The following is a 144,179-nucleotide window of genomic DNA, read 5'->3' as shown; positions in this document are numbered from 1 at the left end:
TTATAACTTTTTAAACCAGTTTGATTAAAAATCCTCTTCTCAATACTTTCGTCACAAAATTTCATACATCTTATTTAAAGCCGATATTCTGGCTTTGAATGCTGTATTTCAAAACTAGCATAAATTGTTTTATATCTTCTTCAATAAAAGTAACATATCACTCGTGCACTCAGTTAAAAAGTATTCCATCCCACCTTCCGTCTCTAACTTTATTTCATATTTAATTTATCTCTAAAACAAATCTTAACTAATCGAAACCGATATGACGTAAAAAACTGATAAAAAATCGAATTTTTCTGCTCGTCAGAATTTTTAAAAGAAAAACAAAAAACAAAACAAAAAAAATACACGAAACGTTTTACCGAAACTTTTAAAGAAAATTATTAAAAAAATATATATATACTAAAAAAAAACTTTTTATAGCAAACTTTGAGGAAAGAAAAATTTAAAAAAAAATAAGAAAACTTTTCCAATTGGGTAGAAATATAAAACAAAAAATACACACAACAAGAAAAATGTTATTTTTATATAAATTCACATCACATAATAAAAAATATATACAATTTTTACAAAAAAAAACAAAAACAAAAATTTAACATTTTTCCCTTATTTTAAATATATATTATTATATAGATATATAAAAATGAGAAAAACAAAAACATAATTAATATTATATTAAAAAACAATGTAGTAATAATAAACAAAACAAAAATAAGTAATGTAAGTGAAACATTTTGCACATGTAGTATAATAATAATAAAAAAAAATCTTAAATTTAAGTAAACAATGATTGTAAGTAAAGAAAATTGTATAAAAAAAATATTTGTAAAAATGTTCATTAATATTATAAATAAAAAAAAAACAACATAGAAAGAGATACAAAATTGATAATGCAAAGCATAATATCTCCTCTTCATGAAATAAGAATGAAATGAAAATAACTAAAAAACAAAAATCCAAAAAATATATATAACAAAAATATATATATATATTTCTTTTTGTATGTTTATTAGAGAAATTAAAAACAAAACATTAAATAAATCATGGATTTGATGCATTCAAAGAAAAAAAAACGTAAATTAATTAATTATATTAAATGAAAAATAAAATAAAACAACAACAAAAAAATTAGTAAGTCTTCAATGTTTAAATGGTAAAAAGTGGAATTCTAAACAATATAAATTGCAAATAAATAAATCTTTAAAATGCAAGCAAAACAAAAATATTGAATTGTTAATTTTTTTTTATTTAAATTAATCACCCTTCTTTTTGATTCTCATAAATTGTTTAACATTTTTAAGAAAGCTTGTTTTTTCTTTAAATAAAAAGTAAAAAGTAAAAAATCATAAAGATTAAATATTAATTTAATTTTTAAAGAAAATTTATTCAAATTTTATGGTGTTAAATATAGTTTTACTTAAAAAAATATAAAATATTTAAATTTAAATTTAATAAAAATGTTACCATTAATTTTTTGGAATAAACAAACTAGAAAGCCAGAATGATTTTTATGTTTCGTAGTAGTAAAACGTTTTTCTGTTTAGATTTGAAATGTAAAGAAGAACAATTTAAATTCAAAAGCGATAGTAGAGTAAAGTTTTAAAACAATTTTATTGACAAGAGAAAAGTAAAAGTAAAAGAAAAGCTCGATTAAGAAAATCACTAAAAAATACAAAAAATAAATATTTAACTGTCTTGTAAATGAATATAACTAAGAAATGCATCGTGAAAATATGTTTATTAAAAAAAATAAAACAAAAAAAAGTAAAAAAAATATTATATTATTATATGTTTTAGGTATCTATCATTTAAAAATAATATAATAAACAACAACAAAAGAAGAAAAAAAACACACAAATGAATAACAGAAAAATAAAACAATATTATATTAAATTAATAAATTAAATTAGCTTATGAGTATTTCTTTTCTTTTTTTAATTATAAATATATTATTATTAATATTGAATAATTTTTATTTTGTCGCTATATATTATTGGCTTGTTTGTTGCTGCTTTTTGTGAGTAAATATATATATTATATATTATTATTATTATTCTTATGTAAGAATTATTAATTAATAAAAAATACATACATTTTTTATTTAAAAAAAATATAAACAAACGTTGTTCTTATTTCGTATTGGTGGTTGGAAAGGGGTGTATTCTTCTGAGAAGACTGAAAATGAGGATGGATGTTTTTTAAACGCTCATAAGGATGTTTGAAAAATGGGGAAAAGGACATAGAAGTATTTTTGGTGTGCGGAGTCTGTTAAATATCTATACAGCGACTTCCAAGAATGCAACCATTTATATTTTTACCCTTATAGTTTAAGTGAAGACAAAACTTTTTGGGGAATTCTCGGATGTTTAAAGGAATACTACGAAACCATGAAGTGATTAACAGGTAAAGCCTGAAATCAACCAATACTACTCTCCTTTGCAATGAGAACTACTCTCCTTTGCAATGAGAACTTATAAGCCTTGGAGTCTTTATACCCACACCGGATGAACTCCTGAAACCATTGATTCATTAATGCTTGAGCTTCATTTAATTTGATAATTCATTTGTCAATGTGAAGCTCTAGGTACTGAAGTTGAACGGCTTTCAACAGCCGTATGGTTTTATTTCTAAAAAAGTTTTGAGTTTACACAAACAAGATAAAAACCGCATTTAAAATGATTAAAAACAAGGACGTTAAAAACACTGTGAGAACTCTTAAGATCAAGTCCAGACTGATAAATAGGCATTTCAAAAAGCACCAAAAAAGCATTTTTGACTGAACCTAACTGAAATCACTTTTTGAATATTTTGGTATCATATAGAATTTCTTCTATAAAAGTTAGGTTAGGTTAAAGTGGCTGTTGGTTGGGAAGTCGAACACACTTAGACCAAAGTATGGTCCGTTGTGATACCTCATGGATCAGTTGATCAGCCTATTTCGTCAAACCAATTGGAGCTCCAAATGAAGAGTAGGAGACAAATAATGTCTGAATTTTTTAGATCGCTGGTATCGTTGAAGTAGTAGTCTCCCAGGTGGATTCTTCGTCTTTGTGATAAGGCAGGACATGAGCACAGAACATGAGAGATTGTCTCCTCCTCCTACTCGTTCATGCAACTAGTACAAAAATAATTTGCAGGGGCTACAAGTCGAATAGGATGCCTTCCTGTTAAGCAGTGTCCAGTCAGGACACCTCACGTAACTAATGTGCAATATACTCAGAGATATTAATTGTTTTGAGCGCCTGGCGTTAAGATTATGCCAAATTATTTCAGTCGCTAAACAGGTGGTGGTGTTATTCCACCTGAAGTTTGTTTTCTCTATGGTATCTTGCTTTAGCATGAGTTTACATGTAGCTAAGGGAAAAGTTGTTTCGCTTTTTGCAAGTTCATCAGATTTGCAATTTAATGGAATTTCTCTATGGCCTGGCACCCAAAAAATGTTGAATGCTGAACAGTGTTGCCATATCCCTAAGAGATGATCGAAAATTTAGGGCTGTTAGTGAGTTAGTGGAGACAGAGTCTAGAGACTTTAACGCAGCTTTACTATCCGAGAAGATGCGTATATCATTAGTTGATATAACGTTTTCTCTAAGCCATGATAGGACTTTTTTATAGCCAGGATTTCAGCTTGAAACACGTTATAATGATCGGGTAGACGAAAGGAGAGACTATCTGAGTATACGCCTCCACCAACCTCATCCTCCGTTTTTGATCTGTATGTATAAAAGTTTATAGGATCATCGTTCAAAAACGATGTATTCCCCCAAAAAGACCTGGGAGGTATAGTCACTTTGAAGCTGTAGTTATCAAACTGAGGATGGGGTATGGTGTAGTCAATATTACTGTTTATAGTTCTAAACGAGTTCAAAATAGTGATGTGGCTAATTCCATAATTGATCCACAGAGAGGAGGCTTGAAACCGTATGGCTGTATTAGCGGCCGAAAATGTCCAGCAGTATTAGATGGAGCAGAACATAAATTGAGGCGGAGTGGTAGAGCGAAGTGCTCCTCCCATACACAGGCAGGCTTTTCGTTGGACTTCGTTGAGTTTACCGCTACTCCATAGGTGAGGATCGGCCTTATGACCGAGATATATAGCCAGTGTGTAATGCGGGGCTGTAGGTGCCATTTATTACCAATGGCCTTTATACAGGAGAACAGGGCTACTGTTGCCTCGTTTATTCTCTTTTCAATATTAGGTTTCCAACTTAATTTCTTATCCAAAATGAGACCCAAGCATTTTGATTGTTAAGAGAATTTAAGTCGTAAAGCGTTTATGAGAGGGGGGTCAATGAGTGGGACTTTGTATTTCCTTGTGAAGAAGACAAGGTCGGTTTTTTGTGGGTTAACGCCCAGTCCACACCAATTTGCCCATCTGATGAGCTTATTTAAAGTGTTTTTTAAGAGTTCTTTTATAATATTGGGATGTTTACCCGTTACTGCAATAGCAACATCGTCCGCATAAGCAATCACTCTGTATCCCTCTCTTGCTAGAGTAAATAGTAATTCATTTATAACTAAGTTCCAAAGGAGAGGGGATAGGACACCACCTTGTGGCGTACCTCTGCTGACACCACTTTGTGCAGTAAAATCGCCCAGTTTTGAATTGATAATCCTGCTTATCAGCATCTGATTAATCAATTCGCTTATCGACTTATCTACCTTCAGAGATGTCAATACACGTGCAATTGCAGATGTGTCGACATTATTAAATGCACCTTCTATATCTAAGAAGGCAACTATGATGGAGGGAATGTTCGATTGAACGTACTATACTGTGTAGAGCCGTTTCAACTGATTTCCCATTGTTGTAGGCGTGTTGAGCCTTTGAAAGGAGGGACTTAACAATACTTGCCCTTAAGTGGATATCGATCAAACGTTCAAAAGTTTTGAGAAGGAATGATGATAAACTGATAGGTCTTAGGTCTTCAGGCTTAACGTGTCTGGATTTTCCAGCTTTTGGAATAAAAACGACTTTAACTTGTCTCCAAGACATCGGGATGTATGCCAATTTAAGAATGTTTTCTAGGATAGGTATTAGAAAACTTGCATTTTTTGTTTTCTAGGATAGGTATTAGAAAACTTGCATTTTCTTGCAGTTCAGCTGGAATCTATAAAGGAAAATTAAAAAGTTTTTCAATCTGGGAATACCTTTTTCAGATTTGGTATTTTCTATCATTGACTTATATATGTTGTCCGGCTGCAAGTACAGTAGCGCTTTAACTCCTGGAGCATAGGGCAGCAATAAAATCCTTTTGATTGAATATCTTGAGACCGAGCCAGCCTTCTTCAAAACTGATGACCTCCAAGTTGTCTTTGGTCTTCCAACGCGTCTATTACATTAGGGATTCCATTGGATGATTTGTTTTTGCTATATTGTCGTCCGATTTCTCAGTGTATGGCTTATCCAACGCCATTTCCGTTGCATGATGTCTACGTCCAATTTATTCTGTCCGGTCCTATTCCACAGTTCAACGTTAGAAATGGTTTGCGGCCACCGGATCTTCAGAATAGAGCGTAGATAACAGTTAACGAAAGCTTGTAGTCTGCTAGAGATGTCGGCAGAGCATTTCTATGTTTCAGGCGCATAAAGCAGCACTGATTTCACGTTGAATTGGAAGAGTTTCAACTTGATGCGTAGCAATATTTTGCTAGAGTTCCACACAGAATAAATGCACTGTGATCTTTGTTGATTCTACTGTTAACATCCAGGTCCTGCATCAGTCCTGTGTGAACTACGGCCTCGCCCAACAAACTTCTCCATCTAGTTCGGTCCTTTGCTAGATGTCTCCAGTTTCGCGATTCAAGTTGGATGAGGCCACTTTCCGCTTGTGCGAGCCTATGTGCTGTCCTTTGAATGTGGATTCGAAGACTTTCCAGGCCGGAGCTTTAGTTTCCATAAGATCTATGTGACCCAGCCATCTTCGCCGTTAGACGTTTACCCTTCTGGCTAAGTCTACGTCGCTGAACAGTACAGTCCGTAAAGCTCGTCGTTCCATCTTCTCCCTCACTCCCCATCTATGAACTTTTCCTCTAAACGACCCAAGGTGCTTTCATCTGCTTTTGTCATAGTCCATGCTTCTGCACCGTATAGCAGGAAGGGGATGATGAGGGTCTAATATAGCTACACTTTAGCCCTCGAGAGGCTTTGCTACTCAATTGCTTTTTCAGCTCAAAGAAACAGCGGTTAGCAAGAGTTATTCTTCGTTTGATCACAGCGCCGCTGGTGTTGATTTTTGCGTTTATAGTGGAGTCTAGGTGGACGAAGTCCTTGACTACCTCAAAGTCTGTCGATGGTGACGCTTTGACCGAGACGTCTCGTCGGTGTTGTTAGTCTGTTCTTGACGACAAAATGAGTCATAAATATTGGAAAACGGAATCAGAGAATCAAAATATTATATATTAACTTTTTCATGACCAATCTTCGATAACTTCCATACAGATCCGTTAAAAAACGACACCATTTGTAATCCATCCGGCGGAGGACCGGTGACGAAGAATACCGATCAAATCATATAAAACCTCGATTAAGACGGGCATGTGGCATCTCGTGACTTCGCCCAGGAGATGGGAGTTGATCACCTAACTATTTTAAACCATCTGCAAAAGCTTAATGTTTGGGTGCCGCATGATATGACGCCAAAAAAACCTTCTAGACCAAATCAACGCCTGCGATATGCTGCAGAAACGAAAGGAACTCGACCCATTTTTGAAGCGGATGGTGACTAGCAGTGAAAAATAGATCACATACGACAATATCAAGTTAAAACGGTCGTGGCCGAAGGCCCGTTAATTTTCCCAAACAGTGGTCAAGCCGGGATTGACGGCCAAGAAGGTTTTGCTGTGTTTGGTGGGATTGGAAGGGAATCATCCACTATGAGATGTTTCCGTATGGCCAGACGCTTAATTTCACCATCTACTTCGAATATCTGGACGGCTTGAAGCAACTGATAGTTTGTAGTATTCCACCAGGACAACGCCAGACCACACAATTCGTCAGAAGTTACGGGAGTATGGAATTTGAAAATACCTTTTTCCAGTTCAAATTATTGCCGAAGATGTTTTCTGATATTTAGAAAATCATTGGATTTTGGTAGTACAGAGCTCAAACGCGTTTTGTTTTACTTTTAACAAAATATTCGCCGGAGTACCTGTTCGGTACGATTTATTTAAGACTTGTAGACTTGACGGATGCTAAACTGGATGGCATCGGCCAACAACCGGGAAAGGTGGAAAATTATGCTGAACTAAGTTCGAACCACATTCTGGTTATGGCAGCGATTTCAGAGTCATGGACCAAGCAGACGAAGTAAATAAGTATATTTTTGAATAGTATTCGAATACACGTATAGGAAAATCAAATCAAATTCGACACTCAACCCTATTGGCCAATACATTGTATAAATTTATTATTTGTATAATTAATGCATAACATAATTAACATGCAAACCAGCGCCTCAGGACCCCCTTACAAAATTAAATGGAAACCGAAATTTTAAATTCTTAAATATCCTTAATATCACTTCTCTTACGTTGGATATTCCCATCTCCTTAGCTTTACTACGAGCTCAAAATCTTCTGCTCTATGTATTCTAAACTTTAATCTAAACACCCAAGGCTATTTCCATCAATTATCCTTCAAACATAGACATCACACAGACAACAGCAACATCGAAGGAAAAATAATAAAAAAAAAAACATTGCTCCTGCTTATCTCATGCCATCGAATACCTTTACTCAAATGACAGACATTTAATCGTGTCTGTGTCATCTTTAACAAATATATTTTCACTGCTTGCTTCCAATTCCTATAACAACAAGGTGCATTTCCAAGCCACTTCTTTATACACAACATTTTCAACTTCAACCATTAGGGTGCCATTCCCGTGGTGCTTTAAAACGTAACATAACCTGTGCTGTAGCAGCGCAGCTCTGCTCTGCTGTGTATTTGTTGTAAACTAAAAAAGAACACTTCTCCTCTGACAATCTTAAAGGATATCTCAATGCTACCATCGATCGATTCCTGCCGTGGAATGGCATCTACTTTATCTCTATTCCAACCTTCCTCATTCTTCAAGTATAGTCATGATGGCAGGGTATAATGTAGGTGGTGGAATGAGCTGAACAGGTATGTAGATATCGGAGGCAAACCCCAAAGTGACTGCCAAAGCTACTCAACTATCTTTGGCATTTTTAGGGAGCCTCAGGGATGCACAATTTTAAAATGCATACCCAAGCATATAAGCAAATGGAACTCCAATTCGTTCGATGCCAATTCTTATCCGCCTCCATAGTCAGCTTTGGTGCTGCTGGTGTTGTTGTCGGTGTCGCTCTCCCAAGCTGGGTATGGTGTCGCTTTGCTTAGGTATATATTCGATTGCGAACACCTCCTCTAACTCCCACAAGCCCTGCCACAAAAGCCAGTCAATCGATGTCATTATTGTCATGACCTCAGGTGCAGTATCACGAACTACTATATCATGCACTAAACCATCTTCAAACCTTGCGGGCCCAGAACAGACTCTGACACACAAGACAAATTTCCTATCGAACTGTGTGTGACTTATCTTATCAGTAAAACGGCCACCATCATCACCCCCGGAAAAGAAACCTCTTAGATCTTTTTCTTCATCTTCCTCATTTATTGGAACCAAAAACCCAGCCAGCCCCACCACTCAGAAAAGGATGACAGATGGCGATGGAAATGCCATTTTGATGGGTTGAAGTTTTTGGGAGCGGAAATACTTAGAAAAAGAAAATGAAGGTTCCATATTTAAGTGTAAGTAGATTCAGATTGTTAAGCTTTTAAAAAAAGACGATGGTTTGACTCACAAGGAAGACGTTTAAAGACAAAAAACGATCTGGGAAGGTTCTGGAATCTTAGAGCTGCAGTATATGGATTTGTCTATGGAAGCGTTGGTCTAATGGAATGACTAGAGAGAGCAATCACCTATCACCTTATCCGATTTTACCCCAGCTCAGAATCTGAGTCGATTTTAAAAAAATGCAAACCAAATTCAAAACAAGCAGCGCTGTCCTCTCAGCAAGTTTGTTTTAATACGCAGAAAAATCACACAAAACATCCTACAAGTATGCAATAATCCATTTCCAGAAACATCTAAACATATGCAATTAACTTGATTATTTTAAGATTTCTGCGCAAACAGTGCTGTCGAATAAGGAAATCCTTACTACTAAAAACAGTATTATTTGATATTCATGACTTACACCATCTCCCATTGTTATATTCATGAGAAATAAAAAAAAACAATAAATTAAAATTCATCTCATGGATTTTCTCCATCTTCATCTCCCAAGCCCAAACCAAAACAGAAAGCGTAGATTTCAATTAAAGTACTTTACTCAGTAATTAGAGAAAGTGTTTGCCATTGGAAAACAATGCTGCTTCCTGTCGTCAATCAAAACATTCTTCATATACAAAGATAGATAATATAAGCATCTATAAAACACTTCACGCATTTTCTGATTTACATTCCTCTCAGCGTGTTGCTTAAATCAATCAAAATCAATGAAGCTCCATGTTCTGTTCTGTTCCTGTGTTCAAGCTCGTTGATAAGGACAAGGAGTGCAACTTTATCTATTTGTTCACGTTTCAGTTATACAGGGTATGAGTATAAATGTGTACAAATTTTGGTAAAGGGGTTTTTTGTTAAAATGGTTTAATTATATTCTTAGCATCATGTCAGTGTTTAATCATTGGTAGATATTTGTGAACTAATTAAAGCCTAAATCTATATACACAAGTATTTGATGGTTATATTAACCAGAGTAGAATTTCAATCAAAGTTTAGGTATATTTTCTAAAAGGGATGGTTACCCCTAACAGTACTCGTATACCTACATATATGTGCATGATTTATGTGTTTTTGGAAAATTTATAAACTAACCACTCCATAAAATTTTACTTCTGATATTTAGGAAATGGGTGCTTCAAAGAGGACGGGCTAATGTTGACAGCAATTGGTGGCCATATTGTTTCTTTTACTTAGTGTCAAAATATCTACTTTAAATGTACAATAAAAACAACTTATAGTACTTTTTTGTAAGGGGTACATGATCATCCTTCTAAGTCGACTATTCAACGTTTGGTGACCGAATTGATGAGTCCACCGGCGGCGTACTGAACAACCAGCCAAAATTAACACTTAAAAAAGAGGCTGGGTTGCAGCCCTCATTGATAATTTTCCATTCAGTCTTTCGATGTCTGCTTAAAAGTTTGTAGGTTTTGTGTTGTGATGAAAAAGTTGCCAGTTGAATTCTTCTTAAAAATTCTAAAATTACCAACAATATTTTGCATATATTATGAAATAGTTTTATTAACAACATTTTTAGTAGAAAACAAATTTTTACCAATTTTAGCAGCATTTCTTAAACGTTTTTATTTCTTATATCAACAAATAAAAATTAGAAGTATGAAATTAATTTGAAGTCAATATCTTCTATTAACCACGAGATATCAAGAACCGAACATAAATTTTTAACAAATTTGCGTATAATTTTTTGCAGATTTTATATTTTTGTAAAAAAAAGGACTAATGGTTCGTTTTTTTTTCAAAATTTTATCTAATGTTGAAAACAATATTTCTTATAAAATAAATTAGTTTAAAGCCAATTGTTGAAAATTTCGAAGAAGATATTTGAGTCGAAAATCAATTTTTACCAACTTTTATACAATTTTTTTTTAGGTTTTTATTTTTTGTAAAAAAACTGTCAATTCGATTTTTCTCAAAATTTTAGTGAATGTTCACAACAATAGTTTTTAAAAGATAAAATTAATTTAAAGCCAATATCTCAAATTTTTGAAAAGCTATTTAAATGGAAAATCATTTTTTACCAACTTGTGTTAATTTTTTTTCGGTTTTTAGTTTTTTTGTAAAAAAAACTGTCAATTCGATATTTTTCAAAATTTTACGGAATGTTTACCACAATATTTGTTGATAGATGAAAGTAAATTAAAGGCAATATCTACAATTTTCGAAAAGATATTTGAGTCAAAAATCAATTTTTACCAACTTTTATAATTTTTTTTTAGGTTTTTATTTTTGGTAAAAAAACTGTCAATTCGATTTTTCTCAAAATTGGTCCTATTGTTGAAAACAATATTTTTCATAAGCAAAAATTATTAAGAAGGTATTATCTCAAATTTTTGAAAAGATATTTAAGTCGAAAATCATTTTTTAACAACTTTTATACATTTTTTTATTTTTTGTAAAAAAACTGTCAATTCGATTTTTCTCAAAATTCAAAATTTTTCAGAATGTTGAAAATAATATTTCTTATAAGATAAAATAAGTTTGAAGCCTAAATTTCAATATTGTCAAAAGATATTTGAATCGATATTCAATTTTTACCAACTTTGAGTAATGTTTTTTAGATTTTTATTTTTTATAAGAAAAAATGTCAATTCGAATTTTTCTCAAAACTTTATCAGATGTCAAAAACATGATTTTTCGTTGCACAAAATTGTTTTGGAGATGAAATCATATTTAGTCGTTAAATTTTGGAGGTGACAAATTTTTTGATTTATAAAAAAACCGTTAAATGGATTTTTTTCAAAAAATATACTTCTTTGATATTACGTTACAATATATTATATATGAAATTTAATTCAAGTCTCTAGCGTTTTTGGTTCGTGAGATATTTAGGGTTAAACAAAATTGTCACCTTGTTTTCAAACTGCTATGGTAAAAAAACCACCCACGCAATTTTCTTGAGAGCCCTTTCTGCATCTTTCTGCATAATTATCTGTAACAAAATTTATTTGAAGTCGATATCTCTACTGGTTCTTGAGCTATGGACGACGAATAAAATGCCGCGAACGTACGAACGTACTTACAGACGCACGCACACATATCTCTCTAAGAATGAATTATTTCGACGTCGAGAAATGTCAAAATTTTCAATTCGTCAAATCGTAATCGCAAGATCTGAAGAAAACATAGTAAAATCGTGGAGCAGAATCCGAGGTAGTCAATTCCGCGTCGCTCACAGGAACTTGGCCTGTCGCAAACAAAATACAATTGATCCAGAAGCATTGTCGAGTTGATCTCTATCACCTTCAGGGATTAGGTCCAGTTTTGGATGAATGGATACGTGAATAAGGGAAACGCTAGATTAAGGGCCACACCATTTCACAAGCGATGCAATAGATGCCAATACGTCCAAAAAAAGTAAATGGTTGGTGTGGAATTTGGGCTGGTGGCGTCGTCGGCCCGTAGTTCTTTGAAAGTGTTGCTGCCATCACTGTGAATGGCGTTCGCTATAGCTTGATGATTAGCAACTTCTTGTGGCCTGAACTGGATGCTACGGAAACTGACGACTCATTATTTCAAAAAGATGGCGCTTTTTGCCACACAGCTCAATACACGATGGATATTTTTTCATGGTATGGTTACCTAGAGGCTAGGCAAAGTGAATTAGATACCAAGATTATGTGATTTGACCTCTTTAGACATTTTAGAGTGGGGCTTTCATAAGTCGCAGGTCTATACAAATAAGCCGCAAACCACAGAAGCCCTCACATACCATACGCGATGCCATCAGTCAATTTCAGTTTAATTTAAAAATGTAAAATTTGAGCTTTCGAATACGCGTCACACATAATGTCATTGATAGGGCTCTAAAATGATACATCAGATAAAACCTTATTGAAATCTCATACACGACTTGTTTTATATCAAATTTGAAAGAGGACCTCGTTTAATGAAAAGTCCTTTAAAAGAGAGAAACAAAATTTTAAAAGAACCGAATTTGAACATTCGGCAGGTAAAATTCTCACCTTTAGATCTTATAAGTTGAATTATTGTGATGCCTGAAAGCCTATTTTACATTACATTAAAAAAAAAAACAATTATGTGAAGATTTCAAAATAACTAATTTGCTTTAATTCAAATATTAAATATTTATGCAAATGTATATATTGATTAAAATTTCCCTACCTAATTCCTGAGATGAATTGTTCCATACGTCTACATATAGTACCAATGTAAGCACAAATACTTACCTTCGCTATATTTATTAACATTACATTAAAATGTTGTATGTATGTATGTGTGTGTGTGTATATTGAAATAGATATTTATTAGTTATCCAAAAGTTAGTATTCAAGATTCTCTATATTTAAGCTATACTCGTAGACTTATGTTTGTACGATTATATCAAATAAATAAACATAATCTCAGTTTCAATTGGTATTTACAGACATTTTCAAACCAATTTGCATACATTACATTCGCATAAGCAAATATACCCTAATAATGCACAACTTATACATATACATATACATATACAGATACATAAATAATGTATACATATGTCATTCAAAGTAGAATTATTCAAATATCCATTTTATATAAATTGTACAGAGTATAAAGGTAAGTAAGGAAGAACTATATAATGGAAGTATTTGTGTAAAGAGGATTAATAAACAAATAGTTTTACCATCATCAAGAGTCATCTAATCGAAGTTGATTTCTGTCAAAATAGCTCATAACCATACTTAATACTCTAATACATATCTTAACGTTTGAAGCTTTTTAGTTCGAAATCAAAATGGCATCTATTGCTGAAATATGAAGAGAATGAACATAGAAGAAGTTCAATTATGTAAAGTGGTTTGTTCGACTTTAAGAATCCGAGGCGGATACTTAAACAAGATAATAAGGCATAACCCTTCAATGTAAAAATCAAAGCCTCATTAAAATAAAAACAATACAATAGGCGTTACTTTTGGACCAAATGTAGCCACAATGGCGAATCCAGAGGGGGTCGTAGGGGTCATGAGCCCCCCCTTCCCTAGAGATTATTTGTTTGATTTTTCGCTTTTTCTAAACTTATCGTATTGCGTTAATGGACCCCCACTATAATTTGAATTATTTATTTTTGTATATGAAAACAGCATTTTTATTTTACTTCCTTAAACTTTGTTGCTTAAAGTACTACTTTTAACTGAGGACTGGACCAAGAACATAATATGAATCGGAAATTCGGCCTATTCTAAAAACGCAGCACAAATTCATCAATTTTTGATCAACTGACGATCCAGTTGCATAAGTTAAGATTTCATCTATAGATTTATTATTAATTTAACATCATTCACAAAAAAGTAGTTTGCTGTCAAAAACAACTAAAATGTTTGTTTTCACTCAATTTAGAATTTAAAAAAACTTATGTTATGCCTCAAATTATTTTCATTCAAATTATTTCTAAGAAAAAGAGCAAATATTCAGGTTCTTAAGAAGAAACCTTGAATAAGAGATCATCAATTTTATATTAAGTTGCCTTCAAATTCCTTAAACTAACCTTCAATTTTATTATCACATTTTTTTGACACACATTAAGTGTGAACATCGAAGTGATTTTTACTTGCGACATATAGGAACTATATGACAACTTTTGCATTATTAAACAATTTTGAAGTAGAGCTTTTAATCAAATATGACATTACGACGGTCGAAAAAAGTGGTTATCCCGATTCCGTCCGTCTGTCTGTCTTTCCTGGCTCCAAGAGTCCATACAATTGTGTCGATTGAAATTAAGGTTTTCAGACGATTAGCGTTTTTTCATTTTATTAATACGAAAAATAATGCAGTCCCCGTACAAATTTTTTGGTTAAAACTTGTGATTTTTCTAAAACTTTCTCTAAATTTTGTGTTCTTAAATTAGCTTCTTTCTACAAGAAAAACATATTTTGGCATTGCTCCAGAAGGGTACTCCTCAAAAAACTTTATTTGTTTTAAAATTTTCTCAAGAACTAATGGATCGATTATAATAATCTAATCTTCCTGTGCAAGCTCTTTTTGATGATCAAATCGATGATGATTTTTAATGATTAAAAATGTTTTTTTTTATTTTTAAAAAAATATTAATTTTGTTTACAAAACTCAATATCTCTGAAATGTGACAAAATTTTATCATTTAAATGATTAACGAAAAAAAATAAGCTAATCTAAAGTTTATGAGAAATAAAATATCATTTAAATTTTTGAGAAAACTGATTTTGCGGGTACATTTTTAAATGTTAAAAAGTAGACAATATTTTTAAACAGACTTAAAAAAAATAGCAATTTTTAGCGACCCAGTCGTGCATTTTATTTCTTTCAAACTTGATTTTCTGTTGAATACAAAAGATCTTAAAAAAATTATATAAATCTACTTTTGAAGTCAATTTGCTTTGTATGCTCTAGAACTGAGATTAAAACACGAAATTTCAATAATATAAATTTCCCAAAAACAGCAAAAGTGACAGTTCTGTTAAACTAATTGTTAATTGAAAACCATCATAAACGTTTCATATCTATTGATATAAACGGTTTGAATCTTTTGAGATTTGAAGTGAAAAGAGATTCTGAAATGTGTAAATTGAGAGTGCTTCAGAAACGTTTCTTCCCAACTTATTTCTTTACCATAATTTCTTTTAATTTAATTTTTTAGGGAAGTTATGTACTTAAGGGGGTATTCTGGTCTAGAAATAGAAAAAATTCGATTTTTTTTCATATTTTCATAGTTTAACTATTTAAGAATATGTCTACGAGAGGATTTTCCCAAATTCAAACTATTTTCGGAGAAATACGTATTTTCTGAGCAGTCATCCAAATCGGTTGGGCTGCAACTAAACGAACAAAAGACATAATGGGGTACTTTAAACGCGTTTTTCTCAGAACTGTCTTTTTGAATCTGATACCCATGATTTCTCAGGTTCTGCCCAACCAATTTACTTGAAATCCGGAACTACGGCAATCCCCAAATTTTCATTTTTACTATTTTGAACAAATCGAAGAATGTTCAAAAAAGTGGTAACATTTTTTTTTTCTTTGGGCAGTCGCCATTTTGTAAAAAAAAATGTTTGTAACTTTTCCGTAGTTCCAGACATTATTGTAGATAAATAATCTTTTTTAGTTTTTGATTTCAGATTTCTAGGAGAGTTAAAATCGTGGGTATGGTCACGCACCAAATTTTTGAGACGCACCACTCTATCAGCTGATAACTAACGGAATTTTGATTTTTTGTTTACTTTTTTATTTTTTTTTTATGCTTCTAATGTGAATAAATAATGTTTAAAAAAATTAATGGTAAAATTGTTGCTTGCTTTTTTTACAGCACTTCAAAAATTACCTAAAATTCATGTCTCTAGACCAGAATACCCCCTTAAATGCAAATATTTCCATAAATTGAAGAACTAAAGATTTTTCTTTCATAAATTTTTAAGTTTTGTTGACCCTTTAAGATCAAAATACGAATAAGCAGACTGAAAACGATAGTAATAATAGACTTCCAAAAATTGAGGTCGAAAAAACTTGATTGAGGTCAAAAAAGTCAGATATTTGTTCATATCAAATCCTCTCCATTGTCTGTATTTTTTAATTTTTTTAGCGTTTTAAGCATAAATAGAAATAGATACAAAAAATTATATTTTATTTTTGGAAAAAAGCTACGTTTAAAACAATTTCTTACATTTCTGCGTGAAATGCAGGAAAAACCCCATAAACTATTGTGTTTTAGCTCTTAAAAAAGGCATATTTAAAAAACTTTTGGAATCTAGAAATGCTTTTATGTGTAGGAAGTCATCCCAATTCAATAATTAGACCATACCTTGCTGGACATCAGTGTTCTAGAATAATTTAATATCTAAAGTTATCATTTGAGCAATAGAAATGTGTAAAGATTAGGTGAATATACTCATGCACATTATGTTATTTAAATTTTGTTAGCCTCTTTTACAAAACATTAAGGAACATTTTTAAGCGGTGAGTAAAAACTCATCGAAGTGTGTGACCTTCAACAACTGACGATCGGGTAATAGACTGCACCCAAGTTCTTTTTTAGTTGTGACAAATAGGAACTTTATGGCAAGTATTGCATTCGTAAAAAAGGTTGAACTCGAGATTTTTGTCAAACATAAGATTGCGATGGTAGAGAAGTCTCCAGATTCCGTCCGTCTGTCTGCTATCGCCAAAACAGCCCAAACCTTTAGGACAATTGAATTCAAACTGAGAAATTAAGATTTTAAGCAGATTCGCTTTAGGTGTTTGGTTTTTCAAATTTTAAGACTAAAAATAACAGCTGTTAACTTGCAATTCTTTTGGTCCAAAATTCATATTTTTTAAAAACAAACTGTTATATTTTTATGAAACTTTCTTAACTTGGCTCCTTTTAATCAAAAAAAAATATTTTTTTTTGTATTGCTCCATAAGAATACCCCGTTATTTTGTTTTTAAGTTTTCTCAAGAACTAATTAACCAATATCAATAACTTTTTTATCTGAACTAGCTCTAATAAAGTCTTAATAACTTTTGATGATCAAAAATGTAATTTTTGTTTGAATTAAAAAAATATTTAATTATTGTTTTTTAAAATTCGATATCTTTAAAATAGGTCAACATTTTGTATATGTTATACGAGCTAACCCTGCGAACTCTGTTCCGCCGTTTTAAATTTTATATTTTTCTTTTGATTAGAAAATACAAACAAAAAAATCAATCGTACATCATTCGTTCATTATTGTATCTGTATTTTAGTTTATAGGTTGCTCTTGTAATACGATACATTTTTTGTTTTATTATCAGACTTGAAAACAAGCAACGCAAATGGTCTTCCGACCCGTGAATATGCCTCACATAATTGACCATTGGTGAAACATGGATGTTCTAGATTCAAACCACAATTTTTTAAGGATTTGCCTTGCTACTTGTTGATGGTCATGTCATGACAAATGAAAGACGGTTTGAAAATTGAAGTCTTTTAAATTCTAACGTCCTGTCGCGTCGGTTGGGATTATCGGGATCCTCGGAATGAGAACTTCCTCATAATTGAATTTTCCTTTACCTAGCGTCACGTAAATTACACTGTTCATACGTTTTCTAACTATCAAACGTGTACCGTTGCATAGTTTTGGTTGGTTTATGTTTCGAAGCATGATTACTACGGAGCCAACCTTTAGGCGTAAGTGGTGCAGTAATAAGCCATGTACTTCCAAGGAGTTTAAAAATTCATTTCAATGTTGATTCAATCAATAGATTTGAATGAATGCACTGTTGCAATGATCTTATTTCGAGTTATGTTGTTCAGGTCATCTACATCTTTATTCTTAGCCGCTAAAATTCTTCACTCACTCAACCATTCATTATTTTTATAGTTAGAAACACTGTTTGAAAATAAATTGTTGATAAGTTCGTGTTTTGATACGACCAAATTACAGACATTATAAGGAAAGATATAAATCCACTCGATTCATCGACAAGTAATTGACTATTACCGATAGTCAGCAATTGCTCAGAGAAATCTTCAGCTGATGCATCAGCTCTCATGTTTGTTGTCAGCTGCAGTTTCTTCGCATAGCGCCATAGATTTGACGATTTGAGGCAAGCGTTTATTACGTCGGCAGCCGTAGATCTTGAAATTACTAGCAGTGTTTTGCGGAAATCGCCAGACAGTAAAAGCATTGCTTCTCCAAGTCATCTCGAGTCATTGCGTAAATCTTTTAATGTTCGGTAAAGTTCTTCTAATGCTCGTTTATTCGCCATTGTGCATTCGTTCCAGATGATGATTTTCGATGCTGTTACAATTTTGGCCATTGCTGAGCGTTTTGCAATATATCACGTTGGTTCTTCGATAGTTTGAAAATTTATCGGTAATTTTAATGCTGAATAAGTCGTACGGCATCGTTCTAACAATAAGGATGCTATTTCAGAAGAAGCAACTGCAACCGCTATATTGGATCTCGCACCAATAAAGGCTTCAACTTCTGACATAAGGATGGTCTTACCAGTTCCACCAGGGGCATCCAGGAAATATAAACCGCCATTTTCATTGATTGCCTTCATTAAAGTATCATAACCTTCCTTTTGATGAGTTTGATGGAGAGCCTGTCAAAATAATGTGCGCATCTGACTTGGAGATGCAAAAATAATGGCTTCAGTGATTGTCGTTAGGAATATTACAACAATAACAGTCTGTAGTGTCTCAAATGACGTTGGCCCACGAAAATTTACCAGCACCAACCGCAAATAGAAAAAATCATAATTCTTTGGATAAACTGTAAACATACGACTAAGAGCATCAGTAGAACGCACATCCGGATACCCAGAAACTGCATCGCCTAGCTTCCGTCTTTGAAAATTCTTCAATTAAGAATTCCATTAAATTTTTATTGATAAACTTCTAAATTCCACACTTGGAAATGACAATGTCATCGGCATTATCACTTTGACCGGTTTGTTAGCAAACTCAACTCCACAATTGAGATACTCAACCAAATGATCTAGAAAAAGGGTAAATAACAAAGGGCTTAGATTATAGCCTTGTCTTACTCCTTGGTTCACTTCAATCCCCTCTGATTTTTCTTTTCCATTATATTATATGTATGCTATGGTGATACACTCCTAGGCTAAATAGTAAAGCATTTTAATTGATGGAATTAAAAGCTGCCTTGAAATCACAAAAAAGGCGTACAGTTTTTGTGTTTTGGTCGAGTATCCACTGCGCAAGTAAACGAAGCACAAAGATATTATCCGTTGCAGAATATCCTTTACGAAAACCACTTTAAAATTCGCTAAGCTTGTTTTCATCTTGCACCCAACTGTTCAGTGAATCGTAAAGAACGATTGTAAATATTATTAAGGCGGCATTCAAAAAGGACTTTTATAACTTTTAGGGTCTTCGACATCACCTTTCTTGTAGATTGGCATTATAAGGGCTTCAAAGAAGTGATCGGGGAATGTTCCGAATTTGAGCATTTTGCTAAGCGCTTCTGTTAATTTGATCTTTGACAAAATTGTTATTTTAAAGAACTCCGACGGCCTTGCCATCTTTAAGACTTTGTAGAACACAACTTCCCCCATTTTCGGTTAAAATCTTATCGAGATTCTCAATCCAAGTTGATGGTTTGGTTGTGCATAACTAGAAGACATTTGAGTTAAAGAATTTAAAAGTGAAGCGAAATGATAACTTAAAGCAATTTCCATTTAATTTCCTCGTCATAGCCCAAAACTCGGCTGAATCTTTACTTCGGCTTGGGGAAACCGCTAAATTTTCTTCATACCTCCTTTTTTTTACATGTATTTTTATAAAGATTGTTAATCTCTAAGTAATCTAACCTTACACCTGGAATTTCATAATATCTTTTCAGGAGATAAAGAAGAGCTAATGATCTTTTCCTTAATAGTTCACATGAAAAAGCATTTTTGAAGTTTAACAACTTTAAATAAAATATACAATTAAAAACAGAGACTGAAAACATGTGTGTCCAGCATTTTGTTATATTTGAAAGCTTCAAAAAGTTTGATAATTTTCTAGGCCTGCAACTGTTAACCGATAAATAAAAGTAAAATGCAGCGATCTTCTAGTTGTTTTCCAAAAAATTAGTTTTTTGCAACCTAAACTTAATCAGCCCTATCATGAATTTCATTTGGATATTTTTACGAATCCCGAAAAACTGTATCATGAAATCCGTTCGTAATGCAAAATTGTATGAGATTTTCCACTACAAACGGATTTCATGATACAATTTTTCGGGATTCGTAAAATTTTCCGATTACGATGGAATTCATGTCAGGGCTGAATAGTGCCAACAAACCTACCATTTCACATTCTTATTCATTAAAATTATATATATATTATACCAGAATGAAAACAAAGCTTTGTTTTCATTCTGGTTTCACTAATGTGAAAGTTGGGGAATTCTAAGGCAAATTAGAGCTTCTATTAAAATCCATGTTGCTCATTCAGCTCATGATTGTTGTTTTTTAAACCAACATCAACTAAATAACTGAAAATTAAATTTACGTCTTGAGATAAGAATTAAGAACTCGGAATATCGAAAAGCTTGAAGTGATGAAAAATTAGCAAAAGGTGCTTTTTTTCTCGAAGTAATAAGGATATAAAAGCCGAAAAGACCTCCGAGACACAAGATACAAAAGCAGTACCGTCTCGTAATATCATAAAGAAAGAATGTACAACCAAGTTATTGGAAATTTTTCACTTGTTTTTATCGTTAGAGAGTTTTAAAAGTATAGCGAGTTTTTGAGAATATTTTTTTTTTTGTAAAAAAGTTGGTAACGTACAATACATGATACATTTTTTAACTTATAGAAAAAGAAAAACTTTAAAATAGACACAGAAACTTTATTCTTTTTTTTTTATTTGTAGCGACCCATGTTAAAATATTTTCGTTGAATTAATAAAATAAGCATCATAAAGTTGCCGACTTTTTATTTTCTGAGTATGGTATTCTTTTTTTTCTGCACTAAAAACTGAAAAAAAAACTGTGATTCCTATTTGTCATAATTTAATTAGGTTAATTAAAATTTTACGAGTTAGTTGCATATATCAAGAAATAAATACTTCACTAAACTATCAGCACTCCTTAAACTGTAAAATATTTCCTTCAGGTGAATAAGGACATTTGTAACACACAAGTATAGAATATATGTACTTCATTTTAACCTTCATGCTCTATATTCGTATTCTATCCATTAGAGAATATACTAATACATATATGTATAAGACCTACTATTTCTTACTTCGGGGACATTGCCATTGACACTGGCAAAAGTAATGGCTGAGTGAGCAGCTGTTACAAAAGCAACCAGTAGGTGGATGAAATTTAGTACACTTACTTAATAAAACAAAAATCCATAAGGACCACAACAAAGTCATAAGATTTGGCTCCTATTTAGACGATACTGAGGTCAAGTTTAAACTTTAAAATTAATTCTTTATAGGATTTAAACCGACTGAGGTGATAGGCGGGAGGAAGACTTTGGTTACAGACGGTTATATGATCTTATAAAATTGACAGATCTGTCAGTTAAGAAACTGTCTCAAATATCTTACAACATCGCCTGAATTTACAACTTTGAGTGGCAATACTGTCAGAAACTTTATTGACAGTTACTTCCAACACTGGTCAAAATTGACAGATGGAGTTTGTCTAGACTTTTGACAATTGTTGGTAAGTTTTTCATTGTCATTTATAACAAATTCTTCAGTATACATTGACAGTGAAATTTTAATTTGTCAAATTTGTATTGAAAGGTATTTGGTTAAAGTCAAAGAACTGACAGATCTTAGAATAAGGTGAGATTTGACAGTCATCTGTAGTAAACTTAGGTAGGAATCAAATAACTGATGTTAAACATGTTTTTCAGGGCATTGTGATTTAAATATTTGTATGGATAATTCTGGACGTATTTTCAACAAAGAAATAAAGTTTAAACTATTTATAGTAAAGCAAAATTAAAGTAGGAATTGCCAAACGTAAATCTGATTCTTAGCTTTTAAATTAAGTTTTTGTTCGCATTCTATAACTTTCCTTTAAACAAAAGGACTCTACATAAACTGTACTTACTGAACTTTTATTTTTATTACATATTTTTTTTCTCACAGCAATTAAAGATGAATTTTAGTTGAGGGGCAGTTTAATAGTAGTATGGCTATAAAGTGCCCAGAATAGCTGTTTAAATGAAATGCTGTTACTGTAATGGCTTAAATAAGGGTGAGTTATAATATGGGTGGGTTTTGGTGAATAATAATTACTCAAATTGTGGCTGTTAAATTCCGTTAATGGTGGTAATAGTTTTATTTTTTTTTCCATTTTTTTGTTGATAATAATAAATAATCGTATTACTTTGCATTTTGGAATATACAAAACTGACGCAATGTTTAATTGTTTGTGTGATTGTATACAAAACGAAGGGAGAGTTATGTATTCCTGTATATGTGCATAAGTTAATAAAAATATAGGAATCTATATAACTACAAATATACCTTCTGTCAGTGAGACCATTATTTTAAATTATTCAGTAACGATCGACAATTATATTTAATTAGTTTCGTGGATTATTTGGTAACCGTCACACTTTGAAAACCAATTAGGTAGAAAATTAATGAATTCAATTTTAAATGTTGAACTGAATACAAACAAACTTTCATCAGTTCAATACCCTTCCTCCATGTTCTAACTCTAATTCATTCCCACATTTGGTCAGATATAAAAGAAAGCCATATTTTGATTGGATTGGTATGAGGTTGGCATTGGGCAATGTTGCCTGCGAATTCTCACAATACATCGATGGACACTGAGTACGAAATGTCTATAGGAGATTTATATGTGTGTGCATTTTTTCGAGAAGTTTAATTTTGTTATAATAATTTGTAGGGACACTTTTAAGTGCAATTCTTCCGTTTTTTGGTCAAAAGCCGTAGTTTACATGTTATCTCGTAAAGAGTGGTTAAATTTTAAAGACCGATGTTGAATGTGAACCACATCTTAACATGAAGTTTTTTTCTCCATTTCATTTGCAATTTCTCAATTTTACACTAATTCAATTTGAACTATTGAAAGATACCTAATCTAGCAACGCCTTAAAGTTACTCGGGTTAATTATGAATATAAGCGTCCAGATTGAATATCGTGCACTTCATCCAACTGTGCGTACAATCGGAAAAATCGTGCAAAAATCTTAGCAAACCTGGTCTTTAGGAGATGTGAAAACACCAGTTCATGCTCAAACTGCAGAAACTATTGCTACAGTTCGTCATAGTAGCTGAAGAAGCGCCAAACTCAAGTCGTCAGTCGTTGTCGTGCCCAACAATTGCACCTATCACCTTGTTCGTTGGTGAACATTATGCTTAAAGACTTGCACTTACACGCTTACAAATTGCAATTGATTCAAAAACTAAAGTCGGTTGACCATTTCAAGCATCGACAATATTCAGAATAGTGGCAAGAAATGGCAACAGTGGATTATTAATTTTCAAAGAAAATCAGTGATTAGGCAAACTTTTATCTAAGTGCTTTCGTCAATATTCAGAATTGTAGCATTTTGGCGAATGTTAATTCAAGAGTGATTATCGAAAAACAAATACACCTACACAAAGTCATTGTTTGGTGCATTTTATGGGCTGATGGCATCATTGAGCCGTACTTTTTCCAAAATGAAGCCGGTCAGGTAGTTACTGTGAATGCTGTTTGCTATCGTAAGATTATAACGAAGTTTGTTTGGCCCACTTTGGAAGATATAGAAGTGTATGCTATGTAGTTTAACTTTAACAGATAGTTGCCACACAGATCTTTTGTGCGTCAAATTCAATTGCCTTGTTATCTGACATGGTGGAAATGTCAATAAGCCGCCAATATCATGGGATTGGAAGCTATTGGGCCGCTTTCTTTGGAGTTATTTTAAAGAAAAGGTGTACTTCGATAAGCCAGCAAAAATTCAAGTGCTAAAAGATGAGATATAGGGATACCCGGATAAGTGCTTATCGCATAAATGCCTAACCCGCATAACAACCTGTTTTTTTTTTTAGAACTAACACTTTGATGATTCATATAAAACCCATCTATCGCTTAACTACCTTCCCCGCTTAATTGCCTTTCATTTTGTTTACTTAAATTGAAATTTACCCAAAAAAATCTTTGAAACACACAATTGAAATCAGCAGAAAAAAACAAAATCTTCTTTTCATCTTGCGCTTTCTTGTGTTTCATGCTTTAAAATTCAAATATAAAAAAGTAATAATCTTAATCTACTACAATGGGAGAGCCTAACTGAGTACCTGTCACTGTCAACATTTGTATTGTCTTGTTTTGTTGTTAAGTTCAAACTGTAAGATTGTTTTCAATGTCATTACAAATTTTACTTATAATATATGTGAAAAATGCCTGAAAAGGGCCGAAAACTGACTTCACTTTCAATTAAACAGAAACTACACATCCTTCGCCTGGTTGAAAGCAAACAAAAGTCAGGAAATGAAATTTCTGAACAATTTAAATGCTATGTTTCTACTATTAATCAAGTGACAAAAAAACAAATCAAAGTTGAAAGAAGCTGTACAAACAAACCAAAACTATAAACGAAAACGTTTGCGAAAGAGTTCTAATGAAAAAGTAGAGAAAGCTCTTATGAAATTCTTTGATCAAATTCTATCTCAAAATGCAATAATCAGTGGAATTCAGCTAATGAACAAAGCTAAAGAGTTTTCTTTTAAAATAAATGAAGACTTTAGGCCAGGAAGTGGCTGGCTTTGGCGTTGGAAGCGAAGAAAAAATACAAGATACAAGAAAATTCAAGGTGAGGTGGCTAACGCAGATGTAGCTGATCTACATCGCCAAGAAGTTATGCCAATTTTTATACCATGTACGAGCAATGTATCATCTTTAATGCTAACGAAAGTGGCCTTTGTTTCAAAGCCTTACCAAATGCTACATTGACAAAAAAAGGGTGGCACCCCTACTGGTGGGAAATTGATAAAAGTCGAAGCATTCTTCTTTTTCTCTTAAATGTTGATTTATCATCGGCAAACCCAAGAATTAAAGGTGCTTCAAAAGAAAAACCATTCCGCTTCCTTATGATTCCCAAAATATAGCATGAATGACGTCTTCTTTGTGGACAAAATTGATTAATGAATTTGATAATGAAATAGTAAGACAAAACAGAAAGGTTTTACTTTTTGTCGACAACGCAGCTTGCCTCAAGATTGACAGCTTTGATCCTGACAATGTTAAAATTAAGTTCTAACCACCAAACACCACTTCGATCTTGCATCCACTCGATCAAGGTATAATTCACTGCTTTAAGGCCTATTACCATCAAATAATAGTCCAAAACCAATTGCTGGCAATCGAGGACGGTTTGACAATAAAACAATTTTCCAAATTAATCACAATTCCTAACGCCCTGATTTACGTCAAACGAGCTGTGTGGCTTGTGAAACGTGATGCGTGTTCGGATATCCCGTATACTGGAGAAGTGTTGTGCGTCGATCGCAATGTGGTCAATCTGGTTGACGGTTGATTGATCAGGAGAACTGCGTACTAGCTACCAGAATTGCTCGCCCTGCAGTGAAATCGATCAGCCTGAATCCGTTGTCGGAGGTGGTGTCATGCAGGCTGTTTCTCCCGATTATGCCACCAAAGATGTCTCCTCTTCCTAGCTTGGCATTAAAATCTCCTAAGACAATTTTAATGTCACAGCTTGGGTACTGCTCATATGTCTTGTCCAAGAGCTCAAAGAATTAGTATTTGGTGTTTTCATCTTTCTCCTCTGTTGGGGCATGCACGAATATTAGCGAATTTAGCCTTGATGCGTAATGTCGTGATGCACTCCCTCACACTGTTGAAACTCAAGACTTTTTGCCTGAGTCTAGTTCCAACAACAAATCCACAACCAAATAGACGCAGTCTTTGATCTCGGTAGCAGTCGCCGTAGTATATATTGCAGTCTTTTAGTTTGCGTTTGCCCGGTCCATCCCATCGCACTTCTTGGATGGCGGTAATATCTGCCTTGCAGCAGTTTAGGCCTTCCGCTAATTGTTCGGCTGCACGTGGTCTGTTAAGGGACCTAACATTCTACGTACAGATCCGAAGTTCGTTGTCCTTATTTCGTTTGCGTGGGTTGTCAACAGTAAATCCGTCCGTATCCGAGGCTTGTTGGTGCTTCGCAACTAAAGGTATTTTGTACGTGGCCAGAAAGTCACCCCGACAGCTCAACCCCCAACCTGGAGGGTCAGATCCTTAGTATAACTATAAGGAAAGGGAGCCGGATAAACCGCTCCTTACAGGCCTGGGCTCCGAATATGTCCAAGAAGCCGTATACGGTGTTCACTAAGTAGTTCAACCTTACTGGAACTGTAGACGCCACAGTTGATTCCGCTGCCGCTTGGATAAGGAGAGGTGCCTTAGTGGAAACACCTCTCCCCCCCTCTCTCGTTTGATGCCCCCAACAACTTTCCACTGGGGTTGGAACCCAATCTTCAGTTGAGATACTAGGCACCCGATGTTCACCGCGGGGAGGTGAGAGTAGGAGTTGATAGACAGAGGTGGGTTTTGAGAAAAACCTGTGGATGCACTTGTCTTCCATTTGAAGATCTGGTCGGTAAGCAATAAAAAAAGCAATAAAACTGAGGAGTTCACCTCTGACTTTAAAGATTGTTCTGATTTTGAATATGGTGTAATCGGCCAAGATGTAGGTCTTTCTTTGCCAAAAAGTGGTTAACTTTGCTGCTTAAGCTGTAAATAACGATAATTTCACTTCCTCAGTTAACTGATCGTACATCTTGTTGCTGATTTTCATCAACGAATCATCAAATTTCGAAATAAGAGAAGAAAGGTTATCTTCAGTTGATATTTAAAAAGTTGTTGAGCGATCGTTCGCCATAACACTCACCTACGCATGCCCTTCTAGAATTAATATTGTGACTTAGCACAACCCTCGGGATTCTGTTTTCTCCTATCTCTATAATTCTTGCAACATAATTGCAGTGTAACTTGAGAGTATAAAGAAAAGGGGTCCCGTTCCTGTTTCTGAGATAATTCGTCACATTAAAGGCATAGAACCTCAATTATTCCTCAGCGTCATTTAAAAATTTGGGCCTTTGGGTGGAGGTGTGCCATTATTTTTATAAAAGTAAGATCCCTCAAAGATAAACTGAAATGTAAATTCGATACGATTTTTTGGTTGTGTTTATAATCTAATTTTATAAAAAGCCAGAATCAGATTAAGGCTTCAATGAAACATCTTAAATAGTTCCGAGAATTCAGATAAAAACAAGCTGCCAATTTTTATAAATATTCGTGGTTATTAGGAATTGAATCACAGGTATTAAATATAATTGTATAAAGCTTTAGAATTTCGGAGGTGCACTCTGTAAAAGATCCCTCAAAGATAAAAGTACAGGTACAATTTTTCGGTCATTCTCAGACTTAAAAAATTCAATACTGATTACAAAAATTATTTGAAATTAAACTTAAAAAGCATAACCTTTCCATGAAATAATTGATACCGATATGGGATCAAGTTTCCAAAAAAAAAAATTAAATGAAAACTCATCTCAAAAAACCATATAACAACAATATATACTAAACTAGGTATATGTATAGGTAATAGCTATATAGAATTTCAGAATTTCAACCACGTGTCCTTAATTTACTGCCCATAGCACACATCGATGGTGATTGTGAAAATATTGCGAAATGTGGGGACAAGTGCAATTAAAAGTCAATAATTTGCCTGGACATTGTTGTGGTGCTATAAGAGTAATGCACTTGGATATGGACGATAGTTGAAGGATTTCCCGCGTACCTATACGTATATATTATTTACCTATACATACGTATATAAACAAAGCTTAATGCCAAACCATGATGCACTCGTGGCTATGCACATGCACTGAACAGTGTACAATATCGATTGTATAGCTTTTGCACCGCGTTGCACTGCGCTGCGCTGGCTGGTTGGCTATATGGCATATGGAGCTGAAGCTGGAGCTGGGATTGGGATTGGGACTGGACTTTATTACGAAACGGTCACGTTCAATTTCATTTCCGATTGGCATGTGAACAAGATTACGGATTTAAGTCGAGTTGCTTTGGTCCTTTCTCTGTGCTGTGTTGCTATTGCTGTTGCTGTTGGTCATAGCTCTGAGAGATGTCCTATGTTATATACGTGAACATAAAGTCCATTATTGTTATGTGTCAGTTGAAATTATATCTCAATAATTTTATCTATTTTAATTTTAATATGTAAGCAGATATGTGCCCAGGTTAAACTTTATACACCTATCTATATAAGTTCAAAGCTGATACCAATATAAATACAAACATATATGGAACAGGATGAATGCAAAAATTTAAATTTCATTTGAAATGTCATCGTGATTATCTGTGATGAAATTAAAAGAACCGCTGTTTTATGTTCAACACTGAAAACACCTTTTTATATTTATATTATATTTTATAGGTACCTTGTACATAAAATTGAAATTTGTCAAAATTCATTGGAGCGGAAAATATTATTTTATTTCGGTTTTCTGAATTCTTTTCAATGATTATAATCATGATTCGCTGTCGTGGTACTATAATTTGATTTACCTAACTATGTAAACGTATACAATATAAGCCGCATATGGCTATAAACTAAAATATGTAAATACATACATTGTCGCTTCCGGACAGCGTTAATGTTTTGATTATAAATTGGTCATAGCTTTAAATACTACAAACATTGTATACCTTAGAGTGATATTAATCTACACATCAGAGGGAGATTAAAGGGTTGGTTAGGTTAAGCAGCTTGAATTTGTTATGTTTTCAGCTTTTTGAGTAATTTAATGCAATTGGCAAATGATAAAAGCTTAGCAGTCCACAGTAGACCCTTAAAGTCCACAGAAACCTCGAGATCGCAAGTATTGACAACTGAGACTTTTCAAGTTTTTTTTAAGGACACGTGAAAGACAAGGTGTATGCCGTCGTCGATTGAAAACCTTTAGGATACAATTATCAAAAAAGCACCCAGAAATTAAAAGGTTACGGTGCTGCAACCATATCCATGACGCGTATTTGTCTGATGTCGTTTTTTATTGTTAATAGCATACCTTCGTTTTTAAAATAAAATGAACATTTATTGATTCATTACTAAGGAAATCGTTTTTTTAATTATCACAATGAAAGCTGTCATTGGAAAAATATCTTTTTTCAATGAAATTTCAAAGGTAATAACAATTTTTTTTAACATGAACTAATTTACTCACAATATGAAGTTATTTCGATCGGTCCTATTTGTTCAATTGATGTTTCGATATTTCTCTTGCCCGGAATTAAAATAAAAGGCTTTTAAGAATGCCAGTGTGTCTAGAATTTAACATCTTAACATACTAACAGATCCGCCTATGGAAGTATAGCCCAGGATAGAACTTAATAAGGCCAAATTTAGCAAAATTTGGCATCTTAAATATACTGATAAGAGTATATGAAGGATGATAATGAAATGTTTCAAGGCAAGTAAAGGTACATGGATTGCTATTTGAACCCATCAACATTTTCAATGGGTTTTGGCAGGGTAATGGGCTTGACTGCCTCCTCTTCAACCTGGCATTGAAGAAAGCAATGCGGGAATCTGAAACAACTAACAGACGGAAGTCAACTTTCCAGAGTTGGCCTTATTTCACTTTTGTAATGTAAAATATGGCTACTTTTGTAAGTGAAATGTCTAAATCGCAGACATGTACATTCAAGAGGACACAGACGTCCACAGGTTTTTTTCAAAACCCAACTTTGTCTATCAACTCCTACTATCATCACGCCGCGGGGAACATCGGGTGCGTAGTACCTCAACTGAAGAATGAGTTCTAACTTCGTTGGGGGCAGCAAACGAGATAGGGGGAAGAGGTTTTTCCACTAAGGCACCTCTCTTTATCCAGACGGCAGCGGAGGAGTTTCCAAAATGGCAACAACGATGGAGTCTGCATTTCCAGTAAGGTTGAGCTACTTAGTTACTTATTGAACACCTCATAGGGCTTCTACGCTAAATTCGGAGCCCACACCTAAAAGAAGCGGTTTATCCGGCTACCCGCCCTTGTTGTTATACTTAGAATTCGACCCTCCAGGTTGGAGGTTGTGCCGTCAGGGTGACTTCCTGATAACGTAAAAATATCCTAGTTGCAAAGCATCAATGAGCCTCGGATACGGACGGATTTACTGTTGACAACCCAGGAAAAAGAAATAAGGACAACGAACTTCGGATCTGTACATGAAATTTTAGGTCCCTTACCAGACTACGTGCAACCGAACAATTAGCGGAAGCCCTAAACCGATGCAAAGCGGATATTACAGCCATTCAAAAATTGCGATGGGATGGACCGGGCAAACGCAAAATAAAAGACTGCGATGTATACTTCTGCAACTGCTACCGGAAATAAAGGCAGCATATATTTGGCTGTGAATTTGTTGTTGAAACTAGGCTAAGGCAAAAAGTCTTGAGTTTACACAGCGTGAGTGAGAGCAACACGACAATCCACATCAAGGCTAAATTCGCCAATATAAACCTAATATGCACGCATGCCTTAACAGAGAAGAAAGATGAAGACACCAAAAACATGTTCTTCGAGCTCTTGGACAAGACATATGAGCAGTACCCTGGCTATGACATTAAAATTGTCTTCCAAGCTAGGAAGAGAAGACATCTTTGGTGGCATAATCGGGAGATACAGCCTGCACGACACCACCTCCGACAATGGATTCAGGCTGGTCGATTTCGCTGCGGGGCGAGACGAACATGGAAATCTCCTGATAAATCAACTTGCAACCAGATTGACCACATTGCGATCTACGCACGATACTTCTCCAGTATACAGGATGTCCGAACATTCCGAGGGGCCAACATTGACTCGTACCACTACCTAGTTGTACCAAAGGCTATGGATATCCGGATCCAAGGCAAAACTAGGAAGTACTGTGAAAAATTTCGACGTTAGACGGCTACAACCGCAAGAGATTGCCATGTCCTTTTCCTATCGAGTCTCTAATACCCTCATAAGAGATGCCGCCTCTGAAGTGCTAGGTTTCACACAGCCACCACAGCAAAACCCCTGGTTAGACGACGAATGCCGGCGTGGACACGCAGCGAAACAACAGGCATACAAAACGGAGCTGTACAAAAGGACCAGAGCTGCGAGCAGAAGAGGGAAAAAGAACACCGGCTTCTTAGATGGAAAATAAGAGAGCATGAGAAGCGCGCGATCGAGGAGATAGAGGGATGTCACAACAGGAATGAGTTTCGTAAATGTTATCAAAACGTAAAAACACCTTTCAATTGTACCTGCCACGAACCAAAGCCTGTAAACACGATCAGGGGAACATCGTAGTTGAACTGAAAAAGGTAATGAGAATATGGAAAGATCACTTCTCCAAAGTATATAACGGCGATGACGAACCGAATTCCGCTGTAAGGGAGATAGAACCACTTAACCAAGGCAACGCAGATCAACAATTCCGCCTACTTGACTTCGATGAAGTGAAAATAGATATATTTAAATTCAAGTCAAAAAAAGCTGCTGGGGCTGACGGAATCGCTGCCGAACTATTCAATGCAGCAGGCGATGACTTGGAAGAGAGCATGCACCAACTCATCTGCAAAATATGGTCGGAAGAAAGCCCGACAGTGGAATCTCAGAATAGTTTGATTGATAAATAAAAAAGGAGACCCTCTAAATTGCGCCAACTACAGAGCTTAGCATTGCATACAAGATCCATTCTGCGGTATTATGTGTACGTCTGAAGCCGTTCGTCGATAACCTGATAGGTCCTTATCAGAGTGGCTTCAGACCAGAAAAGTCCACTATCGACCAAATATTCACACTACTGATGCAGATGTTGAAAAAAACCCATGAATTCCAAAACGAAACCTACCATCTCTTTATCGATCTTAAAGCCACGTTTGACAGCATCCATAGGGAAGAGCTCTACAAAGCAATGTCTAGTTTTGGCATCCCTGCCAAACTTATCCGTTTGTGCAGAATGACAATGGAGAATGCTCGCTGCTCTATCAAGGTCGGAAAAGATATCACCAATGCAATTGATGTCAAAAAAGGTTTTAGACAAGGCTATGCGACTTCTTCAAAAACTTTCTGGAAAGAATTGTGCAAAACTCAACCGTCAACACTAGAGGCACAATCTTCCAAAGGTCCATCCAATTACTAGGATAAGCAGATGATATTGATATAATTGGAATATTAAAGTGTGATGTCAGTGGAGCGTTTTTGAGCATTGAGACGGAAGCGAAGAAGATGGGCTTAGTGCTCAATGAGGGCAAGACCAAGTATATGCTGTCATCAAAAAAGGACATTGAACAACGGCGTCTTGGACAAAACGTCACCATGGACAACTCTAATTTTTAGGTAGTTGAGGACAACGACACCGGGGCTGAAATAAAACGAAGAATAACTCTTGCAAATTGCTGCTCCTTTGGACTTTGAAGACAATTGGGTAGTAAAGTCCTTTCTCGAGAATCTAAAATCACCATCCCGGTTTTCGGATGATTTTTGGCCCCGTCTGCATAGATGGAGAATGGAGGAGAAGATACAACAACGAACTGTACGGGCTGTACAGTGTACGTACAGTGACACAGACCTGGTTAACAGAATGAAAGTTCAACGACTTAGATGGTTGGGTAATGTAGAGCTAAAGGATATCAACACTGCAGCCCGGAAGGTCTTCGAATCCAATTCGAACACCAACTCAGGTGTTACACGCAGGTTGGTGAAGACCTCAACTTGGCGTGCGAAACTGGAGACAGCTAGCTAGGGACCGAGCTATCTAGAGACGCATGTTAATTGAGGTTCATGTGTGCCCCGGACTGTTGCGCCACCTAAAGTAAGTTGCACGCAGGTAGGTGAAGACCTCAACTTAGCGTGCGAAACAGGAGACAGCTAGCTAGGGACCGAGCTGGCTAGAGATGCATGTTAATTGATTCTCATGTGTGCCTCGGACTGTAGCGCTACCTTAAGTAAGTTAGTAAGGTAAAATAAAGGAAAATTGGTAGGGTTTCGTAACAATACAAAGAAACTTGCCATACACTGATCCTTTGAGCCTATCCCAATCCCTATAGTGTTCCCAAGCAGGTAGGTTGCATACCTCACCGTAAAAATAAATTGGCCTTAGTTCTCAAAATAATTTGGCCTTATTTCACTGTTGTTATGTGCGATAAGAAATACCAATTATTAAAAGCTGGTCGTATTTCAATTGGCGTTATCAAGGCACCATTAACATCAGCAATCGGTTAAAAACCTAAGGCTACACATAAATGAGAAAAAAACAAAGTAAAAGGTAGCTTCATGTACGGAAAACGTTGTTAATCTAACAGAAATAAAGGTAAGTGACCAAAAATGTTCAAGTGGTACAATCAGTCTCTTGCACCGTGTTAATAATAGCGGCCAAAAATTATAAAAAAGAAGAAAAATTTGCAACTTAGTTGCTTAGTCAAATACAACTTAACCTCTTATCAGCTTCCGAGTGAAAAGTATTGCGGAGCATAGTTGCCCATTTTTTTGAGGAAGGACAATTCCGGAGGCGGTTTAATGATGAGTTATACAATATACCGAAAAGTAGATATAGCAACAAAAATAAAGTTTGGTAGACCTTGTTGAGGTGGGCACGTAGCATCCATAAGCGAAAAAGATCCCGTTGGAAAGTCTTCTGCGGTACGATTAATGGTAAGAGACAGCTGGAAAGACCATGCCTCCGCTGAAAGGATTTCGCAGACCAGTACGACCGGAGTCTTGGGGTGCGCAACTTGATGGCTTCGGCTAAAAACCGGGCAAGGTGGACAAGCATGTTAAACGAGCCTCGGACGGGATCCCAGTTGTGGAAACGATGACGAAGTAATTGGCCAGGCCGACGAAGTATGTAAGCAAGTAAAATAAAGGCACTATTTTAAAACAGACTCTTTTTAATGAATTTGCTTCTGGTTTCTGCGACTCAGTCGTGTATTTTACTAAATCTGCTAGCAGACACAACTGGCACTATTTTTCAGGCCATGTGGTAAGTATTTATTGTTACCTAAAAAAACTCATAATTTCGATGTAGTTTTATGCTTTATCAAATGTTACAGATTTGAAGCTTTCCCAAATCGATTAAATTATTGTCAAGCTATAAATCTTCGACTGTAATTTAAATTCGGCCTCTATCACATGTTTTAAAACAATTGTCTATACAGTGCACGTTGCAGTTAAGCTATCAAATCGAGTTAAGCTAGAATATTCCATAAATTGTGTCTTTCTTATCCGAAAAGTTTAACTTAATAATTCAAAAACAAATCATTTTTGGCAACTTTAAAACAAATTTAATCCGGATTAAAAATCATGCAACCGAAAATTACAATTAAAAAAAAGGAAATAAAATAAAAACTTTATCATAAATAAAATTTACTAAAAACATTCAACAACTCTAAATCATTGTTTTAATAAATTTTCATAAACTCGATGTCTAGTCCAAAAAATTCCACCTCCCCCAACCTACCGTCTATAGCTTACCTATGTGCATCTGTACAGTGTTGCTCCAGCACTGTTTCTGGGAAAAACCATCACTGATAAATAATTGTTTGTTTTAAGCTTGTTGAAATTGTTTGCCTCCATGATTCACACACAAAATGTCATAAATATTTGTCCCTTCTACAAGTCCACTGTCGCATAACCATAAAAATTGTTTAATGAACACTTTAGACTTTGCTATCGGTCGACCGCATAATATAGAAAATATAGAAGACCTCCACCGACCGCCATCACCGCACCAACCACCATAAAGCATCACAATTATAGTACATAGGACTATTAGATTTATATGAGGGTGTGATACGGGAGGCTATAGCCGAGCAGAGGAATCAGTCCAGTCGTCCGTCCGGTCTTCATTGGTTGGCAAAATTTATGTAAATATATGCAAATTTTAACTATCACTCGAGCGTTTTAATGTTCACCACTTTTAACTGCGGTCTGGTATCAATTAAGCTGTGCAATCACCATCACATGTTTTCTTTGTGAACTTTTCGGCTACAAAGCTTTTATATAAATTATTATGTGCATAGGTACGGACGCGAACTTCTAGGCCAGGTGTACCTATAGAGGGAAGAGGACCCCATGTCCAAATGCAACAACCACTGCAATGGCAATGGCTATTCCGTTTATCTGTACGCTCTCATCGCGTACATGCATAAATCGCAGAAAATTCGGCAATCAATCGAAAAGGTTTCACATAATTTCCAATTAGCGGCGATTCCCACAAATTTCACATCACCGCGCCAGACCTACATTATATAGACCATATATCAATCAGCACACTCGGCTTCTGTCCTGTTCAGAGTTCCGGGTTCCCTGCTGACTGGCAATGGTAACTGCACAGTGCAGTGTACAGTACATGCACCTTTCGCCTTTAATATATAGAAGTTGAAGCTTAAGCTGAATCTGATGCCAATGCCACCCGCCTCTCTATCATCAGGCACAACTTTCATTAAAGGAGAGATGCAGTTCCATATAAATAAATGGCACCACCAACGAGGATGCGGCTAGGCCAGGAACATGACATTTAATGGCAATTGAAATGTTGAACGATAGCCTGGGTGTTGGGTTCCGGTATGGGCATTCATATGGCCTATCCCAGTATGACCATACGGAAATAAGGGTCAATCTACATGAAGCGTAAGGTTTATATGATACCTTTTGTCTATACAGATGGTCGAATATTATGGTGAAGAAAATAGCCGACACTGTCGACACCAGAAATAGCAATCCTTTGTGAATACAATTATTAGGGAATTGTGCCCTTGGAATTAGGTTATCCCACGCGTGTTTGAATTCAGAGTTGTATATAAACATCCCTTCGAGAGAGAGTCAGGTTTCAGAAAGCCATAATAGTTAATGAACACAGGTTCTATATCAGTTTCAGTCCTCTCAGAGTATCATACACTTTCAAAGGATTCAATTAGAATGGCATGAATATCTTGAATGTGGAATACACATGATAACAAGCACTTTCTCGGAAGGACTAATCCTGGAAAGTAACTACAATCTCTATTACTTCGAAAAAGGAGAACAATGTAACGTTCTTAAATAAGTAGAATTGTCATAAGCAATACTGCCGTTCCTTGTCAACAGCTATATTGTTGTTTAATTAGATATTCTGGACATGAGAAGGTTAAAAGGTGTGGTCAATATGCATTGAAGATATAATTTTTAAAACGTATGGCACAATTGGAGAAAGAAAAGTGCTGACCACGTAATGACGTACAGCAAGTGTCGCGGGCTTGGCCAGGTAAGTTGAAACGTGTTCAATTCAATAAAGAGTAGTTTATCAACAGTTAGAAGTTAAATAGGTTTTCTTTCATATATTGTTCAATACCATACTTAGTGCAATGTCCCTTACCAATAATTAATATTGTAGACAAAAATGGAAACAATCACGATTCATGATGAAACTTAACAGAAAAATCATCGTGCAAAAGTGGACAAATATATTTAAAAGAAATCCTTCAAAAAATTAGAGACTGCTAACTTTTAAAACGTAGTTTTCTGCGCCGCTTCATAGCATTTCAAAGTTCAATAGCCATTTTTTGGTCCAGGAACAAATTTCCACTTGGGGAGAACTTAAAACCCTCTTGTAAAGTTGCATTAGATCCCGTGCTTTGTGTGAATTCAATTCAGAAAAAAAGAAGAAAGAAGAAGGTTGAATTAGAATCTAGAAAAACACCATGGAATTTTAAAATTTCGCATTTTATTTAAAGTTCGAAAGTTCTTTATTCAATATGTCGACTATTTTAGGAAAAAAAATTTGATTTTTCAAAATTGTCTCTGCCGTTATATGTGTCAGTGTGGTTTTGGACCAGGAAAATCTACATTCGAACTAATATTCACATTTCGGTAGATCCTGGAAAAAACTCAAGAACATCAAACACCAAAAATCTTTTCATCGATTTCAAGGCTGCAAATAACAGCATCTTTAGTGACTAGCTGTATAGAGCCATTTCTAGTTCTACCAAGTTCGGCTGTTTGTGCAGGAAGACCATGGAGAATTTGCGCTGCTCCATAAAGGTTGGAAACAACTTAACAGAACCTTTTGATGTCAAAAAGGCTTTAGACAAGTTGATGCGCTGTCATGCGATTTTTTTAACATCGTTATTAAAGGAATAGTGTAGAGTTCCCACTTCAGCACTAGAGGCACTATTTTTTTTTTTGAAAGTCTGTCCAATTACTAGCATATGCGGATGACATTAACATAATCGGAAGAACTCAGCGTGATGTCAATGGGTATTTTGTGAGTGTTGAGGCAGAGGCAGCAAAAATGGTTTGTATGGTTAGTTTAGTTTAGTTTAACGTAAAGACGTCTCTTGTTAAGGATTTTGTCTACATAGGCTCTCCTATGAACACAGAAAACAACACCAGCGCTGAGATCACACCATGTATTCTTCTTGCTAACTGCTGTTTCTATGAGCTAAGAAAGCAATTGAGTAGCAAAGCCCTCTCGCGAGCGACCAAAGTGTTGCTGTGTAAGACCCTCATCATTCCCGTCCTGCTAAACGGTGCATAAGCATGGACTATGGTAAAAGCGGATAAAGGACTTTGGGTCGTTTCGAGAGCTAAGAACCGAGCTAAATGGAGAAGTTTGTTGGGGGAGGCTCTAGTTCACACAGGATTGTAGAAACACCTTAAGTAAGTAAGTAGATGATTATTGAATTCGTAAGAAATTTAAAATTCGAGATTTTAACCAAACACGAAATTACAATGGTAGAGAAGTCGAAAAAAGTGGGTCTCCAATTCTGACCGTCTTACGTTGGGGCAGAATAACCTAAAACGTGGTATGAAATCAACCTTTAGAGCTAAAAGATTGACATTTTGCACGATGACTTCTGAGCCTCAGCAAAAGAGATTTTAAGATCCGTGTGCTAGCCACGCCCACTAAACCGACTTAAGGAATTTTTTGTTTAAGATCTATTTTTTGTGAACTAAACTGACCTTACTCACTTACTTGTGCCTTTTTGAAAAAAATAAAAACCAAATTATTAATAACGTTAAATTTTTAATTAATATAGACATGATCTTTGTTTCGTGCTTCCAGCGCGAAAGTTATCCAATAGGCAAAAGTGCAGATGACATAATTGATGGGCCTTGAATAAAATATTTATGTAGAGTTGGAGGCATACGATACCAATGATATTTATTAACGAAGTGCCTCATTGTGTCAAACACAACTTTCCTGTACTTTTCAACATCAATCTCATATTCACTGTGTGCATATTTTAATGAGTTCCATGTCTAATTTAGTTATTTGGGCTGAAAGTTCAGGGTTTTGAAAAAATCGACTAGCTGTGGTGCCGTCATTTTTGTTACCTAATTCCGGCTTTGGTTTATGTACAATTGAGCCACAACGTTCTCGGAACCCAGTTTGAATGATTTGCTGTCATGACTTCTTTGTCACCTTCACGCGCTTGCCATTTTTAATAGGTAATTTTTACGCTAGATGTACAAGGCATTCGACCATTCGTATCCAACCGTTCAGAATTGACATTCCAAAAGAAAGGTGCTCTGTTTTTATTGGACGTCTTATCTATAAACTACATTGTTGAAGTCTGTTTCGTTTAAAGCATTGCAAACCTAAGCATCTATCATTGAAAAATTTAATGAGTGCTGAAACTTAACACATCTATATTACCGATGAACATGGACGTTCGAGCTTTTTCGGATTTTGAAATATCAGTTGACTCTTTAGAGTATTCAATTTTTAGAGGTCTGCCATAATTTGTCAAAACTGGAGGAGGGTTTTTCCAGACTATATGCACACCACTCACTAGCTGAATGGGGACTAAACCGGCTATAAAACAGAAGAATTGTCTGCTTCTGGACTGTGAAAAGCTTGTTTATATGAACTAATACCGCCAAAGCATCTTCTCCCGTTATACAACTTCTTTCGTTTAACTGCGATTTTTCAAGGGGGGGGTGGGAGAAATGGCGATCTCAAGGCAACCTAGCCTGAGATCCAATTAGCGCTGTATAGTGCGCCGTTTTGATACCAAAAACTCGTTTGACCTGTGATTGAAAGGGATAGATTTATAGAGAAGCTTCATAGCGATTATGTTAGAGTTGGAGAAAAAAGATTAGATCTCTAATCTTTGTCCAAAGTATTTCATTCTAGTGTTTGCCAAAGCAGGACATTTGCAAAGGAAATGGATTATCGTTTCACTTTCTCTTTGGTCACTAGATAAGACGGACCCTGCCAAGGCATCCAAATGAGCTCGTTAGCGACTGGTTTGCCCCCCAGTCTTCCATTCTTCGGCACGGATTATGTAAGACGCTCACACCACCACTGAAATTAGGGACCCCGTATCTATGGTCAAATTGCATTGCTAAGACTTGCTACTTTTAAGGAGTAGGAAACTACAGCAATTCAACCTGACCTAAGCTGATCCCCATCTTGACAACGTGCAAGACAATTGTGGTAATCATTACTGCCCGACAAGCACTGGGAAGGTTTGAAACGAGGATTTTTGCCGGGCAAAAATGCAAAATTTTTTCAAAAGCTCGCTGTATTTTTCAGCCCGAGTGGAGCTTTCACTCACTTCTTTTAAAAGTTTTGAGGCTTGGGTTAGTCCGAAAGCTCGTAGAGTCATTTGGGTAGCATAACTGATGACAAAAAGAGGTGCAGAATATCTTAGGTCGCGGGTTTTTTCCATTTTCGATCGCAGGGAAGAATTTTCAAACTTTACAGAAAGCTAGACATGTGTTTAGCCAACTTTTATTAGTTTTAAAAAATTTTTCCTCGATACTGCACGCTTTAACCCACCGCGTTTTAAAATCCGCCTTGAAATGCGAGTTTTTACTTTTTTCAGAGCTTTTCGTTATTTTGATCAATTCATCTTTTAAGAAACTGAATATTTACGCTATCACAATACTCACAGAGCGTCTCATTATAGCAATAAGATCTTTTCTAGTCAAAAATAATGTGTTTGAAGATAGTCCTAAAATAACGAAAAAAAAGTGTCACTACACAAAAATCCAAATATAACAAAAAGTTCAGAAAAGTAGCAGGATTTTTCTTCAGAAACCCAGAGTACATAGAACACACATTTAAATTACACATAGATTTTGACCCGGAACACAACTTTTAATCTACAGGACTTTCGATTTTTCAAAAAAACACGTATGTATGTTAATACTGATCACAGAACTTAAAATCTAATTAACATTTTTTTTATTTTTGTGTCTTCTCTTGTGCTTTGCTACATATTTGAAGATGAAAAAAGTCAGCCTCAATGCATGCAAACACGAGTCCTTAAGCTGTCCTGTGATGAATAAGAGATATCTAAAAAGATAAAGATAATCGAAAAATAATGGATATTTTTTGAATTATTTGTATGTTTTAGGTCCTTCTGTCCCACTGTGCGTCTGTCTACCTGTCCTCGCCTCTACAAACTAAACTATTAGGTCCGTTGAATTTAAACTTGGAAGAAAAGGTTTTAAGCAGGTTCAAATTAGCTGTTTTTTCATTTAAAAAAAAAATACAAAGAACAGTAGTTCCCCTATAAACTTTTTAGTCAAAAACCGAAAATTCGAATTTTACCAAAAACGAAGCTATAGATTTGTATTGAATTTTCAACAAAACTTCCAATATTTTAGTCAGTTTTGCCACAGCTTGTTACTGTATTTTTCAATTTCATGAAATAAATCCAAATGAAATAAACCAACTTCCAAAAACTATCCCTAGTGCAATTTTCAAAATTAGGCCAAATTTTCAGCAGTTGGTCAATTTGCACATTTACAAATTAAAATAAAGATACATTATTTTGAGAAATAAGACCAACTTGATTTTATGGTGAGTATTACCCCTCTGTTTGAACACACTTTAGGATTTGGGGCAGTTGCAAGCTATACAATAGTGAAAACAGGCCAATCTTTGAAAATTGGCCTATTTCGCCAGCTGTTGTTTTATTAAATTCTTTCTATAAGTACTCATGCAAAAATTTGGGACATAAGCCCCGAAAAAACATTACTGGGTGTTACATATATCCAGAAACGAATTTTAATAAAATGCGACATAAGCGCTGAACAAAAATTCTGGACTTAATAATAAACTTTAATATACTTTTGATGAACATTTTATTTCATAATAAATTTTGGTGTAAAAAGCAATATCCAAAGATCCGATGTCTTGGAACGATTTCCAGTATTTGCTTTTCTTGAGGTAATTCTTAGCATTTTTTGGCACCTTTTGGGAGGTATTTTGGAGTAATGACTTGATGTCATCAGGTTTCTGCATGGTCTTGACTTAACTTAAAATGTTCGTTCTAGTAAACACTAACACTAAAAATATCACTGTTTTCAACTAGCAAACAAAAGTAATGGAAAGTTCCTAATAACCTTTGCGTGTGTTGCTTATTTATATATTAAATTAATAATTTCAAGTTTTAAAACCAAAAAAAAAACTTATCTCAAGAAAGGTTATTGATGAGAAACATTTGTATATTTTGTGTGGGCCCTGAAACCATAACCTTCAAGAGATATATTTTTATATTTGAATTAAAATTCTTCCTAACATTAATAACATACTGATTTTTAACCTAAGGCTAGAATCCCAAATTCAACATACATCTTAATATTCTGTATTTTACTTATCTTGTCTTATCTTCTATGTCCTTTTTCATTTATTAAAATTTTCAATAACATCTCTTAAAGTTGTTTTCCTTAAATTTTCAAAATATAACAACTCTCTAGGTTATACGGCGATATACATGCCTATAAAGTTTCTCAATTTGCATCTTAAGTCCTTTGTCAATCACATGATGATCCTTATTATTTTAAAGGCTCATGGCAACAGCTTGTGATGTCTTCTGAAACTCAAAATCTTAATATATATATAAATACAAGATACAACATTATCATCTTTCAAAAACACTGACTTTTTGGTCTTATCTAAATCCGTAGTGTTTTTTTTTGTTTTGTTTTTGCTCTCCTTATAAGATTCTAAACCACACGATATCTAAAAGTGTCCCCCAAATAAACCACGTTGGATTGGTTAAGCCACAAAACAGACTTAGGTATATTCCGTAGTGTCAATCAAAATCAAATAAATCTTCCACTTTCTTCCGATCCAATTCGACCCGGCCCGGCTCAATCCAACCACATTGGACTCACTTTCTTCGTAACTACATTATATATGTATGTATAGTGTATAGACGAGTATAACAAATCATTCACAGGAATCAGTTTGGCCCACAACAACAAAATATCCATTTGTTATCCTTCCAATTAAACGCAATCATCAATCAAAAACTCTCCCCTTATATAAAATTGTTTTATTGTATACAGATATAAATTTATTTACCTATAACCAAACCATGCCCTTTACTCACTCTTCTAGCCTATCACTTTTTGCCATAATGTCCTGTGCAGAATCACAAAACGGCACCTGGAACTCTATGACCAATACACATACCCTACTTCAACAAAGAACGTAAGGCTCCTATAGATAGTCCCAACACCATTGCAAAAGTTATTCTATGAAAATCTAAACAATAGACAAATTGGACATCCTTCAATGGATCAAAAGCTTCAATCTAAACCTATATCGTCAAAATTTCTTATATCCTTAGATAGACGAAAATTTATGATATTTATCAATCCATTTTTTGTTGGAACAGAAGCATAGCGGTATCTCATTCTAAGGAAACTTATGTGGAAATATTTTAGTAAATTCACTTAATTTCCGCAGCAAGGACCTTGTTTTAATAATAATTGGATATAAATGGAGATGACCAGAACCTATGATCGCACATATAACTACATATATGTAAATTTGAACTTGAGAAAGGAAGTTAGATGGATTTGGATATTTTTTGGGTTGCTTTCCTTTTTATATGCTTCCGAAGTTATAATTACGTATCATGACCCTGAAGTGCATTAAAAATATTTTCCTTGAAAAAGGAGGAAGAAAACAAAAGACTGGAGAAAGTTTATTCAGGTTGCCATCTGCTCTAGAGTATCCTTAACATCACATTCACATGAATTCACCTTCGACAGTTTTCCAACTGATGGATATATTAGGAAGAAATATACAGAATCCTTATAGACGCAGCATATGGACTTTTCGTTTTTGAAACACCAGTAGCGAATTTGAAGCTATGAATTCCTTCCGTTATCCAGAAAGTTTGTACCACTTTGATACTATATTTTCAAAGCTATTGCTTTTTAAGACAAGCAGTTTAGTTCTCAGGTTAGGTAATGAAAGTTAAGTTTTAAGTTTGGATCAATTTAATTGAAACAACAACAAGAATTAGCAGTTTTACATTTGAAATGAGCTGAAGCTTGATGTGATGTTATCCTTGAAAAAGAGTGATACTGATTATTGAATTGAACTGAATTTAAATGGCATTATAAGGTACTTTGATGATTGACTTCAGACCTTTGACTGTATTGAAGGGCTTTGAAGGACAGCATTTATACTTTCTTTTTGACGCATTTAAAACGCATTTGCTAAACTTCCCATTAGAAGTTATTGCAACCGGTGCGAGCTGTCGAACTGGAAATGCTGATATTTCTCGACGTTTTACTGTTATTAGAATTTAAATCTATCGTTCCATATAGAGATGCTTTCGTGTGTTTGAATGTTAAAGGTACTTAATAATTAATTTTCTTACTTTAAGATTAAAATCTTTAATGCCTTGACTCTTATGTATAGACACCACTGAACACGCCACTGACATCAAGCTTTGATCTTATAATGATGTCAATATTATCACCGTATCATCACCGAGTCCGAGTAATGGGAAGGACCTTTGGAAGATTGTGCCTCTAGTGTTAACGATTGAGTTTTAAACAAATCTTTTCAGAAGGATGTAGAAGAAGTCACGGGACACTGCATAGATTTTGCTAAAACTTTTTTGACATAAATAACATCGGTAAGAGTTTTTCAATCTTGGTAGAGCAGTATAGTTCTAAATAAACGGATAAGTGAACGGTCAAGGATGCCAAAATTAGACAATAGTCTTTTCATTAGATACTGCCATGTATGAGTGGCATTTAAAAGAACTGCCATGATGTGAATATTTGGCCTATGGTGGACTTTTCTGAAGCCAAACTGATATACGCCTATCAAGTTGTTGGCACTTTTACATAATGCGCATGCTTTTATATCTTTGATCGTAAACCTTCTAAGAAATTCCGAATCACTTTGAAACATTTCAATGACCTAGTCAGCAAATTGAGTTCTTATGTTAACGGAACTTTTAAAGCCTTATGACTTAAGCATTTACAAAACAAAATTTTGGAAAATCTTTTTTGATCGTATTCTTAATGCAATAATAATAATAATAATTTAATATCCATTTATAAAAAAGCTAATTTTCAAAACATAGTGAGTTATATGTGGAGTATTCCATGCCAATAAGTTGATTCTTTGAATTGTGCTGTTGGTATGGTTGTGCCTAAAATTAAAGTTCGCAGTAACTCAAAACCTTCATGGTTTAATAAAAGGCTATTTAATTTGTGTAACGAAAAAAAAAGAGGTAATACGCTTCTTCAAATGTTATCTAATAACTCTTTGGTTAAAGACAGATGGTCTAGATGGTGTGGCTCCAATTGTCTTAATAATGTGTGCTGCAATACTCTCTGAACCTCTTTCTTATATTTGTAATCTCTATCTTTTTCTAAAGGTGAATTTCTTTCTGAATGGAAACAAATTTTCATAATTCCCATTCATAAAGCAGGACCCAAACAGAAAACAAACTGTCCACCATTATAAAACTTTTTGAAAAACTTGTGTGTGATAAGTTTTCATTTTTCCTTAAGGAAGTAATATCGCCTTTTCAGCATGGCTTTGTATCGGCCAGGTCAACAACTACTAACCTTTCCATTTTCACAAACTACGTTTTCAATAAAATTGAGGCAGGGTATCAGGTTGACTTCATCTATACTGACTTTGATAAGGCCTATAATAGAGTCAGCCACACTATTCTACTGAACAAACTGTCAAGAATTGGTTTTCATTCAAATATTTTGCAATGGTTGAAATCTTATCTTATAGGACGCATTCAATTTGTCTCCATTGGTAATGTTCTCTCTACTCCTGTACATGTGTCATTAGGAGTCCCTCTAGGTAGTCACTTGGGAACCTTACAATTTTTTATATTTATTAATGAAATGCCGGATACTTTTCATAATTCTCTTAGACTTTTATTTGCTGACGTCTATTTTTTTTTCATACGTAAGATCTATTTTAGAACATTGTTGTGTGGTTTGGAACCCAAACTATAGACTTCATTCATTAAGAATTGAAAGAGTCCAAAAGAATTTCATTAGGTTTGATGTATGGAAACTTGGATGGAATATTGAAGTTCCTTCATATGCTACTAGATGCAAATTTATCGGTTTACAGTCACTTGAAAATGTTTTATTTATTGGTGATATTCTATCTTATCATTTCAACATGCTCTTCTCGTCAACTAAGCGATTATGATCTATTCCACGTAAGTTACCAAAGGGTTAATTACGCAGTTAATGAACCTATGACTCACTGTGTTAGGGAGACCAATACTGACTCTAATGTAATAAACTTTGACTTCCATTTAAATAGAGTCAACTTAAAAAATATACGTGTGTTCCGTTTCCTAAATTCTTATTAAAATTTATTTATTTATTTATTATTTATTCATTTTCAGCTTTGTTTAAATATTAATTTAATTTTAAGTAGTATGTTAGAGGATTAATTTAATCTCTGTTTGATGAATAAACTTAACTAAGAGTGTATGCATTATTTAAAAAGTTGATAAAGATTCGACAAACCTGGAGTTTTGTCAATACTATGTTCAATAGCTCTTAAAAAAAATTGGATGAAAAAATACTCCAGGAATCTAATGAACGATAGAAAAGCCGTGAAACCTGCGCCAAAGATAAGAATTTTTGGCCCAATTTAATAAAACAAGATCTGGTTTGATTAATCACCAGTATGAAACAGCCCCATGCTGTTGAACTACCACATTAAGAAAATGCGATATGTTGATGTGAAAAGCGTGTTACGATGAGGAGGACTACGAGGACGTTACTCACTTAATATGCCTCTAATCATCTTTGTGCCATTCAAGATGAACGATTTTAGGAGAATACTTCTTCAGTAATCTTAAAGAACTCAAAAAATTTACAGAAAACAGTCTCTTAGGCTTTAACAAAGCTCTATGGTAGCTGGACAGACAATGACAACAGATAGAATCATAAGTTATACCAGAGGTCGGCAAGTAGTTTTAAGTTGGGTCCAGATACGGTTGAAAACATTTAAATCGAGGTTCAGAAAAAAAACTTTTTTATTTTGCTTCATTTAAGTAACGGTCATATTAATAAAAATAATGAGAACATTTACAACGATGATCTTGAGACAGTTTTGTATGTTTTGCTTTACATGGGGAGCAGCAAATGCGAAGAATGTCACCAAGGTGGGCGTCTGATAACCTTGAACCATATTTGTTCTTCGCAAAAATTCTTTTTTGAGAAAGATGTTGGCATATATATATTTGTCGCGCCAAAACATTGTAGCCAAGTTGATAGCTAGTTTCTTGCAATTATTATATTTTTCCAGAACATGCTTTCCCCAAAATTCTTCAGTGGTTGCAGTTTTAAGCAATTGCAAGGAAATATTTTCTTGAAGGTCAATTAATTCCAATTGTAATCAAACTTTTGAAAGATCGAATAACTTCGCAGCCACTTCAGTCCATTCTGCTACTGCAGTGCGTCATAAGGCATTTTAAGGAAATGAGATAGCTTCCCAATCTCTGCAAAATCTTGGGATTTTACAGAAAAGTCGCATTTAAGATCGAATAGTAAGTTTGAAAACACTGCGGTGGATCGTTTTCAATTTGACGTTTCTAGTTCGACGTGCGTCGTATTGCCTTATTAACGAATTCGCGGTGAAGCGAGAATAGTTCTTGCTATATTCCAGTAATTCGACACTTTTGGTTTGACTTTAACTCCCTATATTCCAGTGATTTGACACTTTTGGTTTGACAGCTTTAAACAAATTTTGTTTTGTTTTGATTGAATTTGTGAAACTTACGAGGCTTTATGCAATATTCAACATTCTCTTGTGGATAAATTATAAGGAAATTAAAATAAAATTAACTCAAATTTTTATATAATTACAATTAAGAAATATTAAACACTCTCTTGCATGTGAATTCTCCAAAATAAAGTTGTCGGATTTCACCTGCCAACAAACGTTATGAGATTTCGAATTCGCTCATTGGTCGAATTCAAAACGAAGAAGGCAAAAGCTAAAGCAATAATTGGAAAATAGCAAACTCGCTAACAAAACGATTTGCCGCGAATCTTATAATCAGGCCCAGAGTTCTTCTTTTTCCATTCAAAAAGTTGTTGCGAAATGAATAAATTCTTTCTTTCCAAAACATCCAGCTTGCGACGAAAAGCGGACACTTACTTACTTACTTAAGGTGGCGCTACAGTCCGGGCGGACCTGGGCCTCAACCAACATGCGTCTCCAGCCGGCTCGGTCCGTAGCTAGTTGTCTCCATTTTCGAACGCCAAGTTGGTTGAGGTCTTCGCCCACTTGCGTGCGCCACTTGAGTCGCTGTCTTCTTCCACTGTGCCGTTCCTCGGGATTCGATTCGAAGACCTTTCGGGCTGGAATTGGACTTTAATTCTGCTAACAAGGTATAAGGGACCAAAAATCACACGAAGAATTTTTCTCTCGAAGCATCCTAACACGGTCTCATTTTTCTTTGACAGGGTCCAGGCCTCAGTGCCATAAATGAGAACCGGGATGATGAGTGCAGATGGTGATTTTAGATGCTCGAGAGAGGACTTTACTTCTCAATAGCTTTCTAAGTCCAAAGAAGCAGCGATTTGTAAGAGTTATTCTTCGTTTGATTTCAGCGCTGGTGTCGTTATCTGTGCTAATAGCGGTGCCTAGGTAGACAAAGTCCTTAACTACCTCAAATTTATAGCTGTCCATGGTGACGTTTGGTCCAAGACGACGCTCTTCAATGTGTTTTTTAATGACAGCACATACTTGGTCTTGCTCTCATTGACCAATAAACCCATCTTCTTCGCTTACCTCGCAATGCTCAGAAACGATCCACTAAAATCACGCTTTGATCTTCCAATTATGTCAATATCATCTGCTTATCCGAGTAATTGGATGGACCTTTAATGTCATAGCCAGGGCATTGCTCATATGTCTTGTCCAAGAGCTCGAAGAATAGATCTGTGGTGTCTTCATCTTTCTCTTCTGTTGGGGCATGCGCGCATATTAGGTTTATGTTGGCCAATTTAGCCTTGATGCGGATTGTCTTGATGCACTCGTTCACACTGTTGAAACTTAAGACTTTTTGCGTGATTCTAGTTCCAACAACAAATCCACACCCGAATTGCCACTGTCTTTGTTCTCGGAAGCAGTCGCCGTAGTATACATTGCAGTCTTTAAGTTTGCGTTTGCCCGGTCCATCCCATCGCACTTCTTGGATGGCGGTAATATCTGCCTCGCAGCAGTTTAGGGCTTTAGCTAATTGTTCGGCTGCACGTGGTTTGTTAAGGGACCTAACATTCCACGTACAGGTCCGAAGCTAGTTTTCTTTATTTCGTTTCGTGGGTTGTCAACAGTGAATCCGTCCGTACCCGTGGCTTGTTGGTGCTTCGCAACTAAAGGTATTTTTTACGTGGCCAGGAAGTAACCCCGACGGCACAACTCCCAACCTGGAGGACCAGATCCTTAGTATAACTCCAAGGACGGGGAGCCGGATAAGCCGGTCCTTACAGGTCTGGGCTCCAAATATGTCAAAGAATTCTTATAAGGTTTTCACTAAGTATTTCAACTTACGGAAACTTTAGACGCCACCGTTGATTCCATCTCGAGAATTCGTCCGCTGCCGTCTGGATAAGGAGATGTGCCTTAGTGGAAACAACTCCCCCTCTCTCGTTTGCTGCCCCCAACAACTTTCAACTGGGGTTAGAACCCAATCTCCAGTTGAGGTACTAGGCACCCGATGTTCAACGCGGGGAGGTGAGAGTAGGAGTTGATAGACAGAGGTGGGTTTTGAGAAACACCTGTGGACGCTTGTGTCCTCTTGAATGCACATGTTTACCATTTAAACATCGAAAAGCGGACACGCTTTGTATTAAATCACATAGTAATTTCCCATTTCATTGTAACTAACTTCATTTAAATATTTCTGAATATCTTTTAGAAAAGAAATTGCTATCTTTTGTTATGAACTCTAAGTGCTTTCTTGCTTCCGCCGTATCCAAGTTTTGCAAGAAGGAGATAAATTGCTCTTTAATCATCCAGAAACGTTCAGTAACATGAACTTTACTTAGCCAACCGATTTTGTTGTGTGGCATTAAGTCCAACTACGCCGTTTCACATTCAGAAATAATCTCTCTTTTTTGTGGAATTGTTGATAAGATGTTTCATAATGTCGCCTTTAATTGGCACTTTTAACAATAGCAACAGTTTTATTGCATATGAGGAACCGCTTATCAGGCAGCGTAAAACATTATTGTTTAGTCTACTCGGTCAAAAACTTCCTATTTTAACTGTCCACTTTTCGCTTTTTAGTATCCATATTATTGGTACGAAACGTTTTTAAACACGAAGAATTATAAAATAATCGCTATCGAAGAAATCTCCGTAACTAGATCTCATAATAAGACTGACTTAAATAAGCTAATGAAGCCTGCATCGTTCCAATTTTAACATTTGTATAGTATTTTACTTGCCAAATCTGACAGGTTCAAAGGTAAAACCTGCTCAAATATAATATCTTGTAAAATGAAACCTCCTACTGGAAAACCTTTTAACGCATATTTAGAGCCCTTTTTTGCTCAACCCTCGGACCGCAACTGGAACTATCTATCTCCTTAAAAATACAAGTGATTTATAATAAAGAACAATTTGAATTAAATATTTCGTTATACAGAAGATATCCATTTTCAGATAAGGTATTCGTATATTATATACAAAAGAATACATGTGCACGTAGTATATATAGGAAGACCCATCAAGTTGGTTATATAGAGAGATAGAGAGCCTCTTGTGCTATAAAATGTCCAATAAAATAGATTTTTGACTTCCTGACTTTGTCGTTAGTGAAATTTATGGCCGTACATTTATTTTCAAAAAGGGATGAAAATGAAACAGAAGTTTTCTGCAGTTTTGGGTTTTCTTTTCAAATACTATATGTGGGGTTATAGAGGTACATAACCTATAGCTAAAAGGTATCAAGCTCACACAATACTTTCTTGGTCCTTCATCAGCGCCAAATGGTGGCGATGGCGATGGCGAATGAGACGGGCGTCTGATGCTTCTTTGAACTAAAACAAAAACAACAACTAGCATTATGTTAGGTTAATGGGGTTTCCAGAGTTTATTTCTTCCCACCTAATTTTCTAAGGACAAAAAAAGTCAAAGAAATAGAATAAGGAGAAGAAGAAGAAGAAAAGTGGGAGTCCTTGAGTTTGAGGCTAAGAAGATTCACATAACAATATAAGAAAAAAGAAACAACAACTTCGACCATACGACAACGTCTAGTTTAGGACATCGCTTCGTCGACAAGGACGAGATGTTCGAGGATATGATGATGAAGAGCGCCAAAAGAAGTCCAAACGTAAAAACGCTTCTTATAAACAACCGTAAAAGAGAACTTAACCGTTTGTTTGGTATTGAGACTCAGGGAAAGGAATAGTGCGGGACGGGAATAATTTGGCAATCTGGTTACGCCTGGCCCCGATTTTTATTACAGCACACACGAACGGCATTTGAATTTGGACATGGACAATGTGCTCGTCTGCGTTGTGCAAAAATATATAAGAATTTTTTCTTCCATCTTCCCGAGAAATGGAACCAACATGGAATTTTGTTCTTCTTAAGGGTTTTACGTTTCGTTATGTCCATTAAATTACGTTCTCAATTTGTCAGCGTAATGGGCGTTTTTAATGCAGAAATGTTGTGGAACTTTTTTTTTATAATGGCTTTTCCATGAAATGGATTTAAGTTGCAATTTTAAGGACCATTGGGTCAATGTGCTGACTTTTATATTATTATTGTATGTGTGGTACTTTCTTATTGGTATTGGTTTGTTTATAAGTCGTCCTTTGAGACTATTTGCGAGTGCGTTGTTAGTGTTGTGTTTTTTGTTTTTGTTTTATTGCGATTGGCATATGGTTCGGTGGTCAGCAATAAAGTGATTGATTTAAATTTCGAAGACACACAATTAAGAAATAAAACATGGAAATACATACAAAGCAAGTGGAGGAAGTATGTACGTAACTAATAAATAATTTAATTGAAAAAAAGAACACATAAAAAAGACCCATAAAACTGTTCAATATTGAATTTTTTTTTTTGAGAGTTTTTGTCCGAATTTCGAACCATAAAATGTTCGATTATGGGATCGAAGCTGATGATTTTGACCGAAACGTATAGCTTTGGCTTACATTTGAGATTAAATATTTAAGGTAATGGTTACAATGATGTAATGGTGTTATTAACGGGAAATTGCGAAATAAAAATAAAGAGTGTGGGAAAAGTAAGAAATTGATTTTTTTCTTCGAACACCCTGTAGTACACATACTAAAATAAAAATAAATAAATTGGGTGGCGCAATAGTCCGTTTGAGAACTAGAGCCTAGTGACTGACAAATCTCAACCATTCCTGTGTGCGAGAACTGTTGTCAGGGATGGAAGGGACCAACAGTTTTAAGCCGAATCCGAACGGCAAATCTGAGAAAGCACTTTTCATGAAAAGAATTATTACTCTTGGAGAATTTGTGAATACCTCGCAAGAGGCAATACCCGTGAAAAAGCTTTAGATGGCATAGACAGGGGTCGAACCCAAGACCTCTTGCATGACAGTCCAACGCACTAACCATCATGCCACGGGTACTACTACTACACATATATTATTTTAAAAATCTTCATGTCGTCAGCAAAAATGAGAAGTTCACTTGAGCGTAGACATGACGATACATCGTTAATAGACAGGATGAACAGAAAAGGGCCAAGATGGCTTCCCTCGGGAACACCAAATTGAGCCAGGTTCTGAATGATAATTTCTAAATTTTACGTCATAGGATCTGTTTCCAAGGTATGATTTAATCCAATCTAAGAAAAATGGTTTAAAACCAAAAGCTTTGAGTTTAAATAAAATAATTCCGTGGCTAAGTTGTTCAAAAGCTTAAGAAAAGTCAGTCTATACACAATCAACTTCATAACCTTGTTTTAAAGCGTTTGAACATATGTTTGAGAATGTGAGAAGATTTGTAAAGGTTGATATCTTTTTTTACAAAACCATGTTTCTGTTCACAAATGAGATACTAAAAAACGCTACACTTTCACAAAAAACTTGTTTAACCTTTCTATACTCGCGCATTGGTCTCTCAGACCGACAAATCATTAATTCTTTGTTTACTTGAAAAATAACATCCGTGCATCTTTGAAGTTCTCAGTAGCTTCCTATATATGTATTCTCTTTCGATTAGCTGGGCGCAAGGACACTTGCCAGGTAGACGTGTTGTGTTTTTTACGTGTTTTCGGTCTGTCAGACCGACGCGAGTACAAGTGTTACAATTTTTGGGTAAGTAATTTTTTTTATTTTAGAACATTGGTGGGTGAAAAATATTGTTTTACTTTAGGGATGTTTATATTTTACATATATAATATGGACATATACATATGGACACAAAAACAAGCCCCAGAAAGTTTATTGAAAAACTGTCATATGATCTAATAATGCCTCATCTAAAAAACGGGCATTCATTTTGAGTCTGCCACGAACATTGAGACTGAGGATTTTAGAAGTGTGCAAACTTGATGAAACTAATCCAGGATCATCTGGAAATAATCAAACAGGGTGCTGTTCATTTAGCTCTTCAAAAAAAAAACCGAAAAACAAAATACAACTACATGAAATGCAAGAAATATTTTTTTCTCGAGTATGCATTTATGGTATTTTCGGATTGCTACGCCTTACAAAATTATAAAGACTCACTCTTTTTTTATACTTTTTTATAATTGATGTTATTTGTTTTAATGAATTATTAAGTTTTTGTTTGTTTTTATTGAAAAAAAAATATTTATTTTTATTTTTTAAGCTAAGGTCCTAAAAAAACTAAATTTTTTGAGAAGCCTGTTTAAAATGAAATTGCTACCAAATAAAGTATAAAGTTCCTATGTTTTTCTATTTGTTTTATTTAACTTTATTACTTTCTTTAAAATAAACCGCAAAACTAATTGGAAAAAACATATTCGTGAACGTAGAGACGAGATAAAATCTCGGTCTGAGAGACCGTGCGCGAGTATATGTGTCTTGTCAAAAGGCGCGAGTACAGGAAGGTTAAACACTTTAGGAATGTAAGAAAGCTTTGCAATGGGCCTTTAGTTGCTTATATCTGACTTGTTACCTCTCTTTCCCAGATGGGAAAGAGGTTTCGGGTTATAGAGCGGCAGTGTTTACGACGCTCTACCGGCTTATTTCGAACAGCCGAATAGTCTTACGTGCATTACTATTCCAACGATGTCCTATACAAAGGGGCTCGAATAAACAGAATTGACAATTTCGTGATAAAACTCGTTCGAGGTCACATTGCAAGAGCTATGTCTTCAACCACCAATTTAGTTTTCGGGGCGTTATATCCGGACGACGAGTATTTTGAAAGTGCACGCTGATAGGCCTTATTCCACCAGAAGCATTCCTCTTCTTAGATAGATGAGGTCTAATACAGAATAGATTGGCAGTTCCGTATAATCTACCACGTCAGACAATGAACCGTGGATAGGCGACTCCTGTACAATCGGGTCGTCATGGCACAAAGTGGAGCAGAGCTACTTCGGTTCAATAGGTCTGTGTCCGAACGGGACAGAACTGATAGGGTGAAGCAGGAGAACCAGTTTTGGTGGCTTCAATCGGCACTTGATATTGGGTAGTCGGGATGGGGTTTTAAGCCTTGGCCTTCTTACATTCTTGTTTTATAGTTTTAGGGTTTAGTTTTAAGTAGAATAGGCATGGTGGCACAAAAAAATACACAAAAAAAAATGGAATTGAAGTTAAATATATCTTACGGCCAAAAGGCATTAGCATTAAGTATTATTGTTTAACTTAGAGTGTCCGTATGGGACCAGTAAGTTAGTTGTAAGTTATGGTTAACTAGGCTACTTTTATGAATTTTTGTCTAGCTTACTACACTTTTTTAGTACTATCGGGGGAATACCATTGGGACCGTCTGAGCAGTCATCATATTCAACGCGGATAAAAGATTAAGGACCGTTCACAGCACAGGTATGTGACTACAGCTAGTTTGCAAAAACGTGTGAAGATTATGAGAATATACTTCATCAACTTCTTGAGGGCTATTAACAAATGACTTCCGGAAATTTGTTGCGAAAGCGTTACAGATATCAACAGTTTATCTAATGAAAGGTTCTTGTAACTGAAGTTAACTGGAGAGCCATCTGATTTTTTCTTTGAGTTTACAAAATTCCAACATTTTTTAGGATTCTCTTTCAAAGAGGTGCCCATATCAGTATCATAACAAGCATGTACAAAATTAGAAAAAGACTTAAATTGGTTAAAGAGTTCAACATGAAAAGAGAAGTTGACTGGAGACAGAGTTTTGAGATACGTTTTCAATGCCTTATTTCTTTTGTTACGCAGTAAACGCAATTTTTTCGTGTACCAAGGATGGCTAAAGTTTGTATTTCTTGATTTCTTTAAGGGTACATTTTTTCCAAGCAATTATTAAGGATCTTATAAAAAGTTGAAACTGCTTCGTCAATGTTAGAAAATGCTTATGTATCAGCAATTCCAGAAATGGTTAAATCTTCAGACAACTGCTGGAAATTGGCTCTTCTGAAATCAAAATTATATAAGCAATCAAATGAATTACTATGTTTATTAAGGTGATTACTTAAGTCAAAAAAGATGTCTAAAGGGGGGGTGATATTAGTTATTCCTGATCTAGATTCTAGAACAAGAATACTAATAGCGTCAGAAGAAAAGACTAAATCAAGAATTCTATTTTTGAGTTTTTGTTAAAGCTTGATTGCTTTAAGTCAGTAAGAAGGACTTTATCAAGAAGAAATAGTTCCGATTGTGAAGACGAAGTAGAGGATTGTGTTTTGGGATGTACTCCAGTCAATAGGTGGTAAATTAAAATCACCTAGAAGTAAAATATTGATGTCAAGGGTGAACAAATTTATAATATAGTCTAATATCAAGGAGAAATTGTTATAAACAGATTCCAAAATTTTTGGGTTAATGAAGACGTTTAATATGAAAATAGTCTTAGTCTGTGCCATTATTGTTACACATACCAGTTCAATTCATAATTCAAATGGAAACGATACAGAAGAAGAGAAATATGTATTTTTTACCGCTATAAGAACACATCCACCTAAATCCTTTGCATTACCAACATGACGATCGTTTCTGTAAACTTCGAACTCTAGAAATAAGGACGGTGGCAATACTGTTCCTATTACTTTTCTTCAAAATATCTTCTTTTACTCTTATTATTATATAAATGGTCGTCTTTCCAAGTTGACTATTCAAAATTTGTTCTGCAAGTTCAAATCCATTGGTTTAATGAACCAATGTGAGCCAATACCCGTACTTCAACGAAACGGTACATCTGTCCAAAACAAAGCCGATGTTTGTGAAATTACAAGAACTTGGTTTGCCGCAGACCACAGCGTCTTTCAACTTCTCCAAAATTCAATTATGAAACAATTTTGTAGAAGTTCAAAGTTGAGCAAATTTTTTGTCGAAAAATCATCTTTTTGAATGAATGTCAGAGGTGTCAATGCAAACAAATATTTTGAGTTGGAGGCTTTAAGGTACGTACTTCTTCGAAAATGATAATCACCGTCAACAGCGATCGCTAAAAGTTAATGATCACCAAATCCTTGTGCCTGTTTTGAATGATCAAAGGCATCAAAGGCACATGATTTACCAACAAGATTTCGCTACGTCTCACACAACGCAAGACACAACAGATATTCGGCGCGTGAATTGGCGACCTTAATTGGCCATCAAGATCGTATGATTTAACACCCTTACACTTTTTCTTGAGAAATTTTCTAAGTCGAAGGTCTAACCTAACTTTACTGCGGACTTCAAAGACAACATAATCGATATCATCAGTCAAATTAAGAATAATTTATGCGTCAAAGTCATCGAAAGCTAGTTTTTTCGTTCATAATTAGGACATGTTTAAGGATCATACTATAATAGCTTTCTTAAGGCGAAACGTGTGAAGTTGCCTTGAACAGATTATATCCTATTCTCGTGAAAAAGGCACCATACCTGGGATGTGTACTCAGCTAAGATAAAGAGTAGTGGTCCTAAATTACTACCCTTGGGCACTCCAAACTTTTCAATGAAATTGAAGCAGATAACACCTATTTTGAAGGTATCTTTGTGATGAATGGAAGAGGAAACCCAATTGCCTTCAGCTTAAATGTGAGGATGTCACGATAAAGTTGGTAAAAAGTTTTTCAATAATCAAAGTTAATACATACGAGTTCTTTTGCGAGTTCTAGGGTGTTTGAGCACTTATGCAAACATTCAATCCAATCAGATTTTGTCTATAGTTTTCGAATAAAACGATGGAAGGATTAAAGTTTTGGACTTTTTAAATCGAAATCTGAATGTTATTAAATGTTTCAAAATTATTTCTTTATTAATTTGAATCACATTTTCGAGCACTTCATTTGGGATGGAATCTTAATAATTAATCGTCAGTGGTTTTCCATGGAGTTGTTTAGTTCCATTTTAGAGGAGGTGAATCCTCATTTTCATCATCGACTGCAAATTTGATTGACTTTCCACTTTCATTTTGGCGTCTTGAATCTTAAAAGCGCTCTTCTTTATTATTCCTTCTCAAAATTCAATGTTATTCTTTTTTCTTCTGCTTGTAAGTCTTAAAGTAGCTCATATCCATTTATGCAGATATTATTTTGTATCTCCTTTTTTCAGTTGCATGTCCTTTTAAGTATCAATCGTTTAACGCCGAAAATGACATTTCTCTCATTACCCCATCGGTTTGGCTAAAATTGGTATCCCATATGACTTGTCTTCAAAAAAACGAGGTAGTTCTCCAAGTCAATGAGTGCATGTCCTCATGGGCTAGTAATTCTCACCTATTTGTATGTATTTTATTAGTTAAATCGTAAAAAGAGTATTTAGGTTTAACAACTTTTAGGTAGTGTAAAGTCTTTAAGTTTTGTTATAAAACGAAACGGTGCTAAAGCGCCCGAAATGTCACTAAAATAATTCAGAAATCAATCATTATTGACCCAATGTCCAATGACCAAAAACAGTGAATATCCTTTTCCTACACACTTTATATGATTAAAGTATTACTTCCACTATCAAAGATAACCTTTTTGAAGCATTAAAGATGATATCAGAGGATTTTATTAAACTATTTCCACTTTGAAAAGAAAGGCTTTTATAGTAAATTATAACGTTGTTGTTTTTACGATCGTCCTTAAAAAAAAAAGAAAGACCAAAGAAATAATACCTATAAATATACTTTTTTCTTATATAGTGTTAAGGTATAATATCCTTGGAAATAAATTTCATCCATCTAAGTGAAAGTGAAGTGTATTTTGCCATTTAATTTGTGGTCAGCTCAGCTTTTTCCTATATTCGCTGTTGTAACTATATGTCCTGATAGCATCTCTTGTACTATTGTGTTGATCCATAAACTCACTTTGTCACTCTATAGTTAATCTTTAGCCTCATGTATATGTTCACAATACGAACTTAACTATCTATGGTATATGGACAAAAAGAATATAAAAAATATAGGTTTATCCTTAAAAACTGCCACTGATAACATCACGTATGTGACGCAATGTTAACACCATGTGTGAATAGGCCAATAAAAAGTTTCATTACCGCCAACCTTAAAGAACTTTCATCTTTTACCGTATATAGCATTTTTTTATACCTATATCTATTTACTACTCTGTGTCGCGTATGTAGTTTTCTTAACTGCCATTACTTGCCTTTCTTTTCGTTGTACATAGTTTTTTTTATTTGTGATGTAGTAACAAACCTTAAGGACACTTAAAGTGTTGTGAGAAAATTATGATCCTCAAGTTTAAATTTAATATCAAACATTACAAACTTGAGTTCAAACGATGATTAGAAATCTGAATGTTATCTGGAAGTCCTTGAAAATAACTTCAAAAACTTAAGTAAGTATTCCGAGATTTCAAGCTTCTCAAGAACAAGTATTTGGCAGTTCAGTATTTCGATACTAACAATGTCAACAACATGTAATTTTGAAGTATTTTGAGACAAGTTTTGATTTTAAGTTAGTTAAGTACTCGAGAAGTACTCGGAAAATAACTCCCGAGACCATTAAGTTCTGTGTTCCTTAAAAAGAATGTACTGTTAAAGAACTTGTTGATATATGTCTCAAGTTTCTTAAAGTAATACTCAAGTATTTTGGTAATTGCAGTGAAGTATTTGTGTCCGATTTTCAAAAAAAGTGAAGCTAATACCTTAAGTACAGCATGGAAAGCTTGCAGAATTAAAGGGCCAATACATATGACGCCTTCATAGGTTCAAAAAGTGCCGAAGGAAAAAGGATCTATTTTTGTCTCCAAAGTTAATTCCTCTTCTTCTTCCATACACATTTACTTCTCATTTTTTTTACGGTCGGTGGTGGTGATGGCGGCGACAAGAGGCAGCTTTGGTGATGGTAGCAGCTAGCGACGTCTGTCACTTCTTTTAGTGATTCATTGGAAAACATGGAGTTCTGCATTTAGTACGTTCTTTGTCCAAAAGAACAAGCAGGTGGGGCTGTGAAACTTTCACTGCAAGAAAAGTACCTCTAGCTCTATCTAGCTACAAACTATTGGCTTGATCTGTAATGGTCGGTGATGCTGTATTCGAGGAGAAAATTCAAAGGACATACTACATGGATATATACTTGGTATATACGAATATATAGAAATAGAAGACCTTAGGGTGTTGGGGATAAAAAGTTTCACGTTTTGTCCCATAATCGATGTTTGAGGAAATTTCTTGACTATCGATTTGATAAGTTGCTCCTCGATAGAAAAACATGCGGTTTATTCCAAATGGAACTTGCTGCAGGATAAAGATGCACACAAAGTCCGTCGGATTCCTTTTTATATTTTAACTTTTTCTTCTTCTTATTATTTTCAATTCTTTTAGTTAAACTGATGGTAAGTATCTATAGGTACATAGGTATAGTGAGATAGTGTAGTGTAGGATAAGAGATATGGCAACATTTGTTGGTGAAAGTCTTTTGAAGAACATAGACATATATAGTTAAGAACGTATTTGAGTAGCTTGGCATGGGCAATTGGGAACTTTTTAAAAGATGGATAAATGTTTGAAACGAAGGAAACACCTGTGGTGGTCTTTGATGCGGAAAGTTTTTTTTTTGTAAAATGACATTTCGGTATTGTGCTTTTTTTAATATAAGCTTTGGAGACAGATCTTATTTGAAGACTATGTTAAATCATTATTTAAAGATGAAACAAAATTCATAAAAAAAAAGAAAATTACAAAACCCAAAATATGAACTTGTCAGGACATATTGAAAAGTTGAAATCTGATAAGAGAACTAATCAAAGTCAAGATCAAGCTGACTTAAGTATTGAAGCTAATGGATCACTTGATGGTGATGAATTTCAACAAGCTCTTTTTTGGGTCAATGGGGTCGTAAATAGGAAAAATATGGGTTATTGGTCAAGTGAAAACCCACATTAGCGCATGAATCACTACTTCGTCCGCAAGAAATAACTATTTTGTGCGGTTTGCATGTTTGTGGCGTTGTTCGGTTATTGGGCTACATTTTTTCATCGACGATAACGATCGTCACGTTTCTGTGAATGTCTAGCTTCATCGCTCCATGATTATTAATTATTTTTTGAGCCGAATTGGAAGATATGGGCTTGAAAGACATGTTATTTCAAAAGGATGATGCCACAAGGCTCAAATCACACGTTTAAATCTACTTATCAAAGAGTAAGCTTGATGAGAGTGTTACCTTAAGAAATAGGCCAGTCTGGTTCGTGTGATTTAACGCCTCCAGAGTAATTTCTTTGGACCTTTGGTATGTCAATGGTCTATTCCAACAAGCTGACGAATAGCTCTGCAAATAGCTCTGAGTCAACAAATAGATCAAAGTATTTTATCAGTCGTGGATTAGATACTTCTGCTCTACGAAATCATTTCAATCAACTGCTGAACCCAGCAATTTTGGACCCAGTCATGATCTACTATGCCCAACCCTATATTTATGACGAGATCTTAGACAGTGCAATTTCCCAGCATAAGTTTAGCGTATCGGTCAACGCACTAGCGACAGGTGCAGACAGGATACCAACGGAATTCTACAGATATCGCATTGACGAACTGATTAAGAACACATAAAATCAAATTTTTGAGACTGGAATCATCCCTCAGCAGTTTAAAGATGCTTCGATTTTTCCGATACACAAAAAAGGCAACATCGAAGATCTAGCCAACTATAGAGGAATCTTGTTTTTGAACGCCTTCAATAAAATCTTTACTGTGTTTCTACTGAAGCGGCTGAACACGTGGATAGACTCGAATAATCTATTATGTGAGTCTCAAGCCGGATTCAGGTCGGGTTACTCGACCATCGATCATTTATTCATTCTAAGGAGCATTGCTGAGTCTTTTTTGGAAAACAAAATAATAATATCCTTTTTTTGTGGATCTTAAAGCTGCATTTGACTTAGTTAGAAACGCATTGATGTTCAACTTGTTTGGATACGAGATGTCGTTAAAGTTTAGAAGAGTTATTCAGATCCTGTACGCAGACACGAGAACAGTGGTATGGAATGGAAAGCAGGTAATTGAATGATTACAGACGCAGTCGGGAGTAAGACTGGGCTGTGCTCTGAGTCCTAGCTTGTTCGCACTATTTATAAATGACTTTATAAATGACATCACTGACGCATTAAAGCCTTACTCTTCACAGATGATATAGCCTTGCTGACAAACTTACAGCAATCCTTACAGCTTATGATAAATCGACTTTCGGAATACTGTAGTTGATGGAGCTTGGTAGTGGCCCTAAACAAGTCGAAAGTGATGGTTATCAAGAAAGATAGAGGAAGGTTAAGCTCAAGTGAACAATGGTACTTCAACAATGAGAACATAGAAAGAGTGAAAGAATACAAATACTTAGGAGTATATTTTACATAAAACATGAAAAAACACCTCAACGAAAAACTTCTTAAGGCTAAAACCGCGATTAAAGTAGCATGGAAAGAATGTTTCAACAAGAAAAACATTGCGCACAGCAGTAAATATAAAGTTTTCAAAGCAGTACCCCAATCAATCCTGTTTTACGCAGCCCAAGTGTGGGAAGGAAAGAAATTTGAGACTGTGGAAAAACTCCTGAGATTTTATTTAAAACGAACATTCTGCCTTCCTTCATGCACCCCAAACTACATGATAATGTTAGAAACAGGCTTATCTCCACTCTTCAGAAAAACGTTGAAGCTGCAAGTCGATTACATTCTGAAAGTAAAAAACAAAGCAAAACAGGATTGGTTAAGGAGTCGATTGGGCTAGCAGAAGATACGGGTGTAACTTTAAATATCAGTGAACAGAGTACATGGAAATCGTCACTGTACCAGGTAATTAGGCGTCTGGATGAAAATTTTAGAAATGTGTTCACAGAACAGGCATTCAGCTCACTTCATCGGATGATCTATAGCAGGCTAAATTATAATCTTAATGAAAGAAACTACTTCCAGGACATAAATACTGTAGAGAAAATTTCCAACTTGTTTCGGCTAAGAGGTGAACTGCTCCACATAAATTACGTTCCACATTGCGAAGATCTTCCACTGCTATGTGATATTTGCAACTTGGCTGAACGGGAGGATATTTTTCATTCGGAAGGTGTAAAGTCCTGAGAGAAACTAGAAGAAATGTACTTGGTAGAAACTTTTTATCCGAAAACGAAACCTTAGCTCTCTTAAATGAAGCAGATCTGTCTAAAATGTTTTTATATAGAATTAGAGAGTAAACATTTTTAGTGTTTTTGACGTAAGATAATTTTCCTTATGTATTTGTTTATATAAACAATTACAAATTTCAAAAAATGTTACTAAAATTGGTTTCAAAAAATGTTACTAAAATTGGTTTCCGATTATAAATTTCGGGAACCAATCATTATCTAAGATTATGTTTGATGCATAGTGGTTATGCTTTAAATTGTAGCTTATGAAAAACGTTTTGAAGTTTATCAATGTGCCATCTATTGAATACTTACTCAATCCAGCTCATCTGTCATCTATCTTTCGCAGCTGACAGATAATTGTGACTGTCAAATAATAGACAAACACCTTAAAATAAAATAATATTGCGAACATAACTTGAGATGTAAGCTTTTTTCAAGTTGGATCAAACTGCACAGGGTGTACATTTGACAGAAATCTGTTAGTTAGTTTAGGAGCCCATCGCAGACAATCATCGCGACACGTAACTTATATTCATGTTAGATTGTGCCGTTATAAAAAAATTGAGAAGTGCAAATAAATAATTAAAAAAAAACAGAGGCTGGGATGCGACCCACACTGATAACTTCCCATCCCATCTGTCTATTTGTCTTGCTTAAAAGTTTGTAAGTTTTCGTGTTGGGTTAAAAAAGTTGTAAGTTGAATTATTCTTACAAATTTTAAAATAACAAACAAAATTTTTTATATAAAGAAATAGTTTAGTTTGAAAAACTAGTTTTGTTAAATAAATTTTTACCAAAAACTAATTTTTAGCAATTTTAGTAGCTTCTTAAATTTTAACAAAATTAATTTGAGAGATATCAAGAACCGAACATCTTTTTACCAAATTTGCAACCTTTTTTTTAGTAGATTTTATTTTTATAATAAAAAAACGGAAACGGAAAAAAACTACTGAATATCGAAAACAATATTTTTTGCGAAATAAAAAAAGTTTGAAGACAATATCTCAAAGTTCCGAAAATATATTTGAGTCGAAAATCAATTTTTAGCAACTTTTATTAATTTTTTTGTTTGGATTTTTATTTTTTGTAAAAAACTGTCAATTTGATTTTTCCCAAAATTTTACTAAATGTTGAAAACAATAGTTTTTAAATGATAAAACTAGTCTAAAGTTAATATCTCAATGTTTTGAAAGATATTTCAGTCAAAAATCAATTTTTCCCAATTTTTATTAATATTTTTGTTTAGATTTGTATTTTTTGTAAAAAAAACTGTCGATTCGATTTTTTTCAAAATGTTTATGAATGTTGAAAACAATATTTCTTGCAAGTAAAAATTAGTTGAAAGCTTTAATCTCAAATTTTTGAAAAGATATTTGAGTCGAGAAACAATTTTTACCAGCTTTTTTTAAATTTTCTTTTAAGTTTTTATTTTTTGTAAAAAAACCTTTGATTGGATTTTTATCAAAATTTTACTTAATGTTGAGAACAATATTTTTTAAAACATAAAAGTTGTTGAAATCTTATATCTCAACGGATTGAAATTATATTTTAGTCAAAAATCAATTTTTTCCAACTTTTATACATTTTTTAAGTTAAAATTGTCTGGAAGCCATAATCTCAAAGTTTTAAAAACATATTTGAGTCGAAATTAAATTTTTACCAACTTTAATTTTTAATTTTATTGTTTAGGTTTTTATTTTGTTTGTTAAAAAAAACTGTCAATTTGATTTTTCTCAAATTTTTTCCCATGTTGAAAGCAACATTTCTTGTAAGCTTAAATAAGCTGAAAGCCATAATCTGAAAGTTTTGAAAAGATATTCCAGTCGGAAATCAATTTTTTTAAACTTGTATTAATTTGTTTGTTTAGATTTTCATTTTTTTGTAAAAAAACCTTTAATTTGATTTTTCTCAAAATTTTACCATGTATTAAAAACGGTATTTTTCACCTTTTTGTTGTTTATAGCTCAAGAACCAGAAGAGATATCGACTTCAAATAAATTTTTGTATACAGATGAAAAGGCAGGAAGATGCAGAAAGGGCTCTTAAGAAAATTGCGTTTGCGGTTTTTGTTAAACCTTATTATTATTATTTTACGAACCAAAAACGCTAGAGACTTGAATAAAATTTTATATAATATATTGTAACGTGATATCAAACAAATATATTTTTGGAAAAAAAATCCAATTAACGCCATTTTTATAAATCAAAAAAAAAAAACAGAACAAAAATTTGTCACCTCGAAAATTTGACGAATACAAAATGATTTTATTTCCAAAACATTTTTGTGTGCCTAAAAATATAGTTTTTAACATCTGGTAAAATATGACAGTTTTTTTATAAAAAAACAAAAACCTAAAAAAACAGTACTTAAAGTTTGTAAAAATTGATTTTCGACTCAAATATCTTTTCAAAACTTTGAAATTGTGCCTTTTAACTAATTTTTAATTATAAGAAATATTGTTTTTAATATTCATTAAAATTTTGAGAAAAATCGAATTGACAGTTTCTTACAAAAAAATACAAACTTGAAAGAAAATTTAACAAAAGTTGGTAAAAATTGTTTTTCGACTCAAATATCTTTTCAAACATTTGAGATTTTAGCTTCCAACTAATTTTAACTTATAAGAAATATTGTTTTAAACATTGGTAAACATTTTGAGAAAAATGGAATTGATAGTTTGTTTTACAAAAAATAAAAACCTAAATAAAAAAATTAATAAAAGTTGGTAAAAATTGATTTTCGACTAAAATATCTTTCCCAAACTTTAAGATATTGGCTTAAAACTTCTTTTATCGACTTCATTTAAACTTAATCCTGCAGTCTCCTTTCGATCCAACGTAGCCATACCTACGATTTCTCAATCCATTCTTGTAATCGGGGTTTTAGTTCACCATAATTCCAATAGTCTAGAATCCATGCATCTGAACACGACCATTACTTCTCTTCGCTGCCATCAACGTCCGCCATGACATATTTTAGTTCATATCCTCTCCTCTCAACATTTTTCGTTGTTTGTGAAATTCTTGTGCTCGCGTTTGTCTCGAATTCGAAAGTAAAAAAGTTTTAACAATATGTGAAGTTAGTTGTTGAGTTTAAGGGAATGCAATAAAAATAACGATTAATTGCGAGGTAAAGTGTTTTTTCTTGTAAAATGTGAATCACGGTTAAATTATTTTCTTTTTCATTCATTCCGTAGCTCGGTCATCGTCGGAGTTCGTCGGTCGTCGTCGGTTGGTTCCGTAGTGTTGGTAATGTTAATTGGCGGTTTAATTTGAAAATTTGAATTCAGTGTCTTTAGTGTTAAGTTCGTTTGAGCAAAATAAGAAAATTTATTTTAATAGTGCAGTAAAAAAGTAAATAAATAAAAAGTTCGATTATTAAAAAAAGGCGTGAATCATGTGGTGTCTCGTATCGTATCGTAATCGGTCCCGGTTGTGTTGTGAAGTGAATTCTTGATGCCGAATATAATTTGAACGAAAATGGGTAAGCAATTAAGCTAAGAAGTTCAAGAATAAATTTAAGTTTTTTTTAGTTTAAGATATAGATAGATTTATTAACAGTCGTTTATATATGTACATATGTACATAGCTTACAAAAATAATTTAGTAAAATCGTTAAGGCTAGCCTATGCCGTCTGCCGAAGTTTAAGCATTTTTGAAATATTTGTGTATTTTCTAATTTAACAAATTTCAAAATATTTGGCTCTGCGTTTAAAAAATTTTTCGCTTTATGCTGCTGTACAGTGGATAAAATTGTCCTAACCCATGTCTTATCCCTGACTTTAGTTTTTGATAGTGCTGAATATTTCGAGCTGTTTGAGGCGTTAGCGAAGAATTAGTGTGCCCTATTTTTTCCCCATTAAGATAATGAGTTCCTTATCTAGGGTTATCCATTTTGCGGTTTCAAAAGTAAATCTAAAAAAGAGGCCTAGGATGCGACCCACACTGATAATTTCCCATCCCGTCTGTCGATTTGTCTTACTTTAAAGTTTGTAGGTTTTAGTGTTGGGTTAAAATAGTTGTCTGTTGAGTTATTCTTACAAATTTTAAAATAAAACATTTTGTTCATAATAAAAATAGTTAAGTTTTGTTAAATAGATTAATTGCGTATCAGGTCACAATTTATTATATAAAATTTAATTCCAAGTTTTAGCGTTTTTGGTTCGTATGATATTAAGGGTTAACCAAAATGTTCACCTTTTTTTAAAAAACTTTACTTTACTTTAGTTGGCGCTACAGCGCATTGTGCTCCTGGCCGTCAAGTAATAACTTTCGCCAGCTAATTCGATTTCTAGCTTGCTGCCACAAATTTCAAATACCAAGTTGACGTGCGTCGGCCTCAACTTGATCACTCAACCGGAGATGAGGCCTGCCTCTGCTTCTTGTTCCCTCAGACTTGTCGTTGAATACCTTACGTGCTTGAGCTTCGATGCTCATTCGCTCGACATGCCCTAGCCTTCTTAAGAGTTGTACACGCAGCTTTTTGACCAGTGGCAAGTCGCTGTACAACTCATGATTATATCTTCTCCGCCAGATGCTACTTTGCCTGTCAACACAAACCGAAACAGAAACTTCCTTTCGAAGATACCAAGAGATCCTTCATCCGCCTGGGAGAGGGTCCATGCTTCTGCACCATACAGTAAGACTGGGATACTTTGGTACTTCCCGATAGGACCTTATTCCTCAACTGCTTACTTAGGCCAAAGAAACATCGATTAGCAAAGGTAATTCTGCGTTTGATCTCTGCGCTGATTTCATTTGCAGAATTAAAAGCAGTGCCCAGATAAACAAATTCGTTTACCACCTCGAAGTTATACCTGTCTATTGTCACATTTGGAACAAGTCTAGGGAGTGAATCGACTCTATTTGATAAAATACTTCGTTTTGTGCTCATTAATGTCGAGACCCATTTTCTTCGCCTCAAACTCGAAATAAATGTCAGTAAATGGCTTCAGGCGTTCACGTAATACGCTGGACAAGATCTTGTACGCGATGTTTAGAAGGCTAATGCCTCTGTAGTTGACGCAGAGAATACAGTCACCTTATTTATAGATCGGGCAGATGGTGCTTAAGTTCCACTCGTAGGGCATGCTTTTTCCGACCAAATTTTAGTAACTAGCTGGTGCATGCTCCTTACCAGATATGCTCCAGCGTACTTAAAAAACTCCGCCTTCAGACCGTCATCACCGGCCACTTTGTTTGACTTTAGCCTGGTGATGGCTAGTTTGATCTCACTCTGGTCGGGTGGGTGGAACTCTAGATCGTCAACCAAAAGTATTTGACGTGGCTGCTCGCTGGCGGAATTGTTGACTTTAACACCATTAAGCAGCTGGTTGAGATGATCCCTCCAGATTTACTGCGTCTTGACTACGGTATACCTCTCCACGCTCCAGGCAAGCTAGTGAATCCCGTTGTTTTCTTTTTGACTCTTCTATAAAAGCTCCGCACCTGTGTCCTGTTAAAACATACATAGATCTCCTCGAATTCACGCTGCTCATGGGCTTTTTTCTTTCATCAAGCGGTTCTCATCCCCTCTCTTGTCGACGTAGAGCTGGTGGGAAGATCGTGTCCTCCTTTGCTGCCACAATCTGTATGCATCCGTTTTGGCTTTGTTTTCCTGAGCACATTCGGAGTCAAACCAAGGGTTCCTTGGTGGTGGCCGTGAGAGTGAGAAACCTAGCACCTCTTCTGCAGCATTCCTGATGCATTATTTGCAGAGCTGCCAGTTGGTCTCTGGGCGCATCTCGTCCGTTGTAGGGTTTCTCACAAGTTCTAGGGATACTCGGTCAGCAATTGGCGGTATCCTACTGCTGCAGTCTTCCAACGTTGGATCTTCTCCTCTAGGTTGTTTTTCACCTAAGAGTTTCAATGGATATACTAGGTAGTGGTCGGAATCTATGTTGGCTGATCTGATCGTACAAACGCTAAGTATGCTAGAGGAGTGTCTTCCGTCAATAGCAACATGACCGATTTGGTTGCATGTTCGATCATCGGGGGACCGCCAAGTACCTTTGTAGATATTTGGGCGAGGGAATCTGGTGCTACTCAACACAATGTTTTTCTTGGCTTGGAAGTCGATAAGCCTGAGTCCGTTTCCAGATGTGATCTCGTGTAGGCTATCTCTTACGATTGAACTACCAGGAGAATTTTAACATCGTTTTTGGGAAATTGCTCATATGTTTTGGCGAGGAGCTCGAAGAATTTTTCTTTGGTATTGTCATCATTTTCTTCCGTCGGAGCATGCGCGCTGATAAGGCCCAGGTTGTGGAATTTGGCCTTAATGCGGATAGTCGTCAATTTTTCGCTTACTTCCCGAATCCTTAAAACTCTTTGCCTTATTTTCCTCTCACAGCAAAACCACATCCAACTAAGTGCTTCCTCCCATCGAGTAGACACTTCCCATAGTAGAAATCACAGCCTTTTAGCTTCCTACTGCCTGGCCCATTCCATCACATCTCCTGGGGGGTGTCACATCAGCTTTGATTTCGGCGAGGGCATCGGCAAGCTTCTCTGCTTTGCGTGGTCGGTTGAGTGTGCGCACATTCCATGTACACACACGTAAATGGTTTTCTGTTTGCCGTTTGAGGGGTGGGGGGAAATTGTCAACATTATCAGTCCGTTCATCCGAGGCTATTACTTGTGTTTTCATCACACTTTAATATTTTAAATCATAGCCGGCTTGTGAGGCCTGCGCATGACCGAGATCGTTCTTTCAGCTAGTTCTTCAGAGCAATATCTGGTCTTTTGCTCCTACTTTCTGAGAAGGTAACTCAGGTGACACAGCTCTTTATCCGATGGATCCAACGTTCGTCGCTAGTTTACCTTTAAAAAACCTACCATGCAATTTTCTTGAGAACACTTTTTGCATTTTTTTGCTTTATTATCTGTATTGTAGTACCTGTGGAATGATCGTTAGTGCGATGGAATGTCATGCAACAGGTCTTGGGTTCGATCCCTGCCTATGCCACCTAAAGCTTTTTTCACGGGTACTGCCTTTTGCGAGGAATTGACAAATTCTCCAAGAGTAATTCTTGTCATGAAAAAGTGCTTCCTCAAATTTGCCAGCTCTGTCCCTAGCTAGCTGTCTCCAGTTTCGCACGACACCTGCGTGCGCCACCTGAGTTGCGGTCTTCCTCTACTGCCGCGTCCCTCGAGATTGGATTAGAAGATTTTCCGGTCTGGAGCGTTGATGTCCATTCGCTTTGCGTGACCCAGCCATCTTAGCCGTTGGGCTTTAATTCTGTTCACTAGGTCAGTGTCGGTGTACGGGACCGAAAATCCATCGAAGAATTTTTCTCTCGAAGCATCCCAAGACGCTCTCATCTTTCTTTGATAGGGTCCAGGCCTCAGTGCCATAAATGAGAACCGGGATGATGAGTGTCTTATAGATGGTGATTTTAGATGCTCTAGAGAGGACTTTACTTCTCAATTGCCTTCTAAGTCCAAAGAAGCAGCGATTTGCAAGAGTTATTCTTCGTTTGATTTCAGCGCTGGTGTCGTTGTCTGCATTAATAGCGGTGCCTAGGTAGACAAAGTCCTTAACTACCTCGAAGTTATAGCTGTCCATGGTGACGTTTTGTCCAAGACGTCGTCGTTCAGTGTCCTTTTTTGATGACAGCATATACTTGGTCTTGCCCTCATTGACCACTAAACTCATCTTCTTCGCTTCCGTCACAATGCTCAAAACCGCTCCACTGACATCACGCTTTGATCTTCAAATTATGTTAATATCATCTGCGTATCCGAGTAATTTTATGGACCTTTGGAAGATTTTGCCTCTAGTGTTGACGGTTGAGTTTTGCACAATTCTTTCCAGAACGATGTTAAAGCATGATAGTGCATCGCCTTGTCTCCTGGGTTTTTCTCAAGATCTGCGGTAGTGTGAAAATTTGGCGATAGTGGACTTTCCTGGTCTGAAACTACACTGATAAGGACCTATCAGGTTGTTGACGAGAGGTTCAGACGTTCACATAATACGGCAGAAAAGATATTATATGCAATGTTAAGAAGACTAATGCCTCTGTAGTTGGCGCAGGTTAGGGGGACTCCTTTCTTATGTATCGGGCAAACTATTCTGATATTCCACTCATCAGGCATGTTTTATTCCGACAATATTTTGCAGATGAGTTGATGCATGCTCTCTTCCAAGTCATCGCATCGGTTCTACTACGATGTTCCCCCCATCGTCCTTACAGGCTTAACTCCCCTTGGGAGGTTTTTTTACCTTTTGGCAAAATTTACGAACCTCATTCCTGTTGTGGCATCCCTCTATCTTCTCGATTACGCGCTTCTCATGCTCTCTTTTTTTCCGTCTTAGAAGCCGGTGTTCCTCTCTCCTCTTCTGCTCGTAGAGCTCGTGAGCAGCTCTGGTCCTTCTGTACGCACGTATTTGTATGCTTGTTGTTAAGCTGCGTACTCTTGCTGGCATTTGGATGCTGATTGCCACAGAAATAACAAAACAATCAAAATTAATTAAGGAAATAGCAAGGACAACTATGATATGATCACAGTTGACCACTGAGATCTTGTAAATTAACATCTTTAGACTTATTTCTTTGAGCCTACGTAAGAAATAAAATCTGTGCCAATACCAAAACTAAATGGTCTTAAGACCTTTAAAACGAAATCTATAAAGTTAGTTAGGCCAAACAGCCGCAAATACTAGAATTCGACGTGGAAAATTTTGTTGTTATGTTGATTTCTTTAAAAAAACACCAGTTTTTTGTAATATAAAAATGAAATTTCTTATTGGAAATGTGATAAAAGACTCAAATAGACTGACAACAGTGGCTTGAATGGCTGAATTTTTTTTCTAAAAAACCTTAAAGATAGTATACTCTCGGTTTCCCAAGGCCTTGGCTAGGTTCAAATCAAATTAAAGAATCAAAAATTTAAGAATTCAGCTATTCTAGGTTAATCTTCCTAATTTAAACACCGCAACTACAGATGTGCACTTTATTTTTTCTTACCAAAATCGTTAAAATCATTTTCTCTCAGCCAATTCCATTAAGAAATACTTCATTTGCAACGTTTCATTTTTAATGAGCCCATTGGATTTGTTTCGATGAGTTAAAGTAGTCTTCATCAGACTTCAATTCCGTTCACCTCACAATTTCGTTCTAGCCACATAAGAGCACCTTTCAATTACCACACACAACGAATGCAATACAATAGACCTATCACCTATTCTTCGATATACCGCACACACATCTATGGTTAGCCTACTTTGCCATTATTTCAGGAATTTAGGGCTTGAGAACTGAACTGAGCTGGTATCATCAGCCCTACAACGACCTATACCTTATGTTCTCACTGTTCACAGCTCATACCTATACCTAGGTATATCATAGATAAGTATACATTCAACGTATTTTTTGTTGTTAAGTACAACAATCGTATGCAACACTATTCCAATTGATTAGATGTTTACCAAAACCCTTTTATACAGAATATGTTTTGTATATACTCGTATGTAGACAACAGGTAAGGGGCATCTTTGATACCATTTGCGCGACTACTTAATACTTATATCTATATCTACTGTTATGGCTAAGTATGTGTATATAGAAAACAGAACTCTTATCTTCTGCTACTCTGCCTAATTAATTAATCCAAAGTGAATTAATCGATTTAGCACAACTCCATAGGTTTGCTTCTTCATTGCTACAGACTTTACTTTGTCGAAGTCTATGTTGATGTTGATGTTGATTTTGATACCGATACCACCACCACCACCACCACTACCACCCCCTATACCACACATTTCACATTATTTGTACTCTTTCTCACACACAAGAAACCACTCGTGCACACATGTATTTGTATAGGTAGGTGAGTCTATAAATGCAACACAGCTCATAGGTTTTCATTTAGTCAATTTCCTGTAGATATCCTCTTTGATCCTTCAGCATCATCCAAACCCAATAAACGCATAGCCAAGTGGTCAAAGTATACAAGCAAATGCCAGAGATTAAATCTCATTTGCTACATCGAATCGCATTGCATTGCACAAGAATAAGTAGGGCACATACTCCTATAAGGAATCGAAGGACTTTACAATCCTACTATATTTATACTGCGCTCTGCTGAGGCGACATGGCGATGGCATATTGGCAAAGGTTTAGTTGGTATAGAGCAGCAATGGCATCCAACCTGAATACCTGATGGCAGAGGCATCGTTAAGTCACTGAAAAGCTGCAAACTTGGAACTCAAACGAAGCAAAAGTATTCCCTACCACCTGGACTCATTAGAATGTTCTTCGGCTTACCTACATTCAAGACCTGGCAAAGGATACATACCAAACCTCCTATTTTTATATGTATCTATACATAATTGTAAACTCAAATGCTGCCTTCAGAGGTGGGAGAATTTTCTTTGGCGCAACTTTCATTCCGGCGGATGCTTTTCGTACTTCGAATAAATGAAAATATGTATAAATGTTCAAAGGATTTAGATTCGCTATAGTGTCGGAGTTGGTATTGGTGAACGAAGAAGAGGTTATACGAAGTTTATACTGAGACTGAGACTGAGACTTTGGGGCTGTGACTAGGACGGGAACTGGGACTGAGACTGGTTCTGGAACTAGGATGGGAACAAAACAACACACGTCTGATGAAGAGTGTTTCACTTCATTGGCTCACCTGAATGTTCGTGGTTTGTTCGTGTTTGCACTGAATTTTTGGGGTCGATGTTTAAAGTCATTGGTGTGGGGCTTTATATATGCATTCGGCTAAATATAAGTATAGATTCTGGTATTTATAAATGCTTTTGCCACCACGTCTTTAGAGATGTACGAAAATCAAGAGATCAAAGATATTTATCGACAAGACAAGCTGATGTATTTAACCATCAGCAGACTGATGCTTCCAAATGAAGAAACTCGCTAGAAAGGGGGGAAAATAAATTAATTCCATTAAGGAAATACATGTTGCAGGTTGGTTATAGCTTGGGATCGAAAGCTTTATAAATATGTTCGAAAGTGTTGCAGATGAGTTGCGGTAACATCAAAAATATGTTTTTGTTTTTATTAAATTAAACGTGTTCTTATGGATGTCGGATAGAATCGAAGCTTAGTTTATTTCTGATGATAACTATTTCCTTAAGGAAACAACTAACTATAGACCATATAATATTTTAACTAATTCTATACAAACCTCTCCATCTAGCTCGGTCCCTAGCTAGATGTCTCCAGTTTCGCGCTCCAAGTTGAGTGAGGTCTTTTCTCCTGAAGTGACCCAAGGTGCTTTCATCCGCTTTTGTCCTAGTCCATGCTTCTGCGCCGTATAGCAGGACGGGGATGATAAGAGTGTTTTATAGCAGCACTTTGGTCCCTCGAGAGAGGACTTTACCACTCAATTGCTTTCTTAGTCCAAAGAAACAGCCGTTATTCTGCGTTTGATCTCAGCAGTGGTGTTGCTTTCTGCGTTTAAATCGGAGCCTAGGTAGACGAAGTCTTTGACTTCCTCAAAGTTACGTCTGTCGATGGTGACGTTTTGACCAAGACGTCGGTGTTGTATGTCCTTTCTTGACGACAGCATGTACTTTGTTTTGCCCTCATTAAACGTTAAACCCATTTTTTCCTCCTCTGCGTCAATACTCACAAAAGCCCCATTGACATCACGCTGAGTTCTTCCGATTATGTCAATGTCATCACCATATGCTAGTAATTGGACAGACTTTTGAAAGATAGTGCCTCTAGTGTTGACGTGTGAGCTCTGCACTATTCTTTTAAGCACGATATTAAAAAAATCACATGACAGCGCAACACCTTGTTTAAACCCTTTTTTGACATCGAAAGGTTCTGTTAAGTTGTTTCCAACCTTTATGGAGCAGCGTGAATTCTCCATGGTCATCCTGCACAAACGTACGAGTTTGGCAGGGATGCCAAAACTAGACATGGCTCTATACAGCTCGTCCCTGTATATGCTGTCATATGCGGCATTGAAATCGATGAAAAGATGGTGGCTGTCGATTTGGTGTTCTTGGGTTTTTTCCAGGATCTGCCGTAATGTGAATATTTGATCAACTGTGGACTTTTCTGGTCTAGACTACACTGATAACGACCTATCAGGTTGTTGACGATGGGCTTTAGACGTTCACATATTACGGCAGAGAAGATTTTATGGGCGATGTTAAGTAGACTGATTAATCTATAGCTGTTGCAGTTTAAAGGGTCTCCTTTTTTGAGGATCGGGCAAACAATACTAAGGTTCCATTCATCGGGCATGCTTTCTTCCGCCATATTTTACATATTAGTTGGTGCATGCTTCTAACTCACTTATCTACAGCTGCTTTTAAGAGCTCGGCATTCAAGCCATCCGCTCCAGCGGCTTTATTAGACTTCAGCTTAGATATGGCAATCTTCACTTCGTCTAAGTCGGGAGGACGGGATTGTTGGCTTTCGTCGTCTATGTTGAATGCATCATCCTGCCTGACAGTGGAATTCAGTTCATCATCGCTGTTGTACAGTCTGCAGAAGTGGTCCTTCCATATCCTCAGCATTGACTGCGATGTTTCCACTTTCTTCTTTGCAGCCTTGGGTTTTAGGTTTATGAACCTGTGAATTTCGTTTCACCTTTTCATAAAACTTTCGAACTTCATTCCTGCTTTTAAACCTCTCAACATCTTCGACCGCAAGCTTCTCATGCCGTCTCTGTTCAGAGGATAATCGTTTTTATAATTTTATAAATTCTAGCGTACAGTTTTAGAGTTAAAAATTGTTTATTTAATTTTTTTAAAACATGGACAGTAAAACCCGGATAAGCGCTGCCCATAAATGTCTAGCTTTATAAGACGTACTTATGCGGGTAGGGCAGCTTTAAAAAAGCTGCTTAAGTGCACACAAACAATCTCTGTATTTAAAAAAATAGAAAAAATTTAAAGCAACAAAACGTTTTATTTCATTTAAAAAATAGGAAAATAAATTAGGAACATCAACTGACTAGTATTGATAATTTATTAAAAACCGAACTTTGTATTTAAGAAGTAAAATATCATCCGCGCTCTTAAAGTTTCGGTAAAGCTGGGCGGTTCTAACTCTTCTTTATTATTTTCAACATCTTCCTCATCTTCTTCTTGATCTTCATTATTTACTTTTTCCATAATACTGGATATTGTAATCGCACTGGACATAAGTCTTCAAAAATAGTTTGATTTATATGAAATATAACTAATTTTGCTAATCTGTAAACATGAGACTTACCTTTCGAAAACAATTTGATATCGCATCACGTTTCACAAGCCACCAATCTCGTTTGAGGTATATGAGGGCGTTTAGAATTGTAATTGATTTGGAAAATTGCTTTATTGTCAAGCCAGCACTTGTTGTCGGACTCTTATTTGTCGGTAATAGGCCTTAAAGCAGTGAATTAAGCCTTGATCGAGTGGCTGCTAGATCGAAGTGGTGTTTGCTGGTAAGAACTCAATTTAAAGTTGTCAATCTTGTGACATGCTGCGTTGTTGACAAAAAGTGGAACCTTTCTGTTTTGTCTTACCATTTCATTATCAAATTCTTTAAACAATTTAGTCCACAAAGAAGACGGCACCAATGCTTTATTTTGGAAATAATAAGAAAGTGGAATGGTTTTTCCTTTGACGCAACTTGCATCATTGGGTTTTCCGATGGCAAATACTTTTTTGAATGTTCCATCGGCATTGCAGAGAAAAGGAAGACTGAGTTGACTTTTATAAATTTTTATACTTGTAGGGGTGCCTCCCCTTTTTTTTAAGTACTATTTGGCAAAGCTTTGAAACAAAGGCCACTTTCGTGAGCATTAAAGATGTTACATTGCTTGTACATGGAAATTAGACTTGGCAAAATTTCTCGCCGATATAGATCATCTCCTGAAACATCTGCGTCAACCACCTCACCATAAATTTTCTTGTATCTTATATTTTATCTTCGCTTCCAACGCCAAAGTCAGCCACTTTTTGGCTTAAAGTCTTCATTTAATTTAAAAACAAACTCTTTAGAATTGTTCATTAGCTGAATTCCAGTGATTATGCATTTTGAGATCGCATTTGATCATAAGAGCTTTCTCTACTTTTTCATTAGAACTCTTTCGCAAACGTTTTCGTTTAGAGTTTTGGTTTGTTTGTGCAGCTTCTTTCAACTTTGTTTTGTTTTTTTCCTTTCGATTAATAGTAGAAACATTGGATTTAAATTTTTCAGCAATTTCTTTTCTTGATTTTGTTTTGCTTCTAACCAGGCGGAGGATTTGTAGTTTTTGTTTAATTAAAAGTGAAGTCAGTTTTCGGCCGTTTCCAGGCATTTTTCACAATTCTTATGAATAAAATTTGTAATGAAAATAAAAATAATCTTACAGTTTAAACTTAACAAAAAACAAAATTACTTTGACACTTAAAATTTTGACAGTGACAATTACCTAGTTAGTCTCTTCGATTGTAGTAGATGAAGATTATTAATTTTTTATATTTGAATTTTAATGAAAAGAAGATTTTGTCTTTTTCGCTTTCAATTGTGTATTCAAAAGAATTTTGTTTTGGGTAAATTTCAATTTAAGTATACAGAGTAAAAGGCAATTAAGTAGGGAAGGTAGTTAAGCGAAAGAAACTTATTAGATGAGTTTTATATGAAAAAATCCTCAAAATGTTGGTTCTTAAAAAAACAGGTACTTAGCGGGTGAGGAACTTATGCAATAATCACTTATCCGGGTTTCACTGTTATCGTTTGTATATCTCTTAAAATCGCTATTCAACTATTATATTTAAAAAAAAAAAAGTGTTCCTTCTTTTTTGAATTATTTTTTTATAAATTTTGTATTAAGTAAAATTGGTGAATTGAAACTCATGAAAATTCTGAAAATGCAGTTCAACTAATAAATCGCTTGTACGAGTTTCGTAATCTCTAAGAAAAGTTTGTAAACGGTGACTTTTTAAGAGCTTGAGAACTTTTAAAAAAAAAAAACGCATACAATTTGCAAAATCTCATCGATTCTTTATTTGAAACGTTAGATTGGTCCATGACATTTACTTTTTGAAGATAATTTCATTTAAATGTTGACCGCGGCTGCGTCTTAGGAGGTCCATTCGGAAAGTCCAATTTTGGGTAACTTTTTCGAGCATTTCGGCCGGAATAGCCCGAATTTCTTCGGAAATGTTGTCTTCCAAAGCTGGAGTAGTTGCTGGCTTATTTGTGTAGACTTTAGACTTGACGTAGCCCCACAAAAAATAGTCTAAAGGCGTCAAATCGCATGATCTTGGTGTCTAACTTACCGGTCCATTCCTTGAGATGAATTGTTCTCCGAAGTTTTCCCTCAAAATGGCCATAAAATCGCGAGCTGTGTGGCATGTAGCGCCATCTTGTTGAAACCACATGTCAACCAAGTTCAGTTCTTCCATTTTTGTAACGTTGCGTCCAACAGCATCTTTAAAAAAATACGGTCCAATGATTCCACCAGCGTACAAACCACACCAAACAGTGCATTTTTTGGGATGCATGGGCAGTTCTTGAACGGCTTCTGGTTGCTCTTCACTCCAAATGCGGCAATTTTGCTTATTTACGTAGCCATTCAACAAGAAATGAGCCTCGATTATGTAGACCATAAATCGGACGTAAAGTGCGAAACACATTTCGAACCGAACACTGATTTTGGTAATAAAATTCAATGATTTGCAAGCGTTGCTCGTTAGTAAGTCTAGTTATGATGAAATGTCAAAGCATACTGAGCATCTTTCTCTTTGACACCATGTCTGAAATCCCGCGTGATCTGTCAAATACTAATGCATGAAAATCGTAACCTCAAAACAAATCACCCTTTACAATCAAGGTTTTTTTTTATTATAAGCAATGCAAACACTTTTACCACAATATGGTCATTGTACCAACTCCTTCTTTAATTTTTTGTATTTAAAACTTTCCGTCAATAAACACATCATTCACTATTGTTTTCTTTATCGGAGCTCAAACCTGGACAGAGTTTCGACTTTTCATCCAAAGAATTTTCTCCCTGCGAATGTGTGCTAAGATTTTTGTTGAGTTTAACCATCTTACTGACTTTTGCAGAAGCTGTATGGACGAGGAAGAGGAAGAAACAGTTCTTCATCTTCTCTGCACATGCCCTGCTCTGGCTCTAAAACGCAAGAATTATTTAGGAGAATTCTACTTTAACTATCTAAACGATCTAAATCATATCACAATAATAAGCCTCTCACGTTTCGTAAGGGAATGATGCTGGTTCCATTGAGCTTAGGAGAAAGCCTCAAGATTCATGTGGTATCACATTCGGCCATTAAACTGGTCTTAGTGTGGCCACCATCTAACCATCTAACTCAGCTTGTCAATGAACCTACTGGGAATATCAGACGCTACCAGCCGTGCCGAAATTACACTTGACTTGTTTCTCACTTCTGATCCTGAAAAGTACACACTCAGTGTATTGACGCCTTTGCGCCCATCGGACTACTGTGTCATATTTGCTAATTTCTCGTGTCAAAAAAATCCAGCTAAGCAAAGAGCTCAAAAGAGAATTGTTGGCAGTACGAGAAAGCCAACTGGGACGGTCTCAATAATTTTTTTAGGATCTTTAACTGGTTATTATTCTTCCTCAGTAGTGAAGTAGACTTCAGTGCAGATATGATTACTACTAGTATAATTCATCTAGAAATAAAAGCTTTTCTGCCGAATAGGGTTAAAAGTATTAAACCTAAGAATAAATCATCGATTCGAGCTGCAAACAGGTTATCAAGGAGAAAGAGGTAGCAAAAATTACGTCGAAAAAAACTGCAATGTCCCAAAGGCAGTACAAATTTTTGGTCATTTGTAAAAACATGAGGAATTCTTCCTTTTCCTTGGTTCTTACGCTTGTTGTCAATGACACTCCTTTAGTTAGCTCTTTGATTTGCAAACAAATTCTACCTCACCAAATGGTGTCTTGACTTCCCCAGTTCTTGACCGAGTAAATCATTCTATGGAACCAATCTTTTTCCGTACTTGAACTGTGGCGAGAGTTATTAAAGATCTCATTATTCATTAATCCGCTGGCCCAGATGGTATCCCCGCTATTATTCTGAACAGGTGTTCTTCCACGCTAGCAAAACCACTGCGTAAGCTTTTTCATATATTCTATTCTTCTGGGCTCGTTCCGAGTAGTTGGAAAACTGCATTTGTTCAGCCAATCCCAAAAAAAGGCAAATCTTCTTCTCCCACAAATTACCGACCGATAGCACTTACGTCCCTTCTTTCTAAGGTCATGGAAACGCTGATTAATTATCAGCTTAAGAAATATCTTGAAAAACTGAAGCTTCTTAATGACCGGCAGTACGAATTTCGTAGCAATAGGTTCACTGGTGATCTCATGGTTCATCTCACTGAACAGTGGAACAAATCTTTACATCGTTTTGGAGAAAGTAATATTATTGCACTTGATATTTCAAAGGCGTTTGATAAAGTCTGGCATCATGCTTTCTTATCGAAAATGAGTGCTTTCGGTTTGCATGAATCTCTTCTTCGTTGGATCAGAATTTTTTTTTCGAACCGTTCAATACAAGTTGTTTTGGACAGATTCAAGTTTGAAACTCATCCGCTCCGTTTTGTCTCCGACCCTCTTCCTCATTTTTATAAATGATCTCCTGTCTGCAACTTCTAATCTAATACATTTTTCTCTGACGATAGAACTCTTAGCTTTTCATATTCGTTTCCAGACTCACAACCCAAACATCGTCGTAAAGTTTCGGAGGAAAATCCGATTTGGTCTATTAAAAAGATAAGCATACGCCTAGGTGAACTTCTCTGGATTATCTTAATGTTCTTAAAAAGATTTGCCGCATTTAAAAAAATTGGTTACGCACTTGAATTTTAAACCTGATATCAAGTCAAAGATATGAAAAGAGATAATTTTTTAGGAGAAGTCACTGAGTGTAAAAGGCATCCTGTGAAAGCTTAAAAATCTAAAAATCCTTATATTTTGAGTGCCAACTAAAAAAGAATATTATTTAAATTGTATACACATACATATCTGTTTCCAACTTACACTTCTATAACTGTTTCCATTTTTTTTCTTAAGAAGAACAAAATCACATTCACTGACTGACCCCATTATGTATCTCATAAACTTTTGTCCCATAGATACTATAACACACGTTAAGGGTGTATGCATAACTCAAGCTAAATATTTGGTAGGTATATTGTGCCAAAAATCCTGCGAAACTTGGTAAGGTTCCAAACTAAAAGTGATTGTATATATGTAAATACTAGGTAGTTGTGCTTCCTGAATTCGATTCCACTACATTTCACTTCACTATGGCCCGTTAAAATTGTGTTTCAACCTACAGTTGGATTTACAAACTCAAATTAACATAATTTTTGAGTTATTCTCTATAAGGGATGATAGAAAAAGACGTTCGTTATTTTAAGAAACATTTAAGGTAATAAGTTCAACTCTTAGCAGGATCACTTCTCCAATTAAACAAGCATTTAAGAAAGAAACAAAGAAAGCATTTAAGACTTTTTTTTTTACTAAAAAGCGTTTTAAAGATGCAGAACGAACTCTTAAAAATCCAGACATTCTCTTATCAACAATGTTAAAATTCGTTCCTCAGACATTACGCAAAAAACGTATTCGTATAAAAGTCTGTTTTGTATTATAATTTGACTAAACATTTGTGCATCCTTTTTGTTACGTACCACTTATCCTTAAAGCATTCTTCAGCAAAAAAGTATCTCAACGCAAGTAGCTGTCTGCTGCTTGTGCTCACAAAAAAAACTTCCAAAAACTCTTTCTTAAGTCCTACAACTCAAGCTGGTGGATGGCGGTGCCCTAAGTTCTGATTTTTTCCCGAAGCACAAATGTTTCAAAACTTTAACCACTTCAGGGCGTTTACTCCCCTTTCTCTTCCTTTCTCCTCATCTGCTCCTACGCTTCTCAAGACTCAATGCTAGCTGGATGCACCAAAACAAAACTTAAACACACAAAAAAAATCTCCAGAAAATCTCAGGTAATACTGCCAGATGATAAAGAGGTTAGTTAGGCATCTTATGTCTTCTATTGTCTTTATAGGTTCGCATAGAAGTTTGTTGGTGGAAGGATTGTAGAGTTTCAACATGTTGTGGCAAAAACAACACATCACAAAAAATAAAGAATACCTCTGATGGCAGAACTTAATAAACTCCTCTCAAAGTTCCAATGCTATATATTTTGCTCCGAATCTCTAACTTTACGAGCTGAGCTGACATTCGTTTTCTTTCAGTTCTCCTCAGACTACGAATACGAACGACTACTATGACGACGGGAAAGGCGAAAAGTTTATCGCCAAACCTATACGCCCATATTGTCGCTAAGATTAACATAAATTATTTTGAGACAACATCCCTGCACAGATTGCACTCTGTGAACGGTGAACGGTGCACAGTGCACATCCGGTTCTTTCACCCGGATGAATTCTTGCAACTTATTAATGCGAACGTTCTGTAGAAGAACGGGTAGCGATGGCGTACCGTGGCGTGGTGATGATGGTGAATTGCTGTCTCTGCGGAGGATCCTCTGCCTTGCAGTCGCACTGCGCTGCACTTACCTTACTCATTGACTCGTACTCCCCACCCACTCGTCGTACAAGGAGTGCGAAAGTGTTATTTATAAATAATTAACAGCAAATGTCGGCGCAGGATGTACTTTCTGCCACGTCGTCGTCTCCGTCGTAGTCGACGTTCACATTGTCGTATTGATTTTCTTTTATGAATATCGTATAGGTATCGGAAAGGATTTCCAGGGAAATCCTGCTGCGACTATGCCATCCGATCTGATAGGATGCGTGTTGGGGGCTCATTCCGTACATGTGTGACACCCAGGAAGGTGTGATAAGTATTCCCAAATCGGATACGAAACCTGAGGTAGGTGTTCAAATTCTCTCTATTTTGTCTATTTAGTCCTAGCTATGCACATACATACCCATGGTTTGTCCCTCATTCCTTATGCCATTTTCTAAAACCTGAATGTGAGGTTTTGTATATATAGTCACATTGGGTCGCTTAATTCATTCCAATTTGTAAAAGGGACACTTTTCCCCCTTACCATGAACAGAGTACGAGAGAGAGAGAGGGAGAGAGGTGTGAAAATGGCAAAATGTATAATGCATGATTCCAGAGTTGCATAAGGAACCAGGAAAGACAAAATGATGTTTTGTAGAATGTGGGGACCTATCTCTTTATCCCTATAATGCCAAATAGGCACATCGAACCCCATCAGTTTCGACATAGATACATATATCCAAGGCCGTGTGTTTGTTGGTTAGATAAGGTCTGATAGGTAGGTATATAAATTTTTACCTATACAATTTATTTTTATTTTTGAGGGGAAACACGTGTTTCAGACATTGAATATAAATTAGAGTTTAATTTAAATTTTAAGTAGAAAGAAAAACCTATGCTGGGTAATAGAGCCCTTCGGTAAGTTTGATAGGAATGAAAAATAAAAACTTGACAAAAATAAATTCAGCTATAATAATAAAAGTTTGATAGTTGGCCATTCCTTTAATGGGGTTTCACTTTGTCGGGGTCTTATAGATGGGTTAGCTAGAATTTAAGGGGTCAGATAGGTATTATTTGCATGGTGTTTTCTGATACCGACAACTTAATAATATTGACCCCTTACAGGGAAGTTTTTGAAAAATATTGCATAAATTATTGAACTTTGTGAACTTCCAACAGGAGGTTTAATTTTAATTTTGTAAAAAATGAAAAATTCATAAAACGTGATGTAATGTGAAGTTTTGTTCTTTTAAACTTAGTACTACATGTTTTCTAGAAAAATATCCTCTTAAGAGCGACTGAAGAATATGATTTTTTTTAGTAAAGTGGACTTTCCACATAAAACTAGCGATAGCGTAGTTTTTACTGCACAAACATTAAAAGATTACCGATTCAAAATTTACAACAGCCCAATTTTTGTTTTTTTATTCGTTTTATAATTAGTGAAAACTAAAAGGGTTTTGTATACCTTTAATATGCCAAAGACACAGTGTGAGCATTAGGAAAAGGGGGAAGGATTTGATAGGAGATGTCGGCGTATGTTGATTTTTAATTAATGAATATCGCAATGATAGGGAAAGATAGAGTGAGGCAAGGCATTCCACATTCGCGTAGTACGGCTAAGAAATGAATCTCTGTACTTCATAGTACGGCCGAAGTTTGGCTCGATTGTAAACTGATGGGCATTCCTAGAAGCGCGGGTATTACAGTTTAATTGTTTAAGAGGGGGAATGCAACAGGCTATGTTACTAGAGTATAATCCGTTAAAATAACGTTAGAAAAGCGTGAGACAAAAAACTTTACGGTGATGTTCGAGTGACGTAATCGAGTTGATGATGTTAATGTCAGCACTCATTTTAAAAGCTCTTCTTTGAATACTGTTCAAGTGGCTTTAATAAGTTACTGGAGCACCAGCCAAGAGATGAGCGTTATATTCAAGTTTCTGACATACATAGGTTTTTGTAGATTGTAGCCAGATCAGACGGGGAGGAAAATGTCTTGCATCTTCTTAGAAAATCTAGATAACGTGCGGCATTTTTGGCGACATCGCGTATGTGATCGTTCCACAAAAAGTGGTTGCTGATGCACATTCCAAGGATGTCTGGATTTGTAGTTTAGTTGATGCAAGTGCCACTCATAGATAGTTGATAAAAGGGTATATCTCGCTGTAACGATGCGAGACAGCATTGCGTTTTCGAAGCACTAAATTCCACACTATTTTTTATACCCCATTGCACAAAGCTGTGTAGGTTAGAATTTAATGAGCTTATCATCTTTTGCCGTTGCAGCTCCACACCCGAAGAGGAGGGATGTGAGTCTGGAAACGAAAATAAATAGCTGAAAGTGCTATCGTCAGCAAAAGAATGTATTGGATTAGAAGTAGCAGACAGGAGATCATTTATAAAAATGAGGAAAAGGGTCGGAGACAAAACGGAGCCCTGAGGCACACCACTATTTTTTATTTTTTATTTCAGACTTGAATCCGTCCAAAACAACATGTATTGAATGGTTTGAAAGAAAATTTCCAATCCAACGAAGAAGAGATTCGTCAATACCAAAAGCAAGCATTTTCGATAAAAGAGCCAGATGCCAGACTTTATAAAATGCATTTGAAATATGAAATGTGAGATGAACCATGAGATCACCAGTGAACCTATTGCTATACAAAAGCAGTATTGCCGGTCATTAAGAGGCTTCCGTTCCTCAAGATATTTCTTAAACTGATAATTCACCCGTGACATGATGGTTAGTGCGATGGACTGTTATGCAAGAGGTCTTGGGTTTGATCCCTGTCTATGCCACCTAAAGTTTTTTCACGGGTACTGCCTCTTGCGAGGAGTTGACAAATTCTCCAGGAGTAATTCTTATCATGAAAAGTGTTTCCAAATTTGCCGTTCGGATTCGGCTGAAAACTGTAGGTCACTTCCATCCCTGACAACAGTACTCGCACACAGGAATGGTTGATAGTTGTCAGTCACTAGGCTCTAGTTCTCAAACGGACTGTTGTGCCACCCAATTTATTTTATTTGATAATTCACCAGCGTTTCCATGAACTTGGATAGAAGGACGTTAGTGCTATTCGTTGATTATGTGTGGTAGAAGAAGATTAGCCTTTTTTCGATATTAGCTGAACAAATGCAGTTTTCCAACTACTCGGAACAAGCCCAGAAGAATAGAATAGATGACAAAATTACGCAGTGGTTTTGATAGCGTGGAAGAACACCTCTTCAGAATATAGCGGGGATATCATCTGGGCCAACGGATTTATGAATGTTGAAATCTTTAAGAACAATCATCGTAGTTCAAGTACGAAAAAAGATTGGTCCCATAAAATCATTTACACGTTAGAGAAATTTTTCGGGATTCTCAGAACGTTCTTAAATTAAATGCTGATTGATTTAATTTCATTTAGCAATTTAGTTCGGGTGTCACCGATTACGTGACTGCCCCGGATTTTAACAAATATTCCTTTAGAAAGCCGAATACAGCCTGAATTCAATTATAAGGATATAGCCGCTTTAAACTGTCAGACACAAAAGATTTAAAGAGCACTATGAATTGTACTGATTAATATTTAACATTATATACATATACTAATATTATGAAGCTAAAGAACTTTTATTGTTTGCTTGTTTGTTTGTTTGTTTGTTTGTTTCTTTGTTTGAAAGTTCTAACCTCAGAAACTACTGGTTCGATTTAAACAATTATTTCAGGTTAAAATAACCCATTTATTATGGAAGGCTACAATTTTTGACATAAAAATATCGCATGCGCTGCTGCAACGGTCTAAGTGTTGCTAAGATATAATGTAAAAAAGACGCTGACACTCGCAAAAAAGATAATGTATGACAAAATTATTGCCATTTAATAGTTGCACATATCTCGCAAGAAAATTGCTTATCTACAAACTGCACACAATAGGAGTTTCGACAAAATTTTGTAAACTTGATAGAAGCCATATACTTCAACACACAATCAGTTTGGATGGCAGAAGAGCTCTCCGAATATTTTGAGACACCTTTTTGAGTTAAACAGGGACTGCTATCACCGTTGCTTTTCGCACTGTATGTAAATGATTTGCATGAATTTTTATTAAGGTTGCTGCTTTATACAGACGATATGGTTATTCTGGTGGATGATGTCCCGGTCTTGCAGCAGATGATAACGCAACTGGAATGTTACTGCATCAAATGGAGCCTAGAAGTTAATCTATCTAAAACCGACATAATGGTGTTCAGAAATGGGGGAAGGTTATCTAGAACAAATTCGAATTGTCTCCAACTATACTCACTTAGGAGTTTTACTTTCACCAAAGATGTCGTTTTTAAAGCACATATAGAAGAGAAACATTGCCGCCAAGAACAGCATAAACTCGACGTGGCCATGCTTTCTAGAAAAAAGAAATATAACTTAAAAACCAAATGGAAACTATATAAGGTGGTTTGTAAAGCTATTCAAACCTTCGGCGCTCAGATCTGGAGCTTTGGAATGTTCGAAGAAGTGGATAAACTTCAACGCTATTTTTTGACAAAAATTTTTAAAATTACCTGCATTTACTCCAAACTAGTCTTTGGCAATGGAAGCTTATTCGGAGGATGGATATTACTATACTTTGGCCTTTGATGTTTACCTCTGATATAATATCAAAAACAATATTCGAATGCAGTGCAACAAGACTACCGCATCAGCTAACAAAAATACTTTTGAGAAAAAAATTGTTCTGGGTAAAGGAATTGAACAATCTTAGATATTTTTTTGGACTGTTTTGAGATGAGAAATCTAGTCGTCAAATTGATTGGATCCAAAAAGGCAATCATCGATGGCAGCTGTTGAAATCATAGGGTCAACAAAAAAAACCTAAGAAGGGCATCTGAAAGCAGTACGCGCATCTGCAAACATCTTTAAGAGGACAGATTTACATTAACTATGGTTTCTAACTGAACAAGATCACCTGAATTTTTAAGGGAAGACGTGATTTAGTCAAGCTTAATGAAAACTATGTGCTATGTGCAGCTTAAGTGAGGAAGAAAAAGGAAGGAATTTAAAGACAGAGTAATGTGGGACTCTTACCGAACTGAAACCACTAGTTAATCAGGACCAGTCTATAAATCGTTGACAGATGATTTTTCTTCCTTAACTTATTGTTTACTTTGGGAAAGTTTGACCTTTAGACCTTAGGTTCTTGATCTTCTTAGCCTCCAAACATTGTCTACAAATCAAGCTCTTGAATTTTGGGCAAACAAAAAGTTGGATATCATCTCACGGTAGAGCTCACCATTCACAGTTAAGTTACTATTCTCATCATCTTTGAAGAAATACGGTCCAATAATGCCACCAGCCCATGAACCGCACCAAACTGTGACTTCATCTGGATGCATTGGTAGCTCTTGCAATGTTTCCAAAATCGACAATTCTGCGTAAATAAGCCATTGAGCCATTGAGCTAAAAAAGTAAAAATGAGCATTATCGCTGAACACAGTTTTTCGGTAAAAATTGGATCTTCGGCTAACTTTCCAAGAGCCCATTCACAAAAAATTTACGTTGCAGATGGTCGTTCGGCTTCAATTATTGTACTAGCTTCCTGCAAAATTTCACCTACATCTTTCCCCAAAATTGTCCACGCTCTTGAGTAACAGAGGCCCAATTTCTGCGAACGGCACAAATCGATAATTGATGGTCATCATTAACTCAGCTGCGATATTTTCTTCAGTTCGCACTTTGTGTAAGCGTGTTGGTAATTTAAATTCCAACAATCTAAATTTGATTCGAAATTTATTCACCATAGCCCGAATAGCAGCTTCAGTGGGTCGATTAAACTGACCATAACATGGAAGAAGCGCACGATGAACTTTCTTAACAGAGCACGCATTTTGATAATAAAATTGAATAATTTGCAAGCGTTGTTCGACGACTCATGGTTAAATTATAGACTAAACTGAAGATGTTTGACAGTGAAACAAAATAGGAAAAATGCGTCAACTTTTTCAACCAGTGTTGCCAAAAAGATAATAACTAAAAAATCACTCTTTAGATTTAATTTCAATTTCAATTTCAATTTGAAGATCACGGTGTGGATCGCTATTTCTTTTATACAAATGGGCATTTATTATTCCATGAATGACTTTGTTCTGGAATTAACCAGTGCATTCTTTTGTGCTTCAAGATGTATAGCAGTATTGGTAAGGTTCATTTTCATGATAAACTATTTTTGTGTCCAAATTCTATTTTGGATATAATCTTACAGGATTATCAGCAAATATAGCCATGATCGCATTAATATCCGCTGAAATATCCCTTGTATTTAAAAGAAAAAAGGTTGGTTCTAACACACTTCCTTGCGGTACACTCGCTTCATTTTTCTTTTGTTTGGAGTTAGTTTTGTCGTACCGTATTCTAAAGAGCCGATATCCAACCGATAATATCAGGTTAGGTTAGGTTATAGTGGCTGTCCAAGATGGAAACGGACACATTTAGACCAGTTTAATGGCCCATTGTGATACCACATGAATCTTGAGGCTTCTTCCTAAGCTCAATGGAACCAGCTTGAGTCCCTTATACAGATATGATTTAGATCGTTAAAGAAGAATTCTCCTAGGTAATTCTTGCGCTTTCGAGCTAGAGCAGGACATGTGCGGAGAAGATGAAGAACCGTTTCCTCCTCTTCCTCGTCCATACCAGTGTTGGCCAGATGTTTTTTGTGGCTTGACACGTGGTGATGTTGTTCCACCTGGTGCCCGCCCTCCGCGCAGCGTCTTTCATAAGCAACAGTTTACAAGTAGCGATTGGTATGCCAGTACTTGCCAAACGTGGTAGGATGGGCTGTACTGTACCGTTCCTGGCGAGTTCATCTGCCTTACAGTTACCTGGAATATCTCTATGGCCCAGCACCCAGCAAAGGTGAATACTAAACTGTTGCACCATCTCCATTAGAGATGATCGACAGTTATGGACTGTTATAGAGTTTGTAGAGACAGAGTCCAGAGATTTGATAGCGGCCTGGCTGTCAGAGAAAATACGGATATCAGATGTTGATATCACGTTTTCTTTGAGCCAAGACAAGACTTCCTTAGTCGCCAAAAGTTCCACCTGGAACACGCTACAATGATTAAGAAGGCGGAATATGAGTTTTAGTTTCAGTCGTTCAGAATACACACCTCCACCAACCCCTTCTTTGGTCATCTGTGTAAAAATGGATTGACTTATCCTCCAAGAATGTCCTACCCTCCCAAAAAGATCTGGTAGGTATAGAAATCTGGAAGTTAATGTCAGTATTTCGTAATAATGTATGCGAAGGTCCCTTTGCGGTTTGCACTCAAGTTCCAAGTTCCAAATCTAAGAATATAGACGAGCATAACTCTTTTCTTCCATTTTTATAATTCGATGAACTAGGTCTATCGTGGAACCTTATTTCTAAATACAAAATGATAGCTCGGAATAAGTCTTCTTTCTTCTCAAATTTTGCTCAATCTTTTCGGTAGCATTTTTTCGAAAACTTTTGCCATGATTGGTGTGAGTGATATTGGATTATAAGATGTTAATTCTTTCTTTGTTTCTTTAAAATGTGTAACCTTTTAACCAGTTATCCATAGATTAAAAAAGCTTTAAATTTATAAACTTCATCAGTTGCGCAAAATGCGTTTTTCCCTCAAAGAAAATTAATTGCATTTTTTCCTTCTGATGTATTTCTATAAGAACAAAGCTTGCTACTCGAGTGTTTGACTTGCTCTGCTGCTCAAATATCAAAGCTTAATGACTAGAAAAGAATGACACACATCCTGAATTTGCAGTTAACAGAATGGAAACAGAAAAATACACACAATATAGAAAAGCAAGAATCTAGAAAACAATATGTTGATACAATTCCATTTCCATTGCGCACTCAATGCGGTTTCTTGGTGACAGAAACATGGGATTCTATTGGAGATAATGTCGCTCAGTTCCATCAAGCCATTGATAGGGACGGTTTTTGTTGCGAAAGGACTTTTTCCCAATGTTTCATATTAGCTTTTTTGTTTCAAATCAAAACCCCAACCCCAACCAACGCCGACATCGCCACCACCATCCTCCTGACTGTCAACATAAAGTGCGTCAATTTAATCTGAAATCTGGAAATCGAGAAATATGTATGAATGAATGACAACGATGAGAATGAGAATGATGATGATGATGATGGTGATGGCTGTTTGGTATAAAAGTGATGATGATTGCGATGGTGATGGTTATGGCATGCAATTCCATCAGGCAGCATGTTGTAATCGCCTGATGCTTGCAATCGTGTATAGTGCGAAAGTTTCACTTCATTGAAATGGATAGCTTGGGGCGCTTGGAAGTTGTTTAATATAAAAGTTTGCAAGGAGCAATGCACAACATTGAAATTGATTCAGCATCACGCGAAGTTGATTGCTGGAGACGTCAACGAACCACCATCATCAGAGAACTCCAATGCCATCGCCATCACCATCACCATCAACATCGCCACGCCACTACCAGTATCAGGATCAGGACCAACACTAACGCCAACGCCATAACCACCACAAACCAAGCACCACCATCATCACCATTACCACCATCAACCGCCACGCTTTTGTTGTAAAGTTTAACATCCTTGGGGCTCAACAGAACATCTACCATCCAACATCACCAATACCAGTCCTAGTTCCAGCTCCAGCTTTGACTGTTTGAACAACGTTGTGCCTTGTGCTGTTCAGTGCAATGCGCTGCGATGCGGTTCTTCAGCAAGAAATCATTCTGGTTCTGGCTAGCTATTCAAACTGCTCTGTGGCCGTATTTATGAAGGAGACTACTTCTATACTCCTGCTGAACATAACGAATAATATGGTGATGATTGAAAAGCGGGTTTTCTCTAACAATACCATTTCGATCTTCTGTTCTGGTTCTAGTTCTGGCTCTTGGTATATCTACTCGTATCTATGTGCAGGGCTGGTTTGGGGCCTGTAGAATAATTGCAAACAGAATGTATATCCAATACCCTACCAAGTCCCAGCCCCAACCCATACATAGATACAAACCTTTATATGGTATACAACGACGACGACGTTACGATATGATATGAGAAAGTTTCATCGGCTCAGAAAAGCAAAAGACAATTGGTTCGATGAATGGATTTGCATGGATTTAGACGGCGCTGTGGCCGGCGGCGGCCCGGCGTTGGCGAAGGGCGCATAACGAAGTGAATCGATGCTGGGAAGTGCCAATGCCATTCCAACATTCTACATCAATTCAAGAACCCAATAACCAAAGGAGCAATGGAAGTTTGTGTATATTGCTTGCGGGGCTCTTATGTCGCGCGAGAAATTCTGAAGGGAAAGAACCAATAAAATTGAAGCTCATGCTATGTTATCAATATATATAGACTTTCAACAATAGATTGACGATTTCTATTTGGTGGAGTGGGTTTAAGAATTGGGAAAAGATATCCCCTCATGAGTCATAAGGAAGATACTAATTTGGAAAAAATTGATAACAAACATTTTAATTTTTGCAAGCCTTGCATTTTTTTATTATAACAGACTTTTTTAATTTTTCAATGCTCATCTATCCTTCTGTTTGTCTTCAAATACTACACAATTTCTTTCTTGTAATATGAGTACATAAAAATTAGACAATATTTTACAGTATACTCTATTTTCTTAATTTTATGTAAGCTCTAGGGGCTTTAATTTTAATTACAGTGCGAACTATTAGGAAGGTATGATGGGACTAGAAAAAAATACAGATAAACATTTTTGTTTCAATAAGTTGAAAATACTGAGCTTGGTAAAACATTTCACATTCGTGCAGTGCGGCTTATAAAAGAATATCTGTAGATAGAAGTTAGTTCGTAATTGGAGTCAAGGGAAAATTATTTTTTTTTTTTAAGTATGAGTATCAGATCTTTACATAAGAAAGCTTTGAAGGAGCTTTATCCGATCTTCATAGGGAGACCATGTTAGCCCTTTCAAGGCGAAACGTATAAAGTAGTTTTGAACAAATTTTATCGTATTCTCGTTAACCTCGTTAAAATATGTCCATAACTGAGATGTGTACTCAAGATGGGGCAAACTAAAGTGTTATATTAAGAGAGAGTTATATAACCATTCTTTAGACCAAAGTTTACAAAAATCCTGACATTGAGTTCAATTTACTAACGACCGAATTACTTGATCCTTAAAATTATGAACACAATGTAAAGAGGGCAGCGATATTTTATAATCCATCAAACTATAAGTACGTTTTTTAAAGAAAAATCATTGCCTTACATTTAAATGGTCTAAGGCTTAGTTAATTTTTCTGCACCAAATATTAAAACCGTTAATATCCTCTCTGGGTAATAAACTATAGTTCAAAGATTTCATAATTTTTAAGATTTTCATAACATCCAAATAGATTTAAATAATACTGTATATAGTTGAAAGCTAGTAAGTAGTACCCGTGGCATGATGGTAAGTGCGTTGGACTGTCATGCCAGAGGTCTTGGGTTCCATCTCTGCCTATGCCATCTAAAGTCTTTTCACGGGTACTGCCTCTTGAGAGGAATTGACAAATTCTCCAAGAGTAACTCTTGTCATGAAAAAGTGCTTTCTCAAATTAGACGTTCGGATTCGGCATATTAACTGTAGGTCCCCTCTATTCCTGACAATATTACTCGCACACAGGAATGGTTGAGAGTTGTAAGTCACTAGGCCCTAGTTCATCATTGCGCCAAGCAATTTATTTATTTTTAGTTGAAAGCTAATATAAAAAGAAGCGGTCCTAAGTGACAACCTTTGGGAACTCCAGATTTGGCAATAAAAGGTTAGAAAGAAAGAACTTCTGAATTTAACTTGATAAATCCAGTTGACTTCAGATTAAATGTAATGTTATCATTAGAAAGTTGGTCAAAAAATTTAGAAAAACAGTGTAAATGTAGTCAAGCTCTTGACTGAGTTCTAGGCTATTTGAGGTTCCTAAAAATAAGCAGATAAGAAGTTGTTGAATTATTGTTTCTGCATAAAACCATGTTTTTGATTACGTATAATATTATTGCAGTTGAAATATATTAACGAATTTCAATAAGGTTTTTATTTGAAGATTATGAGAAATGTCCATATTTATGTGGTATTCCTATATATATTATTGGATGTAGTTGGAAACTCTTCAAAGAGGGATTAGCATTCCTTAAAATAAATTTATTGCGGTTGAACAATTTAGGGGAGAACTGCAACTAAATCTTTCAGTGAAAAGCTTTTACTACGGTTTTAAACGGTTTTTGGGTCCTTATTGAACAATGCAGTCAAGATCAGTAATTAATAAGCTTATCATACGCTAATTTCGAAAATTCTGTTTTGGAGACAAGGGAACGAGTCTCTGTGAAAAAAGTAGCCCCGAGGCACACTAGAGTTTTATTTGACACAAGCGATTGAATAGACTAAAATCCGACCTACTCTTCAATTTAGGAAGAGATTGTTCATCGATACTAAATGTAACACATTAGAGATAAGAGATCTTAATGACAAAATCTCTCAAATGACCTAGAAAATTTAATGAACAATATTCGCATTTTTGATAAGCGATCTTGATGCCAAATTTTTGTAGTTGCATTCTTTTAAAATATTAAGTACACTGTTCACTAATCAGTCTAGGTTATAGTTTTTTATTGACAGGCTGGAAAAATGTCAGTTTCCATCAATAGGAAAAATACTTTACTGAAAAGTATTACTAGCTTCGACATATCAAAATATATTCTTTACTGCAATTTTTGGCAAAGCAGAAATGTAGTTAATGTATGTTGTTAAAAGTTATTCCATTGTTAGTAGGTTTAGCTAGCTGTCTCCAGTTTCGCATGCCAAGTAGGTTCAGGTCTGTGTGTACCACCCCAATCGCGGCCTTCCTCTACTGTGCCGTCTCTTGGGATTGGATTCGAAGACCTTCCGGGTTGACATAGCCATCTAAGCCGTTGGACTTTAATTCTGCTAACTAGGTCAATGTCGCTGTACAGTCAGTACATTTGGTCGTTAAATCTTCTCCTCCATGCTCCATCTAAGCATACGGACTAAAAATCAGGCCTCAGCACCATAAATGAGAACCCGGGATTATGAGTGTCTTATAGATGGTGATTTTAGATGCTCGAGAGAGAACTTTAGTTCTCGATTGCCTTCTTAGTCCAAAGAAGCAGCGATTTGCAAGAGTTATTCTTCGTTTAATTTCGGCGCTGGTGTCGTTGTCTGTGCTAATGGCGGTGCCTAGGTAGACAAAGTCCTTAACTACCTCAAAGTTATAGCTGTCCATGGTGACGTTTTGTTCAAGAAGTGGTTGTTCAATGTCCTTTTTTGATGACAGCATATACTTGGTCCCCGTGGCATGATGGTTAGTGCGTTGGACTGTCATGCTAGAGGTCTTGGGTTCGATCCATGCCTATGCCATCTAAAGTCTTTTCACGGGTACTGCCTCTTGCGAGGAATTGACAAATTCTCCAAGAGTAACTATTGTCATGAAAAAGTGCTTTCTCAAAATTAGCGGTTCGGAGTCGTCATATAAACTGTAGGTCCCCTCCATTCCTGACAACGTTACTCGCACAAAGGAATGGTTGAGAGTTGTAAGTCACTAGGCCTTGGTTCTCAACGGACTGTCGCGCCACCCAATTTATTTATTATATACTTGGTCTTGCCCTCATTGGCCACTAAACCTATCTTTTCCGTTTTCGTCGCAAATTTCAAAAATGCTCCATTGTCGTCACGATTCGATCTTATAATTATATCAATATCGTCGGCGTATCCGAGTAATTGGATGGATATTTGGAAGATTGTGCCTCTAGTGTTGACGGTTGAGTTTTGCACAATTCTTTCCAGAACGATGTTGAAGAAGTCGTATGACATCAAATGCAACGGTGAAATCTTTTTCGACCTTGATAGAGCAGCGTGCATTCCCCATCGTCATTCTGCACAAACGGATAAGTTTGACAGGGATGCCAAAACTAGACATTGCCCTGTAGAGCTCTTCCCTATAGATTTTGTCAAACGCGGCTTTTAAATCGATAAACAGATTGTTGGTATCGATTTGAAGTTCCTGGGTTTTTTCCAAGATCTACCGTAATGTGGCAATGGTGGATTTTCTTGGTTTGAATAAACATTGATAAGGACCTATCAGGTTGTTTACGAACGGCTTCAGACGTTCACATAACACGGCAGAGAGGATCTTATATGCAATGTTAAGGAGACTGATGCCTCTGTAGTTGGTGCAATTTAGAGGGTCTCCTTTTTTTATGTATCGCGAAAACTATGCTGAGATTCCACTCATCGGGCATGCTTTCTTCCTACCCTATTTTGCAGATAAGTTGGTGCATGCTTCCTCCTTAGTCATCGCGAGCTGCTTTAAATAGTTCGGTAGTGATTCCGTCAGTTCTCGAAGCTTTGTTTGACTTCAGTTATGATATAGCTATCTTCACTTCGTCAAGGTCGGGTAGGCGGAATTGTTGATCTGCGTCGTCTAGGTTGAGTTGTTCTATCTCCCCTATAGCAGAATTCGATTCTTCATCTCCGTTATATAATTTAGAGAAGTGTTTTTTCCATATTCCCAAAATAGACTGCGGTTTTACTATAATGTTCCCCTGATCGACCCTAGGGAGGTTTTTCATTACCTTTTGGTAAAATTTACGAACCTCATTCCTGTTGTTACATCCCTCTATCTCATTAATAGCGCGATTCTCGTGCTCTCTTTTTTTAATCTAAGAAGCCGGTGTTCGTTTGTCCTCTTCTGCTCGTAGAACTCGTGAGCATCTCTGGTCCTTCTGTGCAGCGCCGTTTTGTTTGCCTTTTGTTTCGCTGCGTGCACTTATCGTCAAACCTAGCACTTCAGAGGCGGCATCCCTGATGGCTGCAAGGCAATGTTGCTATTGGTTTCCAATAGTTAATGCAGGCAGCAGAGGACTCCTTAAGAGGTTACTGGAGACTCGATCAGAAAAGAGCATGGCAGTCTCTTGCGATTGTATCCGTCTAACGTTGAAACTTCTCATAGCACTTCCTTTTGGCTGGACCGGCATATCCGTAGCCGTACCTTGGATACAACAAGGTGGTGGTCCGAATCAATGTTGGCCCTTTGGAAAGTTCGGACCTCCTGTATACTGGAGAAGTGTCGTACGTCGTTCGCTGGTTGACAGTTGATTGATCAGAAGATTTACAGGTGGTATCGTGAATATGTCTTTGGTGTCTTCATCTTTTTCCTCTGTTGGGGCATGCGCGCATATTATGCTTATTCTTGCCAATTTAGTTGGTTTCACACTTTTATCTTAAAACCTTATGCTGGATAAAGGTAAACTATTCAGAGTCCATTACTAGGATGTTGACTTCAATAGAATTTTTGTTCACGTCAATCTATAATACCGTTTCCTCTGCATAAAATAATACTTAAGCCTTAAAAATGACATCATTAAACAATTCATATGAATGTATGTGTATCTTTAAGTCTATCTATACACAAATCTTATAAAACTGCAAACATTTGTTTAGATTGCCGTTGGTACAATTTCTTCAATAAATCAATATCCTTTTGATATCACATCAATCCACTATATGTTGGTTTTTTTTCTATCGAATCAAAGTAAAAGAACAAAAATGTGTCGGAAGATAAAAACACCATAACCATCAAAAAATAAAATAAAAAATAAGCTACAACAATACTGTAAACTTACATCCAAAGTACCGTAGACATTTTTCATCCTAAAAGAATCGAAACCCTAAACAAACAAGACCACAATTTACCTGACATGACAAATGTGATCGACTTATAGATACCTACAAAGTATATCATGTCCACATGTCCTCCTTGGGTCCATCTTCAGGACCCATATCGTAGAATTTTTCTTGATGTTGTCAATGTTTTTCCAGATCCAAACCAAACCATTCAAATTCAAATAGAAATGTATGTCTTTCGTAAAACATGACCCGAAGACAAGGATTTTGAAATTTTACAAATAGAAAAAAGAAATAAAAACCAAACCGGACCAAATACGAAACAGGATATCTATTCCTTTGAAGACTTCATCGTTGTCGCTCTCCACTTGTCATCCAAATACCTTTACCTACCACATGTTACAATTTTACATTTTACTGAAGTTGAATTCAACAATAATTCACCTTGGTTTTGGTATTTTCTGATGTACCTAAACTGTGACTGTGGCTTTTTTCCATTGCTCATAAATAAAACAAAACATTTGCATACAATCAGGACTATTTACTTAACTCGTCCTGTACCACCATCATCAGAGAGGAAATGGACATGTATATTTTAGGTTTTTTGGTTCTTTTGGTGTTTTATATGTTGTGCAACCATTTTTGTTGTCAATTTTTGAAAGCATGTTTGAGAGTGTGAGAAAACCATAAGGTTACAGTTTAACAAGAATTCTGATGAAATTTCCAGAACTTTGCAAAAAATTCGGTTTCTTAAAAAAACTTGTGCTACAAGTGACAATATTTTTTACTTAAGAGAAAACTTAATCACTTAGAACAATAACAGTTTTAAGAAATTCCAATTTAAAAATGAGACAATTTTTGAAACAATTCGGTCCGTACGAGTATGTCAACTTTTAGCTCCAAATATTCTCTTCTAAGGCGTCAATCGTTTCGGCCTTATCTGCATTAGCAAGTGGCTTGACACAACGATACAAAAAAATAGTCCAGCGGTGTTATATGGTATGGTCTTGGAGGCTAATCCATTAAAAGAAAACCAAAAATAAAAAAGGCATTGTCAGATTAAAAACCACTCGTGTAAGAAAAACACCATTTATATGGCAGGTGTTACAGTATTAGTCAAAAGTTCTTTAAACTTAATGATGGTTTTTTCCCCAATTTTTGGAAACAAACTAATAAATTATTATCATCAAATTCATGCGACAAAGTCGTGCCATTTATTTTACTAATAAAATATTTAAGCAATATTTTTTTTATTAAAATTTAACCACAAGTTAACAACAATACCCGTATTCAGTTTTTGGAAATCTATCAATAGTATAGTAGGATTTTACACGAATAACAAAAACAATATCCACGGCATGGATACTACTGATAAAAGTTAAAGTAGAATCTTATTACTGATGGATTTGAGTCTCGAACGGATCTTAAGTGATTTTGTTCTCAATTGTTGGTACGATTGATTTTGCATTTGTACCTCGATGGCTGTGTTCGTTAAGTAGTTGTGCATTTAGAATCATGTGTTTTCCATTGGGGAACAAATCAATCTGTTACCGTTGATATTACACCTTTTAATTAAAAAATTAAAAAATTAAATGAGCTCGCACCTTCACCTTTTTTAGATTCTCATATGAAGTTGTTGTAATCAGTCTGATTTCTCGAATTACAAATTTTGTCTTTCCCTTCGACATTTCAAGCTAAAATCTAAATAAAAGGTTTTTAGAGAGATGATTGTGTGTAAATGTGTACGTATGTTTATGGTTTTTAGAAATATTGACAGACGGGCACAAATAGTATGTGTGCAGTGTGGGTCACATTCCATCCTCTTTTTACTTGCGACATAAAGGAAGCAGTACCCGTGGCTAGATGGCTTGCGTTCAATTCCTGCCTGTTACACTAGGTACTGCCTCTTGTGGGTAATTGACAAGAGTAATTCTGTCCATGAAAAGTGCATTCTCATAATTAGCCGTTTAGATTCGGCACAAACATTGCAATTAACCTACACACCTAACTGAACTAATCCGCACACAGGTATTGTTTAGAGTTGTAAGTCACTAGGTCCTTGTTCCTTACGGACTGTTGTAACATCTTAGTGTATGCAAGTATTGTATTCGAACAAATTTTCGAGAAAGATATTTTGCTCAAACATGACATTACGATGGTAGAGGAGTGGAAAACGTGTGTCCACCGATTTAGTCTGTCTTTCTGGTGGTCTGTTCTCGTCGCAGCCCGAGACCATTTAGTACAGTTAAGAAAGGTTTTTATCTCAAAAAAATCCAACAGTTTTGAAACCTGGCACACTTACTAAGGGATGTCTAGTGATGACCCAAAAAAAAGTTCCCAAGAATCCGAAGTGAGCTCTAGCGACACTTAAGAGAAACATGGAGTTTGTTTCAATTTTTCACGTTTATCTCGAAAACTGTTTGTCGTATCAAAATAATTTGTTGTACAATATTAAAGCTCATTCAATTTTATAAAAAAAGCTCTAATGAATTTTTTTCGCATCTTTTATAGTTTATAAAATAACTCTAGCGGCAGTGAAGAGAAACATACGGTTTTTTCGGCTTTATCTTGAAAACTATTAGTCTTATCAAAAAATAATCTTCTACACAATTAAAGCTTATTAAGTTTTGTAAACTAACTCGATCGGCATTTAAGGATTGGGGGATTTCGCCTGTTAATGTGCTATATTGGTTCAATAAGTTTTCTAATGAGTGGAAGTTGCTTGAAAGAGTAAATGAGTACTACATACACCCCGGTTTCTGTTGAGAAGATCCTGCAAGAAAAAGCTTTCGCTAGCATAGTTCGTGCTTTAATAATAATACAGACATCTTTAGCTTACATAATAATGGAACAAGTTGACACAAGCCAACATGAATTAGAGGAAATCCAAAATCTCATTTAAAAATTGTCTTGACCTTTGAACCCTCCTTTGATCCATCTTATTGAGAAACTACAAACAAATCTCAAAAATCAAATGGGGTGGCGCAACAGTCCGTTGTGAACCAGGGCCTAGTGACTTACAACTCTCAACCATTCCTGTGTGCGAGTAATGTTGTCAGGAATGGAGGGGACCTACAATTTTATGCTGAATCCGAACGGCTAGTTTGAGAAAGCACTTTTTCATGACAAGAATTACTCTTGAAGGATTTGTCAATTCCTCGCAAGAGGCAGTACCCGCGAAAATTAATTTTTTTTTTTTTTAATTAAGGTGGCACAGGCAGGGATTGAACCCAAGACCCCTTGCATGACAGTCCAACGCACTAACCATCATGCCACGGGTACTACTACTACAAACAAATCTAACAAACTTAAATCTAATGGACCAATAGCAGCCTTATGGATTCAGTTGTTTAATATGATTAACTTGCTTAAAGATTTTATTCACGCTTAGCGGTCTGGCGATTGGTATGCCCCTATTAACTGTGTGAAGAATCTAATTCCATATTTCCATGCCACCGTACTCTTCTCGTACGCCAATTCGTGTCACCTGTATTTGCAGGACATGATAAAACTGCAATCTGTGATGACCCTAGATGAATATAAAAACTTTATGGAAGAGGGTTATTTTTTTTTTAGAATTGACCGATTTTGGACAGGTCGGACCAGACAATTGAACAAACTCTAATCCGTGGAATGAAAAGTATGGGTGGTTTGACACGAAGGCGTGGAATCACAGATAGTGTACTTAGCAAATGGGTTCTAGGGCTGAATTCCACTCATGAAATTTGTTCATCAATCGAAGAATTCACAGGCGGCCTTTTTTTACTAGTGAGCAACATAAAGAATTTGGATAGGCATACGTAAAATTAGAGATAATACAGACATTGCAAATTTCCAGAGTTTCAGAATCGAGTACTCCCTTTGTCTTTTATGTCAAATTCTGTAAAGATTCGAGATGAAACTGTGGTAACAGATGCTTTGATGATATTCAAAAGAATAAGTATAAGTAAGCATTCCGATGAAGACTTAAAGACTTATATGGGGTATGAGTTGGCTCCCTTTCCATTATCATTGTTTTATGAAAAGGGGATGCGACAAACAAAGATGTCAGCGCCATATTTAAAGTATTCACAACAAATATTGATTTCCTTGACTTTGACATTATTGTGCATGGTGGCTTCTTGCTACACATAGTATTGCGGCCCAAAGATTCCGAAATTTCAACAATTTGTCATTCCTACATTAAGTACCTTCAAAAACATTGTTCGGGAAAAAGTTGTTCTGTAATGTTTGATGGTTACTCTTCTTTGGTCAGTCGATATTCAATTGATCATGTAACAGTGATAAACATCAAACAAATAGTATTAACGATTGATATCTTTTCTATCCACGGAACTTCGTAACCAAAGAAAAGAGGTGGGAGAAGCACCTGACGATGCGGACCTATTAATATTAATATTATAATAATACTGCCACTAGAGCTCTCGTTGGATTCTTGAGGACTTTTTTTTGGGTCATCACCAGACATCCCTTAGTAAGTGTGCCAGGTTTCAAAACTGTTGGATTGCGGTGAAGGCAATTTTTTTGACCCGATTAAGGCATGAAGCATTTATTCTTTTATATGTGTTTTTATAAAGACTAAAAATACTAATAAAATTTTAGTTTTCTCAATAACAAGCAGATGGATTTTTTTTAATTTTCGACTAAATTTTGTTTCTTAATTTTGCTTACTTAAATTTGAACAACAAATTTTATTTGAAGATAACGCCATAGATGATTTTAATGAGTTATAATACCCTACCAATATTGGATGATCACAAATGTCATTATTTTTATTTGCGATTTTTAGAAAAATATAATTTTTTTCGAGATCTAGAAAATTGGCCATTATTTTTATTTATTATCAATTAGTTTAAAACAAAAACAGATTTAATGAATTTCAGATACATTTTTGAAAAATTAAAGTTCTTAAGAAATAAAATGATGTTTGAATTTTTGAAAACAAACTTTTTTTTTCAATTTTGAATCTTAAAAACAGTATCTGCTATGCGGCTCACACTGATAAGTTGCCATTTCGTCTATCGATTTGCCTTAAGCTAACATAATATTAGTAGCAATATTTTGAGCGAGATATTTTTTTTTTAAGTCAATATTTTCCTTTGTTCATCTTATACTTGGATCTGTTTTTTGTTTTCTTTGTAGGTTTTCATGTTTTGTTAAAAAAATTGTCAGGAGAATTTTTCAAAAAGATCAGCGAAAAATTACCAACAATATTTTGCATATGATGAAACATTTTGATTTCAAAATCTATTTATGTTAACGAGATTTTTAGTATAAAACCAATCGAACTGAGAATCGAATATCAATTGGAGCTCCATATGACGCGTAGGAGACAAATAATGTCAACATTTTTTAGATCGCTGGTATCGTTGAAGTAGTAGTCTCCAAGTGGATACAAGGCAGGACATGTGCACAGAAGATGAGAGATTGTCTCCTCCTCCCACTCATCCATGCAACTCGTACAAAAATCATTAGCAGGGGCTCCAAGTCGAATAGCATGCCTCCCTATTAGTTTTATCACGTACATACTCACTCACATCTTTATAAAAGTAAGAGGATATAAACAACTTTACAACTTGTGTGAACCATTTTAAAACTGCTTACAAAAATAAAGGGTGATTTTTTAGAAGTTATAGCAAAGTTTAAAAAAAAAAAAACACTTACAATTCAGAAAAATTTTATGAAATCCTTATTTGAATCGATAGTATGGTCTATTCAATTTAATTTAATTTTTAAAGACCATTTCAGTAAGTCCATTATTGCTGGCGCTGTGTGACATGTGGTATCGTCTTTTTGAACCCACATGTCACGCAAGTCAAGCTCTTGCATTTTGGGCAAACAAAAATGGATATCATCTCACGGTAGCGCTCACCCTTCACAGTTACGTTACGATTCGCATCATCTTTGAAATAGTACGGTCCAATGAAACCACCAGCCCATCAACAGCACCAATCTGTGGCTTTTTCTGGATGCATTGGTAGCTCTTGCAATGCTTCTGGCTGATATTCACTCCAAAATCAATAATTCTACTTATTTACGCACCCGTTTAGCCAAAAGTGAGCTTCGTCGCTGAACACAATTTTTCGGAAAAAAGTGGATCTTCGGCCAATTTTCCAAAATCCCATTCAGCAAAAATTTTACATTGCAGTAGGTCGTTCGGGTTCAATTCTTGCACCAGCTGAAAGGTTGTTAAGTAACAGAGGGCTAATTGCCGTGAACGGCGACGAATCGATAATTGATGGTCATTATTAACACTGGCCGATACAGCTACCATATAAAGGTGAGTTTCCGGTGTTAAAGCCAACCCAACTGAGGAACACCGGAAAAAGGTTAAGCAAGCCAGGAAGGCCTGCAACGCCTATATTCGAAGGACCAAATTTTTACATGACCAAAAATTACGGCGAAAAATACTGCTCTGTCCCAAAGGTCCCAGTAAGAATTTTTGGCCATTTGTAAAAAACATGAGGAATTCTTCCTCTTTCTCGGTTCCTACGCTTGTTGTTAATGACACTTTTTTAAATAGCTCTACTGATAAAGCCAAACTATTTGCAAGGCAGTTCGCCGAAAATTCCAACTCACCAGATGGTGTCATGACTCCCCCAGTTCTTAAACGCGTAAATGATTCTATGGGACCAATCTTTTTTGTACTCGAACTGTGGCGAGAGTTGTTAAAGATCTCAACATTCATAAATCCGCTGGCCTAGATGGTATCCCCGCTATTATTCTGAAGAGGTAATCTACTACGATAGCAAAACCACTGCGTTCTGAGTAGTTGGAAAACTTCCGAACTTCCGTTCGGAGTAGTTGGAAAACTGCATTTATTCAGCCAATCCCCAAAAAAGGCGAATCTTCTTCTCCCACAAACTAGCAAATTAGATCAATAGCACTTACGGCCCTTCTGTCTAATGTCATGAAAACGCTGATAAATTATCAGCTCTAGAAATATCTCAAAGATCAAACGCTTTTTAATGACCTACAATATGGCTTTTGTAGCAAAAGGCCTACTGGTGATCTCAGGGTTCATCTCACCGAACAGTGGAACAAATCTTTACATCGTTTTGGAGAAAGTAAGATCATTGCACTTGACATTTCAAAGACAACGTCTGGCTTCCTGCTCTCTTATCGAAAATCCGTGCTTTTGGTAACGACGAATCTCTTCTTCGTTGGATTAGAAATTTTCTTTCGAACCGTTCAATACAAGTTGTTTTGGACAGATTCAAATTTGAAACTCATAAAATAAATGCTGGTGTGCCTCAGGGCTCCGTTTTGTCTCCGACCCTCTTCCTCATTTTTATAAATGATCTGCTGTCTGCAACTTCTAATCCAATACATTGTTTCGCTGACAATAGCACTCTTAGCTTTTCATATTCGTTTCCAGACTATCAACCCTTCTGTTCGGATGTGGAACTGCAACTGCAAAAGATGATAAGCTCATAAAATTCCAACCAACACAGCTTTGTACAATGGGGAATAAAAAATCGTGTGGAATTTAATGCTTCGAAAACGCAATGCTGTCTCGTATCGTTAAAGCGAGATATACCCTTTTTTCCACTATCCATGAGTGGCACTTGCATCAACGAAACTGAAAATCTTGACATCCTCGTAATGTGCATCAGCAACCACCTTTTGTGGAGCAATAACATACGTGATTTTGCCAAAAATGCCGAAAGATGTCTAAGTTTTTTGAGACGTTGCAAGAAATTTGTCTGTCCGCTTGATCTAGCTACAATCTACAAAACCTATAAACGTCCGAAACTTGAATATAACGCTCATCTCTGGGCTGGTGCTCCAGTAACTTATTAAAGCCTCTTGAACAGTATTCAAATAAGAGCTTTTAATTTGATCGGTAACATCACCTCGTTTACGTCACTCGAATATTGACGCAAGGTTTCTTGCGTCACTCTTTTTTACCTCTATTTTAACGGACTATGCTCTAGTGAAAAAGCCAGTTGCATTCCTCCCTTTAAACAATTTAACCGTTATACCCGCGTTTCTAGGAATGCCCATCAGTTTACCCTTGAGCCCAACTTTGGCCGTACTATGAAGTACAGAGATTCTTTTTTTAGCCGTACTTCGCGAATGTGAAATGCCTTGCCACGCTCTATCTTTCCCTGTCATTGCAATGTTCACAAATTTAAAACCAATGTACACCGACACCTACTATCCAACCCTTCCTTCTTTTCCTAAAGCTCACACTGTGTCTTTGGTTCTCTAATTATAAGAAAAAAATAGCCGCTTTAGTGGTTCGAAAAAATTGAACCTACATATGTAATATCTTGACTTAAATAATTTGATAACTTTATTGATTCCATTTGTTCCTTATGAAGAAAATAACTCTATATCAATTAAAAAATGATATGTATGAATTTCAGACATGAGAATCTTTTCGAAGCTACATAGATATTGAAAAACAAATTTCTCTGAGTGCATCCCACATATTAAACAACGAAGTTGTCAAAATTGTAGAAATCATCTTTAGTTGACACAAGATTTTCAATATCTTATGAAATTGAGAAATTTCTTCGGAAAACTTTGAGTTATTATTTATTATTTTCATTCCTAAGACTTTTAAATGCAATCGTTCTTTCCGGCATTTGTCTCACTTAAGAGCTGATGTAGCGCATTAAATGAAGCTCAGTTAAACTAAATCCCTTAAACAAGGACACGCACCGCATTATCTAGGATACGGTGTCACCACGTCAATAATTCACTAATCCCACTGAATCTTGTTTGCCTGATGTAGATACACATGTACCACGTCCCTATAATATGTTTATGTGTATGTATGCATGTTTTTGTACAAATTCGAAGTATGTACAATACAATGTTCAGGACATAGGTAGAAATGCAAGGCAAGGCAAATTCAATTTATTGGCTCATTACCTCATACTCAAGCTTTTCATAACCTAAACAATATAATAGCTGCATCAACAACAACAATAACAACAACAATTATAACATCTGAATCCGATTGTGATCCCAATTTCAAAACTTTAATCGGTACACAAATAATGTGTGCAACATCCTCTAATCGGATTAATCGATCAGCGTTTTCAATATTTTCAATGTAGGTAAAACGCGCGATATCGAAATAAACAATACCTATAGAAGATACGACCAATATAGAATGTTTTCCAAGGGTTGGAAGGGTTGGAGAGAAGGATTGGTTGGTTAGATTTCTGCATGCGATGTTTGTTAGAATCGCTATCGATAAGCTAAGCATTTTAAGAGGGTGGCGCGTGGCGTATGATGATTTGGTGGGTGGCGTTTGACGGGTGGCGTTTGAGGGGTGGAATTTGGTGGGTTTGGTGTGTAGCAAAGTTTCCATCTATAAAGGGTCAACAATGCCCTATTCCGCGTTTTACCATGCAATATCTCATATACGATGCGGGGCACAGGCTTATGTTATGCCATCACCATAGTTTACTCCCGGACCGCCCCTCAACCAAAGCCTTTGAATTTTTGAATTCAACCTCAAACCCTTCGGCGCAATATGTAGGTATATAGGAACCATCAATTGAATGTACCGAAATGCAGGCATTCGAGCGCATTCACAGAATCCTGCGAGGATTCCTATTCCATTGAAGCAGCATTTATAGTGTAGCACCCATAACTGTAATAAAAAACAACAGCAAAACGACATCAACAGAAGAACAATTTATTGTTGTTGTAATTGTTTGTTGGCAGCAGAAGCCAAAGCCGAATCCGAAGCTGAGAACACACACAACATATACATATGTGTAGGTACACAATCATAAAGCGATGGGAGCGGGCGGAAGTGGCAGGACTGGCAGGAGCGGCATAAACACGAAGCTGTTGTTCATATTTATCTTTGCTGTGCTGCAAAGTAAATACGAATGATATTTTATTTCCTGATTGTGGGCGGGATAGGGACAAATTGGGAGGTGGGGGAGAGGGTGCTAAGGACGACTGTGTGTTATGTGTGCCCGAGCGAGATTGATATGCGGATTCCAATTAATCGCATTCGATTGGAAACGATTCGCTTCCGAGCAGGACGATGAGGCAAAAGGCACGGAAGGACGAGAACGAAGAGTCAGAATCAGAACTATTTTTACTTTTTTCGGTTTACTTCTGGTGAATAATGTAAAGCATTTTTGAGTGTGGGCGAGCGAGTTTTTGAGTGGACATGTGCGGGCAGCGGGCATGTGTTTTTGGATTTTTAGGCCTATCGGCTATGTATGATGTACTGTAGCTTTGTACAGTTATGGGTATGCATGGGCAATGGGCATAGTTATGTGATGCCCTGAATGTCGGCTGCGTTATTGGAAAAGTTTAAACAAATATGACTACAGGGTGCGAGGCTGATGAGGATTGGTGGAAATTCTGGCGATTAAGCGTTGATAGTATGTCTCTTTCACCATATATAGGGTTCGTACATTTTGGTAGGTATATAAGTTTGTTTGCATGTTGAATCCATTTCGAGTCGATTTTATGGGATATAGAAATGAATGAGCTTCTCCATTGGACACACTGGGCACTTTGCCCATAGGGAACATATAAAATTGATGTTATATGGAACTGAGATAATATATTAAGGAACTTTTATGCATCTACTGGATTAAATGCAAATATGGTAAAAAGAATTTTGTGGAGATATAAATTGAAAGTTCCTCGAATAAGACATTTCATATATCAGTGAGGTAGAACTTTTTACATGGGTTTCGAACATAGGTTCGAATGTTATATGTGATATGGATAAGTAGGAAATTGCATTAAAATAAAAAAAAATATGTGTACGATCACGAAATGTTTTTCCGTCAACCCGGAATCTCTAACTTAATCGATTAGGACTTAGGACTGGTTGATGCTCTTATCAAAACCAGAGGTAGCCAAAGTTCTTGTCCTGATAGTAACCGAAATTGCGAAATTCGGAAAATTTGAATATCACGGAAACTATAATACGACTGGTATAATTTCCGCAACAGATTTAAATTTAAATAAGAAGCAAACTGACGTTCAAATGGTAGACACCACTGTCTATCAACTTCTACTCTCACCTCCCCGTGGTGAACATCGGATGCATAGTACCTAAACTGGAGATTGGGTTCCAACCCCAGTGGAAAGTTGTTGGGAGCAGCAAACTAAAGCACTAAGGCACCTCTCCTTATCCAGACGGCAGCGGAGGAATTCCCGAGATGGAATTAACGGTGGCGTCTACAGTTCCAGTAAGGTTGAACTGCTTAGTGAACACCTCATAGGGCTTCTTCGACTTATTCGGAGCCCAGGCTTTTAAGGAGCGGTTTTATCCGGCTCCCCATCCTTGGAGTTATAATTAGGATCTGGCCTTCCAGGTTGGGGATTGTGCCGTTGGGGTGACTTCCTGGCCACGTAAAAGCTTTTATAGTTGGGAAGCACCAACAAGCCGCATATATGGACGGATTTACTGTTGACAGCCAACGCAAACGAATAAAGGACAACGAACTTCGGATATGCACGTGGAATGTTAGGTGCCTTAACAGACCACGTGCGGCCGAAGAATTAGCGGAGGCCCTAGACACCTTTAAGCAGACATTACCGCCATCCACGAAATACGATGGGATGGGCCGGGCGAAAAGAGGATGAAAAACTGTGATGTTTACTATGGCGACTGATACCACGAAAACCAACAGCGCTTATTTCGATGCCTGATATGCGCTCCCCCCACAGAAGAGAAATACTACAACACCAAAGATATGTGAAATAGTCATGGGCGATTTTAATGCCAAGCTAGGAAGGGAAGACATCTTTGGTGGAATAATAGAGAAGAACAGCCTGCAAGACAACACTTCCGACAACAGATTCAGCCTCAAAGATTTTGCTGAGGAGCAAAACGTCATGGTATCCAATACGCGTTTTCCACACCTCAACATCCACAAAGAAACTTGGACTTCTCCAGATCAACCTTCAGTCAACCAGATTGACCATATGATCGACGCCAGACACGCTTCCAGCATTATGGATGTACGAACTTTCCGAGGAGCTAACATCGACTCGGACCACAACCTCGTTGTAGCCACGGTATAGCACTTCAGATTTCCAGATCCAAGGCAAAACAGGGAGGTACTTTGAGAAGGCACAACGTCGAATGGCTACAATCCTCAGAGATCGCCAAATCCTTTTCTGACCGAGCTACAACTAACATCTTTCGAAGTTCTCTGCCGCCAACACTATGCATCGAAAACCAGTGGCAACATTGCCTAGATGCAATCAGAGAAGCCGCCTCTGATGTGCTGGGTTTCAAACAGCCACCAACAAGGAACCCCTGGTTTGAGGAGGAATGTCGACAGGCAAATGCAGCCAAACAACAGGCACGCAAAGCTGCATCGCATATGACGACTTGAATGCCGAGCTCTTTAAAGCAGCTGGAGATAAGTTGGTTAGGAGCATGCACCAACGTATTTGTTAGATATGGTCAGAAGAAAGCATGCCCGATGAATGGAACCTCAGTATAGTTTGCCCGATCCTGAAAAAAGGAGACCCTCTAAACTGCACCAACTATAGAGGAATCAGTCTATTTAACATCGCCTATAAAATCTTCTCTGCCGTAATATGTGAACGTCTAAAGCCCATCGTCAACAACCTGATAGGTCCTTATCAGTGTAGTCTAGACTAGAAAAGTCCACAGTTGATCAAACATTCACATTACGGCAGATCCTGGAAAAAACCCAAGAACACCAAATCGACACCCACCATCTTTTCATCGGTTTCAAGGCCGCATATGACAGTATCTACAGGAACGAGCTGTATAGAGCCATGTCGTTTTGGCATCCCTGCCAAACTCGTCCGTTTGTGCAGGAGGACCATTTAGAATTCACGCTGCTCCATTAAGTTTGGAAACAACTTAACAGAACCTTTCGATGTCAAAAAAGGTTTTAGACAAGGTGATGCGCTGTCATGTGGTTTTTTTCACATCGTGCTTGAAAGAATAGTGCAGATCTCACACGTCAACACTAGAGGCACCCTCTTTCAAAAGTCTGTCCATTTACTAGCATTTGCTGATGACATAATCAGAAGAACTCAGCGTGATGTCATGATAGACATGGGAACGATATGCATGGAGTTCATTATGACCTCAATCTCCACCAGCGCTGTCGACAGTTCTTCAAAGGATAACTTTGCACTTCTTAGGCTGCGGTATAGGTTGCCCTTTGCTACTTTTACGGTCGCTTCCCAAATTCGACCAAAGTGGGGTGCCCTGGGGGATATAAAATAAAAATTTATATTGGCATTAGAACACAAATTTACAATATTTTCTTGATTACAATTTTTAAACAACATATCCCTAAGTTCTCTAAGTTTTGACTAAGCGCCAACAAAGTTTGAAGCGTTATCACAATGGATGTCTCTTGGAAGACCTCTACGTCCTATCATACTTTTCAATGCTTCGATAAAAGAATCGGTTGACGGATCTGAAACAGCTTCGTGATGCACTGCTTTTGCCGAAAAACAAACAAAAGCAGCAACATTGTTTTTTTAGTTTAAATTGGACCACAGAAGTCCACCCCACAGCATAAAAAGGGACGTGATAGCGTTAACTTTCCTGCAACCAAATCTCCCATAATCTGCTTGAACAACTTAGGCCTATACCTCGTACAATGTGGACATTTTCTAACTATTGACCATCCAAAACCTTTGCCAAGTTATAGCGACAAGTCCTTTTGGACCACCATGAAAGTTTGAATAGTGAAGATGTCCAACAAGTGCTTTGCTAAATGCGCAATCCTTTGGCAATAACAAAGGGTGCTTGCTTCCTTCTGGCATGTCTGCGTGCTTCAATCGTTAACCCACCTTCAAAAAAGGAAGCCCTTGCCTGTCGTCAATGAACGGACTTAAAGATTGTATAGATCCCTCGATAGGCATTTTTGACTTTATATCTTTGATTTCCTTTGTAAAGCACTTTGTTTGGATCACATTCACTATAACGCGACGAGCAAAAGTTCTTATGGATGAAGAAGAATTTGCTCTGTGAAAGGCCAATTTTCTTCATTTTCTAGCAAGAACCCTGGACTTTTAAATCATATCGAAGCTTTCAACTCTTCCACTTTGCATCCTCTATAAACAGTGTCTGCAGGATTTTCAAGTATGGGTACATGTTTCCATACGACTGCTGAAATCCAGGAAAATACGAAACTATTTTCCTGGATTTCAGCAAATTTATTTCCTACAAATGTGTTCAGCTTCGATGAATGCGTGGATATCCAGTGCAATACAATTGCAGAATCCGTTCAAAAGAACGATTTTCCACCACAGTTTCGACAGAAGATGTGCAGCACAAAGTTCTAACCGCGGCAGCTGTTTCTTTGTGGCAGGTGCTATCCTAGACTTGGCGATCAAAAGGTTTGTGCCTATTCCATTTTGACAGCTTTAATCCCGATGAATTCAAAATGGAAACGACTTCGTTACGTTTTTGACTTACAGTCTGTAAGTTGTCAGCTCCAGTCAACATATAGTTAACGTAAAAATCCAACTTCAAAACCGAAGAACCGAGACTAAATTGCTCTCTGTTTTTATCACCCAAATAGTGAAGACAACGAATTGCCAAAAATGGAGTTTTAAGTTTTGAAAACTTCTGGAAAATATTGATAGAATTAAGAAGCTTTTGGGTCTTTAAAACTATGATGTTAAAATGAAAAAAAAACTTATTGTAATTTTGCTATTAGTAGAAACCTCACATTTCGGATATTTGAAAATCTGCCACATAGAAAAATACAGTAACGGTTTTTGTTCTGAAAATAAAAGTTTAGGAATATTGGCACCATTCAACTTTTTTAATATTGTTATTAAATATTTGAATTTAATGCAATCCTTTGGAACTCGTACTTGCTTTGGAGGGTTTTTTTTAAATTTCTGTGCATTTCGCATGAAATTGGACACTTTCCTATAAAATGGATTACATTTTCCCTTAATTTTAAGTTACAAAGGCTGCAGTAGATAGGCAGATCCACCCGATGTGATATATAATTAATGCTTATCATTTCAATTAGTATTTTGAAAATTGCCGGTATGAGCTCCTGTTTGTTCTCGTTTCGAAAGTAGTTACGTTCGCATAAATTGTGATTTAGATGGTTGTACTGTACGCAGATCTATGCACCGAGGATGTAGCTTCATTAATAGCGTCGGCTCTCAGTTTTTCATCTAAATTTGCAATAAGATTCCAAAGGTCGTGATCGCAGTAATTACCATTTTCATCAAATATTCGAAAGTCAGTTCTACAGTAGGCAGTATGGTTTTCTAGCGTCTTATACCACAGATTTTCCTTCTCAATTGTTTTCAATGCCAGAATTTTTGGGAGTCTTTCATTTGGCATATTAAAAACTTGTTTGGTATAATCAATATGACATTTTATAGTTTTAATGAAGAGCGGTAGGAATCCTGTCTCAATCGAGATCATATAGTTTGGGGTGTTTTCGGTAAACGAAATCACCTTTTGATGAAGGACCTCTGAAGTTTTTCAACCGTTTCCCCTGTGTCCCCTCCCCATACCTGTGCTGCTTTCATTATAAAAGATTCCGCCACTGCAAAAAAGACTTTATATTTAACACTATGTGGTATTGACTAGTTTGAGAAGCATTTTTTCCGTGTTGTAGATATTGCACTTTTAGATTTAATCAGCTTTTCTTTAAGGTGTGTTTCCATATTTAGATTGCTGGTTATGGTAAATCCAAGGTATTTGTAGGCTTAAACAATCTCAATTGGTTCTCTGCCATAGTGCCACTTCTCATTCCTGGTTGTTCTACTAGAACGGGCGAGTAAGCAAACAATATGACGTCATCTGAAATTCCACCAGGTAGAAAATCAATCAGGTCCTCTATGAACAAGGCAAAAAGATTTGGACTTAAATTGCAACCTTGCTTCACTCCCATCTTAGATTCGAAACACTCCGACTTTTCGGCCCCATTCCATACCGCTGCCTTATTTGCGTCATAGATGCTTTCTAGTATCTGCCCAAATTTGTCTGACATTCCATAATTGTAAAGCTTGAAGAGTAGTGATCGGCATTCAATGGTTTAAAAAGCTACCTTGAAATCTACAAAAAATAAGTAGAGCTTCTTTTTTTGTTCAATAGAGGTTGCCGCTATGCATTGCAATACAAAAATATTGTCGATTGTCGAGTAGCCACTTCTAAAACCTGCCTGAAATTCTTCAATCAACTTATTATCATTAATCCAACGGGTCAGTCGGTTATTTAATAATGTTGCGAATGTCTTGTAGGTGGCGTTGAGAAAGGATATCCGAAGGCAGTTGGATGGATCATAAATGTTGCGTTTCTTGTGTATGGGAAAAATTAAGGAATTTTTTAACTGTTCTGGAATACTTCCAGTATCCAAAATTTTATTGAAAGCCGATGTTAAAGTTAGCCTTTCTTCTCCATATTTAAACAATTCCTGTGGTATACCATCAGGTCCTGAAGCTTTTCCGTCCTTTAATTTAACGAATACGGTTTTAACTTTATCATGTGTTATGACTCTATCCAAAATATCATTTGAGTACGCAGGTTTAGCGTATTGGATAGGAAGCGTAAGGCTCTCTGGGTTCAAAAGTAACATGAAGTGATTATGCAATACATCGATATTTAGTTTCAAACTGATTTTTGGTTTTGCTCCATTTAATTGGTTAATCGCCATCCAGAATTCCTTGGAATCTTTGCAGTTTGTAAGTTTAAGAGCCTCGGTTTCAAAAAACTTTGTTTATTTTCCTTGCATATTTCCTTGAATTTTGCATTTGCTTCTAAAACCTTTTTTTTTTGAAGAAATGGCAGCTGAGTTTTCTAAAAGGTTTTAACTATCCAAATGATTTTTTGCGTGCTTTTTCGCTATCTACGTCGAACCATTTTTTACTTTTAAGAATATTTCGCTGGTATTTTTTCAATTCCGTGCATGAAATGTTTATAGTTTTTTCAATGTCACCTACTGAAATTGGGGTCGCCGTTGGAAGATTCCGTTCCAGGTTGCATCGATACTCGTTTGCACTGTCTTCTTTCCAATTTAATTTTGGTGCACTGGCTTGTGTGATTGGATTGAAGACTTAATGGCCCGGATCGTTGGTTTCAAATCGCTCTACGTGTCCTAGCAATCTGCTTTTGTCATAGTATACATGCTTCTGCACCGTAGTTATATCAAGACATGGATGATAAGGGTCTCTATAGCCACACTTTTGTTACTCAAGAGAAGGTTCTACTACTCAATTGCTTTCTAAGTCTAAAGAAACAGTGAGTAACGAAAGTAATTCTTTATTTGATCTTGTTGGGGAGATTCTTCTTAATATGAATCCCAGAGCAAAAATATGTCTTAGCTGAAAAAAAGTTTAAAATTTCTTGCAGTACCACAACGCAATTGAAAAGAAAAAAAAGAGAACAGTTTTTTTTGTATACCTTTAGTGTTTAATTCTTATTTTTACGTCTTGTCTCTAATAATGTTACAATCGAAGTGAATTGCAATTATTTTTTAAGACACGAATGTGCCTTAGTCAAACCGACTATCTCGGTGGTGAAAACTATAAACTTAGTTTATATAAAGGTGAGATTAAGAATAGAGATTGTGTGTCTTATAATATTCTCAACTTCATTATTATTAAAATAAACAACTTAATTTACGTTACGTTTAATAGTAACGCCTAAAGGTATGCAACATTTTTTTAAATAATTTAGTTCAAATAATCGTTTGAATATTATAAACTGCTACTTGACGTCAACAGATCTGTTAGCTGGTCAGATCATAGAAAAGGTCAGGTAGAGAAAGTCCTTAACTGCGTCAAATTACATCTGTCGATTGTGACGTTTTGAACGCGACTTTGGTAGGTCATTTCTTGACAGCATGTACTTTTTTTGCATTTATAAAACAATGATCCCATTTTTGACGCCTATGTCTCAATTCTTACAAAAGTTGCATTAAAATCGAGCTGACTTTTTACGATAGTCTCAATGTTATCACCATACGACTTTTGAAAACGAATGCCTCTAGTATTTACATGGGAGGTCTGCACAATTTTTCTTTCAAGAACCATGTTAAAGAAATTGCATGACAGAGCATCTTTGTCTGCAACCTTTTTTGACGTCGAAAGGTTCGGTTAACTTGTTTTCAACTTTTATGGTGCAGCGCAAATTCTTCATGGTCATCCTGCACTAACTGACAAGTTTGGTAGGTTAACCAAAAGTACATTTCTCTATACAGTTCGCGGCTAAAGATGCTGTCATATGCGGCCTTGGAATCGATCAAAAGATGGTGGATGTCGATTTGATGTTGTTGGGTTTTTCCAATATTTGTCGTTATGTGAATATTTGACTGAATATGGACTTCAGCAGTTCTTATTCAAGATTTTGTACGCGATTTTAAGGACACTGATTACTCGATAGTTGAAGAAGTTAAGAGTGTTTTTATATTCAGTATCAATTACTGAGGTACCATGCTATTTTCCTTCCAAAGAAATAAGGGCTTGTGCTCCTGAAACTTACTTAAGCCTCTTGGACAGTGTTGAACGTAGAGCATTTAGATTGATTGGTGATATTACCATCATAAGATCATTTACGTTGATTGAACATCCTCGAAATGTTTCTTGTCTCACCCTCTTTTACGGTTATTTTAATGATTTATGCTCTTGAGAAATAGCAAGTTGCATTCCTCCTCTTAAACAGTTCATCCGTAATACTTGCGCTTCTAGGAATGCTCATCAATAAACCCTCGAGCCCAACTTCGGTCGTACTGTCAAGTACAGAGATTCGTTCTTAAGCCGTACTATACGAATGTGGAATGCCTTGCCATACTCTATCTTTCCAAGCTTTTGCAATATTCAGGAATTCAAAACTAATGTGCACCGACACCTCCTTTAAACCCCTCTCCCCCTTTCATAGTGCTCCTACTGTATCTACATAATAAGGGTAGTATTATCCCCTTGAGTGTGCGCGTATTATAAAAAGTTGGTGCCTGATCCAAACCAAATGACCTCCAATTGCTTTAAAAAATGGCTTTGTTAGATTTCAGCTTAGATATGGCAATATTAATCCTTGTCTGAGTCGAGAAAAAAATGCTTCAATTGGTGTCATTTTTGTTATGAATTATAAAAATTTTAATGCGTTTTTAAAAAGTATATCCTTCCGTTTGTGTTAATACCATTTTCTTTTTAAATGTGAAAAGATCACAGCTTCTAAGTGTTAGCCTTCAGAAAAACCAAAAAGAGCGTTTCCAAAAAGAAGTTTCTGTTAGACTCACCATTTCCATACAAAAATAAAGTCCCCAATTCCAAATGTTTTACGGGTATGTCTCATGTCCCTGTACGGGTGAAATATATTCGGATACCCTGTTCTTAATAAAGAATTTGAACATTTAAACTTTCTTTCAGACTTGTTATACAATGGGTTGCGAAGGTTGAAAGGTTTGTTTGCCTCTGGAACAAATCAAAACCACTAAGTCGAACATTTCAATTAAGGTGAACTAAAAATTATTAAGTTCAACAGTGGTTTAAAAGATTAGTATCTGTCAATTTAAGACCTCTTAGCTTTCAAGACCTAACCGCATGCTAAACTTCTATAATAAGGTACCTACTTGCATCTCAATAAAGAAAACATCACTTTTATCGTTTTTTGTTTGTTTTTTTTGTGGCAAAAACAATTTCCTTGTTCTTCTGTGTGTCAATAAACCAAAAGAAAAGAAGAACCACAACCACTACCATTTTTACGTCAACATTTCATCAAAAATTTGCTACACATCTGTTAGTTTAGAAACCTGACTGCTAACAAAGCCGCATAGTGTTCAAATTCTACACGTATCACAAAGATAACTGCAATGTTTCACGAAATCCCGCAATACGGACAACATAGTTAATTGCCAACTGTCCAAGAGTATCTATTTGAGCACTTTAGTTTCTTCGTCCTTTACACACATACTTGTACACTATGTTCGTGTATGCTTGGTGTGCGTGTGTGTATGTATGTATGAGCAGCTGGTTCATCGTCCAAACAAGGATTTTATACTATATATGTACATGTGTATATTGCTACACATCTGGCTCACGGCAATACAGGATATTTGTTTTTGAGGATGTGAAAATAAATACCATTCAACGTCCGTCCGTCTGTCCGTCGTCGTCGGTGGTCCGTGTGTCGTTCATTTGTATGTTCTGTTCAGGCATTGCTATATGGCATTATATGCGCTTCCGTTTGAAGATGCCAGTGGCTTTTCCTTAACTACACCGCACATCAACCCATCCAATACCATTCTTTCTTTCCTTTTTCCATTTACATCATCGAGATCGGGTATGGAAAAGAATTCTGAGCAAAAACAAAAAAGAAACAAAATAAGAAAAATCAAGAGCAAAAGAAAAGAAAGAAAACCAAACGGAAACCAAAACGAAAGTGGCGAATTATTTCCTTCCATCGATTCAAAGAGCGAGTAATATGTATGAGTCTTTGCTTACTTATGCTGACCATAACCTAATGGGGGTACATTAATACCTTACATGAAATTGCAAATACGTTACGTTACGTACATATAGGAATAAAGAAGTCCAGAATGCACAGAACATTCCCAAAGACAAACATCAAAGGTAGATAAATATGGATATACGACCCTTTACTTGACTCACTCAGGCTTTAGACTTTCGGGTAATTTATAAATTGCAAAGGAATTCCATATCCATGGTATTGGTCTTGGTCTTCGTCTTGTGCCATCAGACAAACATACAGATCCTAGGCAAAAGTCAAATACAAAGCTCACCATGTGTGATGGAAGAACGATCAGCCAATGACGGTAAGGAAAGAACACCCCTAGAGGTTAGGTTTTAAGGCTTCTTTTTGTATTAATTTTAATAATTGTTAAAACACACCTTTAAACGTTAGAAACATCAAAAGGATATTTCCTTAAGAAAATATTTTAAGAATTTTCCCAAAAACTGCATTGCAATCTACAAAACCTTCGCTTCGTACCAAGTATCAACATAACAATTTCAAGAGCTTTTTGTGTGAATAAAGTTGACGTCCAAGAATTATGTTCTAGAAATGAGAGACTTGATTTTTCATTAAAGGCAGGTTGATTTTAAAATTAAAGAAGAGGCTGGGATGCGACCCACACTGATAACTTCCCATCCCGTCTGTCGATTTGTCTTGCTCAAAAGTTTGTAGGTTTTCGTGTTGTTTTAAAAAAGTTGTCAGTTGAATTATTCTTAAAAAATTTAACTACCAACAACATTTTTCATATCAAAAAATAGTTAAGTTGGAAAATCTAGTTTTGTTAAATAGATTTTTAGTCGAACACAAATTTGTACCAATTTTATTAGCATTTCTTAAATTTTTCCAATTCGATGAATGAAATTATTTAGGAAATACGATAGGATGGGCCGGGAAAAAAGATGACGAAAAACTGCGATACTTACTATGCTGACTGCTACCACGAAATCAACAGAAATGGATTCGGCTTCGTCATTGGAGCAGTGTCCTAGCTACGATATTAAGATAGTCCTGGACGATTTTAATGCCAAGCTAGGAAAGGAAGACATCTTTGGTGGAATAATCGGGAAGAATAGCCTGCACGACAACACGGATTTCCAGACTCAAGGAAATACAGGGAGGTGCTGGGAGAACGTCGAACGGCTACAATCGCAAGAGATCGCCAAATCCTTTTCCGACCGAGGTACAAGTAACCTCCCTCGAAGTTCTCTGCCGCCAACACAAGGAACCCCTGGTTTGAGGGGCGCTGCGTAAAAAGACGAGAGCTACTCATGAGATCTATGAGCAGAAGAGGTCAGAGGAACGCCAACTTCTCAGAAGGAAAAAGAGAGGGCATGAGAAGCGTGCAGTCGAAAATGTTGAAAGGTTTAAAAGCAGGAATGAAGTTCAAAAATTTTATAAACAGGTGAAACAGACTTCACAGGTGCATAAACCTAGAACCGAAGGCTGCAAAGACGAACATCATAGTGGAACCGCAGTCAATGCTGAGGATATATAAGGACCACTTCTAAAGTCTAATAAAGTAGCTGCAGCGGATGGATTAAATACCGAGCTCTTAAAAGCATTTTTGGCATCCCTGCCAAACTCGTCCGTTTGTGCAGGATGACCATGGAGAATTCACGCTGCTCCAAAAAGGTTTTAAACAACTTAACAGAACCTTTCGATGTAAAAAAAAAATTTTAGACAAAGTGATGCGCTTTCATGCGATTTTTTTTAACATCGTGCTTGAAAGAATAGTGCAGAGCTCACACGTCAACACTAGAGGCACGATCTTTTAAAAGTCTGTCCAATTACTAGCATATGTTGATGACATTGACATAATGGCTTTTATGAGTATTGAGCCAGAGGCGGCAAAAATGGGTTTAACGGTTAATGAGGGCAAAACAAAGTACATGTTGTCGTCAAAAAACATAAAACACCGACGTCGGTCGTGGTCAAAACGTCATAATCGACAGACGTTACTTTGAGGTAGTCAAGGACTTCGTCTACCCAGGCTCCGCTGTAAACGCAGAAAACAACACCAGCGCAGAGATTAAACGCAGAATAACACTTGCTAACCACTGTTTCTTTGGACTAAGAAAGCAATTGAGTGGTAAAGTCCACTCTCGATGGACCAAAGTGTTGCTATATGAGACTCTTATCATCCCCGTCCTGCTATAGGGTGCAGAAGCATGGACTATGATAAAAGCGGATGAAAGCACCTTGGGTCGCTTCGAGAGAAAAGTTCTTCGTGTGATCTATGGTCCAGTATGCATCGAAGGGGATTGGAGAAGAAGATGGAACGACGAGCTGTACGGGGTGTACAGCGACGTAGACTTAGCCAAAAGGGTAAAAGTCCAACGACTTAGATAGCTGGGTCACGTAGAGCACATGGAAACCAATGCTCCGGCCCGGAAAGTCTTCGAATCCGCACCCACAAGACAGCGCAATCACAATTTATTCATCAAAAAATATAGGATTAGGAGAAGAATCTTTATCCGTGTCACAGTTGAGGCATACTTATACACGAATAGATCCTTTTACGCACTTGGTGTGGGTCAACTTTTTGCATTGTATGCACTGAACCCAATTTCCCCTGGCAAGCTTTCAGAAAATGCCCCACAACAAACGAGACACAAATTTTGTTGGTCATCATCATCTTCTGATGAAGAGGCTAATACCTTTTTTTTCACCTGTTGTTTTTGTTTCTTCGTAGGCCTCTTTTAAGCTCCGTTCTTGGCTCTCATTTTGGCCAAAACTTTGTTCCTTTCCTCCGAAATGGCTGTTTTCTCGGGTGTATCCGTCAAAATTGCTGCGTTTCTAACCCTACGCTATATTTTTTTTTTTCGCTGCCCTGCCTTTGGAAAAGGCCTTATATGCTCAATTGTGAAACTATTTGTTTGTACTGCGGATCCGGATGGTCCCGGTCCCGATACATGTAGGTATCGGAACAGGCTCCAATGATAAAACAGGTTCAGTAACTGAAGACTGTGTCACTGCAGGTATTGTTTGATCAGGTTTCTGCTTGTCAATGGCTCCTCCTGTTTGAGCTTGTTGTTCCACACAAGGAAGTATGTTATCAGATTCTGTTGGATTTGGCCGATCAGTTACAAACGCCGACAAGAAATCATGATCCTGAAAAATGTGTTCGTTCAGGGGAACGATTCCAGTCTTCTTAAATCCATTTTGTATGTTTGTCGGATTCAGGGCTAAGGGCAGAGCTTTGCTTACAATTGACGGAATATCGTGCACTGTCATTGTATTTTCGGGGTTATTCCGCATCCAGGCCTCTTGAGCGTTGGCACAGTATGTCGTAAAAGGTCCATAAATACCCACATCCAAGGTCTGCATTTTGTGAGAACAGTGTGGACAACATTATAACGCCATTTTCCTTAGCCTTTTCAAGGACTGTAAACTCTAGATGGGAGCTGTGATTGTCAAGCAACAAAATATCAGGGTCAGCGAGGGATGGCTTTGCGTGTCGTATAAAGTGATCCATGAAGATATTAAATTCAAGATTCGTCATCCAACCAGAAGCATTTCCAGCTCCCATATACACTCTGGAGGTACATCACGAACAAAATATTCCTTTATTTTATTCTTGGGAAAACAAACATAGGTGGAATCGAATTCCCAGAAGCGCTAACTGCCACGCAAACAGTCACCAATGTACCTCTTTCTGCTAACGTAACTGCTCCAACTTGCTTAACCCTTCGAGGCTTTTGCACTGTGGTAACCCCTGTTTCATCACAGTTATAGACGCGAGAAGGAGCGAAATTCCATTTATCATAAAGCGATGTTAGTTTAGAAACAAATAATTTTACGTTTGTTTGATTAAATGATGTCGCTCTGCTGAGGCTGGTTGCTTCTAGTGATCTTATTGAAATATTTTCATTTCGCTTCAAAAACTTCCTAACCGGTCACGTCTAGCTTCTTTATTTTCCATCCATGATTTTGGCATTGTTATATTATGCCTTACCGCACATTCGAATGCTGGTTGTCTAGATATGGAAATGATGCACATTTTGCTCCTTCACGCGTTTCTTAATTTTAGGGGGAACCCTGTTTTTTTTGCTGTTACATCTTACCCCTGTTAATTTAAGCCCCACTCTCCCTACCCTTTTATTTGAGAATAGAATTCATTACAAAAAATGATTGTTCGACCGAAATAGGGATCAATTTCCAACTGCTCTAAAATCCAATTATCGAAAACTCGGTGGACGCTGAAAATAGTCGTGTGGTGGTTTCAGCCCGTGGCTCCTGGGTGCAGGCCAAAATTAAGATCAAAAACTTGCCATATTTTGGTCTTTGACAACCCAAGTTCTTTTCAACTACGCGGCGAGAAATTTACTGCTTCGGATTCTGCTACAAACTTTCACAAGCAGCTGCGATATTTTCTGCAAATCTTTTTCGTTGACGTACGAGTATTGGTTGATTATTCAACGAGCCGGTAGATTTGAATTCAGCCACCAAAGATATATTGACAGAAAGTAAGGTAAAACAATTTGATCCCCACGAGCTTTCAAAATCAACCCGTTCCTATTGCAAAACCCTTTCCAAAATTAATTTTAAAAAAAACACCACTGTAACGTTTTCTAAAAAAACATTTAAATTTTTAAAGACAAACTTAATTTGCAGGTATATTTTTTAAATCTCAAACCATATGTTCCATTTTTGAAGGGACTCTTTGAATAGAGGAGCAAATTCGTGGACCCACTCATGGATTTTTATTCAATATTGTCCCCGACCCCTTCCAGACATACATCAAAGCTTCCGAAATATTGGTGATAAGTTGAAATTAAAGAACTTTGACCCAGGTAATAAATAAAAGATCTACCGAAATCCATTTTTCCGCAACCAATTTTGAAACAAGACGCAACTTTCAATATTCAATTAATAGTCCTTTACACCAAATTGTTTGATTTTTGTTTTCTTCCAAACAAAAATTCTTTCTACTCATATTAGAAAAATTAAAAGCCATATAAGTCACTTCACTCTTTCATTTATTTGAATTTTGTGCCTTTGTTTTATAAGAACAATATTTTTATTTAAGGATATCAAAATGATTTCGAGTGAGTTGCATTTTATATATTTCTTAAAAGCTTTAGTTTTTTCTTCTATATATGTATGTATGTGCCATATACGCTTACAAGCATAATAAACGAAAAAAAAAGATATAAATCCGGCCTTTTAACGAACTTAAATATTATTTTTTTATATCCTTATACTTTAGGCTGTCGCTTATGGAAAAATCATGTCCCATTATCTAAAAGAATGTCTTTCCATAACTATGTTGGAACCATCTATACCTCTATATAATATGGCAGAGGCTATATAAGCACTCTATTAGAGGATTTTTTTATGAGTGCTTCAGAGTATAGTTTGGATTTAGCTATAGTTGTGTTGTTGGTGTAAAGTGTAGATCCTTAAAGTACGCTGGTTTTTATTGCCTGAAATTGGATTCCCTCAACTCTCTTATATACATAAACATACATATATCTATAGTATATTCAACGAATATAATCTCTATCTCTCTTTTCCTTTTGTTTCTTATTCACTTTTCCATAGCTCGTCCTTTTGGTTTTTACTTGGGTATGTACATTGTACAGTATGCGATTGCATATAAAAAAGTCCTTGCACGTAATTTTTAATGGCTGTCTTATAACGAACACCAGCGAATATAAGATTGCATTTGGTTGCATGAATTATGTGCAGAGTATGCTCTTTGTCATTCTGGGTGAAATTATTTTTATCACAACTAATCTACATTGTGAAGACAGAATGTGTGATGGTTGTATTTGTGTAGCTGTAGAAATAGCTTTATAAAGTGTTAAAGCTTGATTGTTTGCATTTTACTAGATAAACCATTATCTTAGCAGGAAATTTTAAGAAATCTGGAATAGAGCTGACCACTAGATGAGAAAAGTATCAGTTTTATCTTATACTAAAAGAATCCGAGACAAGTCTTAGGCGAGACCGAAATATGTGTATACAGTTTCAGCACACAAAACAGAACTAAATACAAAGGAACTCGATAACAAAGTTTAAAATTAAATTAAAATTAATTAAAAAAACTGAAGTTTGTAGTACCCGTGGCTTGCTGGTTAGTGAGTTGGACTGTCGCGCCAGAGGTCTTGGGTTCGATCCCTGCATATGCCAGTTTTTCTTACGGGTACTGCCTCTTGCCAGGAATTCAAAATCTCCAAGATTAATTCTTGTGATGAAAAGTGCTTTCTCAAATTAGCCGTTCGGATACTGCTTTAAACTGTAGGTCCCCTCCATCCCTGACAATAGTACTCCCACTCGGGAATGTTTAAAAGTTGTAAGTCACTAGGTTCTAGTTCTCAACGTTTTTTTGCGCCACCCAATTTATTTATCTATTTAGAGTCCGAATTTAAATTTCATATTTTTTGTCAGACCAAATGAGTAAGTTATTATTTTAATGAATGCTTCAATTTTCTAAGATCTTTTTGAGTGTGAATTGGGTATACACTTAATCCTTTTAAATAACTTATGTATCCAGTGTTTATTATTTTCAACTTCCCACAGGTAAATATTGTAATTTGTCGTGCTTGTCAAATTAAAAATGTTGTCATTTCTTCACTTTTCAAGGTATCTAGAATTTAAATCAAAGATTTAAAGAGATACTTACTACTTACTTACTTATACTTAAGGTGGCGCTACAGTCCGGGCGGACTTGGGCCTCAACCAAAATGTGTCTCCAGGCAGCTCGGTCCCTAGCTAGCTGTCTCCAGTTTCGCACGCCAAGTTGGTTGAGGTCTTTACCCTCCTGAGTGCACCAGCTGAGTCGCGGTCTTCCTCTACTGCGCCGTCCCTTGGGATTTGATTCAAAGAACTTCCGGGCTGGAGCGTTGATGTCCATTCGCTCTACATGACCCAGCCATCCAAACCGTTGGACTTTAATTCTGCTAACTAGGTCCCTGTCGCTGTACAGTCCGTACAGTTCGTCGTTATATCTTCTCCTCCATTCTCCATCTATGCGTACGGAACTAAAAATCACAAGAAGAATTTTTCTGTCAAAGCATCCTAAGACGCTCTCATCTTTCTTTGACAGGGTCCAGGCTTCAGCACCATAAATGAGAACCGGGATGATGAGTGCAGTCTTATAGATGATGATTTTAGATGCTCGAGGGAGGACTTTACTTCTCAATTGCCTTCTAAGTCGAAAGAAGCAGCGATTTGCAAGGGTTATTTTTCGTTTGATTTAGCGCTGGTGTTGTTGTCTGTGTTAATACAAAGACCTTAACTACCTCAAAGTTATAGCTGTCCATGGTGACGTTTTGTCCAAGGCGTCGTCGTTCAGTGTCCTTTTTTGATGACAGCATATAATTGATCTTGCCCTCATTGACCTTAAGCCTATCTTCTTCGCTTCCGTCGCAATGCTCAAAAACGCTCCACTGACATCACGCTTTGATCTTCCAATTATGTCAATATTATCTGCGTATCCGAGTAATTGGAAGGACCTTTGGAAGATTGTGCCTCTAGCGTTGACGCTTAGAACGGTGTTGAAGAAGTCGCATGACAGTGCATCGGATTGTCTAAAACCTGTTATGACATCAAATGCATTGGTGATATATTTTCCGACATTGATAGAGCAGCTTGCATTTTCATCATCATTCTGTACAAATGGATAAGTGTGACAGGGATGCATAACTAGATATTGCTCTGTAGAGCCCTTCTTCATAGTCTGCAGTCCTATGCGGCTTTAAAATCGATAACGAGAAGGTGGGTATCGATTTGAAATTCATCGTTTTTTCCCAACATCTTCCGTAGTGTGAATATTTGGTCGATAGTGGACTTTCCTGGTCTGAAGCCACACTGGTAAAGACCTATCAGGTTGTTGACGAAAGGCTTCAGACGTTCACATAGTTTGGCAGAGAGAATTTGGTATGCAATGTTAAGGAGACTGATTCCTCTGTCGTAAGCGCAATTATGAGGGTCTCCTTTTTTATGTATCGAGCACACTATGCTGAGATTCTACTCATCGGTCATGCTTTCCTCCGACCATATTTTGCAGATAAGTTGGTGTATACTCCCTTCCAAGTCATTGCTTGCTGCTTTGAATAGTTCGGCAGCGATGCCGTCAGCCCCAGCAGCGTTGTTTGACTTCAGTTAAGATAAAGCTTTCTTCACTTTGTTGAGACGGGGTAGGCGGAACTGTTGATCTGCTTCGCCTTGGTTGAGTGGTTCTATCTCCCTTACAGCGAAATTCGGATCGTCATCGCCTTTATATAATTTGGAAAAGTTGTCTTCCCATATTCTCAACATCGACTACGGTTCTACTACGATGTTGCCCTGATTGTCTTAACAGGCTTCGTGGCTGTTACCCTTGGGAGATTTTTTTTCCTTTTGGTAATATTTACGAACCTAATTGCTGTTGTGACATCCCTCTATCTCGATCGCGCACTTCTCATGCTCTTTTTTTTCCATCCAAGAAACCGGTGTTCCTCCCTCCTCTTCTGCTCATAAAGCTCTCGAGCAGCTCTTGTCCTGCTGTGTTTTGTATGCCTTTTGTTTCGCTGCGTGCGCTTGGCTGCATTCGTCGTCGAACCAGAGGTTTCGCTTAGGTGGCCGTGTGAAACTTAGCACTTCAGAGGCGGCATCTCTGATGGCTGCAAGGCAATGTTGCCACTGGTTTTTAATGCTTAATGCAGATAGCATAGGACTCCTTAAGACGTTACTAGAGACTCGATCGGAAAAGGACATGGCAGTCTCTTGTGATTGTAGCCGTCTAACGTCAAATCTTCTCACAGTACTTCCTTGTTTTGGCTTGGATCGGGATATCCGTAGCCGTACCTTGGCTACAACGAGGTATTGGTCCGAGTCAAAGTTTGTCTCTCGGAATGTTTGGATATCCTGTATACTGGAGAAATGCGATCGTCGATCGCAATGTGGTCAATCTGGTTGACGGTTGATTGATCAGGGGATTTCCATGTCCCCTTGTGGATATTGAGATGTGTGAAACGCGTACTAGCTACCAGAACGTCTCGCCCTGCAGCGAAATTGATCAGCCTGAATCCGTTGTCGTAGGTGGTGTCGTGCAGGCTGTATCTCCCGATTATCCCACCAAAGATGTCTTCTCTTCCAAGCTTGGCATTAAAATCTCCTAAGACATTTTTAATGTTAAAGGCAGGGCACTGCTCATATGTCTTGTCCAAAAGCTCGAAGAATATGTCTTTGGTGTCTTCATCTTTCTCCTTTGTTGGGGCATGCGCGCATATTAGGTTTATGTTGGTGAATTTAGCCTTGTTGCGGATTGTCGTGATGGGCTCGCTCACACTGTTGAAACTCATTAAGATTGATTGGTGGTATTACCATCATAAGATCATTTACGTCACTTCAACATCGTCGAAATGTTTCCTATCTCACCCTCTTTTACCGTTATTTTAATGGTTTATGCTCTAGAGAAATAGCCAGCTGCATTCCTCCTTTAAACAGTTCAACTGTAATACTTGCGCTTCTAGGAATGCTCATCAATACACCCTCGAGCCCAACTTCGGTCATACTGTCAAGTACAGAGATTCGTTCTTAAGCAGTACTATGCGAATGTGGAATGCCTTGCCACTCTCTGTCTTTCCCAGCTATTGCAATATTCAGGTATTCAAAACCAATGTGCACCGACATCTCCTTTCAAACCCTCTCTCCCTTTCCTAGTGCTCACACTGTGTCTATATAACAACTCTCATCCCTTTGAGTGTGTGCTTATTATTAAAAAAATTCAAGGTCAACATTTGCATGAAATGATCTTCAAACAGTAAGTTATATGGACCGTTCTAGTAATTCAAATTAAAATTTCATGCATTTTTTTGAATAGTATGTTTTTTTGAAAAACTTTCTTATAGCTTTTAAAAATTCGCCCGTTATAAACAAGTTTGTAGGGCCTATCAGTCATCTCTTTCCTTTGGTGACCACAAACAGATGCAATTTCACTTATTCCATTATGTCGAGCTTTTCTGCAAATACCAAATCAATTTTAAAACGAACAAAGTTTAAAAAAAATAGTCCACATACGCCACAGTATGCCATTGAATATTTTTTATTCATTCTTGCATATACACACATGGATTTTGGATCATGTATGAAAACTGCTGTAGTTGCGATAATACTAAATTTAAATATATTCAATAAAATATCATATATGTATATATGTACATATGTACATATATAAAATTTTAAGTTTAAATTGTCATCCGTTTTCTTCCATCTCCTTACTTGATTTTCTACTCCAAAAAAAGAAGGAAAAATACACATATTCGTATGCATACAACATAAAACGTACATATACATATATATTTTTATAATGTATGCTTTAAGGATGAAAACTTTTAAGCAGCCTCCTAATTTGATTCAATGCAAACTTTGACAAGGAATAAAGTAGGTACACAAACCCAAGAAAATTCTTCTTCTTTTTTTTTTGTTGCAACTTTGGTTCGATTTATTTTTATTTCCTTAATTTTTGAAAGATTCAAGAAAATCTACAAATTTCGCGCACCCGTATCCCTTTCGTTCATTCAACACAACGAAATCAAATAGGGAACGAAAAAAAAAATAGAAAAAAAAAACAGAAAAGGATCTCCGCAGCTATGCAGAATGATTCCATTGCACTACTCTTTTTTGCGGGAACAGGGTATATTCTCCAAACGAACTAAGGATGCCCTGAAAAAGGCGCTATGGGTGCGTGCACTTCTAAACTTGGTCCATAAACCTCTACATGTATATATTCGCAGCGATATGTTCAAAAGCATTTTGCAGAACACCACCATGTGCTGGTTGTGAATTCATCCATTTGAACGCAAATATAATATTTATAGCGTGTGTGCCTGGTGCATGGGCAAAAATGTTCTATGCAAAATTTGCTATGCACACATACATACCTACCATCTACCATAAAGGGAGCTACTTCCCTTCCCCTTTTTCATCGAAATAGGGTGACGATGAACGAACAAAAACAACTGCATTACGTTCCAACATCGACAACTATAAGAACATGAAAATCGACAAGGAACTCCTTTCCGGGATGTGAATTTCTCGTTGTGAGATTTTCGAACAGAGGCATCCTTATATTCGTCCTTAAATTCTCTACACCATGCACCGAGTATAGAATCATCATCAGCAGCATTTTACGAAAATTTATAAATGTTCTTACGTCTATGTGTGTAGGTATTTATATATTTGCTACTTTTATCCATTGTTTGCTTTTTGGATTCATTTTCCTATTTTCTTTTTCTTGATCATATGTCCTTTGCTTTAGAGCTGAGGGAAATTTTGTAAGGATATGAAAAATCAGTATACGATAGTGTATGGTGTTCTTTGTGCAATTTGCACAAATTTTTATTGAGAGGCAAGAGAATATCTATGGTTCCACCATAGACGACTGTACAAGATTGTGAAAATACGAAATATGTGTTGGTGTGTACTTTAAAAATCAAAGTTAAGTTGAGCTTTTAAAAGCCAGATTGACGACTTAGGATATACAAATAATGGAGACACATCTTTCGTTAAACATGTTTTTTCTTTGAAGCAACTGTTTTTCTATTTTGTTAAAAACAAATTATTCGACTAATAAGCTGAAATTAAATCAAGGGTTTCTACAAAAATCAGATAGGGTTGTCTTTGAAATCGATTTTCCTACTATAGATCTCAAAATTTCGTATTTTGAGGCACATCCTTTTGACACCAAAAGTGTGTGTATTTCAACATCGTGTTTTCAGGACATACACAAAAGTCTACATCACTCACAACGTGCTTACAAAATGGAGAAATATTCATACATTTTAAGCACATAACCACACTTTTTTGGAACTCAAAATACTTTCAGCTCGTCCTTGTTCCTAAGGTGTTCACATCGTAGTTATTTGTGGGCGCAGCGTGAGAGTGTGGAGGTTGAGTTTACATCCTTTTAGTGAATTTCAAAAGCCAAATTTATGAGCGTTTCCCAGATGTGCTCACATAATATAGGCTCGCACGCCTGAGACGTTTTTGGTTCGAACCATTTTTGTTTGCTTAAGTTTGTGTAATACGATAAAAGAATGTTTTTGCGTCCTCGTACAAAAAATCGAATGCTTGAATTTGAATTGTAGAAAAATGAAATAAAAATTTTTGTAGGTGTGTGTAGATACGTGAGAATTGGAAAATAAATTCTTTTGTTTAACTTTCGTACTTTTCAGTCTATGTACTCAATAAGGTCGTATGTACATACATCATATTGGGAACCTTCGTTTTAACAGACGACACACAATTTTTTGGAGGTTAGGAATAATCAAATAAAAATTTTTAATCGCACACTTTTTTTGCTTTTTTTTTCTTGCTTCGTACTACATCGAAGTATTTTTGATAAGGTTGAAAACGTGACGATAATATTTTAAAATATTCGACATTTTGTACAGTTAAAATCAAGAATTATTTAAAGTATGCTTTAAATTTAAATTCTCAGTTAATGCAAATAACGTTTTTTAATTCAGAAGGCTGTTAAAAAAAGGAAAACTTATGATGCATGGCTTTGGCGACTGCTCCTTATGCCCGTCATGATTATGTAAATCAGTTTTTCACATCCTCTGTACATGCAATGGTCTAGCTAAAAAATGCAAGAATTACCTGGGAGAATTCTTCTACAACGATTTTCATTGAGCTTAAAAGAAAGCTTCAAGATTCATGGAGTTACGCAATGGGCTATTAAACTGGCTTAAGTGTATCCTTCTCCATCAGGGACAGCCACTTTAACCTAACCCAAAGCTTGAGTTTTACTTCCATATCTGTACTGATGCTCCAGTAACTCAAGCCTCTTGGATAGTATTTAAAAAGCGTTTTTAAATTGGTTGATGACAATAACATCATTAATTTATTACCGTCATACGGTCACCATCGTAACGTGTTTTGTCTCACTTATTTTTACCGTTAGTTAAATAGACAACTTCATTACTCATTTTAAACAGTTTAATCTTAATCCTTGCGAATGCTCAGCTCATCAGAACTTAAGACAAACTTTGGTAGTAATGTTAAGTGCAGATATTATTTTTCATCCAAATTATGGGAATGTGGAATTAGATAAGATTAATCGATAAGATATGCAGCTCATATGTCTATTCCCGAAACAAAAAATGCACAACACAAAGCCGTAGTCCCGTGGTGAACTAAAGAACTTCAAAAGCTTCGAACCGAAAAAAAAACAGCTTTTCATCTCTTTAAAAGACATCCAACCGATATTAATATTATTTCATATCGAAAACTTAACAGTCTTTTCCGTGGAACAGATAGAATCGAAAAGAAAAAATGCTTTGAACCATTCACGTCCAACATAAACCGCAGTTCTTCCACTAAAAAGCTCTGGGGCGATATAAAAACAATGACAGGGAACTTTACAACAATTAAAACAATATCGGAAGGCTTGCAAGTTTTAACCTGTCCAGATTATTCAAACGACTCTGAATTTCATCCAAATTTTTTAATCAACAAAACTAATACTGCTACTGAGAAAAACTACTCACGACAAATTCCAGATTCCATAACTGAAAGCATTGACCTTCTCATCAATATGATTGAACTGAACTCTAGTTTAGGCTCGACTAAAGGAAATACACCTGGATTCGACAGAATCAACTACCAGATTCTTAAAAATACTTCACTTTCTTTTAAAGAAAGGCTTTTAAAATGTTTTAATGAAGTTTTCACTAAAGGAATCATAACTCAAATCTGCAAGACAGCAAACCGAAAAAAGACCCCACCTCCACACAAGGATACGGTCCAATAACCCTTCTTCCTTGCACGGAAAAAATTCTTGAAAAAATATCTTCAAAAAGACTTTCTTTTCCTTATGTTAACCAAGTGGCTTTTAAACACAATAAAGATACCATGGACGCATTGCAGCATATTGACGAATATGTTACAACAGCTTTATCAAGCAAAAACCATAACACGATTCTTTCAATAGATTTTGAAAAAGTTTTCGACCGGACAGGTATGCACATGATTTTAAATAAGCTGGCAAAATGGAAAAAGTTAAAATATATAAAACTATAAAATCATTTCTAAGCAACCGGCATTTTCGAATAAGAACAAATGAAGTTTTTTTCAAATGTCAAACAACTGAAAAAAGGAATCAAGGATCCCTGTTATCGGTTATATTGTTTAATGTAGCGTTAAACGACATCTGTGATATCTTGAAAAACATGAATTCTTTAAAATACTCGCTATATGCTGATGACCTTGTACTTTTCACATAATGTAAGGACCTAGAAATAGTAAAAATATTATTCTTAAATGTTCTCGCACTTGGTGCAATACTTCAGGTGCTAGGAAAAGTACAATATTACATATTTGTAAAAAAAACCAGTAGTACAAAAAATATTGCTCGTAATTTTAACAATACTAACATAAATAATAATAAGTATCTTAAGATCCTAGGTCTGTATTTTGACTCAAATTATAGTTTTAAAACGCATTGTCTAGAACTTAAGAAAAAGCTAGGCACCAGATTAAATATAATAAAAGTACTTTCATCTAAGAATAGCTTTTGTCATATGAACTCGCTTATAAATGTAACTAGATCTATTATTGTCTTATCCAAAATCGATTACGGATTGGTTGTATATGGCAAATGTAGTCTTATCACCATATCACGCTGCCGCCAGAATCAGTCTTAAGGCGTTCAGAACCACACCCATCAAGAACATTATCACAAAAAGCTGCCTGCCAGCTATCACCCATCAATGGCCAAGGATTACGATTCATAAAATTTCAAAGAATCAGTAATTACTGAATTTGCTTCATTTCCGAAAAGTACAACAAATCCATCTGTTAATAGACAAATATTCAAGAAAATCCATAAGACTTTTCTCACTAAAATTTTATCTACACAGATAGATCAAAAAGCGAAAAAGGTACGTCATTTGTCGTCGTTAATGATAAGGGAGACATTCAAGCCAAAGGGTTGTCACCTGAATTTGAATCGGTATACACAGCCGAAGCTGTAGCAATCTTACAAGCTGCAAATCAACACCAAGGTAAAAAACTCTCATTTGTACGGATAGCCTCACCACAATCAATGCCATTCAAAACATCGGCAATAAAAACCCAACCATACAAATTATACGGGACAAGCTTATAGCCAACAGAAGAACCCTCAAACTAGTTTGGGTTCCTGGGCACACAAAAATCCCAGTTAATGAATTTGCAGACAAAGCAGCACGAATTGCGTCAAGCGAACCTCTTCTTACTTTCTTAGTCAACAACAAAGAATACATCAAAAGAAAGATACAGAATATTCATCGAAATAAAGTTGAAGTGGATATACTCATCATTCATTATTCACACATTAATCCAAGAGGTGCACGCATCATATATCCAACAACTGTATCAAACCGAATGGTGAAATTCTTTCTTCGACTCAGACTTGGACACACTCTTGCTACAAACAGCTATCTCATTAGTAAAGAAACCCAACCGAACAGCAAATTTTGCCATAACAACTCACCCTTTACAATTCAACATTTTATTTATGATTGCCCAAAAATTAAACAAACTTCAACAACCTTTTTCAATAACATTTACTTATATGATATACTCAGCCCTATCATGAATTCCATCGTAATCGGAAATTTTTACGAATCCCGAAAAACTGTATCATGAAATCCGTTCGTAATGCAAAATTGTATGAGATTTTCCACTACGAACGGATTTCATGATACAGTTTTTCGGGATTCGTAAAAATTTCCGATTACGATGAAATTCATGATAGGGCTGACTATCATCTCCCACAGAGTTTAACATTTAACCTTTATATAACCTACTAACTTCTCTTCAACTATTTACATTTATTTAATTTTTTTTTAAAACTAGTTGAAAGCCTGATAAAAAATTATCTATCTATCTATCTATAGTTTTTTTTTTTTTAAATAAAAACCTAAAAGAAACATTACTCAAAATTGGTACGAATTGAATTTCGACTAAATATCTTTTAAAAAATTTGAGATTTTGGCTTAAGCTGCCTTTATCTTTAAAAAATATTGTTGTCAACATTCAGTTAAATTTGGAAAAAAAATCGAATTGGCAGTTTTCTTACAAAAAATAAAAACTTCAAGGAAAATTTAACGAAAAATGGTAAAAATTGATTTTTGACTTAAATATCCTTTCTATTTTTTTAGATATAAGCTCAAAACTATTCGAATTGGCAGTTTTTTACAAAAAATAAAAAGCTAAGAAAAAGCAATACTAAAACTCAGTAAAACTTTCGACTCAAATATCTTTTCAAAAATTAAAAATATTGTCTTCAAACTTTTTTATTTTAGAGAAAATGTTGTTCTGGATATTCAGTAGTTTTTTTTTTTTAAATCTAGCAGTCCGCTTTTTCATAAAAACATAAAATCTACAAGAAATAGTACGCAAATTTGGTAAATATATAATTGATGTTTGGTTCGTGATATCTCTCAAATTAATTTCATTTCCAATTTGTAAAAATTAAAGAAATGCGACTAAGGTTGGTAAAAAATTGTCTTCGGCTAAAAATCTATTTAACAAAACTAGATTTTCAAACTAAACTTTTTCCTTTTTTTGAAAAATATTGTTGACAATTTAATTTTTTTTTAATAATAATTCAACAGACAACTTTCTGAAACCCATCAAGAAAACCTACGAACTTTTAAGCAAGACAAATTGACAGACGGTATTGGTAGTTATCAGAGTGAGTCGCATCCCAGCATCTGATATTAGTTAGCTCTTTACCTTTCTATACCAATATTATTATATTATTATTATATTATACCAAGCACTTTTAAAAATGATTTTTAGAAAAATCACATTTTTTTTAAGAAATGAAATGACATTTAAATTTGTAAAACAAACTTTTTTTTACTTATCTTAGGTCCTCAGACCTATTACGTTTGTGAAGTTCAACTTAAGGGACATCTTTTTTTAAGACGGCTGTTTAAGTCGAGTTCAGTAGCGGTACCCCTAGCAAGAAAAATGACAAACTATTTGAAATCTTCTACCATATATTTTGAATTTGATGAGGAAGTTCTATTGCCCATCCTTTTAGATATTGATTGATCTATAGTCACACGATACTGACTTCTCTTTCCACAATTGTTGTTGTTCGATGGAGATCCATGATTCTATAAAAGAGTAGTTTTGATTATTTCAGTTTTGTGTATCGCTTCTGACATAATTTTTGTTTGTCTCATACGGATAGCGACAAATTGATTCCTAAAAACTCTTTCTCAAAAATAAAAATGCTGTTCCTTTCAAAATAATAAAACCTAAATCCCTTTTTCTTTCACCATTTCTACAAATTTTAATTAAATGCATAAGTACATAAGTTTCAGGGCAAATTATGGGCAAAGCTTAAATACATTTCCAAACTTCTCTTGCAAAAATTGTATACAAACAGAATCCATCAACAACAACTAAGTACTTTACCAAAATATCTTGTTGTCAAGATATCCTATATTTTGAGGGTATACATATTAAACAGGGTCACTAACGTTTAGTGTGTGACAATTTACTCGAGTGCTGTTAATTATTTCGTTACACAAAACTGAATGTAGAAAAACGGAACCTAGACTTGGACGACTTGGACGAGGACGCCATAGAGCCGAAAGTTAAACTAGACGAAACAGTATCCTGGTGCTCTGCATCCTTCCTTATGCACACTACATAATTTAACACGACACAAGAGTCACAGACTGACAATAAAATTAACTGCTGACTTCTGCATAATATAAAAGATTACAACATCGCAGACGCGCTGCATACTATACGAGTATGGCCTTTTCCTCATCCATCGCATACTGTCGCAGGAAAAAAGGTCCTTTTTTTAACGACATCGTCGTTGTTGTCGTTGTCGTCTTGGGTCAGTTTGTATTTGTGCCACAATATTCTTTTAATAAAATAGAAGAAGGACTGCAAGAAAATGAGCTCAAACTTTCCTTCTCTAAAACGGAACTGTTTTAAGGGAGGGACGGCAGAGTAAACAAACACACATTAAAAGCTGCAAAAATCTTTGTTGGGATTATAACATTCGATTGTCCTGCTGTGGAGTGAAATCTTCTACAATAAACTTTAGCTGTATAGTGTTATTACAGAAGTACAAGAGTGTCCTATCTAGGATCATTCCGAGAAGCCATGTATACCAATTGAAAACTATTCCAAGAGCAATACTCTGAGAATTGCAAAGAAGCCAATGTAAGCTGCACTCTGCAACAGATAAATCTCCACGGGGACTTTTATAAAAACACTAAAGAAAAAGGAACCGGACGGCGGCAGCGGCGGCGTGTTAAAATAAAAAGAAATAAACTGTGATGATGCTGAGTTTTAAAAAATAAAAACAAAATCTTACAAGGACTTTTAGGTGTGAAGTTGTGTTTTTATGCGATAGTTTAACTTCAAAGACATCAGAGATGAGGATTTAATTTTAGTCCTTTATAATTCTCACGTTCATTGCGCAGTTCTACAGGATGTCTTTTTTAATGTTTGTGTATCCAATTTTATAGCCAATCAAGTAATAACGTTCTTTTACTATTTGTACGTAATTTTGAAAGTTAAAATAATGTTTAATCTTTACAAATTACGTCATAAAAACTGAAATTTTTTGGCTTACTTGACTTAAACGAGAAGTTGATGGATGCATTTTTCATTGTTTAAACACTAAAAAAGACGCCGAAAATGGATAATGACTTGATTGATAAAAGTGTGACCTTATTACAAGGATTGGAGTTGAGTCATAAATCTTGAAGTACCTTGTAACGATTTTTTTTGTTTTTTGGATGTGTAGTTTTTTAATCTACAAATATTTTTTTCGGAGTTGGTCTTTTGGCAGCTTTCACTTGATGTATGCCATTTTATAACTACACAACTTTTGACATCGTGAAAGCTTTTAATGAGAGCATACGTGGGCCTGTGGTGGCCTGCCCTCCAAGATCGTGTACTCAAAACATGTGGGGTTATATGAAGTCTCTTGGCTTCATTTGGCGCATAAATCATCCTTATTTTGACTGATTGCACCTTTGTAGGCCACGATGATTTGTTGGATATTTGTATAGGCCTGTAAGAAAGCCACACAATAAAAAGTCTAGAGAAGTCAAAACACACGTTCGTGGATTGGTGATTTAAATAAAGTAACTATGTTGACACTCAGTCCCCAAAAATTTTACCAATATCGATCGCCTTTGGCGGTGATGGCTTGGCCACAGCTTCATTTGCAAAGAAATACAAACCGATGATGCCTTCAGACATTGCATTTGGATCTACAACATTATCCATAGAAAGCCCAGTTTACACAACACCTGAAGCCAGCTGACCATTTACAACTTCCTAGAAACTTCGATACATCAGGCAGTGGACTGCGACTTTTCAAACGAAATTTTATTCAGCGATGCAAAACATTTCTCACAATTCTTCAGTAATAGAAGAAGGAACATTACATCCACAAAAAGTCACTGCTTGGTGCGCTCTTTGGTCTGGAGGTGTGATGGGACCTTTTGTCTTTGAAAACCACGATGTAACGACTGCCATATGTGTTTTCAACAAGACGATACCACATGCCACACGACTCAAACGAATATGACTTTATTGCAGGAGACATTTCCTGCCCGCGCAATTTTTCGTCGTGGCGATATCAACTGGCCACAAAAATCATAGGATTTGACTTCGCTGGACCTTTTTTGTGGAGCTACGTGAAAAAACGTGTTTAATATTCGTCTAATTAAGGCTCAGACACCTCCCAATACTTACTTTCTTACTTAAGGTGGCGGTGGATTTGATTCGAAGAACTTCCGGGCTGGAGCGTTGAGGTCCATCCGCTCTACATGACCTAGCCATCTTAGCCGTTAGACTTTAATTCTGCTAACTAGGTCAGTGTCGCTGTACAACCCGAACAGTTCGTCGTTATATGTTCTCCTCCATTCTCCATCTATGCGTACGGGACCAAAAATCACCCGAAGAATTTTTCTTTCGAAACATCCTAAGACGCTTGTATCTTTTTTTGACAGGGTCCAGGCCTCAGCGCCATATATGAGAACCGGGATGATGAATGCAGTCTTATAGATGGTGATTTTAGATGCTCGAAAGAGGAATTTACTTCTCAATTGCCTTCAAAGTCCAAAGAAACAGCGATTTGCAAGAGTTATTCTTCGTTTGATTTCAGCGCTGGTGTCGTTGTCTGTGTTAATAGCGGTGCCTAGGTAGACAAAGTCCTTAATTACCTAAAAATTATAGCTGTCCATGATGACGTTTTGTCGAAGACGTCGTTGTTCAGTGTCCTTTTTTGATGACAGCATATACTTGGTCTTGCCCTCATTGGCCACTAAACCCATCTTCTTCGCTTCAGTCGCAATGCTCAAAAACGCTCGAAGATTGTGCCTCTAGTGTCGACGGTTGAGTTTTGCACAATTCTTTCCAGAACAATGTGGAAGAAGTCGCATGACAGTGCATCGCCTTGTCTAAAACATTTTTTGACATCAAATGCATCGGTAAGATCTTTTCTGACCTTGATAGAGCAGCGTGCATTCTCTATCGTCATTCTGCACAAACGGATAAGTTTGACAGGGATGCTAAAACTAGACGTTGCTCTGTAGAGCTCTTCCCTATAGATGATGTCCTACGCGGCTTTAAAATCGATAAAGAAATGGTATCTAGGTTTTTCTCAAGATCTGCCGTAGTGTGAATATTTGGTCGATAGCGGACTTTCCTGGTCTGAAGCCACACTAATAAGGACCAATCAGGTTGTTGACAAATGGCTTCAGACGTTCACATAATACGGCAGAGAGGATCTTATATGCACTGTTGAGGAGACTGATGCCTCTATAGTTGGCGAACTTTAGAGGACTCCTTTCTTATGTATCGGGCAAACTATGCTGAGATTCCACTCATCGGACATGCTTTCTTCCGACCATATTTTGCATATGAGTTGGTGCATGCTCCCTACCAAGCCATCGCTTGCTGCTTTGAAGAGTTCGGCAGCGATGCCGTCAGCTATAGCAGCTTTATTTGACTTCAGTTTGGATATAGCTATCTTCACTTCGTCAAGGTCGGGTAGGCTGAGTTGTTGATCTGCGTCGCCGAGGTTGAGTGGTTCTATATCCCTTACAGCTTAATTCGGTTCGTCATCGCCGTTATATTATTTGGAGATGTGATCTTTTCATATTCTCAGCATCTCCTTGATCGCGTGCTTCTCATGCTCTCTTTTTTTCCATCTAAGAATCCGGTGTTCCTCTCTCCTCTTCGGCTCGTATAATTCGCGAGCAGCTCTGGTCCTCCTATGCAGCGCCGTTTTTTATGCCTGTTGTTTCGCTGCGTGCACTTGCCGGCATTCGTCATCAACCAGGGGGGTTTCCTTGTGGTGGTCGTGTGAAACCTAGCACTTCAGAGGCGGCAACTCTGATAGCTGTAAGGCAATTTTGCCACTGGTTTTCAATGCATAATGCAGGCATAGGACTCCTAAGGAGGTTATTAGAGACTCGATCGTAAAAGGAAATGGCAGTCTCTTGCGATTGTAGCCATCTTACATTGAATCTTCTCACAGTACTTCCTAATTTTGGCTTGGATCGTTATATCCGTAGCCGTACCTTGGCTACAACGAGGCAGTGGTCCGAGTCAATGTTGGCCTCTCGGAATGTTCGGATATCCTGGATACTGGAGAAGTGTCGTGCGTCGATCGCAATGTGGTCAATCTGGTTGACGGTTGATTGATCAGGAGATTTCCATGTCTCCTTGTGGATATTGAGATGCGTGAACTGCGTACTAGCTACCAGAACGTCTAGCATAAAAGCAAATTCGACTAGCCCGAGTCCGTTGTCGGAGGTGGGGACGTGCAGGCTATATCTCCCGATTATGCCACCAAAGATGTCTTCTCTTCCTAGCTTGGCATTAAAATCTCCTAAGACAATTTTAATGTCATAGCCAGGGCACTGCTCATATGTCTTGTCCAAGAGCTTGAAGAATATGTCTTTGGTGTCTTCATCTTTCTCCTCTGTTGGGGCATGCGCGCATATTAGGCTAATGTTGGTGAATTTAGCCTTGATGCGGATTGTCGTGATGCGCTCGCTCACACTGTTGAAACTCAAGACTTTTTGCATGAGTCTAGTTCCAACAACATATCCACACACAAACAGACGCTGTCTTTGTTCTCGGTAGCATTCGCCGTAGTATACATCACAGTCTTTTAGTTTGCGTTTGCCCGGTCCATCCCATCGCACTTCAGGAATGGCAGTAATATCTGCCTTGCAACAGTTTAGGGCTTCCGCTAATTGTTAGGCTGCACGTGGTCTTTTAAGGGACCTAACAATTCACGTACAGATCCAAAGTTCGTTGTCCTTATTTCGTTTGCGTGGGATTTTAACAGTGAATCCGTCTGTATCCGAGGCCTGTTTGTGCTTTTCAACTAGGGAATTTTGTACGGTGCCAGGAAGTCACCCAACGGCACAATTCCCAACTTGGTGGGGCTCCGAAAAAGTCGAAGAAGCCCTATAAGGTGTTAACTAAGTAGTTCAACCTTACTGGAACTGTAGACTCCACCGTTGATTCTTCTATCGCGGGAATTCATCCGCTGCCGTCCGGATATGTAAAGGTGCCTTAGTGGAAACACCTCTCCCCCCTCTCTCGTTTGCTGCCCCAAACAACGTTCCACTGAATTTATAACCCAATCTCCAGCACCCGATGTTCACCGCGGGGAGTTGAGAGCAGGAGTTGTTAGACAGAGTTGGGTTTTGAGAAAAACCTGTGGACGCTTGTGTCCTCTTGAATGCACATGTCTACCATTTCAACATCAATACCGCCCAATATTTGTCAAAAATGGGTCGAACATTACCTTAAAAGAATAGATGCTTGCAACAATCCGAGTGCTGGTGTTTTTACGGTTACTTTTGGATCCGCAGAATCCATGACTCTGTATATTTTCTCTACAAGCTGTCAAAATAAACCCATCCTAGGGGTCACTAAGCATATGACCTCTCTTTTGATCCACACTCCTGCCAATAGTAAAAAAAACCATCAGACAAAATATCTTAACCCAAAGAAGGCTTCAAAATCAAGAACAAAGAAAATAAATAAAAGATACGTATTATAATTTACGTAGCTACCTATCTTAAGATCAAGCGCATTCAAATTCATCTGTAGAATTTTAATTCATTTAAATCACCAATTCCCATTCGCATCAATTAATGTTTATTCACATCAAATTATTATCCAACCATTCAATTTAATCCCCTCCCACTCTCTTAGACTGATGCTGCTGGCCGTCAGATTCATCAGTCCATTGCATTGCAAGCGAAACATTTCCCAACGAATTTATCGATTGAGTCGTAGCAGCCTTTAACCTAAATTAAAATTTAATTACATCATCATGCATGAATCGTAATCGAATCCTTGAACTCACAAAAAAAGTGAACATTTTTTTCTGTTTTACTCATTCTAAAGGAGAACAGGATGAGAAATTCCAAACGCGATTATAATCATTGAAAGGACGAACCAAGGGAGGGCATAATATACAAGAAAGCAAAAAAAAAAAGAAGAAAAATAAATTAAAATCTCAATGACCATTGCAAATATTTTACCAACCAACTGCCATTCCCAATTCGATGATTACATGACCCCTAACGTATTATAAACCTACTTGCTTCAATGACAGAACATTTTCGCGTTATCCTTTCACAGATTTGCTATGGCGGTGCGGCGCAGTGGCGGTGTGGTGTGATGTGGCCATGCAATAAACTGGCGCCCAACGGGAGACCATCACATCAGGCACCACACGTTTCGTGTTCGTCTCCTCATACAAGGTACATATCAGCCATTCCTCGTACGTCCGGGATATGGCACCATCTCATATTTTACATAATTAAACATCAACCAGAGATGTGCAAGAGAGAGAAGATCCTTAACTACACACACGATTGAGGGCACCTACTATAAAAGCGAGCACTCTTTGGCTTCCCTCCATCTTCTGGCGTATTCATTTACAACCATCATACATACTCTAGTTGGTTGGTTGGTTGGTTTCAGTATCGACCGACAACCAACAACTACCGACTACCGTACCGACATCCGTGGTGAATCCATCCATATACCTAGTAGGTAAGGTATACCCTACCCTACCCTACCCTACCTTATAGCCAGGATAATATTTGCACTGGCTATGGGGTTGAATAAATAAATTCCATCAGGTAGCCCAATTTCCTCGAATGTCATCTATATTTTCAGGACATCTCTTCTCTTGGACATTCACTATAGAGATACCTCTGTTTATGTGTACTACAGAAATCATGTGTCCTATACTCATTCAAATTCAAACAGTCCTCAGCTCATTGCTCGTTCACAGAACAGAAAAATACTCCTGTTTGAAGTTATTCCTATTTTGTTTTCGTCCTTTTTTGATTACCCTCGACTAATTTTGTTAGTTCCCCCGGGCAATCAAGAGTGTCGTTTTAGGTGTGAGTTTGTAATATTTAGTTGGCCTGACGCTGACCAGATCATCACCGTGGTCGAGATTAGTCCTTGCTTATTTTTCTTCCTTTCTTTTCTCTCATCATAACACACCATAAAACAATTTGCTCAAATGGATTTCAATAGCATAGTTACTTCGAGATAGAAAGAGTGAGAAGAAGATGAGGATGAGGATGAGCTGAGCTTCTATATTATACAAACAAACACAAGTATCATGATCGAGGAAGGCGAAAAGGATTACTTCAGAGCGTCGTTGGAAAGGATTCTCTTGCATTTGAGTGCACTCAAGGATTTAGAAAGATGTGTTTTTTTTTTTACTTTTTCTTGTTGTACTCTCCATATCTTGTTCTCTAAATCACTTTATGGCCTCAATATATCGTTGTCCTTCTATATGTATGTATTCCGATGGTGATGGTGGTTGGTATATTCTGTCTGCACTTCCTTTCTGTAAAGATACATCTAACATATATCTCTACTCGCTTCTGTTAACAAAAGGTTAAAAGTTTCAACAACACAGACAAAAAAGAAAAGACACAAATAATTTCTATTTTGTAGGATTTAGCTTTCAAGTGATGTTGCGTTTGTTGGGTTTGAGTTTGGGTTTGGGTTAAGGAAGAGTTTGCGGAAATAGAAACAAGGACAGCTTGGTGTGAGTACGGGTATGGATATGGGTATACATACACAACACATACACATATATCGGGTCGTCGCATCCAAAAAATGGACGACTAACTTTAGAATTCACTGCAGTTAAGTAAAAGCCGCGAAAGTGAATTTCCTTGCAATCTAATTTACGGTCGAGTGGAAGTATAAGTATATAGTTTTGTTCCTATAAAGATGAAAGAAGACGCAGAAGAAGAACAAGTGTATATAGATACTTTTGGTTAGAGGATACGTTCTTTACAGTTGGTTGGAGTTTAGTGGCATTTAGTTCAACGATATATATTCTGGCAATTGGTTTCGACCTTAAAGCTGAAAGTTTTAAATTAAAGTTGATATCAATTTTCAACTTTAAAATTTAATTTTTAAAATACAAACAAACAAAGTCAAATTTATTTAAAAGAAAAGAGTGAACAAATTTATTAAAGGGTTTTCTAATAAAGAGTTTAATTTTGAAAAGTTCTCTTAAGCTGTTACCTTTAACATTTGACAAGTAAAAACTACAACATTCCCAAAATTGGAACGATTAATTCTTCAACACTAAACTCTTTAAGTACACTAAAAAAATGTTGCACATTTTGATCTTTTGGGTGGAATTAATGAGTCTTGAGCGGAAAAAATGAAACTGGTATCTGTAAAGTTACTTTTGTGAGAATTCGAAAACGTGTGCCTAAGAACAACTAAGAACATTGTTTTTCTTCTTGATATTTGACACTTGGCATTCTACAGTCGAATTAAGACTTTTTCTTTATTGGAGTTTAGCATTTTGAAGTTTAGTTAGTACAAAATCTCAAGTCGCTTGACCTTATCCAATTGATTATTTCAAATATTAAAAGTTATAAAACACTAAAATGGTCACATTTAGAGCTTTTAAGGTCCAAGAATTTCATTGTTGAAAAGCCTCTCTTCAGTGCTTGCAGTTGAACTCGGAAGAGAACTTCTATCTCATGGCCGGTGATTTAAATTTCAAACATGCAGATTGGGGAAATCAAATACACAATCCTCGTGTTAGCCAGTTATTTAACTGGATTGTCCAGTACAATGCCGAGTATATGCTCGACCTGTTGGCTACTGATAGACCATCATTCCCAAGGGGCGGTGCCTATCTGGATCTTTTGCAAATGTATTTAAGACTGACAATTACTGACACTGTGGGTCAAAGACCAAAAAACTGTTTACGGACGATCGAGTACGACAGTAACCACTGCGGACTTGCTGCCGTAATACGGCTTCCAAACGAGCTTGTGGAGTTGGGGGTGTACGTGCCGGTGCACTGTAACATCTACTTTACTTTAAAAAAGGTCTTCAACGGGGAGCGGTAAACTCGCCAATCTTGTTCAGAATTTACACCAGTGATCTGATAGCAAGTCTGATTCAGGCAATAGCATACGCCGACGACCTAATTGCGTACAGACCGGCCCCGAAAAATAAGTTTATCAAGACACTTTTGCAACGAAACTTTGACTTTGGAAAAATCTAGTAATCGTTGGACCCAATCTACAGCCAGTGGCGAATAAAAGTGTAGTACAGTACCTTGGCATCTGATTGGATCGGTATTTTTATTTTGACAGACATATGCATGGACAGAGCTAGTACAGCCTTTGCCCTGACAAAACGGTTAATTTTTAGCAGCCGTCTTAACAAGGTGAAGGTGATTTGCTACATGATAGCCTTTGGGTGCCCGGTATGATTTAGCGTTGCCCCATCTCAAATGCAAAAAGATTCGGGTGTTTGAGAGACAATGTCTGCGACGTTACTTTGGACTACAGAGAACACAAGAGTCGAGTACAAACCTAGCCCTTCCCGCAAATTTATCGTGGGCGCCAAAATAAATTTTATCGTAAACGACAAATCAAAAGCTTACTGCTGGTCCTTGAAACAACTTGTACCCATAGTCGGTATTGGAAATTATTAATTAGGTTTAAATTAAGAAATGACAATAGCCTTCAAGGCTCTATGTGTTATTAGCAAATGTTAATAATTAAGTTTTAATTTTTATTTAAAATTTCGCTTACGATAAAATGGCGGGAAGGGCTCGAAACATTACTATTCCAACCAGGTTTTATACAACAGGGCCAACATAAACACAATAGATAGTTTCTTGCTGAAGCTTGGTAGGGGTAAAGCTGTAGATACTCCTTTCGGGACGTCCTCGCACAGGGCGGATCCAAGCGCCTTCGGTTCCACCTTTAT

Source organism: Eupeodes corollae, chromosome 3 (assembly GCF_945859685.1).
Source record: "Eupeodes corollae chromosome 3, idEupCoro1.1, whole genome shotgun sequence".
NCBI classification, from domain to species: Eukaryota; Metazoa; Arthropoda; class Insecta; order Diptera; family Syrphidae; genus Eupeodes; species Eupeodes corollae.
Note: the sequence above shows the minus strand (reverse complement) of the source record.